At 40.7% G+C, this 144,179-nt stretch overlaps 1 protein-coding gene across 9 annotated transcripts; it reads right to left on the bottom strand.

The window, feature by feature from the left end:
• Window positions 1-270: 270 nt before the first annotated feature.
• On the bottom strand, window positions 271-119,415 carry METTL24 (methyltransferase like 24). 9 transcript variants are annotated; one of them, XM_054254323.2, is made up of 7 exons: window positions 119,020-119,144; window positions 104,890-104,946; window positions 104,603-104,745; window positions 79,750-79,848; window positions 72,610-72,749; window positions 52,567-52,795; window positions 271-2,551 (listed from the first exon to the last, which is right to left on the bottom strand). In XM_054254323.2, exons 2-7 carry the CDS (start codon window positions 104,891-104,893, stop codon window positions 2,237-2,239), a joined length of 930 nt encoding a protein of 309 aa, XP_054110298.1. In that variant the 5' UTR covers window positions 104,894-104,946; window positions 119,020-119,144; the 3' UTR covers window positions 271-2,236. The 9 variants fall into 9 exon arrangements, with proteins under 9 accessions (XP_054110298.1, XP_054110299.1, XP_002806774.2 ...); XM_054254324.2 differs by lacking the exon at window positions 104,890-104,946 and having other exon boundaries at window positions 119,020-119,139; XM_002806728.7 differs by lacking the exons at window positions 104,603-104,745; window positions 104,890-104,946 and having other exon boundaries at window positions 119,020-119,415.
• Between the last annotated feature and the right edge of the window lie 24,764 nt (window positions 119,416-144,179).

A 144,179-nucleotide genomic window follows, 5' to 3' on the forward strand; every position in this document is an offset into this window, starting at 1 on the left:
TCAACTCAAGCTAGTAAGGTCATCCTAGTCTAACATAATTTGATTTCTCAGTTGAGGAATGGCATTTTCAAACCACTTCAAGGAACAAGGAGCCAACCTGGGGAATGTCGAGGATAGAAGGAAGTACAAAATTAGATAAAGGGGTAAAGTCTAGTAATAATCAGTATTCTGCCTCCCCCAATTTTTGAACACTGTACATACAGTTTGATACTCTCTCAGGTTATAAAAATGCCAAAAATATATTTAATTGACAATAAGGTAATAATTTGGTTTTTATGCTATTTATTTGAAATAGGATTTTAGAAAATTATGCACGTGTTTAATCCTGTAACTAGTAATGAGAGAAAGCATTTGAACCACCGAGAACCTAAACTTTCCACTTAATTTTTAATGTAGAAAGGCTTAGTGCTATTGAAAAACTAACTAACCTAGGAAAGTGAGATGAGGTCCTCAGACCACAATTGTGTAAGTGATGCCAACTGGAAGTAAAGAAAAATGCACTTAACATTATTAGAGATAATGTATTTTTAAAAAAAGATTTGACAGCATAGGCAAGTCTGTGGGTGGAAAATCATGCTTGAAGACAGAAGAGGCAACAGCAAAGACACCCAGATTCTGCTCTGTGCTTAGTTAATAGGAAGTGAAGGGGAATTAAGGTTGAGTATGAAAAGCATCTTGAGTTGAAGTTCTTTTTTTTCTGTGCACAAATAAATTTTATTCAGGTATGAAAAGCAAGTGCTTTTTCATATACGTAAAATCTAAAAAGCATAATACCCATTGTATTAGTCCATTCTCACACTGCTATGAAGATATACCTGAGACTGAGTAATTTATAAAGGAAAGAGATGTAATTGACTCACAGTGTAGCATGGCTGAGGAGGCCTCAGGAAACTTACAGTCATGGTGGAAGGGGAAGCAAACACATTCTTCTTCACATAGCAGCAGGAAGGAGCAGAATGAGAGCCAAGCGAAGGGGGATGCCCCTTATAAAACCATCAGATCTCATGAGAACTTACTCAGTATCATGAGAATAGCATGGGGGAAACCACCCCATGATTCAATTACCTCCCACAGAATCCCTCCCACAACACGTGGGGATTATGGGAACTACAGTTCAAGATGAAATTTGGTTGGGGACATAGCCAAACCATATCACCTATGAACTCATAATAAAGTAATCATTAAAGGCCTTACTTCAGCTAGGAAAGCACAGACTGAAGGATCAAGATGGGAAAAAGAATATGTGAGTCAAGAAAATGGTGAAACATGCCAGTAGGAAAATCTATCTATCTATCTATCTATCAAACTATCTATCTATCTACATACCTATAATGGTTAATTTCATGTGTCAACTTACCTGGACTAAAGGGTGTCCAGATCTTTAATTAAACATTATTCTAGGTATATCTGTGAGGATATTTCTGGATGAGATTAATATTTAAATCAGTAGACTGAATAAAGCAGATTCTTCGCCTCAATGAGTGGACCTTCAACTGGTTGAAGGCCTGAATAGAACCTAGGGCAGAGAAAGGAAGAATTCATTCTCTGTCTGGCTGTCTTCAAGCTGGGAGATGGGTCTCCTGCCTTGAGACTTTGTCTCAAACTGGAATTTACACCTTCGAGTTGAAGCTCTTAATAGTCTAGTCTCTTTAACTCAGTGACAGAATTTGATGCTTTGAGTTCCCAGAAATCAGAAGTATTGCTACTTACAAAGCCACACCATGGCCTCAGCAAAGGCTGAGAAGGTATGACTGAAATCTATGAGATTGTAAAGAATATCATTGACAAGGTAAATAAGAAAAACTTTGAAAAAGGACAGTCAAATTCAAATTTAAAGCCCTATTTTAAACAGTAGGCAAAAAACTTAAAAATCTCACCAACCTAGTAAAAACAGGAAATTTATATAATTTCATTTCAATGTTGGTGAATTCATAGATTATAGATACATAGAGAATTTTAGGAAAAACTGACATGAGTGGGGGATCATCTTCCAAGTTAAAGTGAAGGAAGAGTCTGGGCAAATGGGGGTGACTGTGTTCATTTCTTTGGCAAGTATCAGCTGTACCCTAACACATGCCAAGCACCAGGCTTCATGTACTGCAAAGATAATAACATACTCCCTGCCTCAAGCAGGGCATGGGCTAGCAGGAGACTGGACGAGTACACTCACGATTAGAATCGTGGACATGCTCCATTCTGCAAATATTTTCTTGCGATCTTGATGACATCCTGCATCCTATTTCCATCTTGTGTTCACCCAACTCAGAGTATAACAGCTACTTGCATTGAAAATGTCTTTCTTCAGGAATAGCTGAGGTTTAGATAAATCTTTGTAACTATAAAAAAGCCTGAAATCCTTTTGTTCTAACTCTTTGAGAAGGCTGTACCAGAACCGCACGACGCTGCTGTCGCTGCCACTGACCTCAAACCCAGGCCAGTGGAGATGGATCTCAAAGATGAGCTGTCCAATCTGCTCAAGAACATCTTCCAGAATAAGATTTTCCAGAACTTTCCATTCTGCACTTTCCAGATCTGCCTTGAGAACATCAATCTGTAACAAAGCAATCAAATGAGATTAGCAGATTTAGTAAAACCATCTTGATATCAGGAGTTTTACATTATAACTACCTCTGAAGGAAGCAGAATTTTAAAAATTTTGGAGTTGAGGGTGGTTTTCAAGTGGCCATTTATGACATGAATTTCTAACCTCATTCCATATTAAACGTTTGGGAGTTTTTGGGTTTTCTTCTAGTTTTTAAGAGATGGGGGTCTCCATATGTTGCCTAGGCTAGTATAAAATTCTGGGTTCAAGCAATCCTCCTGCCTCTGCCTCTTGAGTGGCTGGGACTACAGGTGTGAGCCTATTATGTTAATATATGTTAATATACAAATGATGAAACGTCAGGCAAAAATCACAACAGACCCTCTTGCTTTCTGCACAATGGGATTGGATAGGAGAAGGTAGAGTGAGTGTATCACAGACCTCTGTGCACCCCATAAACTATCTGCCACTCCAGGAAACTCAGCCAAGTCCTGACAGTAGGTGTGTATGGAAAGGAAGTGACAGAGGGCCACTCTTTGCAGGGACTATCTTGCAAGCCTCATCCTCCCACCCCAAATTCATCAAGACTGGACACCAAGGAAGAAGTTTTTGAGTATCTGAATATTGGACTATAAAGAAAAAATGCATATATATATTATTCTATGATTTCTTTAAAATGTACATACCAGTATAGTGTTCTAAAACAAAAAGAAGCAGCAACACTATCCTCTAGTGAACACAAGTTCACATTCAAGTGAGGCAGAATAAAAGAAGAGGATTGGAAGATCAATATTTTGCAATTAATGAAGTTATGAGAATCGGCTCCCTTTTTCTGCCTGTGTGAAAAATCCATTAGAACACCAGAACCCTAAACACCTTCAGAAATCAATGAAAGTTCATCTTTACCAAGTAGTTATATGTGCCTGGGCTAAGGGCTTCCCCTTACAATCTCCATTTAATTCTCTCAACGATGCTGTAAGGGTGAGTCTGAGTATCCCTAATAAAAGTTCAGGAAACCAGACTCATTGAGAAACCCATCGCCACTCACATGGCTAGAGAGGCAATGGTGAACCCTGAACGGAGTCTGTCTACGTAGCCTGCATTCTTAACCCCTATATCATGTTGCCTCTTCCAACATACCCAAGAGAAAAAATGGGTAACTCAGAGTCCCAGAGAGGTTTGGGGTTTGGAAAAGAAGGTGCTATCTGGAGAGCAAATATGGGTCAGTGAGTAAAGTGTTATTATCAATATTGCCACCTTACATTTGCAGAGCACTTCTCAAGGGGGATAATTTTACCACACGGAGGAAAGCTGACAGCATTCAGACATAAACTGGAATCATGGGGCAGGAGGAAATCATTGCAAAAGAGCAAAGGCTGTAGCCCCAAGAGGGGACAGCAGAACCTTAAGCAGCCCTTCAGGAAGCTGCTGACTGAAGTCATGAAATATCCTGCCCCAGGAAAGTGACAATACCTTTGCTTGTTTAGAAAAAACAAATAAACACCAAGATGGAGGCTGCCCATTCTCTCCCCTCTCATTGAATGTTTGTTTGATACATTTCTCATATGAGGCTCAAATGTGAGGCTCCCTGTGCACAGAAACATTCTGATCTAGTTTGGATGACTGTCCTCTCCAAATACCATTCTGAAATATGATTTCCAATGTTGGAAGTGGGTCTGGTGGGAGGTGTTTGGGTCATGGGGGTGAGTCCCTCATGAATGGTTTGGTGCTGTCCTGGAGACAGCGAGTTCTAGCTCTGAGTTCACATAAGATCTGGTTGTGTAGAAAGAGTGTGGCACCTCTGCCCTCTCTATTTTTCTCTCTCTTGCCATCTGATAGGCTGGCGCCTCTTTGCCTTCTACCATGATTGTAAGCTCCCTGAGGCCTTGCCAGGAGCAGATACCAGCACCATGATTCCTGTACAGCCTGCCGAACCATGAGCCAAGTAAGCCTCTTTGCTTTATAAATTACCCAGGATTAGATATTTATTTATAGTAACACAAGAACAGCCTAACACACATTTCTTGGGTGATTTCAGAGTTGAATGGAAGAGAAGGTACACAGAATTTATATATAACAGCTACAAGAAAATGGGCTTTCTCCTGATGCCTGAGACTCTGTGGGACATGGTTTCACATTCTTGCCTTGGATTGTACATCCTGGTCCACCAAGGAAAAACTGATGGTAATATCCCAAGAATACTGAGCGCCTTAGGAAAGACTGAGTGTCTATAAAGCAGCTTGTCAGTTCAGTAGTTCCAAACTGAAAGAGAAAAAGTTAAAACAAAACAAAACCTTCTTTCATGAGAGAAACTGAGCAAAGACAGGTTGCATATGAACACACACCAGGCTAAAATAATTCTTGTGAATCAGACACAGTGAAATTTACCCAGGTGTAGTGGCTCATGCCTGTAATCCCAGCAGGTGGATCACTTGAGCCCAGGAGTTCAAGACAAGCCTGGACAACATAGTGAGACCTCATCTCTACAAAATGAAAATAAATAAATAAATAAAACATTATTAATAAAGAAATTAACTCTTTCTTCCATCTCTGCTGTCCTAGCATGTTCATAGCTTTGTTTAATCTTGACAGTTTTAAACAGAAAACTCCAAGATTAAGGGGAATTAAGCTGCCAAAGGAAATATTTAATCAAAATTTTATAAAATTTTCCAATTGGTACAGAAAATATCCAAAACTCAAAGCCAGCATTTTTTGTGTCAATTCACATAGCCAAGAATGTCTTACGTTCCTTACAGATTTGTGTTCACCATGGTCTTCTGTGAGTTTGCATATGTTGAATGTGAGGAATACATCAAAATATTAAAGGGACAGAGTAAAGTTCATCAGCTTTAAATTGACCTAAAAACTCTATTAGTGATGTATAAGGAATATGTTTTATATATTTATTCCAAACATCTTAAAAATAAACTATCAATCAGAAGTTATGAGCAACTCAAAGGGAACCAAATTCTTAGGCCAAATCGTAGCAAATATAGGCTTTCTTTGAAAATCCAATTTTCATTTATAAAGTTTGAATCTATTCCAAAGAGCAAAAAGTATTTTCAAACACAACAACACCCCCACCTCTTTTCATTCCAGTGACTGAAAATCCCCCACTTCAATCAGAATTATATAGGTTGGTCTGTATCATGCAGCCCAGTGTGGTGCCCCCCTGGGGAGCACATAAGCTCTTCTTCTCTGCTTTCTGACCTCAGAGTACAGGCAGCCAAAAGGCTGTGAATAAAACATGCTCTGCTCTTCCAGTGTGCTTTTTCTATTTCTCACATTTTAGAACGTCCCATTACTGCAATGGTTTTGCAAATGTGATCTCCATTATTACTGTATAATGCACCCAATATTATTATAAAGCACTAAACATTGCTGAATAGGATATGCCACTTTAAAGATTCTAATATCAGCTTTCAACAATTATGGCACTAAATAAATCATACAAATGATTAGATGGGAATAATCAAGTGCCAATCCTAATACAGTTAGGATAAATCAGGTTTCTGCAGAAAAACAACTGAAGGTTAACTCCCAGAAAACTCTAGAATAAGTGAAGACATTCTTGGGTTAAAAGGTTTCAAAGAAAGTAGATGAAACAACTTATTTGGCATAATTTCCAATGTATTAAAGTGGTCCTCCTATCAAAAATTGTCGCCTTTTCTTTGTACCTGAAATATCCAATAAATTGACTTTCAGAAACCTTTTGAAGAAATGATAATTTTCATTTTTAACTGGCATCAGAGTTACCTGATGCCATCTGGCAGCTTCTTTATCATAGGCACAAGTTCATCCCTGTGATCTTTACCCAGAACTGCAGAGATTCGAGGAAAGGGGAGGAAGAGGCATGGGTGCCTTTATCCGTTTCCAAAAACTGCCGTAATAAAAGACCATGGACTGGGAGGTTTAAATAACAGAAATGCATTGTTTCACAGTTGTGAAGACTAGAATTCCAAGATTAAGTATCCCTCTGAGAGCCCTGAAAGAGAATGTGTGCTGTGCCGCTTGCCTGGCTTCTGGTGGCTTGCTAGCAATCTTCAGCATTCCTTGGCTTCTGCATCACCTGGTCTCTGCCTTCATCTTCACACAGTGTTCTCTCCATGTGTCCAAATTTCCTCTTTTTATAAGGATATCAGTCAGATTGAAATAGGGCCCACCCTCCTCCAGTATGACCTCATTTTAACTAATTATATCTGGAACGACACTATTTCCAAATAAGGTCACATTTTGAGGTACTAAGGGTTAGAATTTCAACATACTAATTTGGGGGAGACACAATTCAACTCATAACAGTGTTTAGGGTAGCTTTTGCAATAGGGCTTTGCAATGTGTTTAGAAGCCAATTCCCAGGGCCAATGTTTAGGAAAAGTGCCCTGCTCTAGCGATCCAAGGGCCAGCAATCATCTAACACAATTACGGTTATCATTCTGACTAATGGATAAGTCCTTATATCAGCCAATACTAACAGCTCTGGCTCTACCAAGTGCCACACCCAGGGCAGGTCAACAAGTTTCCAAAGCCAGTCGAAACCACCACCTGGAAGTCCTTCTACTTCATTCCTTGGTTCCGTCTCAGCAAAAACAACCAGGCCCAGTAGGGGCAGTTTGTCTTTGGTGCTCTCCCATTCCCTATATAAAAGGGTCAGATCAGGAGCTGTAGATGTGAGGATATTAACTGGTCTGAATGACTACTTAATATCCTCACATCTACAGCTCCTGATCTGACCTTTTTCCCCTTTAAGAGGGCTCACAAACAAACTACAAAGATCCTATGACATACTTGCCAGCCTGCAAGAGGGCAGTCATGGAAGCTGTAACACCTTTAAAGTAAAGCCTGGTTCTGAGAGTCACAAACACCACTTCCCCTGCATTCCATTGGTCAAGGCAAATTGCAAGTCTAGCCCTTGAGGGGAGATGTGGCGAACACAGAGAGGGGAAGAGAAGTTATTCATGGCTAAATTTACAAACAATTGACCCTAGTAATTAAAAGCAATATTCCTTTATATAAATCCACAAATCAACTACAGTAGTACAGTGGACAGGAACCTTTACAGGACACAACTAATACTCCAGGACAAATAAATAATAAAGGCTTTAGTCATCAGAACGTTATTAAAGATGGAATATTAATAAAACATGACATCTGTTTTTAGATTTGGTTTTACTTGACACTTGACAGAGAACCTGGGATATTCAATGGATTAAGGTTGACTAACAAAGAAAATAATAAATAGGACAACTAAAATAAATATTTGTAAGTCTAAGTTAGATACTGTATTAGTCTGCTTGGTCTGTGACTTAGTGTGCTTGCACCACTATAACAAGGTATCTTAGATTGAGTAATTTATAAATTATAAAAATTTATATCATAGAGTTCCAAAGGCTGGGAAGGTACTGGCAGGTTTGGTGTATGGAGAGAATCTGTTCTTCTGGGAGGGCATCACCTAAGCATCCTCACATGGCAGAAAGGATGGAAGGGGAGAAAAGGGGCAAACTCCCTCCATCAAGCCCTTTTATAAGGGCACCAATCCCATTCATGTGGGTACAGCCCTCCTGAATCAAACACATCCTAAAAGCTACACCTCTTAATACTGCTGCATTGGGCCAGGTGCAGTGGCTCATGCTTGTAATCCCAGCACTTTGGGAGGCCAAGGTGGGAGGATCAGTTGAGATCAGGAGTTCAAGACCAGCCTAGCCAACGTGGTGAAACCCCATCTCTACTAAAAATACAAAAATTTGCTGGGTGTGGTGTCACACTCCTGCAATCCCAACTACTCAGGAGGCTGAGGCAGGAGAATCCCTTAAAGCCTGGAGGCAGAGGTTATAGTGAGCTGAGACTATACCACTGTACTCCAGCCTGGGAGACAGAGCAAAACTCTGTCTTAAAAAAACAAAACAAAACAAAAGCTGCTGCATTGGGATTCAGTTTCAACATGAATTTTGGAGGAGACAAAAACATTTAAACCAGAGTAGATTGGGTGGTTTAAACAACAGAAATTTATTTTCTCCAGCTTTGGAGGCTGGAAACCCAAGATCAAGGTGTCAGCAGGTTTTTCTCCTAGGTCTTCCCCCCTTGGCTTGCCGATGACTACCTTGTCCCTGAGTCTTCTCGTGGCCTTTCTGCATGCATGCCTGGTGTCTCTACCTTTTCTTACAAGGACACTAGTCCTGTTGGATTAGGGTGCCACTTAACGTTAATCACCTCCTTTAAGGTCCTATCTCTAAATATAGTCACACTGGAAACTAGGGCTTTAATCTATAAATTTCTTCTACACAAAACAGATCTAAAACAAGTAATTTTGCTATGCTCTATTTAGAGGTAACCACTATCTCCATAAGTGTTTTTAAAATACATCCTTGATACTATTATGGCAGCCTGCAGTGTCTCCTCTATAGTTAATGGCTAACTGGTTTTAGGTAGTACAAGTGTGAGTAACCTAATTGGAGGTGAGTCACAGAGACTGTAGTAGATATTATTTTCCAAAGATGTAACACCATTATTTCATCTCACATGCTTTACTACATATGGCCTAGACACACCCACCACTGAGACATGGAATCAACCTATGTAGCCACACAAGTCCCCAAGCCTAGAAAGGCTTTGTGCTTGATTTAATGCTCTGCTGTCACTGTCTTGAAATTCTTAACTAGTTTTAAACAAGCGGGACCCCTCATTTTTATTTTGCATTGGGCACCACAAATTATGTAGCCCATCCTCCAGAGTTGTGATTAGTTGTGAATGATTGATTGACTAACACAGTCTGATAAAAGTGATTCTAAGTGACATTCAAGCCTAGGCTGTAAAAGGTGATGCAGCTTCTACCTTGCTCATGGATATATTCATTCTTGAAAACTTTGGCTGTCTGGAAAGGTGTCTGACTGCCCTGAGGCTGTCCTGCTATGAGAAAATCCAGACTAGCCTTTGCAGAGAGACCAATAAAGAGGCCCTGAGTGAACAGAAAGAGAGAGAGAGAGAGAGAGAGAGAGAGAGAGAGAGGTGATGCCTGGCCAATCCCCAGCTGTTTCATCCTTCATCTCAGTTCAACTGCATGAGAGACCCCAAACAAGAAGCACTCAGCAAAGCCCTTCCCAAAACTCTGCCCCACATAAACTATGAGAGAGTACCAAAGGATCAACTGTTGGGTTAAAAAGCTAAGCTTTGGGGTTGATTCATTACGCAATAATAAATAGCTAGAACAGAGACCAAGTGCTATTTATGAAATTTTTTTTCAAAATCTAAAAGTTACTTAAATTGTATCAACTACTATATATTCCAAAGCTGAGAGTTCTAGAAATTAATAGGCATTTAACCAAAAATACTTTATTATAAAAGCAATATATTGTCATTATTTAAAAATTAAAATTATAGATAAGAAAAAAGAAGTAACAGCTGCGCGCGGTGGCTCAAGCCTGTAATCCCAGCACTTTGGGAGGCTGAGGCGGGTTGATCACGAGGTCAAGAGATCAAGATCATCCTGGTCAACATGGTGAAACCCCGTCTCTACTAAAAATACAAAAAATTAATCTCTACTAAAAACACAAAATATTAGCATGTGCCTATAATCCCAGCTACTCAGGAGGCTGAGGCAGGAGAATTGCCTGAACCCAGGAGGCAGAGGTTGCAGTGAGCCAAGATCGTGCCATTGCACTCCAGCCTGGGTAACAAGAGCGAAACTCCGTCTCAAAAAAAAAAAAAAAGGAAGAAGTAAAATACCTATAATCCATAATTTTGAAACAGTTTACTTCTGAACTCCCAAACATTTTTCTTTGCCATAAACACACACAAGACAGATCATTATATAAACACACAAGACAGATTCTAACACACCTGAGCATAACTGAAAGACACACACATTTTCTACAAAATTGAAATTATCCTGTGTTTTCAAATCTGTTTTTTAACATAACAGACCATAAATATATTTCCATGTCAATAAATTTTCCTCTAAAATTTACTCTCAGAGTCCCTCAGAGCTTTCAGGATCTGAAGGAGGTGATTGTGGGTCCCCAGGAAGGAGGATTAGATGTCAAGTGGGTGAAGCTCAGACCCCAATTCAAGAGCAGTTCCCCTTTCATCTCCTTGATATATCTGGAATCCCTCACACATTTTCACTTGGGAAAAGAGCTCTCCTGCTTAAAAAAACATGAAAGCCTCTACCAATAACTTATTTTTAACAGCTTTTGTAATAATGTAATTTATTTAATCAATCCTCCTTCTGGTGGCCATTTAGATATTTTCCCAAGTGATTAAAGTGACAAACTGATGCGATCAACAACCTGGCAACCAAGTTTGTGAGTGTGTGTCTGTTATTTTCTTAGAATAAGTCCCCAAAAGCAGGATAGCAGGTGCAAAAAATTGATATGGTTTACAACTTTTAATTGTCCTAAAGCCTTCCTGTCCCTGGCTCTTGAGACACTGAGGACAAAGCAGGTTGTGCCACTGGGAGCTGGGAACCCAGTGCAGAGAAACCATAAAAGCCTCCTCTGCTGCCACCAGCCCAGTCAGCACCCTGCTGGTTTTCTCATCCTGAAGCCACCTGACACTTGGCATTCCTCATCCCCCTATGCCTCCATGTCTGAACAATTCCCTAGAGTAGACAAAAACCTGCGTGAGATTTAAAGGAAGAGAAAACAATCCATTTTAATTAAATGGATTACGTTTTATTTAAAATATTTTGATAAAAAATGCTTTAACTTATTGTTCTATATTCAATCTTCAAAAGGATATAGATTTTTTTCCACCTGGAACATGCATATTAGAGTTTAAAACTGGCAATCACCATCAATTATGAAGAAAACTGATCATTATATTAATCAAAATCCCTGACTAAGAGCCAAATCTACATAAGTAACACCAATAAAATGTCAATATTAACTATGCAGTTTATCAATCACCTAACCCAAAATGAGGGACTTTACACTCAGGCTCTAATTGACCTGAAAATTAAGTTGCTTGCCTCAATGTTTTGGGGCCAGAATCATATACTATAAGTCATTTACAGATGTTTTTTACAAAATTTCTCATTTTATAGAACAGAATTCTGAAAGGAAGTGTGGGAATTAAGTTTTGTAATTGAGTTCCTATTTTAAGAACTGTTATTTTTGGCCATGTCATCTAGTTATTTATGAATATTTTAAAAAATAGAATTATGAGACAGGCATGGTGACTCACACCTGTAATCTCAGCACTTTGAGAGGCTGAAGTGGGTAGATCACTTGAGGCCAGGAGTTCAAGACCAGCCTGGGCAACATGGCAAAATCCTGTCTCTATTAAAACTATAAAAATTAGCTGGGGCTGGGCGCGGTGGCTCATGCCTGTAATCCCAGCACTTTGGGAGGCCAAGGCGGGCGGATCACAAGGTCAAGAGATCAAGACCATCCTGGCCAACATAGTGAAACCCCATCTCTACTAAAATATAAAAAATTAGCTGGGCATGGTGGTGTGCGTCTGTAGTCCCAACTACTTGGGAGGCTGAGGCAGAAGAATTGCTTGAACCCGGGAGGCAGAGGTTGCAGTGAGCGGGGATCGCGCCACTGCACACCAGCCTGGTGCCTGGCGACTGAACAAGACTCTGTCTCAAAAAAAAAAAAAAAAATTAGCTGGGCATGGTGGCATGTGCCTGTAGTCCCAGCTACTTGGGAGGCTGAGGAAGGAGAATCACTTGAACCTGGAAGGCAGAGGCTGCAGTGAGCCAAAATCACACCACTGCAGTCCAGGCTGGGTAGCAGAGCAAGACTGTCTCAAAAAGAAAGAAAATAAATAAATAATTGAAGGCTGGGTGCGGTGGCTCACACCTGTAATCCCAGCACTTTTGGAAGCCAAGGTGGGTGGATTGCCTGAGGTCAGGAGCTCGAGACCAGTCTGGACAACATGGTGAAACCCCATCTCTACTAAAAATACAAAAAAATTAGCTGGGTATGGTGACATGTGTCTGTAATACCAGCTACTTGGGAGGCTGAGGCAGGGAAACTGCTTGAACCAGGGAGGTGGAAGTTGCAGTGAGCCAAGATCACATCACTGCACTCTAGTCTGGGTGACAGAGCAAGACTCCGTCTCAAAAAATAAAAATAAAGAAATTCAATTATCATCAATTCCCTAACACCTTAACAAATCAATGGTCATTCTCCATATGCATTACAGTTTGGGTCAATATTCAATCACAATTTTAAAATAATTACATCAATAAAACTTCTCACTTTTTAGTTTAATTGTGAAAAGTTGTTATTTAATAATAAAATCTATCTAGGCTTTTATATGTCAAGTCTAACTTAAAGAAAGACATAACTGTACCTGCAAAACCAGAAGTTAAATGCATTAGAAGGAGGATCTTGTTGCAGAAAAATAGAACAAATTAATCTATTGTAAATGTGAACAAGAGTATTAAAAGTCTCTGAGAGCTTTAGACTTTAAACACACTAAATCAATTTCAATTATCACTATCAACTGGCAGAAATGTAACAGTACAAGATTTTTGCTATCACTAGGAATAAAAAGAGATGAGGTTTGCCCTATAGATTATGAGAAATCTGAAGGGTCACTCTAAGATAATGTAGGACCAATTCTGAACTAATCATAAAATAAAATAATTTTATGTAGTAATTAGCTCACAAAAATGACCTCTGCAGGGAGCAACACTCTACAAATGAATTAAAAAGGAAATGAGAAAAACATTTACAAACAGACTCTTCTTTTCTGGCCAGAAATCCAGCTTTGATGAAAGAATCCAATCTGAGGCTGCTGAGCAAGAATCTTCTGAGCTGGGTGAGGTGATAGAATACACATCCCCAGAAACCCAAGTCAGGGACAGATGATGGGTGAGCTGGTGATCAACCAAAATATCAGGAGTCAGCAGGGTAATTCCTGGGCAACAGCAAAGAACCAAGCAGGAACCAAGCAGCACAAAAATAGGCAACACCAAGGCGGTAGCAAGGGACCTGACCAAGGGCAGAGTCAGGCAGAAGGGCAATGGCAGAACCACGGACAGCTCCAGGCAGCCACTTTTATGTCTTCATTTCTACCCTACTTCCCTGGGCAGCTGAAAACAAATCGCTGACCTTAAGATCAGAATCCATTGCTTTAAAGTTACACCACCTGGTTAGCTTTTTTTTCTTTTTCTTTTTCTTTTTTTTTTTTTTTTGAGACGGAGTTTCGCTCTCGTTACCCAGGATGGAGTGCAATGGCGCGATCTCGGCTCACCGCAACCTCCACCTCCTGGGTTCAGGCAATTCTCCTGCCTCAGCCTCCTGAGTAGCTGGGATTACAGGCACGCACCACCGTGCCCAGCTAATTTTTTGTAATTTTAGTAGAGACGGGGTTTCACCATGTTGACCAGGATGGTCTTGATCTGTTGACCTCATGATCCACCCGCCTCGGCCTCCCAAAGTGCTGGGATTACAGGCTTGAGCCACTGTGCCCGGCCCTGCAAGTATTTCTGAAAGGAGATGGAACATAAAACTCAGACATCTATATGTGATTCCTAAATGAATAGATGAATAATCAAATAACCAAGTAAACAGCCAAATAAAATGTTCTTCAGGAAGACATGTTCTTGGGGTTCAGTAGGAGGATCTTTGCCCTTAGATGGTGGGACTGTGTCAACCCCAGAGCATGCTGGGACCAGCAATGTGACTTAGGCACAAAAAACATGGCCCCAATGCAAAAAGCAAGCACTAATTTAGAGGGACACAAAAGAAACTCATTTAGTATTTAGTTTTTTTCTTGTGTTTTAAGTGTATCCTAGAATATAAGTGAGAATAAACTAGGGCTAAACATAATCAAAGAATCAGCAGTGAGGGGGGGTCAAGTGTTAGAAGCCAGAAATGAGAGAAGATGAAAGAACATTAAGAAGTCTTGGGATGTGAGTGCACACACACATGAGCATACACACATACAACACACACACACACATGACTAAAGAATGCAGCTTTGAAAAAATATATACAGGAAATTATTTTTACCACTGAGCCTAACCTCACCTCAGACTTTAGTGTCACCCCAAACTAATCAACCTCAGTCTCAACATTCCATCCTGGGTCATATAAGATATGAGTCCCAGTGCTACAGTTAACCCCAGCACAAAAGCTCACACTAGACTTGTCGGAATCACCTTGATGTCCTCCATTTCTGAGCCCCATGCAGAGTTCTAGCAAAGTAGGTAGCATGGTCACTCTTGTGTTGATTGATTGATGCCCTTACCTGGGCTGTAAGTTCCTTCAGGCCAGGAATCTAACCTCTCTTTGGGTATCAAGTTCCTATCAGAGATCCTGGCTCACAGCAGGTGCAAGATCCTATCAGATAATGAATCCCAGCTATTCTGCCTCTGTAACACCCTCCACCTCTAGGATCACCTGGCTTCAGAACTCACTGATGGAAAGAGAGGAGACAAGAGAGGTCAAGGTTTGGAAGTTAGGTATGACAGTAGTTATCAATTCCATTGTCCCACGGGGCACACATGTTGTGTTATAGTCTTGATTTTCAACTCTTTATGCACATGACACTTAGCTAAATGTAATTCTTTGCTATTCTGCAAAATGCCACTAACCTTCCTGCCCCTGTTTCTTTATCACACCACTTCTTTTATGTGGAACACCAGAATTTCTGCTGGTCATCTCCCCCTCTGTCTGCATACAGGGCACCACAACTGTCCAAGTACAGGCTGCATTTCATCAAGAAATTTGAATTGTTGGGTTTTTCTAAAACTCTTAGGATCTAAAAGCAGTGGCAATAATCTGAAAAAGGATGACTTACCATAAGTTCTAACAGGATGTAGAAATAGATACAAATTGGTTTTATCTTATGGAATATTTCATTAGCATTAAACTACAAGGCTCCCATCTCAAATATATTTTCTAGTTAAATGAGATCAACACTGAAATAAGGAAATGAATAATATCAATATGTAATTCTCAAATGGCATTCAGGTTTTTATTTTGTTGTGAGTGTGTACAAGGAAGTGAATTGTTCAGACATAAGGCATAGGAATGTTTAGGAAAGCCACTAGGCTGCTGTCCTGTACAGCAGAGGATTGCCACTTGTGGCCATTTTAATTTTAATTAATTCATTAAAATTAAATCAAATTAAAATTACCGTTTCTCTGCCACATTTCAAGTGCTCAGTAGCCACATGTGGCAAGTAGTTACTATACTAAACAGTGCAGCCACAGGACATCTACATTACCACACAAAGTTCTACTGGACCGTGCTACTCAGAGGATCACACACAGCAGCATCACCGAGAGGGCTCATAAAAAACACAGTTTCTCACTCACTCACTCACTCAATAGATCTGAAGTGGGGCCTAAGTACTTGTGTTTCGAATAAGAACCCAGCTGCCAGTGATGCTGCTGTACAATGACCGCACTTTGAGAATCACTGGCCTTGGCTGATGACATGAGGTGAGCTTTTCATAGTATGTGTGCACAACACTCTCAGCCTTAGCCCATGATCAGATGCAGAAAATATCCACATACCAGTAATCTTTGGCCTTGGAAGGTATAGGATAGTTTTTCTAACCAGCTGCTTTCTTAATTATGATATATTGAGGCTCGAATTTCCTAAACACATGCCTAGGTTTCAGCAAGGCTTATGTTCTCTTGAACTGTATGCAAAAAAAAAAAATGTATGTCTGTGCATATAAGCACTTTTCTAAGAACAGTGTGGTGGCTGAGGGCCTTGACTCTCAGGCAGGTTGTTTAGCCTCTCAGTGATTCAGAAGAAAACAACAGGACCCATATCATCCATATCACTGGGCTGTGTTGAGGCTAAACAAGAAATGCATGTGAAGCACCTAACACAGAGTAAGAGTGCCATTGTTATTATTTTTACCCATTCTCCACGAGGTCCATAATCCAAAAAATATTAAGATTGTCTATCAAAATGTGCCTTCTGTGAAGCACAGCAGCTATATTTTGGGAGGTGGCTCAGAGGCAAAATTAAAATTTGGTACAGGAAATATACAGAAGTATCTCAAACATGATCGCCAAAAGCCATCTATATACAGTACATTAACAGATGAAATTGAAAACAATTTCTTCAACTGCATTTTCATCTGACAAGAGGCAAAAAGGTATGTATTCCTTATGCCTTATGCTGGACTATATTCCTAATATTTATTTATTTTTGAATACCTAGCCTCTAGCACACTATAGGGACTTGCCAGGTGCTCAAAAATATTTGATAGATGGATGTGTGGGTGGGTGAATGAATGGGTGTGTGGACAAACAAACCAGATGGAGAGGTAGATGGGTGGATGGGGGGATAGGTGGCTGGTTAAATGGACCTCACAGATTCTAGGTTATGGAAGATTAGAGCCAGTAGGAACTTTGTAAAAATCTGGTCCAACTCCTTATTTAACAGATAAAACCAAATGATATACTCAAGATCACAAAATAATTATTAGTACAGAGATTCCACATCCCAAACATCATTCCTCTGTTCTGACTCTTAGATGCATTTACACACACACACACACACACACATACACACACACACACACACACGCCACTGCCTTGAGGCAAGTCTACAACTCTAAGCCTTCATTTTGCTCAGAACTTAAGGAGTAGCTAGGTAACCTTAAAGACAGACACAATATTTTAGAAAGAAGCACGGTCTGTTTTTTCCCCCAATATCTTTTGGAAGGTAATATCCCTCTCTGCCAAGAATCTTTCTGCACCAGAAGTGCCCAGAAAAGCACAATCTGGTGTGTTCTAAATTTACTTCTGATCAATACCAGTTTGCACATTAATACAAATGCAGATCCTATGAAATGTACTGAGGAATGTATTTTATAAAATAAAGAAAATAGCAACATATACTCTAGTTTAAAGGCAAATATAGGATGGCAGGGCAGTTGCTTGCCCGTGTATCCATTCTTCCTTCTTCCTCAACAAGAAAACCCTGACTTCTAGCTGACTCAATGCTGCCTGGACAAATGACTATATTTTCTAGTCTCTTTATAACTGTTCGGCCATGTAACTAAAATCTGAGCAATAAGGTATAAGTGCTTTCACTTTTGCTCCAGGATCGTGACAGTTCTCCTGCGACAGTTCACATGACCACCACACTGCACTACCTCTCCTCTCTTACTCTAGAAACTACAATGCATAGCAAAACTGGGCTGCAAAATCATACCTGGTCACTTCCTTCAGTCTGAAAAATCTCAGCTTGAGGCAGCATGTTCACAAAGTTAGATCTCTTTTTATCTATTCTATACATTTGAAATTCTAGAATATACTTAAGAGGCCAGACACTGACATTATTTTGACCAGCCAATGGATCTTAATGAAGGCATAGAATATTTTCTTGAAGAAACAGAGCAAAATGTAATCAGGAGCTCAAGTAGAACAAGAAAATTAAAATATCCTTAGTCTCATAATGCTCCCATAGTAATATTCACGTTAGACAATTTTAAGTTGAATCCGTCAAGTCTTTAACCTGAAAAAAAAAGATGTAAATTATAATTGGGGGAGATCCAGATTTTGTGGGGCTTAAAGCTTATTTAACTTGAGGGACCCTGTTTTTTTAAAATATAAAATTATAACATCTAATATGAAATTAAGTGAAGATCTTGGAAGGAGCCTGTGGCCTATGCAAGTGACAGGCCCCAAAGCTTGAGTTTCACTAAATTTATGGTAAAGTCACCTCTGCTTATAATCAACACATATATATAAGGCCCAGTCCAAGAGAAAAGGAAGGATTAAGTGAAAGCAAACTATAAACAGATGTATGGCGAAAGGCCAGAAAATAAGAAAAGAAAAACCTGCAAGAAAAAGTTCAAGCAGTACAAGTTTTGAACTTCCTGTTAAATTTATGTAGCAATTAGAATGAGAGAGGAAAAACACAGAAAGATCAGAACCTACCATTTGTTCACATGACCCATATGATAACCAAACAAATATACCACATATCAGATATAGAGTAGATCTAAACATTTCATCTTAGTAAAAATGCTTCGACAATTTACTTGCAGAAATAACCATTCATAGGCTCTCACTGGATATTGTTGAAAAGTTCCTAATATTTGCTTTGGATGCACCATTCCACAGACACGATGTTTATCTGTTTATCTTGTATCTACTGATAACGTCACAACCAACAGCTAACTTTAATTAAGCACTTGCTCTGTGTCCAGCTGTATTAGGCTATAAAGAAATACCTGAGGCTAGGTAATTTATAAATAAAAGATGTTTATTTTGGCTCACAGTTCTGCAGGCTGTGCAAGCATGCCACTGGCATCTGTTTCTGTGAGGACCTCAGGAAGCTTATAATCATGGTGGAGGGTGAAGGGGAGCAGGCATGTCAAATGGCAAGAGAGGGAACAAGAGAGAGCGAGGGGGTGGACCTCCAACTATTTTCAACAACCAGATCTTGCATGAGCTCAGTGAGAATTCACTCACTATTTCAAGGACAGTGCCAAGCCATTCATGAGGGATCCACCCCCGTGATCCAAACACCTCACACCAGGTCCCACCTCCAACACTGAGGATTACATTTCAGCATTAGATTTGGAGGGGACAAACATCCAAATCATTTAACCAGCCAGTCAGCATACTAAACACTACATGGAATGCCTCAGTCAATATTCAGACAAGCAAACAAAATATGCCCTTTTGTTATCCTCATGTTACAGATGGGAAACTAGCTGTACGACCTAGAAAGGGTTGAAGCCAAGACCAACACCAAACAGTGTCGCTACAAACCTGAGATTCAGAGAGATTAAACAACCCACCAGGATCACACATATCTATTAAGCAGTGGAACTGGATTCTAACTGGGTCTGACTTCAAAACAGGGGTTATTGCAGTATGTTCTTAACATCCCCAATGTCTTGAAGAATCCAAGCACAAAATACAACAGTATTGAGTGTTTATAACTTAACAGTTCCTCTGATAAAAATGATTCACAGGAGAAAAGCAAATGTGGAGTATTTATTAATCTGAGTTTTTGTTGAATTTCTAGCATGTGCATGGCCCACTTGCTGCCATTCCTGGGGATGAGCAGCAGAAATCCAGCCTGGCTGCAAACAAGGCGCACACATTTCAGCAGTCGTAGCTCATTACATCATCAGAACTAGTGCCCCTCTCCCACCTCCTTGTTCCATGTATGTTTTTTAGAGTAATGATATTGCCATTCATATTAACTTCATAGGCTCTATATGACCAAATGGGATAATTTCGGGCTGGGACATTTTTTTTTTGCCATTTCATGTTTTATAAAATTCCATATAAATTAATATAATTACATAATAAGAGAGCCACTATTTGCATCTGTAGAACCTGGAATAACTGCCACAAAGCCCCTCCCTGTTCTGCTACATTAGGGGTTTCTTCCCTCTCACTGATCCCCTTCCACACCTAAAATGGATTGTGCTATTCTCTTTCATTCTTAAATTCACGGTTAGGTCTAATTTTAAGAGGCCAGGTCTATAGCCCACATCATATTGCATGTTAAAGTGTCAAAAAAGAAAATTATTTGAGACCCTATATACCAAGAAATAAACATATGACATCCCAACCCCACCCCAAGCCTCTCCATTCCTTAGGAAGGGACAATAATTTGGGAAACTGTTTCTGTTTAAGATATAGTCATTGTTAAAAATCAGAAAAGTAACAATGATACAAAGAAGGTAAACATTGTCCAAAATCCCAGTCCCCAGAGGAAATACCTATCAACTTCTGGTTATATTTCTTGCAGTTTTTAATCTACTTTAGAAAATATTAATAGTTGAGATGAAAGTAGATATAATTCTAAAATCTGTTTCTGGTAAGTTCTTTGTTGTTGTTTTTCCCTTTAACAGGACATCTTTTTTTTAATGCTCCTGAACAGCTCCCTTACATTTCAGGAAAAGATCATTTCAAAATTTTGAATTCAGCATTTCATTGATGACTACAAACAGCCTAAGCTTCTTTTGGGCATAATTCAGTAGGCTGTCCTGGGACTTTTTGATCACATAGTAGTAAAAATACACCCACACAATTTAACCTATATAGAGCTACGATAAAAAATGAGAGCCGACCTTCCTGAAAAAAATACTGTGGTCATTGTACTTTTACACTAATATGAATTTCGGAAGAAGTTGGGGTTTTTTTTTTCATGTATCACAACATTCACTGTTTCACACTTGGCAATTTTGAATTGTAGAAGCAGGAAAGATTGCAAATTCAAAAGGAAGGAAGGGATGGAGAAGTGGAGGAGTGAGTCATCTAAATAGTCATATGATGTTAAAAAGCCTCATTTGTTTGACAAGAAGGAGGTGGAAGAAGAGGATATAAAGGAAAAGAACAAGGAAGAGGAGTGTTCTACAGGACTCCTGATTGAGATTTCTCCTCCCTGACTGCTCTCAGTCTCACAACAGAGAAAAGAGTAGGATGGCTGCCTAATAGTTAAAATAAAAAGACACTTTTATGTCTTTTTTTTTTATATGAATCAACCTGTTGGGGACTTTGGCAAACGATGATCTTTTGAAAATCATCCAAAAATATATACTTCTAACTGAATCAAAGAGATCAATACATATAATGGATTTTTTTGAGTGCATATGTTGGCTCAGAACAGAGAGAGTAGAGATAATCGTTAAAGTTTTATGGGTTGTCAACTAGGGACTGTGTCATCTTACTTGACTTCGGTGGTGGCTGGTTTTATAATTTTTAGGTTGAAATTTCCAGGATTCTCTATCCTCTTACTCATCCTCCTTCCTTAAAGAAATTGCTGATGCCTGGGAGGTTTCAGCCATGAGGCAATGCAGTTTTACTGGAGCTGGTTGTAGGGGGAGGGGTGGGGTTCCAATGGCATTTTTTTTCAGTGGAAACAAACGGTAGAATACAGCTTCCCCAGCGTGCGTACACCATTTATGGAGCTAAGCAGCCAGTCAGTTGCTAACCTGTAGCCATGAACACCTTCCCAAAATAAAATGTATGCTCTACATTTTGAGGAGTGGGTGGTTTCAAGCAGACATTTTTTAGGCCCCAAAGAGAGCTCTGAATTTAGTTACATAGAATGAGAATTGTTACCTCTGAAGGGCTGTTGGGGTCCCACAGGTTCGTGGGTGTCCCTTATGCTGTGTTGAGGTGCAGGATCTGAGAATTAAAGAGACAGGACACTGAAGAACTAGTGAAGAGCATCTGGAGTGGGGGAGCCACGCCGCCTGTGAGCAGAGATCAGCGATGGCCCCCAAATGCCCCAGAGCATCTGTATTTATTAGGTACAAGCAGGGGGCAGAGTCGTGAGTGAGTTTATCATCTATAGGCTTAGTAATAGGGCATACATAATCATTTGAGTCACAAGCAAGGGGACCACCCCATCATGTCACCTGGGCAGAGAGGTGGGCCGTGTGCAGCAGGGGGCTGTGCCATTCACAGTAGTAGAGGGTCATGTACAGAAAAGGGGTTCACCCCCATTAGGTCACCGAGGCAAAGAGGTGGGCTGTGTGCAACAGGTGTTGTGCACAACACTTCTTATCTGGGGGCTGAAGACTTCAAAGGATTTCTAATAGAAGGATACTGTAAGCTTAATGCAGTGGGAGCTGACAGACTTGTGATATTCTCTTAAGATATTTATGGGAGGATGATTTGAGATAGCACAGAAGTGAGAAAAGACTGACAGGGTGTACAGCTGCAGTGACTGGTCACACCAGAGGGGTTCTTTTCCCTCGGTTACTTCCAGGATCTCAGGCCTGAGGCCTACCTTTCACAGGAACTGGATGCAAGGTACTACAACTCCTTTATCAGGAGGAGAGGCTCTTTCCATATGGCATATGCCCTTTCAGGCAGGGATGCCACGGCCTGAATCTTTGGTTCTTGTCCTGGTCTGGCTGTTTTCCCATGTACCGCTTCTGTTCTGTGACTGCTCTAGGCATTCCTCCTACTACAAACTACTATATGGTTATATAGAAGGATTACATAAATCAGCACTAAATGTGTCAGTACAGCTCCAACTACAATACCTATATGATTATATAGAATTATATAGAACTAATAAATATAAGTATTAAGTATGATTATATAAACTAGATATATGTAAGCAGTAAGTTATACTTCAAGCACTAATTCTATAAACTAATATATTATTATATAGCAGGATTACATAAAGCAAATATCTGAGCAATAACACTATAAATTAAGATATTCTTCAGGCACTGGTTGTGCCTGGGGTCTGGACAGTTCTTCCTCAGTGCCCATGGAGGGTGTTACCTACAACCTCAAAGCCTAACAGCTTCTTTCATGCATATAACAATATTTGAAATTCCTGTAAAGCCAAATCTCTCACAAGACATTATATTAGCAAATTTAAGTTACTCTACATTTTTTAAATTACTAAGGATCCTCATACCATTATTTCCCATAAATGTCTTAAGGAAGACAATGAGTTTTAATTGTCTTGTCTTACATTACATGAGAGGAAAAAAACAGCGCCATCTTGGTTTTTTTTCAGATGGAGTCTTGCTCTGTCATCCAGGCTGGAATGCAGTGGCATGATCTTGGTTCTTTGTAACCTCCACCTCCCGGGTTCAAATGATTCTCCTGTCACAGCCTCCTGAGTAGCTGGGATTACAGGTGTGCGCCACTACACCTGGCTAATTTTTTATTTTTATTTTTAGTAGAGACAGAGTTTCGCCACATTGGCCAGGCTGGTCTTGAGCTCCTGACTTCAGATGATCCTCCTGCCTCGGCCTCAGCCTCCCAAACAGTGTTGGAATTACAGGCCTGAGCCACCACGCCTAGTCATCTTGGTTCTTTTGAAGTGCAGTTGCCAAATTTGGTTACTTAACTTTAAAGGACTGTAAGTGGATGTTTAATAAGTTTGTGCTGAAGACAGTTTTATAGTATCTTCAGTTAAGAGCATACATGTTCTTTTTCTTTTTTCTTTTTTTTTTTTTTTGAGATAGGGTCTTGCTCTGTCACCCAGGCTGAAGTACAGTAGCGTAATCTTGGCTCAAGGCAACCTTCACCTCCCAGGCTCAAGCAATCCTCCCATCTCAGCCTCCTGAGTAGCTGAGACTACAGGCACAGGCACATGCCACCACACCTGGCTAATTAAGAGCATACATTTTCAATTTTTTTGTTTCCAAAAAATTCAGTGTGATGAACAAGGCTGTATTAATGATGAGCTTCTTGATCTATGCACTGAAAATTTTCACCCAGACATACATTTGAACTTAAACAGTTCACAGGGAAGGATCAACAAAAGTGAGTTCATAGTCCATGTAAAAAAATCTATATAATCTATATTTTTTTAAAAAGTCAATTTTCAGTTATCTCTAGGGTGATTTCCAAACCCATATTTAAATGCAATTATAAATGCACAGTTCATAGCTAAATATAAAGTATTTATTCAGTGGTATCTGCAATTAGATTAATATGATTCCTGGGGAAATAATAAATTGCTGGTAGTGCAAAAACAGATTTGTTTGTGGAGAGTGAGACATATGTCCACTTTCTCCCTAGACAAAAACCCAGTTCAAATTTTGTTTATAGCAAGCCCTATAGGAATTTTTAAATACTTTAGGAATGAGTATTTCCTTTACAAATAAATTATTGAATAGAGCTTTATTATTATTATTATTTTATTTCAATAGTTTTGGGGGGTACAAGTGGTTTTTGGTTACATGGATAAGTTCTTAGTGGTGACTTCTGAGGTTTTGGTGCACCTGTCACCCAAGCAGAATATGCTGTGCCCAATATGTATCCCTCACCCTCCTCCCATCCATTACCTGGCCCACAGGTCCCCAAAGTCCATTATATCATTTTTTTATGCTTTTGCATCCTCATAGCTTAGCCTACTTGTAAGTGAGAACATGAGATAGTTGTTTTTCCATTCCTGAGTTATTTCATTTAGAATAATGGCCTCCAGCTTCATCCAAGTTGTTGCAAAGGACATTATTTCATTCTGTTTTATGGCTGAGTGGTATTCCATGTGTATACATATCACCTTTTCTTTGTCCACTCGTTGGCCATTTAGGATAGTTCCATATTTTTTGCAATTGCAAATGGTGCGGCTATAAACGTGTGTGTCTTTTTATATAATAACTTCTTTTCCTCTGGGTAGATACCCAGTAGTGGGATTGCTGGATAGAATGGTAGTTCTACTTTTAGTTCTTTAAGGAATCTCCATTCTGTTTTCCATAGTGGTTGAACTAATGTATATTCCCACCAGCAGTATTAAATTGTTCCTTTTTTTAGCACATCCATGCCAACATCGATTTTTTTAAATTTTTTAAATTATGGTCATTTCTTGCAGGAGTAAGGTGGTATCTCATCGTGGTTTTGATTTGCACTTCCCTGATAATTAGTATTATTGAGCATTTTTTCATATATTTGTTGCCTATTTATATATCTTCTTTTGAGAATTGTCTATTCATGTCCTTTACCACCCACAGTTTGATGAGATTTTTTTTTTCCTTGCTGATTTGAGTTCCTTGTAGATTCTGGATATTAGTCCTTTGTTGGATGCGTAGTTTGCAAATATTTTCTCCTACACTGTGGGCTTTCTGTTTACTCTGCCGATTACTATTATTATTATTTTGCTGTGCAGAAGGGTTTTAGTTTAATTAGGTCCCGATTACTTATTTTTGTCTCTGTTGCATTTGCTTTGGGGTTCTTAGTCATGAATTCTTTGCCTAAGCCAATGTCTAGAAGAGTTTTTCTCATGTTATCATCTAGAATTTCTACGGTTTCAGGTCTAAGATTTAAGTCTTCGATCCATCTTGAGTTGATTTTTGCATAAGGTGAGAGATGAGGATCCAGTTTCATTCTTCCACATGTGGCTTGCCAGTTTACCTAGCACCATTTATTGAATAGGGTGTCCATTCCCTACTTTGTGTTTTGTTTGCTTTATTGAAGATCTGTTGGCTGTAATTATTTGGCTATATTTCTGGGTTCTCAAATGGAGATTTTTAAGTGTTTTCTGCTAAAGCACAAAATTTTATTGCAGTAGGTTTTGACCTTTCTCCTTTAAAAAGTGGGCAAAGGACATGAGCGCAGCAAAAGAAATAATCAGCAGAGTAAACAGAAAGCCCACAGAGTGGGAGAAAATATTAGCAAACTATGCATCTGACAAAGGACTAATGACAGCATCTACAAGGAACTCAAACAAGTCAGCAAGAAAGAAAACCAAATAATCCCATCAAAAAGCGGCCTAAGGACATGAATAGACAATTCTCAAAAGAAGATATACAAACGGCCAACAAACATATGAAAAAATGTTCAACAGCTCTGATTATCAGGGAAATCCAAACCAAGGCCACAAGATATCACCTTGTTCTTTCAAGAATGGCCATAATTTAAAATTTTTTTAAAAATAGATGTTGGCATGGATGTGATAAAAAGGCAATACTTCTACAGTACTGGTGAAAATGTAAACTAGTACAACCACTATGGAAAACAGAATGGAGGTTCCTTAAAGAACTAAAAGTAGAACTATCATTCGATTCAGCAATCCCACTACTGAAAGGATTTTTACCGAAAGGAAAAGAAGTCGTTACATGAAAAAGATATATGCACACACACATTTATAGCAGCACAATTTACAACTGCAAAAATATGGAACCATCCTAAATGCCCATCGATCAATGAGTAGATAAAGTAAATGTGATACATATCTATACTATGGAATACTCTTCAGGCCTAAAAAGGAACAAAATTATAGCATTTGGAGCAATCCGGACAGAGTTAGAGACTTTTTTTTTTTTTTGAGACAGAGTCTTGCTTTGTCACCCAGGCTGGAGTACAATGGCATGATCTTGGCTCACTGCAACCTCCACCTTCTGGGTTCAAGCAATTCTCCTCCCTCAGCCTCCCAAGTAGCTGCGACTGCAGGTGCCTGCTACCATGCCCAGCTAATTTTTGTATTTTTAGTAGAGGCAGGATTTCATCATGTTGGTCAAGCTGGTCTCAGATGATCTGCCCACCTTGGCTTCCCAAAGTGCTAGGATTATAGGCAGAAGCCACTGCACCAGGCTGAGACCATCATTCTAAATGAAGTAACTCAGGAATGGAAAACCAAACATCAAATGTTCTCACTTATAAGTGGGACTAAGCTATGAGGATGCAAAGGCATAAGAATAATACAATGAACTTTAGGGACTCAAGGGAAAGGGTAGGAGGGGAATAAGAGAAAAAAGCGTACATACTGGGTACAGTGCACACTGCTCAGGCGACAGTTGCACAAAAATCTCAGAAATCACCACTAAAGAGCTTTTCCGTGTAACCAAAAACCACCCACTCCTCAAAAACTATTGACATAAAAAATTTTTTTAAGTTAAAAATTAATTGGTTGTAAAAATACAACTAAGAGAGAAATGTGTAAAGCAAAAAGTAAAAGTCCCTCATGCCTGCCCATGTTTTAAATCTTGGTAGAGCTTTTTTTTTTTTTTGAGACAGAGTCTTACTCTGTTGCCCAGACCGGAGGGCAGTGGTGCAATCTTGGCTCACTGCAACCTCCACCTCCCGGGCTCAATCATTCCTCCCACCTCAGCCTCCTGAGGATCTGAGACTACAGGTGCACACCACCATGCCCCACTAATTTTTGTATTTTTTGTTAAGACAGGGCTTTACTATGTTGCCCAGGCTGGTTGCAAACTCCTTCACTAAAATGATCCTCCCACCTCAGCCTCACACAGTGCTAGAATTGCAGGTGTGAGCCACTGTGCCTGGCTGCTTGCTCGATATTTTTAATGACCTATGTCTATGCTCTCAAGGGATCTTATCTTTGAATTGTCCACCTTCCACAATGTTTCCAGAATTATCTATCTAATTTTGAACCTAGTTATTTCAGTCTCTCGCTTCAGGCCCCTGCTGGCTCCCTGCAACTACATATAAATCTGAATGCCTTTACAGCCACTCCAGCTCTTCAAAGCCTGTGCCCAACCTCCCTTTCTTGCCTCACATCCTTGTTCCCTCCACAAATTACCCTCTGCGCCAGCCATGTTGAGTTTTTTACCGTTCTCAGAATTTCTCCTTCTTTCTCTCACCTCTGTGCCATTGCATTTACCATTTCCCCTTCCTTCAAATTTCCTCCAAATTTACCTTTGGTAAATTCGTAGTCAACTTCCAAGAGCCATCTGAAATATCACCTACTCCATGCCCCCTCCCTAACTCCCCAAGCAAAATAAGCTACCTCTTTTCTGATTCCCTTGTGGTGGCACCAAGTACTTTATCATATAATCTTTGTGCAAATGTTTATCTCCTCCTAGAGACCATGATGTCTTTGCGGGCAAGGACCTTCAGCATGGATTCCCTGTCCTTGGTTGAACTCCTGATTGACAGGAGGCCTTTAAAAAGTGTTTACAGAATACCTAATTATCAGTATTATCCAGCAAAAGCAAACAACAACAGAAAAAATCCAATCTCTCTTCACCTATGGCATCGAATATGAACTAGATAGTAGTTAATATGTAACAATCATTAATTAACAACATATGGTTCACCTGCATGAGGAAATCTGAGTGTCATACCATGGCACTCAGACAGACACAGGTCTATAGCCTCAGCCAAAATGGCAAAGAAGGCAAATGATACTCAAGTGTTGCTCCTTACACTTGCTTTCTGCATTTCTCTCCCATCTCTTGTGCGTTCCCACCCACAGTATTCATGGTCAGATGACTTCTGGCTGGCCACAGCTCCTATTGTAGAATGAACATACCAAGCCATATGTCAACATTTCTCCCTTTTCCACGTCTGCCACCTTCCATTCCTTTAGCCAAGCCTCATGAAACAACTATGTGAGAAACCAATAGGATTACATAACTTGCTGGGTGTGGTAGTTCATGCTATAATCCCAGCACTTTAAGAAGCTGAGGCAGGTGGATCACGAGGTCAAGAGATTGAGACCATCCTGGTCAACATGGTGAAACCCCGTCTCTACTAAAAATACAAAAAATTAGCTGGGCATGGTGGCACGCGCCTGTAATCCCAGCTACTCAGGAGGCTGATGCAGGAGAATTGCTTGAACCCATGAGGCAGAGGTTGAGCCAAGATCGTGCCATTGCACTCCTGCCTGGGCAACAAGAGGAAACTCTGTCTCAAAAAAAAAAAAAAGAGTCGAAGGCCTGAGGATTGCATAAGGCCAGGAGTTTGAGACCAGCCTGGGCAATACAGTGAGACCCTCATCTCTACATCTATTAAAAGAAATAAATAAAAAATTAGCCAGGTATAATGGTATGTGCCTATAGTCTCAGCTACTCAGAAGGCTGAGGCAAGAGGATCCCTTGAGCCTAGGAGTTTGAAGTTGTAGTGAGCTGTGATCACACCACTGCACTCCAGCCTAAGTGAAAGAGTAAGGAGGTCATGTCTTTAAAAAAAAAAAGAATTACATGATTTAAATAGTTGTACTCTGTTGAGAATAAACTCAGTCCCCCAGAGAGAAATATCTTTCAAAGATTAGCTCAATAGCCCAAATGAGTCTAACCAGTAGAATATGCTGAAGAGATATTTTCTTTCTTTTTTTTTTTTTGTGAAGAGATATTTTCATTGGAAGGACTCTCAGAAGTCCCTTGGACTTTCTAGGCCACAAGATACCACCAGCTCCAACATGTTGAAGAGGTGGGGGTCAGCAGCCAACCCCCAGACCCCCATTTCTGAAAGGCTTCCGACACCTGGCCCTTCTGCAGGGATTTCCTTAGGGAATTAGTGTTCCTAAAATTGCAATCACTCAGTATTCACTGCTGACCTAGCAGGAGAGAAAAATTATAAAACAAATAGAATTAGAGCAAAGAGAGCAAGGGAAAAGGGGCCAAAAGAAAGGTGGCAGATAAAACAGGGTGACGATCCTGGGAGAACCACATAGAAGCTGCCACGTCCAAATAGATGGCACTTGGCATGCACACAAGAAGTCTACTGAAAGAATCAGAAATGCATCCATTTCCAACAGTTTTTCTATTTAAAATGTTTTCTACCTAAAGCTGAGTGTCCTGTAGTACATTAGCTTTAAAAAAAAAAAAAATCACAAAAGATTGCGTGGGTCAGAAAATCCCAGAGCACTTTTCTTCATGAAATTACAAAAGCCTAACAAATGGCTGGAAATGTCACTGCTCTTCTCTCGCTTCTCATGAGATTCATTGCTATCCCCAATTTCATCTTATTTCCAGGGCGGCCATTCCTCTTATAGCCATACATGCTGAGATCAAAGGATGGAGATGCTGTTACATACAAGACTAGCATTACAGGGAAAAGAGCTGGAAAGAGCTCAGACTTCATTCTATACAAGAATAATTTCAAGAAATAAAAACCATTTCCAGAGGAAGCTAAAACCAAAAATAGTAGCAACTCTAAACTTCATTTTAGGAGCTTGAAGGATGTTATACCCTCCATGAGGTTGCCTAGGGAACAGGCTTCCTTTATCCTTTGCTGTCCAATAATTTCTTGGAAATTGCTACTCTATATTAAATCTCTCATTGTTCAATTCATTCTAAGTGAAAAAGGCCCTCAAAAAAGTGCTGTTTAAGTTATAGTAAAGAAATCTTTGTCAGGAAAATATTGTAGAAATCTAAAGTTCCTTTAATATGTCTGGCTGTCCCAGTAAACCTACTTGGATAGAAGATTTTATTCTTCTTATTCTTCATTTTGATTCCTGAATGTAGAGTCTTCTTATAAATAAGTGAATTCATTTAGATTAAAAGCAGTTATCTTAGCATGCCAAAAAATATAAATAGGAATATTCTATTCTGCACTAAACCATGCAAAACTATTCCAACTTACCCCCAAACATTTAAGAAAAAATATCCTTCATAACAGAATGTGTAAGAAGCAAAAAGAAGGGAGTTCACGATTCTTCAATGATAAATTTTCTTCAAATTTTGCCTGTTATAAGCCTAACCATGAGAGAGAAAAGATTGTGTTATTGTCAGGGGGAGGAATATTGAAAGTGCCGTCAATGATATCAGAGTGTTTGTTTTTTTAGCATTGTTTGTAACAACACTATTGGCCAAATTCCTATTCTTTCTATGCTCTGTCATTCTTACAGGCCAATGTAATTATTTCACAGGCATGGGGAGTCTTTTATTTCTGGTTCTTATGTGTGAATCGCAAAAAGGGCATTCTAAGAGCTACCTCTCATGCGGGTGGAATATTCCTCCTGTTTATGTTCCTTGCTAATGCCTCTGGCTTCTCTACACTTGATCACTTTTTACACAAAAGCTAGAAGAGGCTAAACTTTATCTCTGCACTTTCCTCTTTGAAACAGCTTGTGTTAAAATCTAGATTGGGGAAGTGACTGAAAGCAATGGCAACAGTGGCGATAATAGGTAATTTGGTGAGTTAAATTTTCTCTGAAATTTTAGAGCCTGGCTGTACTAGGTCGATCAAAGACTTTTGTCCTCAAATACATATTCTTTAGTTGAACATCTCTGAAATGATAGCCATTAACCGAAGAGCAAAATCACAATTAATCAGAATTTCACCATAAGAGAAAAACTCTTATCACAAAGCACTGTCTTGACACTGCTTAAAAATATGCTAAAATAAATTTTTCTCCAGATTGATTATAAGGGAGTTGCATCATAAGAGATTCAATTCATATAGGAAATCTTATTTTAAAAGTAAAAACAGGCTGTTCACAGTGGAACATGCCTGTAATACTAATACTTTGGGAGGAGGCCAAAGCGGGAGGATCACTTGAGCCCAGAAGTTCATTATCAGCCTGGAGAATACAGTGAGACCTCAACTCTACAAAAAAAAAGAAAAATTAGCCAGTCATGGTGGCATGTACCTGCAGTCCCAACTACTTGGGAGGCTGAGGTGAGGAGGATTGCATCAGCACAGGAGGTGAAGGCTGCAGTGAGATGTAATTGTGCCTTTGCACTCAGCCTGGGCAACGGTGATGTTCCTCGGAGTATGGTGGTCTCTAACAAGGGTTATGGCCACAGCATACTCAGCCAGCTGAACAAGATTCACTACTATCATTTTAGAAAGATGCTCACTAACAGTGTGAAACTGGTTCATATCAATGCATCCAGTATTTATTTAATGCACATTTCACATGGACCAGGTACTATGCTGTAGGCTGCTATGGAAAAAGGCAAATATGACAAAATTGCTACCTTAAATATTTCAAAGTGTATGGTATAAATAGACACATGACGTATTATTATACAGACAGATACATAGTGCATCAGAGAGATACCCTAAGTACCCAGGTAATTATGATGCAAGGAACTAGCTAACTTCCATTAAAGACACACAAACAAAGCTTTATGGGAATTCCAATGAGTAAGCAATTACATCCATTGCTTCCAATCCCAGTAGAGTGAAATGGTACAAACTCTCTTGAGAGTAATTTATCAAAGCATATAAAAAGCCTTAAGTCTGTACAGTTTATGGTAGTAAAAAACTGGAGATAATCTATATATCCAACAATTGGGAAGTGGTTAAATAATCTATGACACATTTACTCATTAGAATATAAGTAGGCCTTACAAATTACATTGTAGGTATTTCATAAGATTTTGTGGAAAAACTATAAAATATTAATACATATGGTAAGAAAAATGTTCAAACTCTTCAAAAGGACAATGAAGTATCTTTCTCCACTCCAGAATCCCTCGTAACTTTACCCAGAGTACCTTGACCCAAAGTCACCCCTTAGCCCGAAAACCCCAAGTACTTGTATTAGTCCATTAACATATTGCCGTAAAGAAATACCTGAAACTGGGCTGTTTATAAAGAAAAGAGGTTAATTGGCTCCCAGTTCCACAGGCTATAAACGAAGCATAATGCTGGCATCTGCTTGGCTTTTGGTGAGGCTTCAGGAAACTTACAATCATGGCAGAAAGCAAAGGGGAAGCAGGCACGTCACACAGCCAGAGCAGGAGCAAGAGACAGGAAGTAGGTGCTACACATTTTTAAGTGACCAGATCTCATGAGAACTCACTATCACAAGGACAGTACCAAGAGTGATGGTGCCAAACATCAAGAAACCCACCCACATGAGCCAATTACCTTCTACCAGGCCCTACCTCTAACATTTGGGATTATAATCTGACACGCGATTCGGGTGGACACACATATTCAAATTACATCAGTACTTTTACCAAAGATTTCCCAGTACTTTTACCCAAAACCATTTCCCAAAGACCTGTTTAAGAGTACATAAACAAGCGCGTATTTTATGAACATTTCTTTATTTTTATTCAAGTGGTGAGTGTCATAGTATACCCACCCACTGTTTGGCACTTTGCTTTGGGCCCTTAACAAATTATGTTGGATATTTTCCCATGTCAGCAAAATATAGATATATATGATGTACTTCAATAGTCACCAAGTACTCAACTGTATGGGTTTTATTATATTTCATTTATTCAGTTCCCTATTAAAAAGCAATTATGTTGTTTCCAGAATTTTGCTATTACAAACAGTGCTGCAATATATCTAGATGAAATGTTTAATACTATGTAACAATGTTCAAGAAATTTTAAGTTAAAAAACTCAGACTCAACTGGGAGCAGTGGCTCACACTTGATAATCCTGGCAATTTGGGAGGCCAAGGTGGGTGGATTACGAGGTCAGGAGTTCAATATCAGCCTGGCCAACACAGTGAAACCCCATCTGTACTAAAAATACAAAAATTAGCCAGGCATGGTGGCAGGTACCTATAATCCCAGCTACCTGGGAGGCTGAGGCAGGAAAATCACTTGAACCCAGGAGGCAGAGGTTGCAGTGAGCCAAGATCATACCACTGCACTCCAGCCTGGCAACGGAGCTAGACTCCAACTCAAAAAAAAAAAAGCCTAATTTTCGAGGAGAGATTTCTCTCTCTCTCTCTCTCTCTCTCTCTCTCTTTCTCTTTCTTTGTGAGACAATGTCTTATTCTGTTACCCAGCCTAGAATGCAGCAGGGGAAAAGTGTGCAAGGAGAGATTTCTCTCTTTCCCTTCCCTTCCCTTCCCTTCCTTCCCTTCCTTCCCTTTCTTCCCTTCCTCCCCCTCCCCCTCCCCCTCCCCCTCCCCTCCCCCTTCCCCCTTCCCCTCCCCCTCCCCTTCCCTTCCCTTCCCTTCCTTCCTCCCTTCCTTCCTTTCCTTCCCCCCTCCCTTTCTCTCTTTCTTTCTTTCTCTTACATGGTCTTGTTCTGTCACACAGCCTAGAAAGCAGTGGTGCTATTTAGGCTTACTGCACCATCAAGCTCCAGGGTTCAAGTGATCCTCTTGCTTCCCAAGTAGCTAGGATTTCACTATGTTGCCCAAACTGGTCTGTGATCTGCCCATCTCAGCTTTCCTAAGTGTTAGGATTACAGACATGAGCCACCACGCCTGGCCCGAGATTATCTATATTAATAGTAGTTATCTCAGTGGCAAAATTACAGGTGACTTTAATTGTCATCCTTTTATCTTTGGAGTTCTCTATTATATAAATTTTCTACAGTGAACATACACCACTTATGTCATTAAAAATATTAAAATAAATGATTTAGAGAAAGGTTCTGTGGAAGAGACAGCATTTGGGATAGGACTTGAAAGATGGGTGACTTTTTTTTTTTACTTGTTCAGATACAGAGAAAGTATTAAAGATAACAGGAATTATGATTAAAGCTACATAGGATGAGAAAGTTTAGGCAACTTGGAAGTAAAACCATCTAGGTTAGAGCACGGGATAGCCACAGGAAGGTAGTGGAAGATAAAGAGGTTGGGAAATTGAATTGAGACCTCGCACATCAAATGGGGTGATTACATTTAACACACTGGGTAGGAGTGTGAACCAGGAGGGGAACAACAAAGACAAGGTGGGTAGCAACACCACTTCCATGTAGTCAGAGAATTTAGTTATCCAGCATATTCCTGAGCACTTAGTTCAGCCAACACTTGGCACTATATTTGATGTGTCCCCAAAAGGAGTGAAAATTACATAATGGAAGGCATCAGAAAGACAGAGTTCAATCTTAAGGGAAATACAATGACATAAGGCAAATGTAATGGAAAATACTGAACTTTCACTACATAAAATATTTCAGATCAGGCATGATGGCTCACGTCTGTAATCCCAGTACTTTGGGAGGCCGAGGAGGGTGGATCAAGAGGTCAAGAGTTCGAGACCAGCCTGACCAACATGGTGAAATCCCATCCCTACTAAAAATACAAAAATTAGCTAGGTGTGGTGGTGTGTGCCTGTAATCCCAGCTACCCAGGAGGCTGAGGCAGGAGAATCACTTGAACCTGGGAGGCAGAGGTTGCAGTGAGCTGAGATCACGTCACTGCACTCCAGCCTGGGTGACAAAGTGAGACTCCATCTCAAAAAAAAAAAAAAAAAAATTCAAAGATGTGAATATTCACCACCTATATTATTTCATGAAAATATCCTCAATAAGCCTGTGTGACTTTAAATACTTACACCGAGGAGACGCACAGGGGAGAGATCACTAAATTACAAGATGTCTACCAATGCCAGGAAGGAGACAGATGATTTGAAACATACATCAGTTACATCAATGGCTGTCAATGGAGAAAGATGAGTCCCAAGGGCACTAAAGGGATGTCTGGACATCAGAAGCACACTGCTGCTGTTCTAAGTACTTTCAGAATCCAACCCAAAAGATTGATGCTCTTTAACGTTTTCTGCAGTAAGTTCCCCCAACACTAAAAAAGTAAAAGAGCAATAAAATACACCAAATCATCCATACCATAATACTCCATCTCCAGTAATTGAATATTGGCCTTAAACAATTCAAATAAATCCAACCCAATAACTATTTAATAAATAGTGCCAATCTGGGGAGCAACCAGCCAGGCACTGTGCTAGTTTCTTTATAGTCCTTTTTGTCTTTAATCCCCTCAACAGTCTTGCATGAAAGGTATTATTACCCCATTTCATGGAAAAAAATAGAATGTGGCTCAGAGAACTTAATTCACCTTGCTATTCACACAACAAACAGGTTGTAAAGTTAGTATTCAGGTCTTGGGTTGAGAGCCAGCAACTCCCACTGGGCACCACGGCCCCATGCCTGCTACCTGACCCAAAGCCAGCATCTTGAAAATGTCATTAACATTGCTCTCCTGTGTCAATACCAAGACCAGAGCAATTATAAGAAACCCTCAGGACTCATTTCAGACCAACAACTGATCCCTCTAGCTGATCAGTATAATAACACCATGGCAAACCTCAAAACCAATATGAATTTCGAAAGAAAGAGCTGTGACAGATATTTTTGTGGCCAGCCTTTCTTTGCCTCAATTGCTAGAAAAATAAAAAACTGGGCAGAATAATAATTATGTCTTTCATTAGTTTGGGGATCTGATAAACAGATTCTTTTCATAACACCATAAACAAGAAGTTTAAGTCTTCAAATATAATGTCTATATATTTTAAATATCTGGAATTCTCTTGAAAAAGCTCAAGAATGAAATTTCCATTTAAACTAGCTATGAATAGCATATAATTGAGCAAAATGCTACTGATTTAAGTCAAATGAGAAACTGAGCAAAAGACCTTTTTGCTTTCTTTACAGAACAAAATTCGTTAGAAAATAGAAGCAATGCTCTAAGAATAGAAAGAACATTTTTCTCCCTGAATACCCCACCGCTTTCTAACATCACTACAATTTTATTTTATACCCACTACATTTTCATCTTACATCCACAGGCAGCTTCCCTTTTTCTCCCCAAGGAGAAGGCAGGAACATATCTGGTAGAACTCTCTCTACATCTAGGAATATTAGATCATATGCAGAATGAGAAAAAAAATTACTAGAAAAATTTTTTGCATAATCTTGCCAGAGATCAACAGAGGCAACCAAGAAGAAGCTAACAAACCCTTTCACTTCTCCTCAGAGCCATTCTATAGAAAGGAGGGCAGTTGAATAGCAAGAAGGAAACAAGGGAAAGAGGCCTAATGATCAAGGATCTGGACAGCTCATTCGCCCACCCACCCAACACTTACCAACCCTCTGATGCCTAGGTGGACTAGGCATCAGAAATACAGGAATCAATGAAGCTTAGACCAGCTTTCTCTATTAGGCATTCCCATAGCATGCTGTACTTTTTCTTCATAGCACTCATCATACTTCTGTCTTTTCAGCTACATCTTTTTTTTTTTTTGAGATGGAGTCATTCTTGTTACCCAGGCTGGAGTGCAATGGCATGATCTCTGCTCACCGCAACCTCCGCCTCCTGGGTTCAGGCAATTCTCCTGCCTCAGCCTCCTGAATAGCTGGGATTACAGGCACGCGCCACCATGCCCAGCTAATTTTTTGTATCTTTAGTAGAGACAGGGTTTCACCATGTTGACCAGGATGGTCTCGATCTGTTGACCTTATGATCCACCCGCCTCGGCCTCCCAAAGTGCTGGGATTACAGGCTTGAGGCACCGCGCCCGGCCTCAGCTACATCTTACAAGATTTTATGGGAATGTAAAATTATGTACCTGCTATGGAAAACAGTTATGGTGGTTCCTCAAAAACTTAAAAATAGAATCACCATGTGATCACAATTCCACTTCTGGGAATATACCCAAAAGAACTGAAAGCACAGCCTTGAAGAGACATTTGCACACCCACAGTCATAGTAGCATTAATCACAATAGTCAAGAGGTCAAGCAACTCCAGTGTTTATTGACAGATGAATGGATAAGCGAAATGCTGTCTATGCATATGGCAAAAAGCACAATTACTTTTGCACTAACCTAATTACAATGGAACATTATTTAGCCTTAAAAAGGAAGGGAATTCTGGCACATGCTGCAACCCAGATGAACCTTGAAAACATTATGCTAAGTGAAATAAGCTAGACACAAAAGGACAAAATAATGTGTGATTCCACTTATATGAGGTACCTAGAATAGGTAAATTCATAGAGACAGGAAGTAGATTAGAGGTTACCAGGTAGGAGTGGGGCCAGGGGAGTTATTGTTTAATGGGTACAGTATTTCTGTTTTGCAAGATGAAAGGGTTCTGGAGATTGAATGCACAGCAATGTGAATGTACTTAATACTACTGAACTGTACACTTAAAAATGGTTCCGTTGAGAAATTTTATGGTAAGTGTATTTTTACCTCCATGAAACATTTTTAAAAATTAAAAAGAGACTTCCTTATCCTTCCATATTTATTATTTAAGCAGAGGACCTTGCATATAGAAGATGCTTAAGAAATATATATTGGATGGATGAATGGATAAACAGACTGATGGAGAGAAAGATGGATGGGGATATAAATGGAAAGGCAATATACATATAAACTGATAATTACTAGACCATGGGAACGTAGGGAAATGATCCCTGTGAATATGCAGAAGTGAAGGTTTCTTATTATGGTTGAATGTGACATAATATTTATCATAGAGTTACTTTGTTTTACCCACCAACACCACAAAAAATTTTAGTATAAATCTGGTACTGTCAAGTTAATAATTTTTATTTTTTAAATCTTTTTTTATTGCATTTTAGGTTTTGCTTCTGCTATTTATACTACAGTATAATCCATCTCCTGAGCTAGATGACATTAAAACAAAGAAACATCCATTTTCTGTCACCTTTGCTCTTTCCAGCACCTCTCTTAATCCAAAAGGGTAATGTGAAAGAGAGCTTACACTTAACACTGCAGAAGACTGATAGAAGCAAGGATACGTTGTCGGCCCACAGGTTATTAATCAGCTGGCCTCTGGGGCATAGTGTTATGAAGCTGCAGCACGTAATAAACAGCAGGCAAAAAGCATAATCTCCATTTTCTGACTCTGAAGTGCAGGCATGTGCTATAAAACTAAATTGACATCTGTTAGCAGGCTTGTCACATGGGTGTTTTTTTCCTGCAGAATCTGGAATAAATTAAATCTTAAAATAAAACTGGGAACAGAGAGGCTGCTTTACATAATTCCTTCTAATAGTGTGCTGTGAACCCATCATGCTGATTTTAAAGAGAAGTTCTTGTAAGAAATGTTTCATTATCATTTTAATTGCAAAACTGTTGAATGCCAATCCATGCTAGGAAATTTGTGTTTTTTAAAAGGCCCTTATATTTTTAACTAAAAGGGGGGAAATGAAACCTTTCTTTCCTAATATTTTCACTGCCTGGAAAATAAATCAGGTTTTACCTCTGAATGAAACTATGACCGCCTTTTCCCAAGCACCCGGAGCCTGTTTCATGGGTGGGTCTATTATGCTTGGGCACCTATGAAAACTGGTACCGCTGAGCTCCCAAGGCAGAAATGGCCAGCATGGGTGTGACCTGGAAGGATTTGCTTAAGAATACACATTCCCTCAGAGAATTCAATGTGATAGCAGGTTCTCAATGCTCTTACTGTCAAAAGGTGATAACTGTTTCTTTAACACTCACAAAGGAATTGCAGAGTGGCATGACCTTGCAAATCTGAGTTGTGCTGACTGAACATAACATTCCTCTACAGACCCATCATCTCCTTTAGGAAAGTAAGTCACACAAAGGGAAACTCAGTGAACTACATGGGCCTATGGCCCTCCACTCCCTCAAGAGGCACTTGGTTCTCATTCCCCAAACGTGAAAATGGCAAGATTCTCAGATAAGCATGCCCACTCCTTGTCCACAGCAACAAAGAAAAATGCCAGCTCCCTGAGGGCCAATTTCTTCCATATGTGAAATCTTCCTCTATTGTAATAATACTGGGCCCTTTGAAAAATCTCAAAGAAGGCATAGTCAGTCATCATTCTCCATAAAATCACAAATCTGGTCTCATGAAAATTCCTTGCTCCTTCCTCTCACTAACACGTGCTCATTTGCTTCCACAACATTCTTCAGTGGCAAGGGTTCATATAATGCACCTTGCAATAAGGGAAACTAGGGAATGGGGGACTCAGCAACTTGGTGGGGAGACAGAGGGGATGCTGCCAAAGCTGACAGCCAGGCTTCTGACCCACTTCTTGTTTTAAGGGCTTTATGCAAAAAAGAGGGTGGAGGATTCGCAAAGGGAAGGCTGAGCCACTTAAGTCCTTTCCACACACAGAGGTTCCTGGGAGGGTGATCTTCACATCACCTGGATTAGAGGTGGGTGAAGGTTAAAAATGTAGGCTCCTGGGCTCCATCCCAGAACTACTACATCACAATCTCTGGGGTTGGTCCTGCCTGGGTGACATTTTAATCAAGCTCCTTTTATGGTTGAATTCTTTGTTTGTGGTATATTATTTATATTGTTTGGTTTGTTGTCCAGCATCCCCCATTCTGAGAGTCTAAGCACCACAGAGTCCTACAGCAGGGAGTGGTCCCCAGATTCCAGAACACTGTGTGCTTACAACCTTGCCAGTCATGGCTTCTACCTCCAAAGACAACACCAACCACAGCTCTGATGGTTAATAGAGTGTCAACTTGATTGGATTGATCTTGGGTGTGTCCGTGAGGGTGCTGCCAAAGGAAATTAACATTTAAGTTAGTGGGCTGGGAAAAGCAGACCCACCCTTAATCTGGGTGGGCACAATCAGCTGCCAGCATAGGTAGAATCTAATCAGGAAGAAAAACATGAAAAAGAGAGACTGGACTACCCGGATGCTTCCTGCTCTTGAACACCGGACTCCAAGTTCTTCAGTTTTGGAACTCAGACTGGCTCTCCTGGCTCCTCAGCCTATGGATGGCCTATTGTGGGACCATGTGATCATGTGAGTTAATACTTAATAAACTTCCCTTTATATATTCCGTTAATTCTGTCTCTCTGGAGAACCCTAATACCACAGCTAAAGCCAGATGTAGTTAGTAGTTAGTTCTGTCACTAGATGGACATTCTACTCTATTGCAGCTCCATGTTAGTTAAATACTGAATGGTTTGAAAAATATGCAGAAGAGCCAAGACATTTTTGCTACACTGCAAATTTCACCTTTATGGATGAATTTTGGCAAAAAAACAAAAAACTCATTTCCTAAATGTTGAGTTCAGAAGTTCCTGACTCACTTCCCAAGATGGCTTGTCCTTAGGGTCCACTGCAGATTGATGGAGACCAAAGGATGTCTCTGCATTTCAAATTGCAATTCAGCTCCATGAATGACTCATTAATGCTAAATTGCCACTGGCTTATTTCACAGAAACATAGCACCTTCCTGATTAAATCACAATTCTGCAAGATGAAATTGTCTTCAAATGTACAGAAAGATATATACCTCTTTTTGAAAAAGGAATTTAGACAAATTTAGATAGAAATTGCCCTGGGACCTGAAAGAATCACCTGGACTCCCACCTTTACCACAGCATATCTGGTTTTCTGTAAGGATTCCTGCCCAAGCATTCTGAAATATCAGGAGCTAAGGTCTCTGGATGCTCAAGGCTGCTCTTCTTAATTCCAGGGTAGATTGTGTTCAAAGATAAGGTATTCCAACTTTCATTCTTTGTATGTTTTATTTAGGAAGGTGCTGAAGAAAAAGTTAGGCCAACATGTATCCTGTATAGTTCCAGAGTGATTGCTGGGACTTGGAATGAGAATCCGTACAATAAGGGATCTCTGCCTGTGAGCCACACAGCCCACTTAGGAACACACATCTCAGAAGGAGGGCTCCAGCTCGAGGGTAAATCATTATCTAAGACTCAGGTATGCCTGGGCTTTAACCTGGTATGGCAGACCAGCAGGGAACAAAAGGAGCTTCCGTCCTGAGAAAAAAATCTGTTCCAGGACAACAGCTAGTACAGATATCAGATACGATAGGCTTCATGGAAATAAAACAATGAAACTATGACAGTGTCTGTCCTTCACACCAGGGTCTCAGGCTGAGCATGAAAGACACAAAGTAACCCGGTGCTTGTGCTCTGCAGGGACTGCGTTCAAGTCTCAGCACTGCACATGACTATGAAGTCATAGGCATAGGCAGTATGTTTCTGCTCCAGTCCTGTGTTTCTCCAAGTGTGGTACACACGTTGTTACTCAAAGTTCATTTTCCCAGCGAGCACCATCAGCATCATCTTAGGGCTTACTAGAAATACAGAATCTCAGGTCTTACCCCAGACCTCCTGAATTGTTACTTGCATGTTAATCACATTCCCAAGGTGGTTCATATATACATTAAATTTAAGAAATAATGATGTCGAATATGATTTGGAGGCAATATTTCAATGTCTTTCATTTGTTAAGTGTTTTAAATGTATTAACAAACATAGGACAGCTGACTCAAAAGTCTATGGACATTATTTACTCAGATAATTCATTCCATTTAAAGTTGTTTAAAGAAAAATATGAAGGTGACACGTACCCCTTCTCCCCATGCCAAACACAAAGCAAAAATAGGGAGAACTATCTGAAAGGGAGAGAGAGAGAAAAAAAGAAACAAAAAGGACACAGTAGGGCTCAAAACCAAGATGAACATCTCCATGGACCAGAACACAGGGCAGTGAGCAGGATGGCGGGCAGGAAATGGCAGGCTTCCATCACAGAGCAGGTGGCAGTGGTGCTGAGTGTGCATCTCCTACAGGAAATAAGAACTCAAGATGCTCCCCTGAGAGAGTGGCCAGAGCCCATTCATTGTTTAAAGCCAGGGGCAGGAGCGGAACTCCTTGGCTGCAGAAAGGAGACTGAAATAAACTGCCAACGACCACTGGCTGGAAGCTATGGCGTAAAACTAGCTGCTGGCCTAAGAAGAAGAGAGGAGAGTGACATGCCCTAGTAAATAGCAAATGAGCTGGACTTCTGATGATTCAGTGTGTGAATAGTCCACATACTACTGGGACAAGTAGGAGACAAGTGCTTCTAAAAGACCAGGTCCTGAAGGTTACTGCAAAGTCACTAGACAGAGAAGGGCAAGCCAAAAAGAAAGAGAAAAATAAAATAAAACCAAAAACCTTCTACTGAAAATATACCAGTAAACCAAAATTGCAAAATACAGGCAGAAGCCAAAGGATAAGATAAACAGTCAATCAATGCAATAATTAGAATGTTACTTCATTCCAAGATTAATTGTGTTCAAAAGTCTGACAAAAGTTTGAAATAAGTATGTTTGGGAAGCTCAGCTCAATCAATAAGAATATCAACTTTCACAAACATGCAAGCAGTGAAAACACATTTTCAATAAAAACATACAGAACTAGAAACGAACAGATGGATAGGAAATATACCAATTAGAAACCTTGGAAGTGAAAAATATAGTCTTTTTTGGTAAAAATACCAATCAATGGCAGAAACTATAGCCTGGATGTAGTTAAAAAGAGAATTAAAGAATTGGAAGCTAGTACTGAGGAATTCCTCCTAACATAGGACAGAGTGAATGAAAAAAAGCAATGAAGAGACAAGGAGGATAGACTTAGAGGCTCCAAAATACATCTGAAAAGTACTCCAAAAGTAGAGAATAAGAAAAATAGATAAGAAGCCACGGAAAATATTTTAATATTTTGAATAGTCACAAGGTACAAAATTCAAGAGATATAAAGAGTACAGAGTTTCTTCCTCAGTCATCTAGTTCTTCTCCCTGGAAGCTCCCAACATCACTAATTTTTTGCATGTAATTTAAAAAACAATCATGTGAATGGTAGAATAGTGAAAATCTACACACACTCTTCTGCAATTTGCCTTTATTGAAATATAATTTATATACAATGAAATTCATACATTTTAAATATATTCACAATGACTTTTTTTCAGACAGGGTCTTGCTCTGTTGTCCAGGCTGGAATGCAGTGGCTCAACTGATCCTCCTGCCTCAGCCACCCAAGTAACTGGGACTGCAGGTGCGTGTCATTACACTTGGCTAATTTTTGTATTTTTTTTAGAGATGAGGTTTTGCCATGTTGTCCAGTCTAGTCTCAAACTCCTGGCCTCAAGAGATCCACCCTCCTCAGCCTCCCAGAGTGCTGGGATTACAGGTGTGAGCCACCAATAACAATCAACAACTTTTGTTGAATGTATATATTCATGTAACCATAAACATACTCAAAATATAGAATGTTAAAATGTTTCCATCACCCCAAACGAATCTCCTTCTGATCTTTTCAGTAAATCTCCAACTCTGCTCCTTCACCACCTGTCCTAGGCAACCACTGATCTGATCTGATTTCTATCACCATAGAATAATTTTGCCTATTTTAGAACTTCATATAGAGAATCACATAACAGGTAGCTTTCTGAATCTAGCTTCCTTCATTCAGCATAAAGTCTGTGAGACTCATTTGTGTTGTATGTATCACAAAGCTTATTCCTTTTTATTGCTCAGAGGTATTTCATCCTTATGAATGTGTGGTGTATGGTACTTTTAAGAGATATATTAATACCATAACTTCTCTATTTATTCACATGTTTCAGACATTTGGGTTGTTTCCAGTTGAGGTTATCACGAATATAGCTTCTATACACTTTCAGCTACAAGCCTGTGTGCAGGTAGATGTTTTCAGTTATCTTGGGTAAATATCTAGGAATGGGCTTGCTGGATCAATTGGTAAATATGTGTTTAAGAAATTGCCAACCCCTTTTCCTAAGAGATTGCATTCCAACTACAAATGTTTGAGATTTCCAGTTACCCCATATCCTCACTATTACTTAGTAACATCAATCTTTTTAATTTTAGCCATTTTGGTAGTTATAAAGTGGTATCTCATTGCAGCTTTCATTTTCATTACCCTAATAATTAATCATACTGTGCATGTTTTCATGTGTGTTTTTGCCATCTGTTTGTCTTCTTTGGTGAAGCACCAGTTTAAACCTTTTGCCCTTTTGTTAATTAAATTGTCTGTCTCCTTATTTTTGGTTGTAAGAGTTCTTTATGTATTCTGGATACAAGTCCTTTTCTGATATATTTGTGGGTGAATATGTTCTCCTCCCAGTTTTTATGTTCTTAACAATGTCTTTTGATGAGCAGAAAGTTTTGATCTTGCTAAAGTCCAATTTATATTTTTTAAATTTTTTTACTGTTTATGCTAAGAAATATACTGTCTAAAAAATTCTGCCTACATCAAGCTTGTAAAGATTTTCTCCTATTATTTTCTTCTAGAAGTTTATAATTTTAGCTTTTATGTTTAGGTCTATGTTCCACTTCAAAATAATTTTCATGATGATGTGAGGTTCAGGTCAGGTTTTACTATTTTCCCATATGGGTAATCAGTTGTTCCAGCATCATTTGTTGAAAAGACTACAGGTTTTTCCCATTGAATTATGTTGATACCTCTATAAAAAATCAGTTAGTTATATATGTATTTTTTTTCTTCATTGAATTTTTTTAAACTTTTATTTTAAGTTCAGGGGTACATGTGCAGGTTTGTTATATAGGTAAACCTGTACCATGAAGATATGTTGTACAGACTATTTCATCACCCAGGTATTCCTAGAATCCATTTGTTATTTTTCTGATCCTCTCCATCTTCCCACCCTTCACCCTCTGATAGGCCCCAGTTTCTGTTGTTCCCCTCTATGTGTCCATGTGTTCTCAGCATTTAGCTCCCACTTAAAAGTGAGAACATGCAGTATTTGGTTTTCTGTTCCTGTGTTAGTTTGCTAAGGATAATGTATATATGTGTTTCCATCTCTAAATTCTCTTGCTGTTTTCCATTGATCTCTATGTCTATCTTCATGTCAGTACCATACTATCTTGATTACTATCCCTTATGTTGTGTTGAAATCAAGTAGTATAAGTTCTCTAACTTTGTTTTTTGTTTTTGAAATTGTTTAGCAATTGCTTTGCATTATAAATTCGTTTTCTTAAAAATATATCTCAGAAATTGTTCCACATCAGTATATAAAAATTTGCTTTGTCCTTTTTTTAAGTGGCTTTGTAAGTTGTCCAAAAGATATACAATACCCCATTTAACTACTTCCAAAATGGGGCTATGCAAATTGTTTTCTATCCTTTTCTATTACAAACAATGATGTAAAAAATAACTTTATTCATATATTGGTTCACACATATGGGATATGGCTGTGGGGCAAATTCACAGAAGTAGAATTGCTGGATTTGCATTTGCAATGTGATAGATATTGCCAAACTGCCCTGCAGAAAGGTTGTACCAATTTATATTCCTGTGACTTTTTATCTTTGATAATCTGATAAAAACATTTTATCTAACTACAGTTTTATTTGTCTTTCTCTTCATATGGGCAAGTTTTAATACTTTTTCATATAAGCCATCTGTGTCTCCTTTTCTGTGAACTGTTTTTCATCAACTATTTCTTCATCTAATTTTCTATCAAGTTGTATATTTTTTTCTTAATGATGTGTTGAAGCCCTTCTAGACCAGTGAAATTAACTCTCTACTTATAAGATGAATTGTCAATATTTCCCAGCTTGTTATTTGTCTTTTAATTTTGTTTTTGGTAGTTTTACCATGTATAAATTTTGTAGACAATCAAGTTAGTTATTCTTTGCTTTGTGACTTCCTAACTCCAGGATTTTTTTTTAATCACCATAGTTTTCTTTCTAATATTTTTATGGTCTTAAAAAAACTTTTATTGGTTTAAATTTTTGGGCAAAAGACATCAAATAAAGCTCAAAGAAACATTTTTTTAAGTAAAGGCTTACTCATAATTTTACTGAAACATCCATCTTTTCTCTATGATTCGAGATAGTACCTTGATTAGATATCAGCTCTGCAGGTATGTGAATTTATTTATGGATTTTTAAAATGTGCCCATTAATCTGTTTATCTCTTCATGCAATAGTACCATTTTTGTTATTATAGTTATATAAGAAGCTTTATTACCTCATAGGGTTAGTTAACCTCCTTTATCAGAATTTGATTGGCTTTTTCTGCTTGTTAATTCAAGATGAGCTATAGAATCAGCTCTTTTAGTTCTGCAAAAAAAAAAAAATCCTATTGACAACTTTATTGGGATCATGTTTAATCAATAGATTAACATAAGAAAGAGCTAATCATTATGCTGGTTAGTGTTTATATCAAAGCATGTACTATGTCGTTGAATTCGTTCAAGTCTTCCTTTAAGTCCTTGAGTGGCTGAAGTTTTCTTCTTGTAGACCTTGCACATGTCTCATTAAGTTTATTTTTAGCTTTATTTTTGTTGCTTTTGTAAATAACCTTTACTTCCTTTTATATTCTAACTGGTTTTTATTCACAAATGTGTAGTTTAAAATTTTTTGCATACTGTACTCAGACAACTCGTTTTATTTTCTTATTGCTTAATAGTTTTACATTAGATTATCTTGAGTTTTCCAGTATGCCACCATATTATGTTCAACTAATATGTCTTTCAATAATAATATCTGTAAATCGTAAAATTTTTACCTCTTTCTTAATTTATACTCCTACAATTTTTCTTTTCATATTATATTAGCTATTATATTAAGAACAATATTAAATAACAATGGTGATTACACACTGTATGATTCCATTAATATTACATTCTTAAAAAATGACAAAATTATAAAAATAGAAAACAGATTAGTGGTTACCAGAGGTTAGGGAAGGAGGTAAGGGGAAGAAGGTAGGTGTGACTATAAAAGGGAAACATGATTTTATAGTGATAGAAGTGTTCTGCATCTGGGGTCTCTGTATTATTTCTTACAAGTGCATATGAATCTGTATCAAAATGTTAAGTTGTTGGTTTTTTAAAAAGCTCTAATCTAGTTTCTTTTTAAATGGTAATGATAAAAATCCTTATTTTTCCCTGACTTTAATAAGGATATTTCTACTGTTTCCACATTAATTAGGATGTCAGCTCTTGGACTGAGATATACCAAAGTAAGAAGCAATTAATCCAAATATATCAACAAACACAATACCTATTAAACTCACAAATATAGACAGATTTATTATGGAAGTCCTCATCCATTGCTTTCTACTAAGTTTTTAATTCTTTTTTTATGTTGCAGAGATGAGTGTAGGCAAGGGATGGAGCGAGAAAGCAAGTATGGCAAGATATTATCAAATGGTGAATCCCAGTGAAAAATCTGTGAGGGTTCATTATATTCTAGCAACTTTGGCATTTGAAATTTTTTGAAAATAAAAATATGTAAAACTCTAGATAATAACAATGTGGGCACCCAGGTTCAATGGGTATTAACATTTTATAATCCTTGTATGTTTAGAAGAAATACAGAAATACTGAATGATTTTACATGTATTAAAATTTCATAGTTAATTATATACTTTTTAAATCTAAAGATAAGCACGAAGAATAGATATAAGCTTTACCAAGAAGAGGGTGGAAAGTGCAGAAAACCAAAGGCCCAATTTAAAAGAGTAGAAATTATTCCCCATATGCCAGTAATCCCAATAAATATAAATATAAAAGAATTAAACACACCTGTTTAAAGACATTATCAGGTTGGGTTTAAAAACACAATCCAGACATAGATTGAATACATGTCTCCTATAAGCCATATATAAACTAAAACTATATCAAAAGAATGAAAATAATCTAGAATGTTACTTCACATAAATACTTGTCAAAGGAGAGCTAGTATGGCAGAACTAACATCAAATAAAAAAGAATTTAAGGCCAAAAATATTTCTAGAAATAAAACTGACACACTATATACATATGGTCAAATCTTCCTTAAAGAGTATATTATTTTCCATTTCTAGCAGCAAAGTGTATTATTTCCAACAAGCATTCCAATACAGGGCAATATCAATATCTTGTTTATGTTTAGCAATTTGATAAGTAAAAAGAAAAACAAGAGTGAATCTTTAATTTCTTTTCCTTTTCTTTTTTTTTTTTTTTTTTTGAGAGAGGGATCTGGCTCTGTCACCCAGACTGGAGTACAGTGGAGTGATCATGGCTCACTGCAGCCTTTACCTCCTGGACTCAATCACTCCTCCCACATCAGCCTCCCAAGTATTTGGGACTACAGGAGCATGCCACCATGCCCAGCTAATGTTTAAAATATTTTGTAGAGATGGGATCTCACTATGTTGCCCAGCTGTGTAATTTCATTTCAAAGCCCATATTGACGCACAACAAAACTGATGTTCTGGAATCAATGGTGAGCTCTTAGCCAAGAGAGGCAGAAACTGGTAGTCCTGTGAGGGTCCAAGTGGACACTGAGCCATGTCCTGAGTGGTGACAGGGGCAGGTGTAGGAAGACACAGTTCCCTGAGCTGACAGACAGGGAGGCCAGCTCTCCCAGGGCATCTGACCAGAGGGCCCCAGCCCCAAGATCTATCTGTTCTGTGTGGAATAAATCTCAACTCACTCTCAGAGCAGTTTATTTAATTTCTATACAGCACAATATTTACTTTCTATTCAGTCACCCTCAAAGCTGTTCAGCGCCTGAAGGCAGCAACAATATTTTCTCTACAACAACATCTGAAGGACCAATTGCCTTTCAGTTTCACACAAAGATCTCATTAAAAACTCTTGACTGGAACTAGGTATAGTTAGCAATTTCCAGAGAAATCTCTGATGTACATTTCCCTGATAACAAAGAAAGAAAGAAAAAAAAGGTTTTCTATAAAATTTACTAAAATTGTTTATAAAAACCCTTTGAATTTACTGAAAACAATTGAGTGACTAATTCACACCAGGCATTCTGCTGGAGACTTTCACACTGTGTGCTCAGATCTACTTCTCAAAAACAACCCACAGTTTAGAAAGTATCATCGTCCTCATTTAGCTGACAATCAAACTGAATGCCAGAGAGGTTAAATGAGTCTGCTAACACCAAAAGCCAACAAGAGGACCATGCTTCAAACCTAGACTGATGAGCTTACATAGGGAAACCCTCAGGCAGCTCTGTTATTCAGCAGCATGGTTAAGACCAAAAATAATAGTTATAATTCCTCATTAACTAGCTTGGATCATTGAGGATACTGAGTGTAACAAAATCTAAAGTAACAAAGACTTTAAAAAAAACATACATTATGATTAATATGAACAAAGACTTTAAAAAAAACATACATTATGATTAATATGAGCAGAAACTTCAGATTCAATATTTCTAGTTGCAGTCTGAAAAAAAAAATTGTATGCTTAGTTAACAATAACCACTTCTGCAAAGAGTAGACAGTTAATCATTTCACATAATGCTGGATCCAAGTGATATTATTCCCTGACAGACTGGGCTTCTGGTCCACATGATTTTGCTGATGCAGCTGCTCTAACCCAATGCTTTAGAAAAGGCTTTTGATTCATAGTTTGAAGTTAAAATTACCAAAGAGTTTTAAAAGCAGTATGAAAGCCGTATGCGTCTTTCTGTCACTATCTCAGAAGACTGCTTTCATTTTTGCCCATATTTTGCTTGAGTGGCTGGAATCCAGGTATGGATATATAGAAAAGGAAAACTAACAGCCAAGTAGGAAAATTATTACAAAACAGTATGAGATATTTTAAAGTTCTGAAATGAAAACAAAACAGCTAAAGGCTTTGGTTTCTACACGCACTTTCAGAATAAATGAATGAAGGTGTCAAGGCAAAAACGCTGACATTTGTTACTGTGTTTTTTTCTATCTGCTTCCCCTGCCACAGCCACATCCTATTTACCACTGTCTGTACACGTGCAGAAAAATGAAAATAGACCATGCTTGCTGCATGCCACAGAAAAGGTTTCCATTTATCTGGCCCCGCATAGCTCCTAGAAGCATGTTCCTAAGGAAAGCAATCACTGATAGGTTTAGCTGTGTTGTTTTTGTTTGAAAGCAGTCACCAAAAAAAAAGAAATCTCTAGGAAAGAATGGCAGTATTTTTTAAATTCTTCAACAAGAAATTAAAAAAAAAAAAAAGGAACAAATGCATTCCTGGCAATTCTGTGCCAGATCACTTTCATTGTAAACATTAAAAAATAATAATAATAAGTAGCCTTAGAAACATAAGCAATCCCTTAAAGCATTTCTCCTTTTTAGACATCACTGTAAATATTTCTACTATCTCAGAAGCAGCATTGCAAAAGGCCTCATGCTTTACCCTTAGCATAAGGGTTTGCCCACTGCAGCTAAACAAACACAATTCAGGTACATATCTTGTTATCTAAAATACATTTCCCATAGGAAAATGTGGTTAAATAAATTATATCCACAGATCACTTTTTCAAAGTCTTATTTTATCCTCACCTCTACCAAATCTTTTGCTAAAATATTATTAGGAAAAAAAATAAGCAAAATGGCACTGAGTTTCTCTCTTTCCTACTCAGTCTTTTTATGAAGAGTGGGGTTGGAGAAGGCTAGGATGTAAAGAGCATAAAAGAGGAACAGCAAGACTCCTAACTGAACACAAAGAATAAGTGCTTAGCTCTTTGAATAATCTAAAGTTGACATATTAGAGAAACAGGCCTGTAATTTTCAGCAGTAAAAATCAGATCTACAAAGGTAACAAGCAACAGAAAAGAAAAAGACAAAATCCTAAATAAAGTTCTGAAAAATGCTCCTGCTTCTTCCCACACATATGACAAACATTAACAGCATGTAAAAAAGAATTCTGTTCTGAGATTTTACCCAAAAATCCTACATAGGCCTCACTAAGGCTCTTGACTATTAAATGCCACCAGTTACTCTTGGTGGCAAAGCAAGGTACAAATCAATAGTTAATAGTGTGTTAAAAGAATAGCAAATTTTTTGAAGTTGTTCTTGATGAAGCATGGGCTATCTAATTAAAAGTTGTTTAGAGGAAGAAAGAGAAGGAGGAAGAAGAGAGGGAGGAAGGAGAAGGAAGAGGAAGATGAAGAAAGGAAAAGGAGAAAAGAAGGAAGATGGGGAAGAGGAGGAGGAGGAACAACAATGTGGGGAAAAGCCTCTTGCTGAAGATCAAGAAGCCAACTCAAGTTTAAAATTGAGTCTCATGCACACTGTTTCTCAAATACAAACACCTATTGTGATCTGCTCTAAATTTCATGGCATCTCTGGCTGCGAACACAGGCCAAAATAGCCAAACCCAAGAAGGGCTGAAGATCAAACACAAGCCACCAACACCCAGGAGAAATTACCTAGTATCCACCTAGTCAGCTCAGGTATGCTGCAATGAAAATTGCTTTCAAAGAACACAGTTCAAAGATTGAATTTCTTTTTTGCTGTTCACTCATAATAAAATGTTTGCAGAGATTTCACATCCTTCGATATATAATTTCCAACATACATAACGTCCATTCAATTTTATAAAGTAAATTTTAATCAAAGTTATACGTATTTTCTGTATAGAGCCTAGAGGTTCAAAATAGTGAGAAACATGTAACAACAGTGAGTACATGATACACAGCAATATCTTATTAAACATAGCCCCAATTATTTTTTGTATTTGAGTTCAACATAAGTAGTTTGCTCTTTCTGGAAAGTGTACATCAGTTGCCAAATGAAAATGGTATTCTTCAGCCTATGCCAGAAGTAAGTTTCTTAGTCTTCTTGCCTAGTCTTGGCCAAGACTATTAATATTACTCAATAGCAACTAAAATCTTCAAATCGATTTAAATATCGCTATTCTTGCCAACACTTTGTGTCTAGAGTTGACTCTCTAATGTTAGGTGATTAGTGGGATTAAAACTTGGTGGGAGTGTAAATTAGTTCAACCATTGTGGAAGACAGTGTGACGATTCCTCAAGGACCTAAAAACAGAGATTCCATTTGACCCAGCAATCCCATTACTGGGTATATACCCAAAGGCCTATAAATCATTCTATTATAAAGACACATGCACATGTATGTTCACTGTGGCGCTGTTTACAATAGCAAAGACCTGGAACCAACTCAAATGCCCATCAATGATAGACTGGACAAAGAAAATGTGGCACATATACACCATGGAATACTATCCAGCCATAAAAAATTATGTGTTCATGTCCTTTGTAGGGATATGGATGAATCTTGAAACCATCATTCTCAGCAAACTGACACAAGAACAGAAAACCAAACCCCACATGTTCTCACTCATAAGTGGGTGTTGAACAATGAAAACACATGGACACAGGAAGGTGAACATTATACACAGGGGTATGTTAGGGGGTGGGGGGCCAGGGAAGGAGCAGCAGGAGGAAAGGAGGTTGGGGAGGGATAAAACTGGGAGAAATGGTTGATGTAGGTGACGGGGTGATGGAGACAGCAAACCACCATGGCATGTGTGTACCTATGCAACAATCCTGCAAGATCTGCACATGTACCCCAGGACTTAAAGGACAATTAAAAAATAAAATAAAATAACTGGACCTTCAACTATCTAATGTCAATGTTGCTATTCTTGGTTTGCATTTTAAAAAGCTGATGGATTTGTTTACTTTATTCAAGTATAAAATCAAATGAAAAATCTCACCTTGTGATGCCCAAATTCATTCAAAATGCTTCCCAGTTTTCTGGTGTTGCTGTGTGGTTTCTGGGCAGCAACAGCTGGATGGGGATCCCGCCAGTCGATGGACAAGCGGTGATACCAAAGGTGCTGACTCTCCAGAATGTGAGCTGACTTGGCACTAGGATCAAAACGATGCACTTCACATCCATTGTTGGCCATGCTAAGCTCAAAGTGGGTGTCATCACTTCCCAGCCTAGAAAGAAAGAGGACGGACATCAACAACAAAAAATGCAATGAAGCGAAGTGTTGGACTGACAAGATAACAGCTCCAAGGCCAATGTTCTTAATTATAGCAAGCCTTCTCCTGTTTTAATACATGGCTAATGTACACGTTCAATAAACTTTATTTGACAAAAAGCATTATTGCTCAAAGATTCTGGATAAAAGAGAAATTACCTGCTAAACAAAGACCAGAGAATCACATACTCAAACATGTAGACGTATCATCAAATTGTTTTTTTTTCAAATGATGTAAATCAGAGTAGCAGTGAAACAAAGAAGACTATCCAGTAGTCTTAAGAGATTTTCTCAGAATATGTCCAAAAATATAAGTCCCAGGATTAGTTCTCTTGAGGAGAGGCGTGTTCTACTAATGAGGTAATTTGTCTCCATTCTAATGGTCGCAGTGCTGTGTATGCAGTTTGACTTAAAGACAACAGCTGTCTTCTTAGTAATGGAAAATATTTTTAAACAGTGAAGATAAGAAAAAAGGCAAAGGTATGTGATTCTACTGCATCCAGAACGCAAGAAGCAAAAGGGTTCCTAACCTAAATTCACATCAAAAGGGGAAGAAATTACAAATGAATTGTACGTAAGTACTCAACAGGCAGCACATCACGCGGAAAAATTATGAACTTACAAATACTGAATTGACTCAGAAATATTCTCTATTTAATGGTGCAAGGATCATCACTTTGATTAAAGTGCCAGTTTTAATGAAAAGCATGAAATTAACTGAGAATGATTTTTTCATGGTGATTATGTCTTCCCTGCTCCAAATACTGTACTTATGTGTGATTTAGGATACCAAAATCCTGCAGAGTAGCTACACCACTGGCCAAACCCGAACCCAGTGCAGAAAAACTTCATTCTCATAGATTCTACTACAGCTGACCATTGAACAACACAGGTTTGAATTGCGTGGATCCACTTGCAAGTGGATGCTTCTTCAATAAATAGCCCTCCATAACTGTGGGTTCCACACCCACAAATTCAACCAACATGAATCAGAAATACAGCATTGATGGGATGCAGGAGCCTACTGATACAAAGGGCTGATGTTTTGTATCTGTGAGTTCTGTAGCCAGACTTGGTAGTTCATGGATTTTGGTATTGTTGCCGCGGAGAAGGCGACCTAGAGCCAACCATCAACCCCATACGGAGGGATGACTGACTATTGCATAATCTAGAAATACACAATTTCAGTGGATAATAACTATTTACCTTATTTTAATTAACTAAAATTAAATTAGAGATCATCCACTTAGACATTCTTTTTTTTTTTTTGTAAACGGGGTCTCGCTCTTGTCGCCCAGGCTGGAGTGCAGTGGCGCCATCTTGGCTTACTGCAAACTCCACCTCTCAGGTTCAAGCTATTCTCCTGCCTCAGCCTCCTGAGTAGCTGGGATTACAGGTGTCCACCACTACACCCAGCTAATTTCTATACTTTTAGTAGAAACGGGGTTTTGCCATGTTGGCCAGTTGTGTCTCAGACTCCTGACCTCAGGTGATCCACCCACTGAGATGGAGTCTGGCTCCTTTGCCCAGGCTGGAATGCAATGGTGTGATCTCGGCTCACTGCAACCTCCGCTGCTAGGGTTCAAGCAATTCTCTTGCCTCAGCTTCTTGAGTAGCTGGGATTACAGGCTTGCACCACCACGCCTGGCTAATTTTTGTATCTTTAGTAGAAACGGGGTTTCACCATGTTGCCCAGGTTGATCTCGAACTCCTGACCTCAGGTGATCCACCCTCTTCAGCCTCCCCATGTGCTGGGATTACAGGCATGAGCCACGGCACCCCACCTAGACATTCTTAGTACAGTCAGCCCTCTGTATCCACAGATCTCATCCACAAATTCAACCAACAGCAGATTGAAAATATTTGAAAAAACAAAAATTAAAATAATACAACATTTAAAAATAGTAAAAATAAAAATCAATAGAGTGTAATAACTATTACATGGCATTTACATTGTATTCGGTATTATAAGTAATCTAGAAATGATTTAAATTTTGCAGGAGGATGTGCATAGGTTATATGCAAATACTACACCATTTTATATCCAGGACTTGAACATCCTGCATTTTGGTCTTTGCAGTAGTCTTGCAACCAATTTCAATGGGTGCTGAGGGATGGTTATAGTCTTATTTGCCTCTTACTCTCCCTTTACCCAACTGCTCTTTTTCCCACTGGATCCCGGGACAAGTCAGCCCTTTGATGTCCCTCAGCCATAGCTCTTTCAACTCTTTTTGCCTGGAGAAAATTCAGCACTCCTCTCACAAGCACTTCCATTTCTTCACTTAACAGATCCTGTTCCCTATGTTCTACCTACTATTGAATCCATACAGCTCAGACCATTGACGTCTCTACCTCAGTTTTCCATAATCTAATCTGGTGTGGCAGACGGCCTTGGTGACTCTGCTCCTTCAACCCTGTACCATCCACACTACTCCATGTTCATCATGAGAAAGTGTCCTTCCCTGCCCTTTGACTTTTTGGCTTGGCCATATGCCTTGCTTTTTTGAAGGAAGTGGGAGTGTGCCAGTCCAGATCCTAGGCCTTGAGTGCTTCTATTCTCTCTTACACTATCATCACATAAAAATGTGCTCTCAAGAGTTTGTAATCCAGCCAGTTCACCAGTCCTCTATGAAATATAGAACCCCCCTTAGCCATCTCAGCTTGAAGTAAAGAAAGCCTCCCAGCTGAGCCCAGCCCGGATCAACAGAGGCCCAGCTGTCCCGCAGACATACAAACAACTGTAAAGACATACAAGCAACAGTAAATAATGGTAATTTTTAAGCCACTGAGTTTTAGAGTGATTACACACCAATAGCTAACTTATATGTCTGCCATTAATTATAAATTCAAGAGTTGCAGTTGAAAACTACAAAGCATTTTTTAGTAGATAGTTTTTTTGTTTTTGTTTTTTTGAGACAGAGTCTTACTCTGTCACCTAGGCTGGAGTGGTACGATCTTGGCTCACTGAAATCTCTGCCTTCTGGGTTCAAGAGATTCTCGTGTCTCAGTCTCCTGAGTAGGTGGGACTACAGGTGTAAGCCACCACCTGGCTAATCTTTTGTATTTTTAGTAGAGATGGGGTTTCACCATGTTGGCCAGGCTGGTCTCCAACTCCTGACCTCAGGTGATTCACCCACCTCAGCCTCCCAAAGTTCTGGGATTACAGGTGTGAGCCACCAAGCCTGGTCAATAGATTTGTTTTTATAGAGATCAGAATATTGTAGAATTCAACTATCCAAAAGGAATTTTTACTTAATTAAATTTGTCAAAATTTAGTTGAACAAAGCAGTATTACAACAGGTCACCAGTAGAAAAGGGCAATTTGATAATTTCACTAAGAGAACATTATATCTCTGCCCATGGATGCCACCGAAGAAGCATTCCTAAAATCTCTCTTCTCCCTGCGATCATGTCTAAGTCAGAATCTCCTAAAGAGCCGGAACAGCTGAGGAAGCTCTTCATTGGAGGGTTGAAACAACTGATGAGAGCCTGATGAGCCATTTTGAGCAATGGGGAACGCTCACAGACTGTGTGGTAATGAGAGATCCAAACACCAAGCACTCCAGGGCTTTGGGTTCATCACGTATGCAACTGTGGAGGAGGTGGATGCAGCCATGAATGCAAGGCCACACAAAGTGGATGGAAGAGTTGTGGAACCAAAGAGAGCTGTCTCAAGAGAAGATTCTCAAAGACCAGGTGCCCACTTAACTGTGAAAAAAGTGTTCGTTGGTGGCATTAAAGAAGACACTGAAGAACATCACCTAAGAGAATATTTTGAACAGTATGGAAAAATTAAAGTGCTTGAAATCATGACTGACAGAGGCAGTGGCAAGAAAAGGAGCTTTGCCTTTGTAACCTTTGACGACCATGACTCCGTGGATAAGGCTGTCATTCAGAAAGACCATACTGTGAATGGCCACAACTGTGAAGTTAGGAAAGCCCTGTCAGAGCAAGAGCTGGCGAGTGCTTCATCCAGCCAGAGGCTGAAGTGGTTCTGGAAACTTTGGTGGTGGTCATGGAGGTGGTTTCAGTGGGAATGACAACTTTGGTCATGGAGGAAACTTCAGTGGTCGTGGTGGCTTTGGTGGCAGCCATGGTGGTGGTAGATATGGTGGCAGTGGGGATGGCTATAATGGATTTGGTAATGATGGAAGCAACTTTGGAAGTGGTGGAAGCTACAGTGATTTTGACAGTTACAACAATCAGTCTTCAGAGTTTGGACCCATGAAAGGAGGAAACTTTGGAGGCAGAAACTATGGCCCCTATGGTGGTGATGGCCAATACTTTGCCAAACCATGAAACCAAGGTCACTGTGGCGGTTCCAGTAGCACAATAGCTATGGCAGTGGCAGAAGATTCTAATTAGGAAACAAAGCTTAGCAGGAGAGGAGAGCCAGAGGTTACAACAGATGCCTACCTGCTACAAAGAAGACATGATTTAGTCAGATACTCATGTGTATGGGCAAAAAACTCGAGGACTGTATTTGTGACTAATTGTATAACAGGTTATTTTAGTTTCTGTTCTGTGGAAAGTGTAAAGCATTCCAACAAAGGGTTTTAATGTAGAGTTTTTTCTTTTTCTTTTTCTTTTTGCACCCATGCTGTTGATTGCTAAATGTAATAGTCTGATTGTGACACCGAATAAATGTCTTTTAAAAAAAAGAAAACATTATATCAAAAAAGTACTCATTACATATAATTTGTATATAAATCTGAAGTAAAATATGTAAAAATTTCTTCCTCTGAATTTTCAGAATATTGTTCTTAAGAAACTTAATTAAATTAGCCACATACAATTCCGTAACTAATTGTTGTTTGGTAAGACATTTTAATATATTGTATGGTTTCTATTTAAACTAGTTGCTTATAATTAAATAAATATACATATAAATAACTCAAGTTTTAAGAAGTATATAAAATAAAAAGAATTTTTTACCACTAGAAATTTTAGCCACTAATTTCCAGAGATGATCTTGGTTAGTAGGTTTTTTATATATCGTTCCAGAAATTTTCTACATGTATACAAGTGTTTATTATAAATATCACAAGCACACACATACACACATAAGTTAGTCACTAAATAATGGGGAACTGTTTTGTATAATACATTAGATACAATAAAACTATTTGTAATTTGTAATTTTTATGATTAATTTATGTTACTTTTACTATAATCAATATATAAACATGTACCATATTAGAATGTAATAAACTATATTCATTTAATTGATATATAAAATTCTTACTTTATTTAAAATGGTGCTTCTTCAAGTGTAATTGAAATTGGTCAAGTTTGTGGTCAGTGTGAAAAGCAAGAGGAGGAGTAATTGTAATACGCACAGTTGTTGCAAAACATGGCCCAAAGAGGTAAAACCAGGAGTCAAATCCAATCCAGTAGATCCACAGCACATGATCTCTGCACACCACCTCGCTGCCAATGAGCACAGGTCACAGGATCATAAAAGGAATATTTGTGATCTCAGGTCTAGGGAACTGTCAGTTACCAGACAGTAATGCTCTATGAGGAAAAGGGTTGTGTCAATCTTGCTCATTCCTAAATCCCCAGTGCTGAATAGATGAATGATGACAGTCAGACCTACAAAATGCTGCCCTCAGTGAAATAAAACTATGATGCAGGGTCTGGAATTCCCAGAATACACAGTACAATATTCAATATCCGAATGTTGACTGTGGTGAGCTACATTTCACTGACTTATTCATATTTATAAACAAATATTTATAGAGCATTTTACATGTGCAAGGCACTACACTGGACACCAGGGACAAATGGATAAATTAAAAGGTTGCTCTGAAGAGGTTCACAAAGTAGTAATGAAGAGAGATTTTTGAAGAAATAATTATAATAAAAGGAAAACCATTATTTATAGCAAAAATGTATTTAATCTATAAGGAAATCATGTTCTATTATTTACTAAAAAAATAATACATTAAAAATGTTACTTGACAGAAATATTTCATTTAATGTTTATTTAATGAAGCAAGAAGTATAGATCATATGGCTTCCATCTCAGGGTCTAAGACAACTATTCCATTTTTTGCCAATCTGTCTGTATCTTGGCCATGAGGAAAGGTAAAAGGGAAAGTGATAGTCTCATGCTGTCCCCTTGGGGACGTGGCCTAGAAGTCTCACACAGTACTTCCATTCGTAGCTCACTGCTTAAAGCTATTCATATGGCCATTTACAGCTACATAGAAGGCTAGGAAATACAGCCACCAGAAAGGTGGCCATGTGCCCTGCTAACCTCAGGAGTTTTGTTACCAAAAAAAGGAAGGGAGGATAAATATTGAGGGACAATGAGTAGTTCCTGCTACAACTCATTTCTGAAATAATTAAGCAGTCAACATGTATATTCAAAGCTCTTATATATCTTTGAATTAAGATGGCAACCTCTCCTTCCCTATGGGGAAGAAACAAAATTACATAACTCATCCTGACAATATTATCCTGCATATATTAATAGTGGGGTTAGAGGTAACTACAGACTTTTCAACATAGGACTGTTAAATCTGAGAACTGTTGAAGAGATAGGAAAAGGCAGATTTACAGGGCTAAATTTTCAAAGGTAATGAATAATAGTGGAGCCATCTTGATCCCCTTTCTCCAACGTCTTGGAGAAAAACAACTAAGATCTCTGCAGGTGGTTGCATGGATTGTGCACTGAACAACTCTGGGAAATGTCATTCCCATCACAATTACCATAAAAATGATTTTCTAGCAGTAAAAGTTCTTGAGTGAGGGATGCTCTTTCCCAAATTGTATAAAGGTGTTCTTTGGACAAGCTGCATGTGGTACCGTAGTCCCATGCTCTTTAACGCTGCTGAAGGGCAGAAGGGGTGGGTTGTGGCACTGTTTCAGGCCCTTGATTATTCTTTTAAAAATATTCCTGAAAGTATTAAAGTGAGTGGCCTTTTATGTTTTCCAGGAATAAAAAACTCAGAACATAAGCACATACAAAGATGCTCAAGATCATTAGCCAGTAGGGAAATACAAATCAAAACCACAGTGAGATACCAAAATGACCTGGCTATAATCAGAACGACAAATAATAATAAGTGTAGGCAAGGATATAGAGAAATTGGGACTGTCATAGATTTGGGAATGCAAAATGGTATATACCCAAGAGAAATGAAAACATATGTCCACATAAAAACTCGTTGGCGGCGGGGGGGGGGGGGTGCCAATATGACTAAGAGCCAGCACCTGAATGCAGCTCCCAGAGAATGAGACACAGAGGGCTGGAGGACTTCACCATTGCAAACAAGGTGCCAGGTTCTTTTCTGTGGGACTGACAGGGCACTGGAATTAGGCCCAGGGAAGGAGCCACAGGGCACAGCCACTCGGGGTGGCAAATCAAGACAGGGGGCAGGGGGGCATGTCCCCACCTGAAACCTGCAGTTGGCTAGGAGGGTCGGGGGACTTGGCCCCCTTGGTGCTTCCTTTCAGATCCTGTGCCTGCATCATCCCTCCTGCAACCTACGGTCCACAGAAGCCCTGACAGACTGTGGGACGCGATGGGTAGCTGATGCAAATCTGAGCAGAGGATACCTCCAGATACTGCCCCGCGGCAAGTCATCACAGGGACCTGGGTGGGAGTTTGGACTAATGCCAGAGCCATGGGCTGTCCCACACAGGGAGGCAGAGTTGAAAGCAGGGAAACAGACCATAAGGCCTCGCAGGCCCCACCTCCACCGAACTCAAACTGAAGCCCTGGCTAGAGAGCTTGGCAGCAAATACACCAGCTTGACCCCAACCAGGAAGATCAAGCTCTGGGAGAGATGCCATTGGGAATGCGGGGCCAATCTCACCTGCAAACAAACTCCAGGGAAGGACCACCCACTCAACAACCTGACTGAACCCCAGAGAGGCCAGCAACGCCCTCTACAGGCCAAAACGATACAGCTCCAACCTCAACAGAAAAAAATCCACTCAAAGACTCCTCCTGAAATCACCAACTTCAAATATTAAAGGGAGATAAATCCACGAAGATGGGGAAAAAACAGCACAAAAAGGATGAAACCAAAGAACAGAACATCTCTTCTCCTCCCAGGGATCACAACTCCTCACCATCAATTGAACAAAAGACAGAGAATGAATCTGACGAATTGACAGAAGCTTGCTTCAGAAGGTGGATAATAACAAACTTCTCTGAGTTAAAACACCATGTTCTAACCCATTGCAAAGAAAATAAGAACCTTGAAAAAAGGTTAGATGAAATGCTAACTAGAATAACCAGCTTAGAGAAGATAAACAACTTGATGGAGCTGAAAAACGCAGCACGAGAACTTCATGAGGCATACACAAGTTTCAACAACCAAATTGATCAAGCAGAAGAAAGGATATCAGAGATAGAAGACCAAATCAATGAAATAAAACGAGAAGACAAGAAAAGAAAAAAAAGAGTGAAAAAAAATGAACAAAGCCACCAAGAACTATGGGATTATGTGAAAAGACCTAATCCACGCTTGATTGACATACCTAAATGTGAGGGGGAAAATGAATCTAAGTTGGGAAACACTCTTTAGGATACTATCCAAGAGAATTTTTCCAGCCTGACAAAGCAGGCCAACATTCAAATCCAGGAAATACAGAGAACACCACCACAATGATATTCCTCAAGGACAGCAACCCCAAGGCACATAGTTGTCAGATTCACCAGGGTTGAAATGAAGGAAAAAATCCTAAGGGCGGCCAGAGAGAAAGGTCAAGTCACCCACAAAGGAAAGACCATCAGACTCACAGAAACCCTGCAAGCTAGAAGGGAGTGAGGGCCAATTTTCAAATCCTTAAAGAAAAGAACTTTCAACCCAGAATTTCATATCCGGTCAAACTAAGCTTCATAAGTGAAGGAGAAATAAAATCCTTTATGGACAAGCAATTGCTGAGAGATTTCATTGCTACAATACCTGCCTTACAAGAGCTCCTGAAGGAAGTACTAAACAGTGAATGGAACAAGCAGTACCAGCCACTGCAAAAACATACCAAATGGTAAAGAATAACAATGCAATGAAGGAGCCACGTCAATTAACGGGCAAAACAACCAGCCAGTAACAAAACGGCAGGATCAAATTCAAACATAACAATATTAAAGTTGAATGTAAATGGCCTAAACACCCCAATCAAAAGACACAGACTGGCAAACTGGATAAAAAGTCAAGACCCATCAGTGTGCTGTATTCAGGAGACGCATCTCACATGCAAAGACTCACATAGACTCAAAATAAAGGGATGGAAGAAGATTTACGAAGCAAATGAAGAGTGAAGAAAAAGCAGGGGTAGCAATCCTAGTCTCTGATAAAATGGACTTTAAACCAACAAAGATCAAAAGAGACAAAGAAAGGCATTATATAATGGTAAAAGGATCAATGCAACAAGAAGACCTAACTATCCCAAATATATATGCACCCAATGCAGGAGCACCCAGATACATAAAGCAAGTTCTTAAAGACCTACAAAGACACTTAGATTCCCACACAATAATAATGGGAGACTTTAACACTCCACTGACAATATTGGACAGATCAGCAAGACAGAAAGTCAACAAGGATATCCAGGACTTGAATGCAGATCTGGACCAAGTGGACCTAATAGACATATACAGAACTCTCCACCTGAAAAACACAGAATACACATTCTTCTCAGCACCACATTGCGCTGACTCCAAAACTGGCAACATAATTGGAAGTAAATCACTCCTCAGCAAATGCAAAAGAACGGAAATCATAACAAACAGTCTCTTAGACCACAGTGCCATCAAATTAAAACTCAGGATTAAGAAAAGCACTCAAAAGCACACAACCACATGGAAACTGAACAACTTGCTCCTGAATGACAAATGGATAAACAATGAAATGAAGGCAGAAATAAACATGTTCTTTGAAACCAATGCGAATGAAGACACAATGTACCAGACCCTATGGGACACATTAAAAGCAGTGTCTAGAGTGAAATTTATAGCAATAAATACCCACATGAGAAACAAGGAAAGATCTAAAATTGACCCTCTATCATCAAAATTGAAAGAGCTAGAGGAGCAAGATCAAAAAAACTCAAAAGCAAACAGAAGACAAGAAATAACTACAATCAGAGCAGAACTGAAGGAGGCAGAGACACAAACACACCCTTCAAAAAATCAATAAATCCAGGAGCTGTTTTTTTGAAAAGATCAACAAAATAGACTGCTAACTAGACTAATAAAAAAGAAAAGAGAGAAGAATCGAATAGATGCAATAAAAAACGATAAAGGGGAGATCACCACTGATTCCTCAGAAATACCAAACTACCATCAGAGATTACTACAAACAACTCTATGCACATAAACTAGTTAATCTGGAAGAAATTGATAAGTTCCTGGACACTTGCATACTCCCAAGACTGAGCCAAGAAGAAGTTGAAACCCTGAATAGACCAGTAACAAAGTCTGAAGTAGGCAGCAATTAATAGCCTGTGACCCAATAAAAAGTCCAGGTCCAGACCGGTTCACGGCTGAATTCTACCAGACATACAAAGAGGAGCTGGTACCATTCCTGTTGAAACTATTCCAAACAATACAAAAAGAAGGAATCCTCCCCAACTCTTTCTATGAGACCAACATAATCCTGATATCAAAATCTGGCAGAGACACAACTAAAAAAGAAAACTACAGGCCAATATCCATGATGAACATTGATGCAAAAATCTTCAATAAAATACTGGCAAACTGAATCCAACAACACATCAAAAAGCTTGTCCACCATGACCAAATAGGCTTCATACATAGGATGCAAGGCTGGTTCAACATACTCAAGTCTATAAATGTAATTCACCACATAAACAGAATCAAACACAAAAACCACGATTATCACAATAGATGCAGAGAAGGCCTTTGACAAAATTCAACAGCTCTTTCTGCTAAAAACTCTCAATAAACTAAGTATTGATGGAACATATCTCAAAACAATAAAAGCTATTTACGACAAACCCACAGCCAATATCAGACTGAATGGACAAAAATTAGAAGCTTTCCCTTTAAAAACGGGCACTAGACAAGGATGCCCTCTCTCACCACTCCTATTCAGTATAGTATTGGAAGTTCTAGCCAGAGCAATTAGGCAAGAAAAAGAAATAAAGGGCATTCAATTAGGAAAAGAAGAAGTCAAACTGTCCCTATTTGCAGACAACATGATCGTATATTTAGAGGACCCCATCGTCTCAGCGCAAAACCACCTTAAGCTGATAAGCAACTTCAGCAAAGTCTCAGGATACAAAATCAATGTGCAGAAATCACAAGCATTCCTATACACCAGTAACAGACAGAGCGCCAAATCATGAGTGAACTCCCATTTACAATTGCTACAAAGAGAATAAAATACCTAAGAATACAACTAACAAAGGAGGTAAAATATCTCTTCAAGGAGAACAACAAACCACTGATCAAGGAAGTAAGAGAGGACACAAACAGATGGAAAAACATTCCATGCTCATGGTTAGGAAGAATCGATATTCTGAAAATGGCCATACTGCCCAAAGTAAGATACAGATTCAATGCTATCCCCATCAAGCTATCACTGACCTTCACAGAACTGGAGAAAACCACTTTAAACTTCCTATGGAACCAAAAGAGAGCCTGTATAGCCAAGACAATCCTAAGCAAAAAGAACAAAGCTGGAGGCTCATGCTACCTGACTTCAGACTATACTACAAGGCTACAGTAATCAAAACAGCTTGGTACTGGTACCAAAACAGAGATATAGACCAATGGAACAGAAAAGAGGCCTCGGAAGCAACACCACACATCTACAACCATCTGATCATTGACAAACCAGACAAAAACAGCAATGGGGAAAGGATTCCCTGTTTAATAAATGGTGTTGGGAAAACTGGCTAGCTATAGGCAGGAAGCTGAAACGCCTTCCTTACACCTTATACAGATATTAACTCCCGATGGATTAAGGATTTAAACATAAGAACTATCACCATAAAAACCCTAGAAGAAAACCTAGGCCGTTCAGGACATAGGCACAGGCAAGGACTTCATGACTAAAACACCAAAAGCAATGGCAACAAAAGCCAAAATAGGCAAATGGGACCTAATTAAGCTTAAGAGCTTCTGCACAGCAAAAGAAACAATAATTAGAGTAAACCAGCAAACAACAGAATGGCAAAAAGTTTTTGTGATCTACCCATCAGCCAAAGGGCTAATATCCAGAATCTACAAAGAACTAAAGCAGATTTACAGGAAAAAAAAAAAAAAAAAAAAAAAAAACAAACCCACTCAACAGTGGGTGAAGGATATGAACAGGCACTTTTCAAAAGAAGACAAATATGTGGCCAACAAACATATGAAAAAATGCTCATCATGACCGGTCATTAGAGAAATACAAATCAAAACCACATTGAGATACCATCTCACACCAGTTAGAATGGCAATGATTAAACAATCTGGAGACAACAGATGCTGAAGAGGATGTGGAGAAAAATGAACACTTTTACACTGTTGGTGGGATGTAAATTAGTTCAACCATTGTGGAAGTCAGTGGCGATTCCTCAAGGATCTAGAAATAGAAATTCCATTTGACCCAGCAATCCCATTACTGAGTATATATTGTAAATCATTCTATCATAAAGACACATGCACACGTATGTTCACTGTGGCACTGTTTACAACAGCAAAGACCTGGAACCAACCCAAAATGCCCATCAATGATAGACTGGACAAAAAAAAAATATGGCATATATACCCCATGGAATACTATGCAGCCGTAAAAAATGATGAGTTCGTGTCCTTTGTAGAGACGTGGATGAACCTAGAAACCATCATTCTCAGCAAACTGACACAAGAACAGAAAACCAAACACCACATGTTTTCACTCATAGGCGGGTGATGAACAATGAGAACCCTTGGGCACAGGGAAGGGAACAACACTCACAGTGCTAGGTGGTGGGGGTGGAGGGATGGGGAGGTTGGGGACAGTGTGGGGGGTGGGGAGGAGGAAGAGGGATAACACCAGGAGAAATGCCTGATACAGGCAACAGTGGGTGGGGGGTTGGTAACAGCAAACCACCATTGCATGTATGTACCTATGCAACAATCCTACAGGATGCAGGATGTGCACATGTACCCCAGAGCCCAAATACAATCCAAAAACAAAAAAAAAACTTGTACTGGAATGTTCATAGCAACATTATTCATAAAAACCAAAAAGTAGAAACAACTCAAATGTCTATCAACCGTTGAATGAATAAATAGTGATATCACCATACCAAAATTCACACAATAGAATATTATTCAGCCACAGAAAGGAATGAAGTACTGATACATGCTACAATGTGGCTGAACCTTGAAAATGTTATGCCAAGTGAAAGAAGCCAGTCACAAAACACCACATATTGTGTGCTGCTTTTTATGTGAAATGTCCAGAATGGGTGAATCTACACAGACAGAAAATAGGATAGTGATTGGCTAAGGATGGGTGACTGGGGGTGGAGAGAAGAGGGCTGGAGGGAAATTGAGAGTGACTGCGACTGGGTACAGAAGCTTCTTTTTAGGGGTAATGGAAATGTTCTAAAATTGAACATAGTGACTAAAAGACCATAGAATCATATATTTTAAGTGGATGAATTGTGTGGCATGTGAAATATATCTTAACAAACATTTTTTTTTTTAACAAACATTTTTTAAAACGTTAAAAAAATAATAATAAAATGAACTCAGAGCAAAGACAAGGAAAGTTTTTAACCCTTCCATTGAAGACAAGAGTTAGAAGAGGTAAGATAATTAGTGTTTTCCCTAGGAGTTTCAGTCCTCCATTCTTCATCCCAGCAGGAACCACAGAATCTAGCCAAATAACGATCTAGATCTACAAGCTGCCAACTATTAGAGGGGGATAAATAGGCTTTCTAAAGCATAAATGACACACTAATGGGTAAAAACCCTTTATTATTGCTAATTTTTACTAAATAACCTTGCATGAAATGCCACATTTCATCTAAAATATGTTCTCAACAGGGGCAATGTATTAGTTTGTTTTCATGCTGCTGATAAAGACATACCCAAGACTGGGAAATTTACAAAAGAAAGACGTTTAATTGGACTCATAGTCACACATGACTGGGGACGCCTCAGAATCATGGCAGAAGGCAAGGAGGAGCAAGTCACATTTTACATGGATGGCAGCAGGCAAAAAGAGGTTGTGTTGGGAGACTCCTGTTTTTAAAACCATCGGATCTTGTGAGACTTATTCACTATCACGAGAACAGCATGGAAAAGACTTGCCCCCATGATTCAATTATCTGCCACCAGGTTCCTCTCACAACATGTGGGAATTATGGGAGCTACAAAATGAGATTTGGGTGGGGACACAGCCAAACCATATCAGACAATATCACCCCCAAAGGAGTAAAATATATTCTTAGGGGCAAAAAAACCCTTTCCTCTTTTTATGTATAAAGCACAGATATGCACATGTTACATAAATAGATACACAGCATATCTATGGTTTTAAATTTTAATGGAGAGGTTAACTAGTGGGAAAATACCCAAAAAGGGAGCTTGAGGTCCATGGTTTTCTGATTCTTCATTCACATACACTAGACAAACCCTCTTCTTGTTGTGTGAAACTATTATAAGATGAAAATATTTAGCTTTTTCATTCTGGAAATGTTCATGATAACCAAAGGTCCCAGATTCTCTGTATAAAATATGGGCTTTTGCTATCTAATCATGTGTTGCTTGTGAAATCATCTACTATCTTAGAATGAGAATTTATGCCTTGAAACTAAAAGGCACAACCTACTACAGAACTTAAAAAGAGACAAAAAATATGTACCTATGTATCTGCCCTTTTAAAATCTTTCCTTTCATGCCTACTCCTACCCCAAAATACAATATTTGATATAAACAGGAGAAAAGGTGACTTTCCCCCTTTGCTTTATCTACCACTCTCAACCCCACCCTCCCTCCACTGCCCCACCATCACCCTTCCCTGCTCCAGACAAGAGAAGACTTGCAGGCCACACCCTGTCTGAAGTCTGAATATTACCATCTGAACCCACAGCCTCTCCTTTTTCCTCTTCTCTATCCCTTTCTCGATAATATACACCTTCCTTTTCAGTGCCTTCCCCTATCTTAATTGGTCTAGTCTACCTCATTTCAAAACTGAAAAGGCTCTGATTTTCATTTTCAACTGAACATGATACAGAGTGCACTCTCACAGACAAATGCCTTTTCCATTAATTGTGGAATAAAAACCTTTGACTCCCAGTAAATAAACTTCAGCCATCAGAGAGAAGATGGAGGTGACACCTGCTTCAGTTCTTGGGGGTAGAGGAAAGGAGCTGAGACAGATCAAAAAGTGGGGTCATCAGCCTCTGCCTTCTGACTCCTGCGTCCTTAGAGCCCTCCTTTCCCTCCTGCCAGGAAGTTACTCCCAGCTGCAGCCTCATCCATTGTTTTCGGTTTGCCTAAGAATTACTGCGTATAGCAGTGGCACTTTCCTGTTGCTGCTGCTGCAGCCCTGCGACTGGGAGCATGTACTGCCTGAATGCAAGGCCCACACGATTCACTTACCACCTGCCTTCCTCGCCTATCTCAAAACTGTTCCGACACTCCCCGGTGCTAGGAACCTGGGGCCACCTTCCCTGTTCTCACTCCTCATTTCAGGACCACCAATTCTGGTCTGGGTCTCTCTCTTCTCTCTGTATCAACTGAGGTGTTGTCAGCCAGCTATCTACTTGTGCCCCAGGCAAGCAATTCACCTGAACAGGGTCATATTTGTCTGGGTCCTGGAGTCTTAGTAAGTGCAATCAACGTCATTACCCACAACCCAAAGCATCTTTTTTAGGCATCAGAAATATTTTCTTTAGTTTCAGTTTTCAGTTAAGTGCTTTCATGTTTTTAGTCAAATATTGGCCCTCGTAATCTATTCATTTCTTTTCCCAGTGGAATTCAGATGCTCTTTACAAAGTTGATTTTCTTTTCCTTTCTTTTCTTTATTTTTTGACAGGGCAAAAGACGGAGTCTTGCCCTGTCACCCAGCCTGGAGTGCAGTGGCGCAATCTTGGCTCACTACAACCTCTGCCTCCCAGGTTCAAGTGATTCTCCAGCCTCAGCCTCCCAAGTAGCTGGGACCAGAGGGGTGCACCAGCACTCCCAGCTAATTTTTGTATTTTTAGTAGAGACGGGCTTTCACCATGTTGGCCAGGCTGGTTTCAAACTCTTGACCTCAAGCGATCTGCCAGCCTCAGCTTCAAAAAGTGCTGGGATTACAGGCATGAGACACTGCATCCAGCCCCAAAGTTGATTTTTAATGGTAAACATTTAAGTGAAAATATGAAACTTCTTTTGAGAGATGTCTACTCATGTCCTTTGCCCACTTTTTCATGAAATTATTTGATAGTTTGTTTTGCTATTGAGTTGTTTGAGTTCCTTGTATACTCTGGATATTAGTCACTTGATGGATAAACAGTTTGCAAAGATTTTCTCCCATTCAACAGATTGTCTTTTCACTCTGTTGACTCTTTCTTTCCTGTGCAGAATCTTTTTGGTTGAATACAGTCCCATTTGTCTATATTTCTTCTGAACAAATATATAAAAAACTGCTCAGCCTCAGTAATCATCAGGAATATGTATATCAAAACCAAATGAGATATTATCTTATCTCAGTTAGAATGGCTACTATTAAAACAACAAAAAATAACAGACACTGGCAAGGATTTGGAGAAAAGGGAACTTTTACACACTGGTTATGGGAATGTAAATTGGTATAGCCATTATGGAAAGCAGTATGGAAATTTCTCAAAACACTAAAAATAGGACTACCATACAATCCAGCAATCCCACTTCTGAGTATGTATCCAAAGGAATGGAAAGCAGCATATCAAAGGGATGCCTGCGCCCCCATTTTTATTGCAGCATTATTCACAATAACAAAGATATGGAGTCAAGCTAAGTGTCCTTTAGTGATAAATGGATAAAGAAAATGTGGTGCATATACACAACAGAAAACTATTTGGCCATAAAAAAGAATAAAATCCTTCATTTGTAGCATGTTTGGAACTGGAGGTCAGTATGTGAAATGAAACAAGTCAGACACAAAAAGACAAACATTGGATCTTCTCACTCATATGCTGGAACTAAAAAGTTGATCTCTTGGAGGTAGAGTAGAATGATGGTTATCAGAGGCTGGGAAGGGTGTTTTTAGAGGGAAGTGAAAAGAAGTTGTTTAACGGGTACAAACATGTAGTTAGATAAAAGTGTTATCGGTGCAGGGGTGTCCAGGTTCTTGGTGCCTTTAACACAGAATTGGACAAAATGCACAGACAAAGCAAGGAAAGAATGAAGCAACAAAAACAGAGATTATTTGAAAATGAAAGTACATTCCATAGTGTGGGAGCAGTCTGAGCACAGGAGCTCAAGGGCCCCGTTACAGAATTTTGGGGCTTTTAAATACCCTCTAGAGGTTTCCATTGGTTACCTGGTGTACACCCTATGCAAATGAAGAGGATGAAATAAACTTACGAAGTCATTTACTTGGTGTATATGCCCTAATAAGAGGATATTTCCTGTCATAGCTGAAGTGTGAATTGGCCTTATATTCCCTGCTTCCAGACCCTATTTTCTGTTGCAGAAGGAATAAATTCTAATATTCAAAAGTAGAGTAGGGTGACTAGTTAACAACCATAAATTTTATATTTCAGAATAACTAGAAGAAAGGACTAGAAATGCTCCCAACACAGAAATGATCAATGCTTTAGATGATGGATACTCTAAGTGCCCTGACTTGATTACTACTCATGCAACAAAATATCACACGTACCCCATAAACGTGTACAAATATCATGCATCAATAAAAATATTTTAAAATAGGAAACTACCTTTTCACATGTAATAATATGAACTCTTCCTGCAGAACTATCTAACAGCTCTGAAGTATAAGGAAAGCAAAAAGGAATTTAGAAACTTTCCCCCAAAAGACCTAACTTTTATTTTACTCAGTTATAACCTTTAAATGAAATTATCACAGGGCATAAAACATTCAGCAAAACATAGAGGCAATTTGGAGCAAGAAAATAGGACCAGCTTGCATGTGGTGCTATGCAATTTTTTAATGACCCACTTTCAGACATTTTTAATGTGACATAAAATAAATTCTGCTGTCACAACTTCCTATCCTCCCTCCAATCTTGAAGCATAGCTGGTGGGCTTCCAGAAAGAGAGCTCTGTTTAATCAATTAGCTGTGCATCTCATCTTCTAATCCACACCCTCCATACTTTAATCACAACATAACTAGCTTTCCTCCCTGGACTCTCCTCTCAAGCCATCGTCTACACAGCAAATATGTGTCGTGTGCCTAGTATGTGCCAAGCTCCACCAATATACACCATTGCTCTTCATTTAACCCATAGGAGAACCCTATCTTTAAACACTTATTTTTAAAAAGTAAATAAAATCCACAATGACAGGTAATTCTTGTTTGTTATAGTTTGACAGTGATAATCATCCTTTTGACCTTGACATCCCACATCACCCAGATGTCTACCCCTAACCCTGACCACCTAGGATTCTGGCTGGTGGTTGTTGTACCTGGGCCTGAATATAGACTCTAGAGTTGATGAAACCTACAGGTAAGGAGGAAGCATGTGACATGGAAATGATCAATGTCACATTAGAGTCCCCAGCGCTGTTTGTAAAAGACTCCAATGGTCTAGCCTGAGGATCTACATTTGCCCTTACAAAGAGTTCCAAACAAAAATAATTTCCTCCTGTCTTTTTTTTTTTGAATCATATATAATTTGTAAGTTCAGAACTGTTTTTATGTAAGTACTGGTATATTTTGGCAAAATAGTCCCATTACTTTGTAGTCATCCTTTTACAAAAAAGCTCTCTTAATCCATTTGTACATCTAGGTCATTTTCAACCTGAATAACTGGATACCATTTTTTCTCAGTTTTGACAACACGACATGGTTTTTATAAGAGTTCCCTTTTATTCCTTTTGTTAAAAATGTAACTAGATATAGATTTATCATCGGTATAAAACATACAAATCTAACAATGGCCATTATTTGTTTTCGGTTATACATCATAACTATGCATCAAATTTCTAACATACCGCCCGGTGCAGTGGCTCACACCTGTAATCCCAGCATATTGGGAGGCCAAGGCAGGTGGCTCGCTTGAGCTCAGGTGTTCAAGATCAACCTGGGCAACATGGCAAAAGCCTGTCTCTACCAGAAATACAAAAAATTAGCCGGGTGTGGTGGTGCATGCCTGTGGTCCCAGCTACTCAGGAGGCTGCGGTGGGAGGATCATTTAATCCTGGGAGGCAAGGGTTGCAGTGAGCCGTGATTCTGCCACTGCACTCCAGCCTGGGCAACAGAGTGAGATCCCCTCACTTCAAGAAAAGAAAAAAAATCTAACATACTCTTTTTTTTTTTTTTTGGCTGCACACACTAATATTCTTCTCTCTCTTAATACTAAGGATGCTTTTATTCTAACTGGATATTACTGGTTTCACCAAAAGGATCATCCACATGCTGAGAACGGGGGCTGCCAACTTGCTACCAGCAGAATGAGAGGGAAAGTGCCTCTGGCCTCAGTGATCTGTACGTGCCTCCAGTTACACAACAGACAGATCAGCCTGAAATGATGACAGGAGGCAAAGAATTGCGCCTGTTATACACTGCAACCATTTCTAACTCTGTGTTGCTGAAAAGGCCTGAGCTGCCTAAAGGAGTGTTTGTGTTTTCTTCTGCTGTAAAAAATGTACTCACCCTAAGGAGTAGAGGCGGCACTGCTTGTTGCGGATTTGATGAGCTAAATTGAACCTGTCGTCAAGACACACTGACCAGGGCTTGTGTGTAGGACTAGAGTCAGTAGCCAGGCTGTCTGTATTCATGTGATTGCATGCAATCTGTAAAGATTGGAAATCAATGTGAATAATTTGAAATGTTGGATGATAAATAGCAAGTAGGGATTTTTGCTTCCCCATCCCTGAAAACCATAATAGGAAAGTTATATCCTTCTCCACTGCTAACTACTCTCCTCCCCAGGGAACAACAAGTTGTTGTTTGGAGGAATTTCAATTACCAAATAATAAGTAATCTCCTGGAGACTATATGCAGGTTTGAAGGGAAGTTAAGAGCTGCTGTAGCCATGTGCAGGTGTACAGGAGAGAGCAAATCAGGAGCAAAAGCCGGGAGGTGTGGGGTGTCAGGAAGGCTTTGTAGAGGGGTACTAGTCCTGAGGATGAACTGAGAGGCTCGGACCAAGAAGGGCATTCCAGATACAGAGAACTGTGCTCACCATGCATCCAGACACAGAGAACAGTGTGCTCACCATACATAGAGGTCTTTGTTACCCAGAGTCCCTGCTATAACATGTGGGGCACAATCAGAGGCATAGATCTCAGAAGCATACTCCCAAGATTAGCTATCCCTTATTTCAGGCAGATAAGGTGGGGCTGCTAAGGTCCCGAAAGGTGGCAGGTGTCATCCAGGGTAAACCGCTGATCACGGGTCAAGTAAAATTAATTGGCAGTCCCTGCTGATAAGGCAGTGTTCTTTGTGATACACTGCTCTAATGTACTTCCTCCTGGGGAAGAAGGGCAAGAGCCCCAGGCAGGAGGCTCTTCCTGAGCTAACAGAAGCACTTTTCTTAACTCATCCATCAAAATTAGATAAGAAAACCAAAGGGAATGTGTGTATAAGTCAAACAGAAGCAAGTCTCTAATTTCAACTGCACACAAAGCAAATATACTTCATAAGGGATTCTGACTTGTGTTTCAGGCTGGTAACATTTTGCACAGCTGAGGCAGACTCTTGAAACCAAAGAAAATAAGGAAAATAAGTTCTGTGGCCAAGATATTTACCTTACTGAGCAACAGTATTTTCCCGCAATCCCTTAAAACTCTCAGTCATCATGATGCTCCATGAATGCAGCAGCTTTTGCTGTCACAGCATAGACCACAGATGCAAAGAATGTTTTGAGAATTATTGCATCGTTCCAGATGCAAAGAATGTTCTGAGAATCATTGCTTTCATCCATTGGAAAACATTAACAGCAAGCAATTTTCTTCTTAAGAAGATATTCTAGAGCCAGGCATGGTGGCTCATGCCTATAATCCCCACACTTTGGAAGGCCGAGGCAGGGGGATTGCTTGAGCCCAGGAGCTTGAGACCAGTCTGAGCAACACGGCAAAGCTTCATCTTTACAAAAAATACAAACACTAGCCAAGCATGGTAGCATGTGCCTATAGTCCCAGCTACTCAGGGGTGTTGACTGATTGAGCTCGGGAGGTTGAGGCTGCGGTGAATCATGATTGTGACTCTGCACTCCAGCCTGGGCAGCAGAGCAAGACCAGAACCTGTCTCCAAAAATAAATAAATAAATAAAAACTTAAAAAGAAAAGAAGATATTCTAAGTTTGTCAAATCCTTTAACTGATTTTCCAAAATTTTAATCTAAGAAGATCATATTAGGTAGCGTCTATTTGACTAACACAGCGTCGGCATTACTCTTGTATCACCTACAGCTGGCCTGGCAATACCATCCTGCACTATTTATCAGTGAATGTGAGTCTTCTGCTAGGATATTTCCTTTTTTTTTTTTTTCAGAGGAAAGCTGAAAAAGTGAAACCCCTATGTATCTTTTCCTTGAATCCAGTATTTTTCTACTTCTCTATCTTCAACCACTGTTTAATGGAAAAAATAATCAAAGAAAATGGAATTGAATCTTTTCTCAAGCAACAGCAACAGAATACATTTATTAACTGGGTGCATCAACATGTTAATTTGATAATTCATCTCCTACTATTCTCCCACAGATAAATGGAAATTATGTCTCTGCCTGCCCACCTCCTATTCCCCACCCACTCGCCTAAGGGAAGAGAAGTTGCTAATCTAGTTAGTCACAGCTCAATGTGTTCATTGGACCCTGTTCTGCTAGTGGGCAGATTACTGTGCCTTAAACATGGGCACCTTCCTGAGCCCCACCTCGAGTGGGAAGCTAGTTAGTCCAGGGCAGTTGTGTGTGCCCCAAAAGCATGCCTGGACCTTATAAGCCTGAGCCATCTGCTTTGGGGAAGCCTCCTGGGATATTTTTATTAAAGTGGTATGATGATTCCCATTTGCCATTGCTCTTTGTGTACATGTCCCTGAAGACCTCCATAATGACAGATCAAGAGATGATGTGCTGCAGGTCCTTGCTCATCATTCCTTCCTAATGCCATCAAAACCTAGCTCTAGCCTTTCCCACAGCATTTCTCAAGGCGTGGTCCACCTACGTCAGAATCACCTGGGAGGTACTAAAAATGCAGATTCCTGGGCCTCCTTCCAGATCTACAAACTCAGAATCTCTCAGGCGGATACCTGAGAACATGCATTTTAATAAGCTCCCCTGGGTGATTTTTATGCAGATGGCCTTTTGAGTTTACTGGAGGTCTTTTGCAAAGCCCCAGTGAAATTTTCCAGCCTAGTCACATCTCTGCCTTAGCAAATTAAAAGAGGCTACACTTGGGCCAGAGCTTTAAACTGAAAACAGCAGTTTAAACTGACCCCCACCGCTAACAATGGGCTGAAGGGGTTGGCACTGACAATTAGCCAGAGGTCTCTGAGAGTCAGGTAGGATTGAAGATGGGGAGTCAGGACTTTCAGATCCAGCTGCAACTCCTTTGCTAAAGTCAGGAACTAGGGTTTTACTTTATTAAAGATGACACTTTGGCTACTTTAAGCGTTTCTTCTTACTCTACAGATTTCATCTTGGACAGATATATCCCTATTGAAGAGACATTCTATTTCATTCACTCCCTCTGATAACATACCCTCTTCCTTCCTTAGCTCAGAAAAAAAACACAAGAATGATTTGATTTTAACCATTTGTTAACCATCTCACTGATAAACATTAGCTTTTGTAAACAACTGAAAGTCCTTTGTAAACTTCTGCTCCTAATAATTAAGTATTGATTTTTCAAACTTTCTAGTTAAGACTTATGGCCAGGGCTTCAGTAAACTCTCTTATAAGCAAAATAAGCGAGGGCAGAAACTTCTAGCTAAGTTCCAACTCAGCTAATTATGTTCTCTGTCTCTCTAATTCTCCTTGTAATTTTAGCCAAATAAAGCAAATTAGGCCTAGACAAAGGAAAACGGACTCCAGGAAAAGATTTTCTGAAATGTTTTTCAGTTATTTAACTTAAAGGGATCTAATTTATTTTCACTTCATTTTGGATCCCAAAAGCTTGAATGGCATTTCTGCCAACCCAAAAGTAGAATCTGGCAATGGGAGCCCTTAAAATTTTGGAACTTAAGAATCACTTCAATGATCTTCTGCATGTTTACAGAATAATCAACTCTACGCTGTATATTTATACAGTACCATTATTTTTGAAAGGCTCAAGGGCAGAATTGTATGTTTATTGTTTTTATCCTGGTGTGTGTATGTGTGTAGCAGTAAATACAACAGACACTATTGTTGTAAAGTTATAGTCCAAATATCCAGAGCATGGGTTTTCATTCTTAGGTTATTCTTACAAATTGACAGATGGGTAGATAACTAGATAGAGATACAGGTAAGGATGGATAGATGGATAGAAACATAGACAGATAGATAGATAGATAGATAGATAGATAGATAGATAGATAGATAGATAAACAGGCTTTAAAACATATTTTCTTTTTTCTTTTTTAAAACAGCCACCGTTGCTTAGATTAATTTTGTACTGCAAGGCATGCTTCCTGGAGGCATATGGTTTGGGGGTTGCCATAAAAAGCTGAATCTGGAGACTTCCCTTAGAACAGAGCACTGTATTTATGATTTAACTATTTGTTAGCAGCAGATAGTGTACCATGGACTGCAGAACTCTGCCATGTATCATGGTCTTTCACATTAAAATAATAATAATAACAAATAATTAAACTGAGCTTGATGTTCTGCATACTCTACCCAAACACCATATCCTCTGGACTTTCATTTAAAAATGCATGGCCCTAACCATGCCTCCAGGACCACAATGCACAAGTCAAGGGGTGCCACGCCCATTGCTATCTCATGCCATGCTGTCCTATACACTAAGCCTCTGCTCCCAAGATCCCCTAGCCTAGGAAACTTTCCCCAGTCATCTGTCTGCCCCCGTTAGAGAACACCCAACTCTCTTGCACCCTAGCTATTTACCAGTATGGAGGGGTGTTTTATTGAGGCGTAATATCCCAAGGCCCAGCACAACGCCAGCCACAAAGCAGGTGTTCAACAAATTCCTCCTGAATTAAGAAATGCGTGTCAACGATGCACATATCAGACGCTGGCCTTGCTGTACAAGCTTCAGCACAGATTTGGAGGAAGTATATTTCTTAATGTTAAAAAGCAGCATAAGAGGATGGGGGTGGAATTCGCATTAGTACCTTCAGAGCTTTTATTTTTTTCCTTGCCCATTATGACTCACTTCTGCTAACTGGAAGTTTTAGGTACGAGCGACTCTAATATTCTGCCAGTTTTGCAGGCTTTCGTTGTCAAGATGAGTTCTAAACGAGGCATAAGCCACAAAAGCAACCATAAAGCTTTGCATTACATACAGAAGGGGAGGGAGCATTGGTTAGTAAAGGATTCTGATTAAGAACCATTTAGTGTCATCTCTGGTGACTCCCACCTGCTGGCCTTCCAGTAACCCAGAAGTACATCAAAGCACAGAACCTTACCTAGCTAAAATGGCCCCCCATTAAAAACCACTGTGAGGTCCAGAACTTTACATCATTCTTTTTAGAGGACAAAAAATCCTTCTAGTGAGCTTCAACAACAAATTCTCTTTTAGTGCTCCTCAAGCTGAATAATAATTATACATCCAGTTATCTACCTTGACAACCAGTTGGTTAGATCCTTAAAGGCAGAGACTGTATCCTCAGAACAGTTCCTGGCACCTTGTAGGCACTCAAAAATACTTGGTTAATAACCATTCTATGCTACTCTATGCACACTACAAGCTCACAGAACTGGGAGGGATCGTAGAAATAATTTTGATATAATCTCTTCCATTTTAGGATCAGAACAAGGAGAGCCGGAGAAGCAAAGTAAAGCACCCAGGTTTACAAGATTGGACTACAGAGGATGCTTTAAAAAAATTTTTTTTTCAGCCGGGCGCAGTGGCTCACACCTGTAATCCCAGCACTTTGGGAGGCCAAGGCAGGTGGATCACCTGAGATCAGGAATTCAGAACCAGCTGGCCAACATGGCAAAACCTGTCTAAGTACAAAAATTAGCGGGGCATGGTGGCGGGTTCCTGTAATCCCAGCTACTTGGGAGGCTGAGACAGGAGAACCGCTTGAACCCGGGAGGCAAAGGTCGCAGTGAGCTGAGATTGTGCCACTGAACTCCAGCCTGGGTGACAGGGAGACTCTGTCTCAAAAAATAAAAATCAGAATTTTTATCCTCTCAGTCCATAATTTCTGGGGAAGATCCAAGAGGGATCTAAAAATGACCATTTCATGCCTCAATAACTTCTAAGCAAACATGCCTTTTATAAGTTATGGAACATTAATATGAAATACAAATAGAAATGGAATTTGGTGGCTTGCACTACGTAAATTTATTTTGGTGGGTGAAGCCCATAGTTCTCAAATACGATTCATAAAATTAACACCTCTTATTTTCTTCTGGAGCCTTTAAGGGCTTTTGAAGATCACAGTTAAGAGGTCCAGATTCTTATCCTTTATGTAAAATTGAACTACAAAATTAAAATTTCAGCATTTTAATTAAGTCTGCCTAAGTCCATCAGATTAATTTGCAGCAGCAAAATAAGATAAAATCATGAGAAGCACAGGGACTAATTCATCATCCCATCACTCATGATTAATTCAACAAGCTTTTACGTCCATGTTTGAGTGACAAATATTAAATCCCTATGATTGTCTGACTGCATAATATGAGAAATGGGACTTTCTTTTGCCCCTAAACTAACTAACCTCCTAAAGATCTAGAAATATATTCTCTCCCACAGAGGAAAAGTGGGCTCTGCTGCCAGCGAGGCTGGGGAGGAGAAGAGGGATGCCAAGAGTGGGCTTGAGGGAGATTTTTAAAATCCAGGATCCCCCCGTACAGCACCAGCTCCACTGTGCAGCTTCCTGAGCCAGCCCATGTGCAGCTCACAGGCAGTCTGAGCTCCTAATTTGCTAGCATCTCTCAGTTCAGGGCTAAATTTCCCTTGGGCCTTGTTTTCCTTTTCTGTCTCTCTTTCCCCCTGGGATCAGGCAACTTGAGAATGGAACCTCCTGATTAACATGTCAAAAGCCATAGACTCTCCTTAATGGACAGTCTCTGCCTGCTCCAGGCACTGGTTCAGCCTTGAGGTGGGCAGGAGCTGCCACAATGTGTTAAGTCACTAATAAAGGCCTGTGCTCAGTAACAATTTAAAGTGCTCTGAGGATAGAGAGCCTTTGGATTCACTAACTACTCAGCACACTGCCTGCAAAGCCTCCTCTGTTCTCCTGCCTAGCACGTCCCTAGCTGCCAAGCATCTGTGGCAGAAGAGTGGAAAGGCAAGTTCCTCCAAATACAAAATGGTGCTTGAACCTCTAGATGATGGTTTTATTTTGTGACATACTCGACTGCCTACTCATGGGGACCAATCTGTCATTTCAAATGGTTTTCCAAAGCAATTTTCTAAAGTGGATCTTTAAAACACTTTGGGATGAATCATTTAAACATTTCAGGTTGGCAACACTCTTGGAAGTAGGAACATGCCCTGGCAAATGGAAAGCATCGTATCTGCCTCCAAGTGAGTGGATGAGTATAAGCAACAAGGCCTCTGAACACCCGTCCCGGTCAAGTCCTTATCAGGAGTCACTGAGAACCACCCCACCTCCTTCTTTCCAAAGGGGCAATCAGGATCTTTTGCATTCTTCTCTAACTGGTTTGAGCCTGAAACACAACCTGGGTGGTGCTGATATATCTCAGGAACCTCCAGGCTTCTTCATCCAGGGACTGAGCAGGGCCTGCCCAAGGCTGGAGATCTATATGCCACCGAGGACCCTGCAAGAAACAGAAAACACAGGTTGTGTGTAAGGAAGGAGGAGCTGAGCAGGAGGAGGACACGGTATCAGAGAGGGCGTGAGGCTGCCTTAGGTGTCAGCAAAACACACACATGTGCACACAGGCAGCAGGGGGCTCTTTGGGAGCTGCTGTCATTAAGGCCACATCAGTCACAGGGAGACGAATGAGGCCTGAGGCAACCCAGCTTCCAGGTTAAGCAGGAGAGTACAAAGGCCCAGGGACAGTCTGACTATGCATTTATGATCAAAGGGAAACTCCACTTGACCCCATTGGGCTCTCCCTTAACTACAGCTTATTTTATATGAGGCCGTGCTCCACTGGGAAAAAAAACTCCCTATCAACGACAGTTTCCCAAAACTTAGAGCTTCAGGAATATGTCCTCCCTAAGCAAAGCACCATAATGCTGGGGTCTCCTCTTTGTGGGAAAGAAATGCTCTGGGCATTTGCTTATCTTCCTCAGTGCAAGGAGATGGGGCCATATCCCTTGGCTGCTGGAACCCTGCATATGCAAAGTGAGGACCCGGGAGCTGTCATCACCAGGGCTGGGGAGGGTGGCTTTCTAGCACTTTGGGATGAAAGTGTTAGAAACACTGCTAACCACCACCTGTTAGCAGAGGTTATGGGTGCTCTCATAAGCAGAGTGGTTAAGGATGACCCGCTCAGCCCCCTTTTGCAGAAAGGATCAGTGGATGAAGGGTTGGGGAACGCAGTGGTCTGAAGGAAGCAAAAATGGGAGCTCTTTCAGTGAGAAGGGGGCACTAGTCAGGAGATCCTTATTAGAGCTCAGAACTCCCTACCTATAGTTGTCACCACTGGGAGACCTCCATGAGGTTTGCTGCAATTCCTGGGGCGGGGAGGGCTTTCGCAGGGTGGGGAAGGGAGAGCTCTGGTAGCTGGTGGGGTCAATGTCTAGCGCCAGGAAAGGCTTTGGGTGTCATAGCATAGCATTCCTGCAGTGTGGTGAGAATGGGCCCCTAAGCCCCTTTTTATGGTGAAGAAGTGGTCAGGGCAGGGTTCTGGGGGAAGATAAAGGGATCATTCACAGTTACACAGTGTTTTCCAGTCAGGTACTGTGGTGGGAACTATCTGAACCCAAAGACGGAAACATCTAGACAGGCCAGCCATGAGACACTTTAGTACACATGTGGTTTGTTGCCCTTAGATGGGGTGGCCCAGGTGACTCGGGGTTACATGGAAAACAAGGAAGTAGTGGAGAACAGGGTTAGTCTGTGTGAGGCCAGACCAGCTATCTGGGTTTGGGGAAGAGGAATCCACTCTCACGTGAGGGTCTGAGATCAATGCAAGTGCTTTGAAAGTGATGAAGTGTTATTCGGTGTAGGCATCATTAGACACACACCGTTGCAGAAATCCTGTAGAGCCCCCAGTCTTACATCCCCACAGCCTGTACTGCCCTTGCAGGGGCTGAGCACCATGCAGTCCCTCTAGATTGAAGGAGCCTTCCCTGGTTTCCACAGGCTGCCTTTTTTCGGGAACCCATAGAGCAGGGCCAGCAACCTGTGCAGTCTTAGGAGGCCATGCTCAGTTTAATGCTCTGCTGATGCTCTCTCGAAATTCTTAGTAATTTTATTATTTTTTAATTACTGCTCCTTGTGAACTCATAGGCAGTACGCCTAGAGTTAGTCAAAATTCTTGATCATTTTTGAACAAGAGGCCCTGCATTTCATTTTATACCGGGCCCACAAATCATGTAGCCAGTCTTTCCTGAGGGGTACCTCCTGGAAGAACAGCCTTTTCTTATAGCTCTTCTTGTTCTGTGCAGGCTGAGCAGGCCGAGACTCAAGTAAAAGAGCAGGAGAACATGAAGTCATACCGCCTTCCCAGGTAATGCCTCCCACCCCACCACCTTTTCTTTTTTCCTTCCTTGAATTCAATGTTGATTACTATTTGGGCAAACTATTTATTGAGCCTTAGCCACTCTGTACCAGGCCCTGGTGAGTACAGATATGACTAAAGCCCAGGCTCTCCCAAGAGGCACTCATGGTCAGGTGGGGGAGACAGATATGTACAAAATAACTTTGACAGGAAAACACTAAAATATTCAGGAGAGTTGTTCTCTTTAGGAAATTATTCGATTCTGGAATCATATATTACAACACATTCACACAAATGCCTCCAGCCCTGCTTGGTCACACTGGGACAGTGAGTGCGTCCCAGGTTTCTGCAGCAGCCAACACAGCAACATGATGTCCCAAGAACACTCAGCGAGGCCCGGGGTTTAAAACCTCCCACTTCACTGTCATGGACCACTCTCAAGGGCCTCCAGCATCTGGCCCAGGAGGCCCTGGATGAAAATGATGAAGTTCACATGTTACGGTTTTCCTCAAAATCAGGAGTTAGCAAACCGTTTCTATAATGAGTCAAATAACCAATGTTTTAGACTCTGCAGGCCACACAGTTTCTGTTGCAACTCCTTGCCTCCTGTTGTAGCTCAAGAGCAGCCATAGACAGTAAGTAAACAAAAAGTCATGGCTCTCTTCCAATAAAGCTTCATTTACACAAACAGGCAGCAGGCTGAACTGGGCCTGCAAGCTGTAATTTGCTGACTCCTGCTCCAGCTGATTCTAATTCAGAGGTAGGCTGGCCTAGAAAAGGGAGGTTACTGAAATAATGCAAGGGAGACAGACTATGATGTTGTTGGGGCTCAGAACATGATTCCCCAAAGTCTAGTGCTTTGGCATGTTATGTACTTTAAAGTGTTGTAGGACTTTCTCTTTAGTGCAGATAAAATGGACTCCTTGTCATATGACCATGAGAGATTGGATTCACAGACACTTTGAAGGGTGAGAAAAATGGAGTTTTTTGAGCAAAAAGGAAAAAAAGGGAAACAGAGACTCTCAGCAAAGCAAAAGTTCTGCTAGCTAGCTTCCTGCCTCACAGATTGAATCCCAGATTCCACCCCAGAACAGGAGAGGCCAGGCTCCTCCCCGCTGCAAACGTTGCCGACTTCCCGAGGCTCCGCCCCAGCGTGCACTCCTTCCAGTGAGCAGGCCGTTCAGTTTCTCCCACGTCTGCTTTATACTTGGCTGTCTCAAAAGGGCATTGGATGGGCCTCAAAGGAAAGTTATCTCTGATCTTCTCTCCTTCCTGCCCCTCACTCCTCTTTCTTCCCCAAAGTGAGTTCTAGAAACCAGAATTCCTCTTCTGCAAAGCAGGTGAGAGAAACTGGAGACACTCTTCCCCAAAGCAAGTCATAACATCTTTAAAGGTCACTCTCTCCCTTCTCCCCCAATACCTCTGTTCCAGAGGGATCTTGCCCCATACCCAGGATGAAGAAATGCTACATAGAGACCAAGAAGAAGCTGAACAGACAGTCCTTGCTGGGGTTTCCCCCTCAGTCTACTACTATAGATCAGACCCTTTTGTCCAATCACACTTCCATGTAGCTGTACATCTTCACGGAAACTAAGCATTAAAAGAGATCATTTTCTCTGCATCGTTGAGTCATTTCTGAAGGCTCCCATGTCATGTAAAACTTTGATTAAATACATTTGTTGTGCTTTTCTCTCATTAACCTGTCTTTTGTTAAAGGAGTGTTGGCCATGTGTGTACAATGAGTGAGGAAAGGTATTACACCGTTCACCCCTATAATGTCTAAATTATAACCAACGTTGTCAGCTGGGTGACTTGGGCAGTCAGTCAGGGTCCCAGTAGGATCCAGTGGGCTCATTCAAACTAGCTAATTTGAGAGAATTTAACAAAAAGACTATTTACAAAGCTGTGGGCAGGCTTAAGGAAGCCAGTAAGGAATAAATAATGTAATATCTGTGTTTGATAACACCAGAGAGCCCTTACAAGCCTAAAGAGAGCTACATGGAGAAGTCTGTAATAGAGGAATACAGACAATCCTATTAGATATTCCATGCTAACTGTCTGCCCCACCCAACAATCTCCTGCCTCCTGTTGGTCAAACTCAAAGTGAGGCTGTGCTTGGTGCCTGCAGGTCAGCCTCCCAGGGGTGGAGCAGGGTGGAGGTTGGGCCAGCAGGAGCAAATGGAAGGCTTCTTGTTTCAGCATTCTTTGGAAAGAGGCAGTGAGACTTGACCAAGGAGTCATTCATTCATTCAGTGGGCATTTGTGCCACATGCCAGGCTCTGTGTTACAATTTAATATAGGCCACAGCTGTGTAAACCAATGAATGCAATAAAGGTTATAGGGGCTCTGACAGAAATCTCAACAGGGTACACTGGGGGCACAGAAAGGTGCAGTGCCTGAGTATTACTCTAGAATAAATGCCTGAAAATACAAAGGCAGAGCGTGGGAAGCAGTCTCCACTGCTAGAAGCCCAAAAGCACATCAACGGTTTTTCCTGCATTAAAGAGACACCCTAAACACAGCAGTAGCATTTAACCTGGGCTAACACACAAAAGTAACTTCACAGATCAATAATTTCAAATCCATATGGTAAATCAATATGGTGAAACTATAGAATTATCTTAAGGGTCCGCGAATAGTATTCTTCTTGCAACCTAATATTTTTCATTTCCAACTGAATGTTGACCACAAAGAAGCTAAGCACAGCAGCTGAAACAGTGAATAATGTTAAGTTGAGGAGTCTCAGATGGGGATATAATAGAAGCACTGCAAATAGATGCCCTCAGAAGTGCTCTGGCTTAATGCTTTGGTTGAGCTGTTTAAAAAACATTTCACATAAAGCAATGTTCTTATTGGAATCAGTCTGACAGCAGTTTGTGATTATTTCCCCATGGAAACCACTAGCTTTTATCATCTCTTTCAATTATCATTTGTCTTAATTCTCTAGTGTACACATCAACATTTGTCCTTCCCAAATTCCCACAAAGAGAATTCTCTGAGCACCTTAAAACATCAATGGCAGGTTAAATAGAAAAGGATAAAAATCATCTTTCCCTTTTTAAAAGCTTTTTTAAAAAAAATCATTGTGATTTTACCCAAACAATTCTCTAAATGCCAGGCATATTAAATGCCTATCATCCACATCTTCAAATATCAGTGGCCATAACAATGCCATCCCCATTGCTCCCAGGAGGTGGGAACGTGTATTCCCAATCCCGCCTGCCACCTGTACTTCCTTTTCAGGCAGGTAAAACAGCAGCGTAAGCAAAGGTGACTGGAAATACCATCATTTTGGATTGATCTGTTTGTCTGTCCTCAGCAGGCCTGAGTTGAAATGTCAAATGGAGCATTACAATGAGTTGCCACAGAGAAGCAGCTTTGCTCCTGAGCTCCTGCAGGAATGGGACCCCTTCTATTTCTAAACCACCAGGGCATTCATACAGAGGGGACTGCTCCACCTCAGACAAGGATTTCTCAGGGCAGGTGTGGTCCTGATTTCCAAAGAAAGGAAGCAGCCCCCTTTCGGGTTTGCAAAGGCCTTACCTGGCACCTTGTCCAGAAAATGTGCATTGAAAAGTGTACTCACTTCTTCTAATGAGAAGCAAATGCCTTCTTCTAATGAGGGGCAAATGTCTTCATTACTAAGAAAAAAATCCAAAAGTTTAGATTTAAGGACAGCAGAAGATTCCATATATGACTAACTCATGTTATTTAATGACTATTTTGCAGATATCTGAGATTCTACCTCTCAAAGGGTAAAAAGTGATCACCGAGTCATTCAGTGCATAGAGATAATGGATTTAACTCAGAAAGACTGCAACAAGCACAGCCATAAGGCTTTGGGATGTTTTTTATCATTTGTGATCTCAGCATAAAGTTTTGTTTCTTGAAAAAAAGAAAATGATTCTCTCAAGCCATAAAGCTGAAATCCAAGATTTTACTCCTAACAGATAATGCCAGAAAAACCCCACAATCTTTTTTTTGTTTTGTTTTGTTTTGTTTTGTTTTGTTTTGAGACGGGGTTTCACTCTTGTTACCCAGGCTGGAGTGCAATGGCGCAATCTCAGCTCACCGCAAACTCTGCCTCCTGGGTTCAGGCAGTTCTCCTGCCTCAGCCTCCTGAGGAGCTGGGATTACAGGCACTAATTTTTTGTATTTTTAGCAGAGACGGGGTTTCACCATGTTGACCAGGATGGTCTTGATCTCTTGACCTCGTGATCCATCCGCCTCGGCCTCCCAAGGTGCTGGGATTACAGGTGTGAGCCACCGCGCCCGGCCCACAATCTTTTAAAATACTCCTTTGCCTACCAGCTTACACTTATATACATAATAGAAATATATTAATTCAAGATCATGAGCCTCAAGCAAAACTGGTAGCATTTTAAAAATTTACACAAAAAAAGCAGGCCTACTCATGACCTAGGAAAGGGAGCTATCGATTCTGTGTTGGGCAGAAGCTTTCTTTGTTTTAAAATTTGGAATAAAAGCGTCCTCCTTCACAGACCATACCCTCACACCCATGAATGACCCTAGGCAGCCCCATGAAGACATTATCAAAAAATATTGCCACCATCAGCTTTACAAGGATGTTTCTACATTTTTTATAAAAAATAAACCTAAAGGATGCTTCTAAGCCTCCATTCCTCGATGTTTCAAGGCTACAGTCCTTTGGAGGATGAAGTTATATGATGACTGATGTCAATGATCAGTTTCTTTATCATGATAGATAATGAATAGTGTTTGGAATATTTTTATAAAGTTTCAATACTCTCAGATGCATGTTCCCACCCCTAGTAAGCTCCTGAATGGTTTTAAGCAGCAGTTTTCTGCTGGGAAAGATGACTAACCCTCAATTCTGTGCATCACAGTTGTGTGTGTGGAAATGAACAAGGAGCTAGGTTTTCAGTCCTCGACTCCAACTAAACAATCAAGTGAGTGTCTGTTGATGTGTTGATGATGGTGAAGCCTAAGCTTTCTGGGAGAAACAAATCCAAAACAAATAAAATAGATTTATTTAGCAATTTTGCACTAATTAAGAGCATCTGTTAGTGAGCAGGAAACAATGACTGAAGGAAATTGTTTATTCCTTTTTAGAAGAGGGGAGGGAGAAGCATAGAATGATATCTGGACAGAACATGACTCCATTCCTGGCTGAGACTGTGAGCCCTGCCGTTACATTTCTGTAACACCCTCAGTGTGTGCCCAGGGCTTCTGAAGGCTACAGGGTGGGAGGGGAGTACAGGGGGAAGGGGGAGAGGGGGAAGGGGGGGCGGGGAGGGGGTGTGCAGTGTGCAGTTCACATCCCTTCCCCTCAGCATTCTCCTGTAATTGGCCTGTTTCTCAGACTTGGCCCTGCTTCAGAAAGAGCAAGAGTCAGTTATAAATTGTGCGGTGATGTTTAAAATTCAGGTAACCCATGCAAAAATTTCATTTAAAAACAAAGGATCTCAGTTTCCGTTCTGGGTAAGCACACTCCCACCCCATGTCTCTCACAGAATACAGCAGTGAAACCTGGACAGAATGCACAGAGTGGTTATTTGAGGAATCTGAAAAGTAAACAGTAGCAGGCAGATTGCAGAAGACCAGAATTCAAAGTACCTGGAAACTAGGAGCCAGGTCGCCATTGTTTTTCCTTCTGGTATCCTGCTCATCCCTACTCTAGGCTGCCTGGCACCAGTGGGCACTGGCACAGCCAGGAAGCACCAGGAGCAGGCTGTTAGCTCAGGTTCCAGGAGGCAGGGCACCTCCTGATGCTCAGGGAAAGTAGAGGAAATCCTCACTTTTCTTCCTTTTTTTTTTCCCTTTCTCTGTTCTTGCATTCCCTCTCAAGTAATCCCACTAAGATGGTAGATGCCACAGTGGGGGCCTAAAGGCACCTAGAACCCCGCAAAAATGGAAGTTTCCTCTCCCATCTGAGGCAGTGGCCCCCAGACAGTGGGGTGAATCCTCATGGATTATTCCTGTCTCTCTCTCTTCCCACAGCTTGGTCTTGGACTCAGGCACAGTCACGGGAAGTGTGTAGCAGAGCGTAGGCAAAGCAGGGGTAAAAGATCAAACTTTCTGGCCATAGATTCAAAAACCATAGGGAACTGGATAATATAAGGGCAACCGGGGAGAAGGAGTAGCTTGGGAAGGCAGCCCCATGAAAGGATTTGTAAACCCCCAGGCTCACTCTAGAACTGTACATGTGTGGATCTGATCCAGGCTGGCACAGTAAAGACTTTTAGGCCTGAGCTAACAGATGGCCCTCTGGAGGTCACAGACAGACCTCTACCCAAGCCCCAGACTGGCCACTGGGTGGGATGCACATGGGACAGAGGTGAAACCATGACAAAGTCTTTGAAAACAGAGCGGACATGGAAATTACAACCACAGGAGGCTGGGAGGAACTTGAGGCCTGTTAAATATATCAACATTATACACAGTATTTAAAGAAAACTCAGCCTTCTAATATTCAAAATTTTCAGGATGTAGTCCCAAACAACTAAGCCCATGAAGAATCAGGAAAATCCCAACTTATGTGGGAAAAAGACAATTAACAGATGTCCATGTAGGCATGACATGGATGTTGAAATTTTTGGCAAAGACTTAAAAGCAACTATTACAAAATAATTCATGAAGTAAAGGTAGACAGGCTTGAAACCAAAGGCAAGATAGAAAGTCTCAGCAAACAAACAGGAGGCATAGAGAACCAAATGGAAATTCTGGAACGGAAAAATACAATAACTGAAATAAATCTCAGGGGATGGATTCAATAGCAGAATGAATGTGACACAAGAAAGAGTGAATTTGAAGATAGATCATAGAAAGTATCCAATGTGAACAACAGAAAGTGTGGAAGGGCACCTGTGCAACAATACCAAGAAGTCTAACATTCACGTCACTGATATTCCAGAGAAGGGGAAGAAAGAGTGCAGTACAGGGAAAAAAATTAAAGAACTAATAAGGCCAGGCACTGTGGCACACATCTGCAATCCCAGCACTTTGGGAGGCTGAGGTGGGCGGATCACTTGAGTTCAGGAGTTCAAGGCCAGCCTGCGCAACATGGCGAGACCCTGTGTCTATAAAAATACAAAAATTAGCTGGGCATGGTGGTAAATGCCTGTAATCCCAGCTACTTTGGAGGCTGAAGTGAGAGGATTGCTTGAGACTGGGAGGTCAAGGCTGCAGTGAGCCATGTTGTGCCACTGCACTCCAGCCTGGGTGACAAAGTGAGACCCTGCCTCAGAAGAAGAGGAAAACGGAGGAGGAGGAGGAGGAGGAGAAGGAGAAAGAGGAGGAGGAGGAAAAGGAGAAGGAGGAAGAGGAGGAGGAGGAGGAGGAGAAAGAGGAGGAGGAGAGGAGGAGGAAAGAAAGAAGAAAGAAGGAAGTAGGAGAAGACGAAGAGGAAGGAGGAGGAGGAGGAGGATGAGGAGGAGGAGGAGGAAGAAAAAGAAAGAATGATGGAAAGATCCCCAAATATGATGGAAGACACAGCATAAAGATTCAAGAAGCTTTGCAAACCCCTTAGAGGAAAACTCAAAGAATTCCACACCCACATGCATCATAAGCAAAGTGCTATATATTAAAGACAACAAAAAAAAAACTGAGCATCTGCTAATCTTGTGACAGACCCAACAGTGGGCCAGGGTCAAAACAGCAAGGTGAGAAAAGGCAGAGCCAGCCCGTCCCATAGGAGCCTCTTCCCCTGAGGCCCCCTCCCTGTCAAGACCCAGCTCCCCTTCTGCAAGCCCATCTGCTAAATGTCTCTGGCAGCAGACAGCAGGCATGCTGAAATTCAAATCCAGAGCGCCAATCTGCCGCCTCTGCAGCATGACACAGAGGGTAGGCTGGGAGGCAGGGGAGCCAGAAATCAAATCAGCTCTGACAAGAGAAAATGCACTATAATTCAAGCAGGCCCCGATAACTTTTAGGAAGGAATACAAAAATAAAAGACAAGAAGGAATAAACACTCAGCTCTGGATTTATTCCCTAAGTTATCTTGGTAAGTTGGAAAGAGTGGCTAAACAAATTTGAGTTGGAGTTTGTTTTTAAACTGACATCTTTAAATTCACCACATTTTCTGTGTAGGTCAAAATGGTTCAAACGTGAGTGAGACTGAAACACACCAGGAGATGGCTAAGAGAATAAAACATAATCTATTTTAGATTTTTATCACAGGCAGTAAAAGGAGAAGCCATATACCTAGAGTGGGTCCAGTGAAAGTCAGAGGTTTTCATGAGGTAGAAACTACACAGTGTCTGCATGCAAAGTAAAGACTCAGATGTCAAATTATGGGTTTCATTGAAGTTGCACATCAACCCGGAAAGGAGAAATGGATTTCGGTTTTCTTATGAAAGTAAGTTTATATAAGAATGTTTGGGCTGGGCACGGTAGCTCATTCCTGTAATCCTAAAGTTTTGGGAGGCTGAGGCGGGAGGATGACCTAAGGCTAGGAGTTCAAGACCAGCCTGGGCAACAAAGCAAGACCCCTATCTCTATGAAAAATTGTGAAATTAGCCAAGAGTGGTGGTGCATGCCTGTAGTCCCCGCTGCATGGGAGGCTGAGGCAGGAGGATCACTTGAGCTCAGGAATTCAAGGGTACAGTGAGCTATGCTTGTACCACTGCACCCCAGCCTGGGCAACAGAAGGAGAGCATTTGTCTAAAAAACAAAAACAAAACAAAAAATTTGCCTGGAAACATTAACCATATTTGTAAGGATTATCTCTCTCTCTCTGCCTCTCCTTGTCTCTGTCTCTCTCACACAGCTTGCCCCAACATATATACACATCCTATTCAAAGTACATAAGCCTACCTGGACTTTCAGCAACTCTGAATCTTAGAAGTTTAACATCATCTGAATCAACACCAATCTGCTATGTTCATCGACTTACTTCAGTCAGAAAACTCCAGTCAGTTGATCTTCCCCCAAACACTGACCAGCTCTGAGACATCGATGTATCTGGGAGGCAGGTCTGCTGCACCCCTAAAACCCCATTTCAACAATGCTTGGGATCCTGAGTTGCTATTAAAACCAAAGGGAAATGGGGGTTTGCAGAGGGTGGGGAGGACATAAAAGCCACCAGTTTGCTCCATTTAATGATTCCTGCCTTGAAATTTTGCCTGGTTGATATTTGTAAACCATGTTTTTATTTTAGATTTGTATTTGACATATTTTTCACTTGATTTATTTTTTTTTATTTATTTATTTGAGGGGAGTCTCGCTGTCACCCAGGCTGGAGTACAGTGGCACAGTCTCAGCTCACTACAACCTCTGCCTCCTGGGTTCAAGTGATTCTCCTGCCTCACCCTCCTGAGTAGCTAGGATTACAAGTGTGTGCTAATTTTTGTATTTTTAGTAGAGATGGCATTTCACCATGTTGGCCAGGCTGGTTTCAAACTCCTAACCTCAAATGATCTGCCTACCTTGGCCTCCCAAAGTTCTGGTATCACAGGCGTGATGGCTCACGCCTTGATTTTTAACATATGTTATTGTGAATACTTCTTTTGTATACAGCATTTGGTTGATTTAATTTTATAAAATTTGCCCTTCAACAGTTATATTTCCTGATAACTGAAACACTTAAGTGCATTTACATTACTTTATACTTTTATTTGGGGGCGTTTCTTTTTAAGTTTCCCACCCATACCCTACATGTTGTCATTCTCAGATTTTTCTGTACTTTAATAAGAGTAATTTAGAAGTTATATATTCAATTTTCATCTTAGAGTAGTGTTCTCCATAATAAATAAATAAGCCAGAGAGGAAAAAAAGGGGGGAGAGGAATGGAGAAGAGAGCAGGAAAAGGGATGCCTGAGAGAAAACAGGAAAGAGGGAACTTCCAGCAACACCTGCACAGCAATCTCCATCTTCCCCACAAGAGAACCAGCAACCCAGGGGACCACAGGGCTTCCTGGGGTCTCTTTGGTGGCTCTCAGCCCACGTCAGTCTCAACCTCAATCAAGTCAGGGAGTGTTTGCATTCTAGGCTCTAAACCAGAAGTGACTTTTATCACCAAAAATAATTAAAATGCCTCATCCAGTTAGCAAGTGCAGGGGAACAGGGACAATGGCAGAAAGAATGTATCCCAGAGGCCACAGAGAGCACCCAAAACACAGAGCGGCAGCATCCCACAGCCACCCCAAAGGCTGAGGAGGGGACAGAGGACAGATGTGGCACAGGACATTGATGGGAAGCAAAGCCTTTCTTGGAAACCAGTTGTAGACAATGGATGATACTTGGATCCTCTCTTCTGAGACAGGACAAAAGCAAGCAGGACATAAAGTGCTTTGCCATGAGTAGGACAGCCCCAGGAGTTGGGGGATGGGGGAGAGCAAAGCCACACGTCATTCACCGCATGGTTAAAGAGAAGTGGCAGGCGGTAGCTCACGCCTGTAATCCTAGCACTTTGGGATGCCAAGGCCGATGGATTGCCTGAGCTTAGGAGTTCGAGACCTGCCTGGGCAACACGATGAAAAAAATACAACTTCATCTCTACTAAAATACAAAAAATTAGCTGGGTATGGTGGCGTGTGCCTGTAGCCCTAGCTGCTTGGGAGGCTGAGGTTGCAGTGAGCTACGATCGTGCCACTGCACTCTGGCCTAGGCAACAGAGCTGGATTCCATCTCAAAAAAAAAAAAAAAAAGACTAGCAGCAGTTTCCTCATGAGGCTATCACATCCCATTGAATATGTCATTGGTTGCACATAAACGTGCATGTACACATGTATGTATTTCTCTGTTCTCAGTGTGCATTCCTTCATTCATTAATTCTTTTGTCATTTTCATATTGTTCATGTTTCATACTGGCCTGTCCTACACTCTTGCCCTTAGACAGTGATACAGTATTTGGTAGTCTCAATAAATCCTACCTGACAATTAGAGAAAACACTGGTTCCAGGACATTCCTCACATGATTCTATATTTACAGAACATTTTTCTGTCTGCATGCACTATAAGTTACAGTGGCTGACAAGTTAGAAGAAGCTACATAAAAGCTTCTTTTGAATCTCTGGGAAGCTGCCACCAGGGCAGAACAAGGCAGGCAGAGCTGACTGGAATTCTCCTCTGGAACCAAAAGTATTTCCACCTCAACCCTAAATGGAAGGAAAAATCCACTGTCTTTATTATGAAGTGGCCCTTTTCAGGAACATGAAGAATTGCTGAAGGAAGCAGACCTTTTTGGAAGTCAATAATTCTGACTGGGTTTGCTGCTGTGGAACTCTCTGGACTCGGGAGTCTTTGGTGAATGGGAGCGAGAATATCCAAGGTTAGAAGAGAAGCTGCCAAAGTGGCAACTGACCTTGGCCCAGGCCCCTCTCCCCATTTCAGACTGGAAATAAGAATGCAAGGGACAAACTGTACTAACAGGGCAGGTGGAGCCAATGAAATCTTAAACATATTTCTTAATTGGATGAGAAATGATTACTATTCCTTTCATTAAAGAAAAACAAATAAGCTTCCATCCATAAGTTAAAAACTTTTTTAAAAAAAAGCAGGTTACAAAATCCAAAAGACACAAACAATTTCAAGCTTTAAATTTTACTTGCTTTGTACTTGTATGGAATCATTGTATTTTTTTTTAAGACTAGCATCTCACTATATTGCCCAGGCCAGACTTGAACTCCTGGGCTCAAGTGATCCTCCTGTCTCAGCCTCCCAAGTAGCTGGGCCTATGCTGCACCTATTGTACTGGTAGGGGATCTTTGCATTAAAAGAGACCTTAACCATAATCTAGACTAATTGAAGAAAATGAAGTTCAGAGACCCAAAGTCACCCAGGTTGTGAAGGAAACCCTAGCATGGGAAAAGGTCAAGACAGGTACTTCAACCATATCAGGAGACTGTGTTCAAAGTATCAGTTAGCTGTTCAAGCACATTCTGATACTGCTTGCAAGATCAATAGAAACCAGGAGACAACCACCAGAAAGACAAAATTAGGTGACTCATGGTCACAAGCCCTCTTCCCACACAGGACTAGGAGGCAAACACTCAGCAACTCAGAATTACTTGGGGATATAAGCCCAGGCAGCCTTGGCCAACAATAACAACCCTCTCAGGTCCCCTTCTACCCTTCCATGCTGTGGAAGCTTTTACTTTCACTTGCACAATAAAATGCATTGCTGCTCACTCTCTCGGTCCGCGAACACTTGTTTGGAGCTGGAACACTCACTCTGGGGGTTAGGCCCTTTGCTCAATTCTTCGAGCAAGGGAAGCCAATAACCTGAGCCCAGAGCCCAAACTGGACATGGCAAAGGCCCTCCTCAGGGCCATCTGTGAACCCTACAACAGCAGATCTGGTTATAGTAGGACGTGACAGTGGTGGATTCTGGCCTAGTCCTCTAGGCTGCTAGTCCCACATTTGCTCCACTACCCCATGTTGCCTCCATCCCAGGTCTCAGAGTTTTATCTTCCCCAAAGCTAGTTGATAATATAGACATGGCATGCCCAGTAGTAATTCAGAAAGGATTCCCAGGTAAAAACCACAATAGCTGTCTTGCACTGATGAACTCAGTGTAACCGATAAGAAATTCATGAAATTCTTTCTCCATAAAATACAGAACACACTGAAAAGTTCACTAGTGGCTCTGAAAATGTCATGGAGGATGGAATCTTTAATGAGTTAAAAAGGAGGATTGGAATGTGAAAGGATTAGGGAAAGAATTTGGGTCTTTCTAATGAGTAGCAGTAGTATATGTAAGTAGAGGCAGAGGCCAGCCTGAATCCCTGAATGACAGCATCAAGCTGAGACCTTGCCTCTCATCCCTACCAACCTACGCTGGCCATGTAGCAAAGCAAGAAATAAAAGTTCATTATTTGAATCCACAGAAATTTGAAATCCAGACATCCACATGAATGTTTGTTACCACATCATAACCTAGCCTATCCTGATTTATGTGAGCACCTACTAAAATGCACTCGATAAAAGATGGTTATCATTTGCTGGCAAGGTTGCAGAGAAAAGGGAACACTTATACACTGTTAATGGGAATGTAGATTAGTTCAACCATTGTGGAAAGCACTGTGGTGGTTCCTCAAAGAGCTAAAAGCAGAACTAACATTCAACCCAGAAATCCCATTATTGGGTGTGTATGCAGAGGAATATAAATCATTCTACCTTAAAGACACATGCATACAAATGTTCATTGCAGCACTATTCACAATAGAAAAGACATTTCTATTGGAATGGGAAGATCCAAGATGGCCGATTAGGAGCAGCTCAGGATTGCAGCTCCCAGTGAAAGCACAGAGGGTGAGTGGACAATGCATTTCCAGACGGATTTTTATCGCCCACAGACCAGGAGATTCCCAGGTGGAGGAGCCCCATGGGTCACCAGCACAGCTGTTTTGGTCGGTGTGGCTTTTTTGCCAGCATCCTGGCACGGTGGTTCTCCATGCAAAATACACTGGTCTGAGTGCCCTCTTAAGCTGGTGATTGGAGCTCCAGGAAGGCAGGGTTGCCCCATCTGATTAAAAAGGGGACTGAAACAGGGAGCCAGGCCAGACGATTCCTGGGCAAAAAAGCGCCACAAATCTCAGCACTGCTGTTTCAGCCAGTGCAGTGGGTTGCTGCATGGGAAATCACAGATCCCAGCGTCTTTTCAACAGGCAACTGGAACACCTGGGAGAGAGTCAACCATTCAACTGAGAAAAGCTCTGAAGCAGGGAGCCAGGTGATCAGGCTTGGCTGGTCTCACCCCCACAAAGGAAAAAAAAAAACCAGCAATTGGAAACACTCTGGGTTGAGAGTCACAGCAAGCACACCTGAACCCAGGATGGTCTAGCTCTGTGGGGGAGAGGCGTCCGCCATTACTGAGGTACTCCACCACTACAGAGGTAGTCTGCCATTGCTGAGGCAACCTGCCATTACAGAAAGAGTCCACCATTACAGAGGTGGACCACCATTGCCAAGGCAGTTCTAACCACACCCATATAAACAGGACTGCAGGAAAGTTCACACAGCAGCTAGGTGGAGCACACAGCAGCTAGGTGGAGCTCACAGCAGCTCAGCAAAGCCTCTGCAGGCAGACACTGACTAGGCTGCCTCCTTGGTGGGCAAGGCAGCCCTAAAAAAAAGGCAGCAGCACAACAGAAACTCATAAATAAAGCCCTAAGTCCCCGGGACAGAGCACCTGGGGAAAAAAAGGGGGGTTTATGAGTTCTGCTGCAGCAGACTTAAACACACCTGCCCAGCAGCTCTAAATGAACAATGGAGCTCACAGCTCAGCACTTGAGCTCCTCTAAAAGACAGACTATCTCTTGAAGCAGCTACCTGAGCCCCGAATATCCAAAGAGTCACCTCATAAAGGAGAGATCAGACTGACATTTGGCGGGTATCCTTCTCAGACAAAGATAGCAGAAGAAGAAACTGGTCACAACCCTTACTGTTCTGAAGCTGCTGCAGGTGATCTCCAGGCAAGCAGGGCCTGGAGTGGACCTCAGCTGGCCTACAGCAGAGGGGCCAGACTGTTAGAAGGAAAACTAAGAAACAGAAATAACTTCATCATCAACAAACTGGACGTCTACACAGAGACCCAATCTGAAAGTCAGCAACTACAAAGACAACAGGTGGATAAATCCACAAAGATAGAAAGGAACCAGCACAAAAAGGATGAAAACACCCAAAACCAGAACACTTCTCTTCCTACAAGGGATCACAACTCCTCACCAGCAAGGGAACAAGGCTGGATGGAGAATGAGTGTGATGAAATGACAGAATCAGGCTTCAGAAGGTGGATAATAAGAAAATTCTGTGAGGTAAAAGAACATGTACTAACATCATCCTGATACCAAAACCCAGCAGAGACTCAACAAGAAAAGAAAACTTTGGGCCAATATCCATCATGAACATAGACGCAATAATCTTCAATAAAATACTGGCAAGCCGCCAGGTGTAGTGGCTCAAGCCTGTAATCCCAGCACTTTGGGAGGTCGAGGCGGGTGGATCACGAGGTCAAGAGATCAAGACCAACCTGGTCAACATGGTGAAACCCGTCTCTACTAAAAATACAAAAAATTAGCTTGGCATGGTGGTGCGTGCCTGTAATCCCAGCTACTCAGGAAGCTGAGGCGGAAGAATTGCTTGAACCTAGGAGGTGGAGGTTGCGGTGAGCCAAGATCGTGCTATTGCACTCCAGCCTGGGTAACAAGAGCGGAACTCTGTCTCAAAAAAAAAAAAAAAAAAAAATACTGGCAAGCTGATTGCAACAGCACATCAAAAAGCTTATCCACCATGATCAAGTAGGATTCATCCTGGGGATGCAAGGCTGGTTCAACATACACAGGTCTATAAACGTAATTCACCACATAAACAGAACCAAAAACAAAAACCACATGATTATCTCAGTAGATGCAGAGAAACCTTTTGACAAAATTCAACAGCTCTTTATGCTGAAAACCCTCAATAAACTAGGTATTGACGAAACGTATCTCAAAATAATAAAAGCTATTTATGACAAACCAACAGCCAATATCATACTTAATGGGCAAAAACTGGAAGCATTCCCTTTGAAATCTGGCACTAGACAAGAATGCCCTCTCTCACCACTCCTATTCAATATAGTACTGGAAGTTCTAGCCAGAGCAATCAGGCAAGAAAAAGAAATAAAGTGTATTGAAATAGGAAAGGAGGAAGCCAAATTATCTCTATTTGCAGACGACATGATTGTATATCTAGAAGGCCCCATAGTCTCAGCCCAAAATCTCCTTAAACTGATAAGCAACTTCAGCAAAGTCTCAGGATACAAAATCAATGTGCAAAAATCACAAGCATTCCTATACACCAATAACAGACTTAAAGAGAGCCAATCAAGAACAAACTGCCATTCACAATTGCTACAAAGAGAATAAAATACCTAGGAATACAACTAACAAGGAATGTAAAGGACCTCTTCAAGGAGAACTATAAACCACTGCTCAATGAAATAAGAGAGGACACAAACAGATAAAGAAACATTCCATGTTCATGGTTAGGAAGAATCAATATTGTGAAAATGGCCATACTCCCCAAAGTAATTTACAGATTCAATGCTATCCCCATCATGCTACCAATGACGTTCTTCACAGAACTGGAAAAAATCACCTTACACTTCATATGGAACCAAAAGAGAGCCCACATAGCCAAGTCAATTCTAAGCAAAAAGAACAAAGTGGGAGGCATCACACTACCAGACTTCAAACTATACTATGAGGCTACAGTAATTAAAACAGCATGGTACTGGTACCAAAACAGAGATATAGACCAATGGAACAGAACAGAGGCCTCGGAGGCAGCACAACATATTTACAACCATCTGATCTTTGACAAATCTGACAAAAACAAGCAATGGGGAAAGGATTCGCTGTTTAATAAACAGTGTCGGGAAAACTGGCTAGCTATGTGCAGAAAGCAGAAACTGCACTCCTTCCTGACACCTTACACTAAAATTAACTCCAGATGGATTAAAGACTTAAACATAAGACCTAACACCATAAAAACCCTAGAAGAAAATTTAGGCAAAACCATTCAGGACATAGGCATAGGCAGTGACAGATTGGATAAAGAAAATGTGGTACATATACACTATGGAATACTATGCAGCCATAAAACAGAACAAAATCATATCTTTTGTAGAAACATGGGTGGAACTGGAGGCCCTTATGCTTAGCAAACTAATGCGGGAACAGAAAACTAAATACTGCATTATCTCACTTAGAATTGAGAGCTAAATGATGAGAACTCGTAGGCACAAAGAAGGGAATAATAGACACTGGGGTCTACTTGAGGGTAGAGGGTTGGAGAAGGGAAAGGAATAGAAAAATAACAATTGGGTACTAGGCTCAATACTTGGGTAGTGAAATAATCTATACAGCAAACCCCTGTGATACAAGTTTACCTATGTAACAAACCTTTACATGTACCCTAGAACCTAAAATAAAAGAAAAAAAGAGCGCACAGAATAAAAAAAAAGAGATGATGATCGTTACGAATACACCCCTATAGCACTTTCCCGATGCCACACGATTCGAGATTGGATGGTAGGCTAGAACAGACCATTGGTCTTATGCAGATTCTTGGCTAGGGAAAGAAAAGAAGTATAACCAAGGACAAGTCAGTGCCAAGATCAGATTCAGGGAAGTTCAGAAGTGCTCAGATACCATAAGGAAATTCGGGTTACAAAACAAACCCTGGTGCATCGTGCCCCTTACATACTGTGTTGGGCCTTTTCCCTCCGGCCCAGAATTCTCCTGCTTATTCACTAGTCAGTTCAGAGTCCAATCATTCTTCAGACTCTAGTTTTAGTTCCACATATTCCCTCAAATTTCCTAACCCTTCAAGCCTCTACTAAGTGCAAAATAGACCATGTAAAGCAGGTGCTTCAGCAATTATTACTTTTACTTCCCATTTTATACTTAATGAAACATTTGGTATAATCTGTTTCAAGTACATTAATCTTGTTTTTCTAACCAGACTACAAGCCCTGTGAAGATGCCATGTGTTTGACTGCTTTTACAGTCCCCCACAGAAATGATTCCAAGGGACATTTTTACAGTGATTTAAATGCCAGGGAAGAAAGAACATGGTATAATCCTTGGGGTTGAGGATAATTTGTTTTAATGACTTTGGAAGAAAGTAGAGAAATTCACTAACTGGGCTTCATAGTAATGCCTTAATCTAGCTAAATATACATACTACTCTTTAGGTGGAAATACATTATTATAAACGCAACACGTCAGCTGGGTGCAGTGGCTCACAACTGTAATCCAAGCACTTTGGGAAGCCAAGGGAGGCAGATCACCTGAGGTCAGGAGTTCGAGATCATGGACAACATGGCGAAACCCATCTCTACTAAAAGTACAAAAATTAGCTGGGCCTGGTGGCATGTGCCTATAATCCCAGCTACTCAGGAGGCTGAGACAGGAGACCGGCTTGAGACTGGGAGGCAGAGGTTGCAGTGAGCCGAGATCACGCCACTGCCCTCCAGCCTGGGCAACAGAGCAAGACTCCATAAAAAAAAAAAAAAAAAAACCCCTACATGTCTTTGATTCAGCTTTGTTCGAATTAAAATTAAAATCAGAGATGACAAGTAGTTTAGCAGGAACCCTGAATAAAACTATAAGGAAGCATTTTTGAGAATTTAAAACACTTCATTAAAAATTAGCATTTGTTTCTAATAGGTTAAAAAGTTAAATATTTACGTATCAGTTATAATAAACTTTACACTAAATCTGTGTAAGCTCTTTACTTGAAATCATAAGGTTAGAGCACTGAGCTAATTATTCTAGAATACTGAAAGTTGGCTTTCATAATTCCAAAGACTGTTGGTATGTAATGTTGAAACTATCAATATTTCTTATGAAAATGTTATTGGTTAAATGCAGAAAAAGTAGTTGGTGAAGGTCAAGATGAAAACAGTGTTTGTCATAGAAGATTGATCCTACAGAGATGACCTCTCAGAGATAACCTCCTGATCATAACTGGTCTGGTCTACTTCTAGTCATCCATCCTGGAGAGTGATGTTGTGCAGACTCTCTTAAAGTTAACTAAATGCATTCCTCCTTATAGGAATTTATTTTACAAGTAAAATAAAGTAGCTTCAATATACCTTAAAACATGGTGCACAACTTTTATTTTCGTCAATAATATTGCAGTAGAAGCACTCTTCATCTGTCTCTACAAAACCAACTCAGAATCCTCCCTGTGTGCTCTTGCTGCTAACAGCTTGGTTAATTTTCCCCATAGGAGTCATTTGGCTTGCTCCAAAACCAGTTCTTATCAGTTGTACAAGTTACTGAAAAGACATAATTTAATTGAAAATTAGGTAAGCCAGTGAAATGTGTGCACAGAAAGAAAATGGGTTCTCTCTTCTATTAAGAAACACGTCAATAAAGGCTAGGTGCTATTTCTAAATAGGTATTAAGTATGGGTGAAGTAACTGTAAAACAGAATAACAAAATCACTCAAATCTGGAGGTGTTCTGCACTTAGATTGTTCACGAGTGTCAAATTCTTGCTCCACTTAGAAAAATCAAAACTGGGAAGGCTGGGTGATATAGTTTAGATGGCTTCATGCAAGAAAGATCATAACTCCAGCCAGGGGTAATACACACAACAAAAGATTGGCAAACAAATATACATGTATATATTTTCAGTTAAAATACATGGTCTATATATATTTTTGTGATTTACTGTTTTAACTACATTTTATTGTATATAACTGATCAATTACTACAAATTGATGTGAGGCTTCTACTCACTTATTAATTAAATGGTTGCAGAGATGACACAAGTATATAGATAGAGACAGTGCAATGTTATTTATTAATCAACTTAGAAGATGCCAGAGTAATGTTGGTGCCTAGCTGGAGGAATTGAACACACATCAGGATGTAGACAAGGTTGAAGAGATGACCCATAACTTCCTTTATATTTATTTTCTCAAGAAGCTATGAATTTTCCCACCTTTAAAGACCGTTTAGGCATTCATCATTTTTACAGCTTAGAACAAGCAGTTATTTACAAATGAAACAACACAAACGTCAATAGCAGGGAAGAACCATTGGCTACTATCCTGAAAAAAAAAACAACAGAGATCCTCTTTAAGGTCTAACTTAAGGGATCCAAGGCTCTCACACACCTGGCACCATGAGGAGTTAACTAGGCCAGGCCAAGGATGCTGAGGGGCAAAGGTGTTGGGTGGACAGGAGGGGTCCTGACTCTAAGGGCTGTTGTCCAGGACAGCAGGTCCACCTCCTGAGGGTTCAGCCCAGCCAGCAGTGAAGTGATTCCAGAATAGAGAAGCCCATCACACGGGGGCAGCTCTCAGTTAAAGATGAACACCGGTTACTGAACTCTCTATGCCAAGTTTAGAAATCAACCATCACAACCATCATGGGCCATGTCTTACCCTGGCACTCATGCCTCCCTGCCAGAGTGGTCCATCACAGGAGCCCTGGGCTAGGAGAGGCCTAGGTATCTGTATTCTGAAAACTCCTATGGACAAGTCTGAACCCCTCTTCATGAGCGACCTTCATGAGAATCACAAAGCTCCTGAAATCCACTGTAAATGAATGTGCATGTGTGCAAATGTTCAGTATTCTGGAGCGCTTGTCCACAGCTTCCATCAAATTGTTTTCACCAACATTTTGTAACTCAAAAACATGGAGAACCACTGTTCTCCGTTCAAGTCTTCACCATCTCCACAGTCTGAGGAAATCTGAGATGAGGCTGAACACGGCATTCCCCAGTACACAGCCTTCCTGCTGTATGTTCTCTCTGTTCTTCTTTTTTCCCAGACTCCAATCTGTTCCTCTTTCTTCACTTCTATTTTTACACTGAAAAGTTTGGGTTTCAAAATAACTATAACCTAAGAATTCCTCAGATAAAAGACAGAAAAGTAAATTTCCAATTTCCCTTACCCTACTTCTCACACATTCCTATGTGGTTTTATTATTAAAACATTAAAAAAAAAAAACCATGAAGGGCATTTTATGTCTGTTTTTCCTATTAAGTTAATAGCTTGAACAAATATACACGTATTTATTTTAATTGTCAGCATTGTGGCTTACTTACGATTTTAAAATTACAGATTAAACATAAAGATAGCACTGTTTTCTCCTGTGTCTTGTCTAAACACATGACCATAACAAGAAAGGATACAATGTTGTATGTGTAAAACAGGCTCCAATCTGTGCTGGTAATTTGGTTTTATAAATAAGAACATTTTCTGTCCAGGAACAAGGCCCAAGCATTCAGATTTTCCAAAACAACTCTCTGTAACCAGGGTATCCAAAGAAATTCAAGCATTTCGATTTCAAAACTGATGTAGCTATCTGCCCCTGATTGAGGTTCCTCTAAGTGCACATTAGATAAATCATTTTCTACTATTTTTGAGCAAAATGAATATTCACTAAAGAACATGCCCTCTCATAATTATATAACCAGTTCAAATTTGTTTTTAAGAAATGTAAGACATACTTGAAATGCCAACCTGACAAAATCGCTGAAATTAAGCTTTAAGATATATTCATTCATTAGGAAGATTTCTAAGAAGCCTAATATCAAACCTAAAATGTATAGTAATCGACATATTTTTCTGAGATCCAGATTTCAGCATAGAGGCAGTCTCAGTATAGAGCAGAAACAACACGAAATCTGACCTTATCTGACCTGGATTATAATCTCAATTTCTTTCAATCCAGTAATTTAACCAGATTCCTTCTTGGTAAAATGGAAATAACATCCATCTCACTCGTAAGGCGATCATGAGAATCACTTGGGATAACAACAGAGCAAGCCTTTGTAAGCTAGGAGCTATCTAAAAGCAAGGTACTGTAACTGCTGTTCTCTTTTTAACACAAAAGCCTTCCAAAATGCATAGTATGCTTCTTGCACATAAGTCATTAGAATGAGGTGACAACGGTTATCTGCGTGAGAATGACAGTGAGAAAGAAGGGCCAAGGTAGCTGAAATCCTTAGCAGAACAAGCGCTCCCTTGCATAAGAGGTACAATGGGCTGACAGCCGCCTGGCCACATCTTTTGACAACCCCCTGGTGCTCAGTGTCAGTGCTTCAGTAAAAAGCTAATGCACTAGGAGGTCAGCAAGCTCACAGTGATGGCAGCTTGAGGCTCTCTCTCCTCTGACAAACAGCAAACTCCTATGTTTCTAATGTAAGGCTGTGTGTATCTGATTCTGCAATGCATCTGCCATGCCTGGGAGCTGTTGGGAGAGGGAGCATCATGAAGTTAACCAGCAGCCAGAAGAAGATTCCTGAGAGGCCAGGCCAGGTGCTACCTAGGGAGGCCAGCACGTGGGCTCCACATTTCTGCTGAACACGCCTGTGCTCACAAGTGAGTACCATCAGGCTGAAGTCCCAGGGTGCACTCACAGTTCATTTCTCTTTATCCGAGCAGAGAAAATCATGTACTTTCACACCTGTCATGCATTCCACAGACTTCTGAGCATTTGTTTAAAAATGGAGATATAATTCACATACCACAAAATTTACTATTTTAAATTTACCATTTCACTGAGACTTTTAGCATATATACAGCTTGTGCAACTGACACCATTATCTAATTCCAGAATACTTTCATCACCCCAAAAGAAACTCCCTTCCAAGTAGCAGTCACTTCCCATTCCCCACTACCCCCCACCTCTGACAACCACTAATCTACTTTCTGTCTCTCTAGATTTGCCTATTCTGGACATTTCCTTAAAAAATGAGTAATGCAATATGTGGCCATTTGCGTTTGTTTTTACTTAGCATTAAGTTTCAAGGTTCATCCACGTTGTAGCAGCTATCAGAGCTTCATTGCATTTAATAGCTGAATAAGTTTCCACTGTATGGGGTATACCACATTTTGTGTACCCATTCAACAGCTGATAGACATTTGGATGGTTTCCAACTTTTGGCTACTATGAATAATGCCACTATGAATATTCATGAACAAGTTTTGTGTAAACATATTTTCAGTTATCTTAGGTATACACCTGGAATGCAATTGCTGGGTCATTTCTGGGCATGTTTTAACCCTAAAGTTTATGTCATCACCCTCTGTGTACCCATTTCCATGGCAGACAGAAAGAAAGATAGTTCACCAAGAACCCCAAAAGTCAAAGGAGAAAATGAAGACAGGTAGAAAGGGACAAAAAGGTTCTGTGTGAAGCAATATATTGCTGCTCTCAAAGTACCACTAATAATATACCTCCCCTGCACCATAACACAGCAGTAGCCGTAGCTAGGATGAGGAGACCAGCACTGGGCCTCAGTTGGCACAATCCTCTTTATAATAAGAACAATGAGGCCGGCATGGTGGCTCATGCCAGTAATCTCCACACTTTGGGAGGCCAAGGCGGATGGATCACCTGAAGCTGGGAGTGCAATACCAGCCTGACCAACATGGAGAAACCCAGTCTCTACTAAAAATACAAAATTACCTGGGCGTGGTGGTGCATGCCTGTAATCCCAGCTACTTGGGAGGCTGACGCAAGAGAATCACTTGAACCTGGGAGGCAGAGGTTGCAGTGAGCCAAGATAGTGCCATTGCCCTCCAGTCTGGGCAACAAGAGTGAATCTCCACCTCAAAAAAAAAAAAAGTAAAAAAACAATGAACATATAATGAGTAACGAGTACTTCCTATGCACAAGGCACTGTGCTGAGCACATTTTATAGATTGTCTAATAGTCCAGAGGATAGAGGAAACAGGATGATTGAAAACACTCACTCATTGAGGCCAATTCTGCTTTCTGCCAGAGTGGTGTAATTCATGTCTAGGATAGGCCTGTAAGGAAAGGGGAAAACAGAGGAAGCTAAATTGCCTGAGGAAGAAAATGACATTTATTTGCTAGAGCAAGGTAAGAAGTGGGGGTGGTTGAAGGCTTGAAAATGGAAAAGGGATTGATGTGTAGATAAAAGAAGGCAGGAACAATGGATCAGGGGCCTAAGAAGAAAAAACAACCTGTAAGAAATCCCAACGGCCAAGAAAACTTCAATCAGTTTTAGTTGATTTCTGTTTTGAACCACGTTGATATCTTCCTGCTTTTCCCTGAGACCTTCAGTAAGGCCTGTGTGGGTGTCACTCTGGAATATTAGAGAAGTGGGCAATGCAGAGTGAAGAGGAGACAGCAGTGGTCAGAGGTGAAATACTGAGCTAGCAGCAGGAATTCAAAGAGACATGACTGGGAAGGGTAAGCCCCATTATTATCAGAATATCGGAGGGAAGAAAAGGTACAGAACTTAGAGTACATGGTTCAAGCCATTTTAAGTATTAGGAAAAAGGGTGACCCCAAAAGCTGGAAGAGATGAGATCACCTGCCTTTCATACTATAATCTGCCTAACAACACAACAGTTATGTTATAAAGGTGGGTAACAGGGAGTAGGAGGCAAATCCAAGATTTATCATGTTAATGTTCACTGCTTAACAATGGACTCTTGACCTTCAAGACGTTATGGTGCCATTCCCATGAATGGTCAGAGAGTACCAAAACATTCTCTCAGTGCCGTGTGGAAGTCTAGGACTGTTCTCACGTTGCAGATGGAAAAACTCTGGCACAAGAATCTCCTGGACATGACTGGGTCCACTGAAGTTTTTTTCTCACCCACCCTCCTATCACAGTCACGGCTAAGAGGCCCTGAGGCCACTTTTGTAGCAGGAGTTGGCAAAGATTTTCTGAAAAAGGCCACACAGTAAATAATTTAACCTTTGTGAGCCAAGAAGCAAAATCAAAAATATTATTAATAAATAGGTACTTACATAAGAGAAATTTCTGCAACATTTTAATGGATGAAATTAAACAATTGTGCACAATTTTTAGTAATACAGATCTGTTCATTAAAAGACTGAAATTTATTTATTGATAGCATTTCTTTCCATTGGAGTTCAAAGTTAGTGTTTCCCAAGCAATGGGGAAAGGACTCTTCACTCAATAAATGGTGCTGGCATAACTGGCTAGCCATATACCGAAGACTAAAACTAGACCCCTTCCTTATACCATATACAAAAACCAACTAAAGATGGATCAAAGACTTAAATATAGCTATATTAAATGTAACTATAAAAAACCCTGGAAGACAACCTAAGCAATACTATCCTGGACATAGGAATGAACAATGACAGATGGAATGACAAAGATGCCAAAAGCATACACAACAAAAGCAAAGATTGACGAATGGGATCTAGTTAAACTTAAGAGCTTCTGCACAGCAGAAGAAACTATCAATAGAGTTAACAAACAATCTGAACAGAATAGGAGAAAATGTCTGCAGCTATGCATCTGATATAGGTCTAATATCCAGCATCTATAAGGAACTTAAATTTATAAGAAAAAAAGCAGCCCCATTAAAAAGTGGGCAAAGGTCATGAACAGACACTTCTCTAATGAATACTTACATGCAGCCAGCAAGCATATGAACAAAAAAAAAGCTCAATATTATGAATCATTAGAGAAATGTAAATCAAAACCACAATGAGATACCATCTCACACCAGTAAGAATGGTTATTACTAAAAAGTCAAAAAATAACAGATGCTGGCGATGTCGTGGAGAAAAGGAAACATTTATACACTGTTGGTGGGAATGTAAATTAGTTCAACCATTGTGGAAAGCAGTGTGGCAATTCCTCAAAGAGCTAAAAGCAGAACTACCATTCAATTCAGCAATCCTGTTACTGGGTATGCAGCCAGTGGGATATAAATCACTCTACCATAAATACACATGCACGTGAGTGTTCACTGCAGCACTATTCACAATAGCAAAGACATGGAATCAACCTAAATGCCCATCAATGATAGACTGGATAAAGAAAATGTGGTACATACACATATGGACTATTATGCAGCCATAAAAAAGAATGAGACCACATATTTTGCAGGAACATGGATGGAGCTGGAGGCCATTATACTTAGCAAACTAATGCAGGAACAGAAAACCAAATACCACATATTCTTACCTGTAAATGGGAGCTAAATGATGAGAACTCATAGACACACAAAAGGGAACAACAGACACTGACTAGGACCTACTTGAGGGAGGAAGGTGGCAGGAGGGAGAGAAGCAGACAAAATAACTATTGAGTACCAGGCTTAGTACCTCGGTGATGAAATAATCTATAAAACAAGCCCCCAGGACACAAGTTTACCTATTTAGTGAACCTGCACATGTACCCCTGAACTTAAAAGTTATAAACAAACAAAACAAAAAACAAACTTTGATGTTAGTGTTTCCTAACATCAAATTGATTACAAACATTCATCTGTAGAAACCATTCTTAGCTTATGGGCTGAACATAGGCTACATGTGGTTCTCAACTTCTGTTCTGCAGCCACCGTTATCTGAAGCAAATTGAATGCTGAGCTATCTGTGCTAAGAGTCTGTAATGCAATACCCTGATTCAGAAATTAGAGACCTCAAATGGACTTTGAAGCAGCGCTTGAAAGATCCAGCTGTTCCTCAAACCCATCGGTCTAGTACCCCAGTGATAGAAACAACCATTCTTTCAGCCAGTATTTCCTGAGAACCTACTACGTGCCAGAACTATCATAGTCACTGGAGATATCGTGGTGAGTAAGCCAGATGAGGTCCCTGCCTTCAAGGGGATGAGACTGCAAACAAAAGTTAAAGCAAGAAAAAATTGTCAGAGAGCGGTAGTGCGATGGAGAAAATAAGAGAATATATTGGAGGAGTGGGGATAGGGAGCTACTTTGGATGATGCAGTGTAATAAGCAGTTCCTTTGTCCCTATATTATTCTCAATCCATTTTTTTTTTTTTTTTTTTTAGATAGAGTCTTGCTCTGTTACCCAGGCTGGAGTGCAACAGCACAATTTTGGTTCACTGCAGCCTCCACCTCCTGGGTTCAAGTGATTCTCCTGCCTCAGCCTTCCAAGTAGCTGGGATTACAGGCCTGTGCTATCACACTCAGCTAATTTTTGTATTTTTAGTAGAGATGGGGGTTTGCCATGTTGTTGAGGCTGGTCTCAAACACCTGACCTCAAGTGATACACCCATCTCAGCCTCCCAAAGTGCTAGGATTACAGGCATGAGCCACCGAGCCTGGCCATCAATCTTGTTTTTCAATCAGACATTTGTATTTTTTTCAATATGATAGGGGTGAAATACAATCTCATTGTGTTTTGATTTTCTTCCCCTTCTTATTAATCACCATTATATGTAAATGTATATGTTTTGACTTTTCAGCTTTCCTCCTGTTAATCCCTGATTTCTCATTTATTTTTCTGTTCAGTTGTTTTTTTCACTTTGTTGCTGTTCTTTTAAAATTGTGGATATTGATCCTTTATTGGTGCTATACATTGCAGATATCCTCTCCCAGACTATGACTTTCTTTTAACTTTGCAGTGCCTCTTGTTTATAAGATTTTAATTTTTATCTGGCAAAGAATACACTCTCTATGAGAATTTGTTGTTAGCTTCCTTCTCAGCAGGGAAATATAGAAAAAAAAAAAATCATGGATTTTTAGTTTAAACCTTCATTTCATCCCTTATAGCTGTGTCTTGCCCAAATTTATTGAAGTGTTGAGCCCTGACTTCCCTGTCTGCAAAATGAGGACAATTCCTACCTCAAGGTTTTGTCTTGAGAATTAAATGAAAGAATATATGCAAATCTCCTATACAATGGGCTCCTCTCCCACCCCGCTCTTAAATTATAAGCTGCTTGAAGAAATTATATTCCCCATAAAACCACATGCAACCCTGATACTTAGACTTTATTAATTGTGTTGATCGAGTTTATCCTTAAAATGTATATAAAATACCAAGTATAATAATATACACTTAATTGAGTAAAATGTGGAAGACAGGACCAGAAAAACAATTTAGCAAATTAGCTCTTTAACACACAATTACTTCAGCTGGTCTCCCTTGAACTAAAGAGGTAACAGAGTACGGTAGTAAGTGACCCAGTTAATAGGAAATTTGTAAACATTCTTCTGAGGGAAAATTGTATTTCAAAACCCTGGAATACTATTTATACTGTCAATTCTACTATGGACCAAAATCGTTGAACAGAATGTTGTAAAAGATATTTGTAATTAGTTCTGAGAGGAAAAAAAAAATCACAAACTAATGTGAACAATAAGCTTTAATAATTTCATAATAAATGAGTTTTATGGGGAATACATTTATAATACAAACACTAACAAAAATGTACTAGTTATGGCTAGCTTTTATTTCAGATTAAAAAGAAAAATTCTAACTCCTCTGATCCCTGAGCGTATTACATATGCTTTACATATCAAGGACAATAAAAGAAATATTAAAAATTGCAATGAATATTGGGCTTTACTCACCACAAGCACACACATCTATATCTTTTTGGTATGCACAGGCCAGTGCCCCAGCTGGAAACACAACACTGAACACAGACCATATTCATTGAACTATTTTCATGGGCCAGGACACCTGCAAGGTGCTTTCACCTACCTGCTCTCATTTCATCTTCACAACAACCCTGTGAGTTAAGTATTACTAACTTTCAAAGGAAGAAACTCAAGTTCAGAGAGAATATGCCACTTGTCCATATTCAGTAAGTAGGAGAGCAGAATTTAAACTGCTGACTGCAAGTATGGAAATATGAGCCCATCTTATAGATGAGGCTGTACCACACTGAAGTATTTTCATGAAATTTGTAAAACCATGTAAAGAGGTCCCAAGATCCCATGCATTACTTTCACTGACTTCTCCCATAATCTACTCCCAAAACTGCTGAAGGAAGAGACTTCCTCCTATGGCCTAATTACTCTGAGCTGAATGAGCATGTATTTTGCTAATCAGGATTTTTAAGTGACTGTGCTGTAGTCAAAGTACATGAAAAACAAAATAAAATGACTTGCTGTCGCATCATGCACAATAGCAAACGCTATAAAGCACGAATATTGCCTCTGATTTGTGGCCGGATTCTGAAAACATGTTTGGGAGTCGTTCAACAAGCTCCAACTAAAAATAAGTGATGGTCGTGAAGATGAACTGACATGGAGTTTGATTCATCTCATCAGTGGTCTTTGGCCCATTTATGCTCATGACTTTATTTATTCAAATAATTTGCTTTATTCTCCCTCCAGAGAAAAAGACCAGGAGACCACCATCCCACCCCTGCTTTGTGCAAAGAATCTAACATAAACAATGTCAACAAGAATCATTGCCTTTAACAAACTCCAGGATGCACCATGGCACTGTTTATAAGATGTAAATGGAGTCTTGTTTTATTTCACGGTTCGGCTAAATTTAGACGTCTGCTTCGTTTTAGATCTCAGTCCCCTGAAAAGAGGCTCCCGTGCTGTATTCAATACTGTCAAATATGCAAATTCAGTGAGGCGTTCAAAACAGCGAATGTGAAACATGACCTGGATGATGTCCATTTAGACACGGATGATTGAAGGGTTACCACACTGTGGTGATCTTCAGCATTGTTCACCACACATCTCCACCTCCCTGACTGTGGCACAGCAGGATGGTCCCTCTGGCTTTGGGCGGGGCTGAGCAACTGGCTCTGACCATTGGATTGTGAGCAGAGGTAATGAGTGCTGCTTCCAGGCTAGGGCTTTTAATAATGCCACGCAAATATCCTCCAGAGCATTCACCCCTCCTCTGCCAAGGTGACCAGCAACGTTCCAGATGGCAGCTGCACTGCTAGCCTGGGGTCCAGAGAGATGCAGTGACAGCACAAAGCAATGCCCCACCCCCGCAACAGATATCTGGCACAAGCAAGAAATAAACCTCTGCTAGCATGAGCCCTGAGGCTGGAGCGTTGTTTGTGACCACAGCCTAAACTGGCCTCTCCCACCCAATGCCTCAGGCACATGGTGCCATGAAAAAAGGGCTTGGTGTTGATTAAATTGAGTTTATCTAGTAATAAGTTAGCAGATTGGTGTAATTTAGTATCTGAAGTGAAATGTTATTATCTTGTCAGGGAAAGGGCCTTCAGCCCATAGTTCACTTGCTCCCTCGATCACCATGTTCCAAAATCAGTATTAAATAGACGTAAGCAAAATTGAAAAGGAAAAGTTACAGTTGTAACCTTCCAGACTGCCAGTTCTAATGTATTGGTCTGCCAACGTTCTTAGTTGTAAACAATAGAAATCACTCTGGCTAAGTAAGCAGAAAAGGAATCGATTAAAGATTTATTCGCTTACAGAATCTCAAGGGTAGAGACACCACCTCCAGACATGCCAGTGTAGACAGCACAGCCTCACTGCTGGGCATGGACACTACCCTGAGCTCTGGATGCCTCTGCTAGAACCTCGGCCACTGAGCTACTCTGTGGCCCTAGTACCACCTGCTTTGCATCTGTAGGGTACAATCCAAATTCTCATGCAGGTGTATCTAAATGAAGCCTAGGTCACATGAATGCACTTTGGGTGCAAAGAAAAGTGGGAACGATTTTTTTTGTTGTTGTTTCTTAGGAAGGCAGAGAATTCCTCACACACAGGAAAGATATTCAAAGGTGTGACCAAAAAGAATAATAAATACCCACTACATCTGTAGTAGTGGCTGATACAGATAACTAAGGTCTTCAGTGCTCATTTTAGTTGTAAAAAGGCTCTCCAGAGCCTTCCTGGTTTCTGCAGCTCTTCTTTTTCTCTCTAGTAGGGTTTCAATCAATCCCCGTTTGTACTAGTTTCAGTTGGGATTGTCACTTGCAACCCAGAGTCCTAACTGATACAGAAATAATGATGCATTAAAGAATCCCAGGCTAGCCAGTTGCAAGGGGGGCTGTGAATATCCAGATGCTCTCGAGAAATTTTCAGATTTTTTTTCCTGCAAGGTAACTATGCATGACAGAAAAAAAAATAAAAGAATATAAGACTCTAAGTTTGGTTTGAGAACACTAATTGGGATCATGGGCCAAATACTGATACATTCTCTATTAAAAGTCCTTGAAATGGGGGCTGGGCACAGTGGCTTACATCTGTAATCTCAAAACTTTGGGAGGCCAAGATGGGAGGATCACTTGACCCTAGGAGTTCAAGACTAGCTTGGGCAACAGAGTGAGACCCTGTCTCTACAAAATAAAATAAAATAAAATAAAAATTAGCCAAGTGTGGTAGTTCATGCCTGTAGCCCCAGTTACTTGGGAGACCTGAGTTGGGAGGTCGAGGCTTCAGTGAACCATGTTTGCACCACTGCACTCCAGCCTGGGGAACAGAGTGAGACCCTGTCTCTAAAAACAATAAACAAATAAGTAAAAAATTAATAAATGTCTTCACAAATAACTTTTTACTTCAAAAAATATTACCTATACATAGATCTTGTGTGCATATATTCACTGAATTTAAAATGTCAGTAGTATACCCAAGGTGCCAACTTATTACCAATGCTACTTGGAAATAAGGCTATCTATAAGACTATATATAGAGAAATAATTAATATTTAAAGAAAGATAGAGCTAGCTAGGTATAGATATATATATATATTCACACACACACACACACACACACACACACACACACACACATTGATGTCAGGGTCTAGGATTAGTAAAACCAAAACTACCTTATACTGTATTTCTAGATAAGTCCAAGGGCTGGTTGAAATAATACAATAAAATATGAGAAACACAAAAACCTAAGGGCAAAACTGTATAAAAATTATACTGAATAGTTATGGTATGCCAAGGACTTGCCTTCCTATGGTAACTTAAAGTTTCTCTTTTCTCTAAGAATGGTTTCCAGGATAGGGCAGGGACCTTTGCCTTTGTTTAAGTCAAGTGTCCTGAGCTGGCTGATCCAGGGTGAATATCAAAGAGACCAAGCCCTGGAGTCCAGTGAGGTGAGCTGTATTATAACAGCACTTGAGGGAGAAGATCAAAGAATTCAGAAAGCTGGGATTTCCACAGCAGCCCTATTCCTTCTCTCTTCCACATGGTAGTCATTAACCCTTCCTCCAATTCAGTGAGAAATCCCAAGGTTTCCCAATAAATTTAATTCTAAAAAAAATGTAATTGTTAGTATAGGTACACACAGTTGTTTATTCTTTCTTTTTTCTTACTTTTTAAAGCTAGCCTAGAGCCCAGTTCCTGTTTATAACCAAAAGAATATTAAATTAAGTCCATTCCCCTACCATCTTATCTCCCCAACATCCAGCTCCAGCCTTAGGTAACTCATCTTCCTTAACGGGAGCAATTTAAAAGGACCTTTGGCTTTTCTGAACCTAGTAGCCATGTGCCATGCTATCACTGAGCTTGGCAGCAGCCTTAGCCTTGTCACTTTTTAGGAAAATACTTGCTAATTTTAACAACCTCTGGCTTAACAGTTGTAACTTCAAATGCTTCAGAGGTCACACAGGTGAGGTAAATGGAGAGAATGGTGAGCTGGACCTCACTAGACACTATATGCCCCATATAAAGATATTTATGTTCAAATACTTAAAACACTGTGTCGTTCGTTCAAATAAAATTCATGGGCCAAATTTACCTCCTGAACTGTCAACTAGCAATCCAGATTGCTACTGGTTTATATTACATATGGGTCTAGATTACAAGGCCCTTAAAATTCAATTTTCATTCAATCATTTGAGCAGGATAAAAATGCTTCTTGCACAGCAAATTTTTCTACTTTTTTTTTTTAGCAGAACATAAGACATTCATGGAGCCAATGTGAGGTATCTAGAGAACCCAAGTGGTGTTTTTAAAAGAAGCTTATCAATGTTGGTAGATTTCTGCCTCAGTGTGTCTCATGGTAGGTGAAAAAGGCTCATGTTACTTTCTATGAACCACAGAACAAAGCATGCCAAACTCCTTAGAAACACAAGGACTCCAAAGGTATTACAGCACAGATGGAAAAACTCAAATGCCTACCCTTGACAGTCTTTGGTTTAACTACTTGACCTGATTCTCTTCACAGACTAAAAAGGAAATTCAATTCTATTTGAGAAAACTGACAAGACATTCTTTTCCTTGGAGAAAATGGACTGGGACAAATTACACACAAAACCTTAAAATCTCCACCACCAGTGGTTGAAAAACAATCGAGCCTCCATTAGTAGTTCCTTTGCCCACAGAATGCTCTCTGAGGAACTATGGGGCTTGGAAAAAGTATGGGGCTCTGTTCCTCATCCAGGACACACCAAAGTTGTAATAAAAACCTGCTTTTCTTTGTGCGACTAAGCAACTGCTATTTCACACCCACATATTGCTGGAGCTTATTCAATTACCCTCAATGACTTTGTTTAAAATGAAAATGCTTTGCCTCCTAAGGACAGCGTGAGAGGACTGATTAATGTTGCTCCCTGAAGAACAGAAGTGTAGGTACACAGGCAAAAACCTGAGGAGCTGGAAACTACTGCTGGGCCAGGTTTCACAAGCAATTCAAACCTACCTTCAAATATTTTTGTAAAGAATAAGGACTCTTAAGGCAGTTGGATATTTCAGGGGGCATCCTATGCCATTTTTCCTCTTTCTTCCTGATGACAATCACAGAATTAGAAAACTAAGAGGATGACAAGAAGTGAGGAAGAAAGACCAAATTTGCCATATGGTTTTTCAGGAGAAGGGGAAACAGTTCTATTTTTTTTTCCCCCTGACACATTGTTCCAAAAGATTTGTAACTGACGAACCAAGCCAGCACATTGCTAGGTTCTGGAGCTCCATGACTCAGAAGTCACTTTTCTATCCAACATAGTAAATGTCAAGTAAAATATATCTGATAAGAGAGTTGAAATTTCTACGGGAAGCTTGGCCACTGAGTGAGTGACTCTCCTTTGCAAACGAGCCCTGTATTTTGCATCTGCCTTTTAGGTGGATTGCCAACCTATAAGAGATAAAACATCCTCCCAAGAGCTGCATTAAAAAACATAAATCATGGAGACCATATCTACTCCTCTATAAATCCCTTCACAAATAACTTTATCCATAATCATAGTAAAGGTCTGTTTCATTTAAGAAAGAAAAAATCAAAACAAAACACATACAGAAGAAAACAGAGAGAAGAGAAAGAAAAAGCATCAGAGTGATATTTTTACGCATGCACAGTATGCAAAATTTGGAGATGAAGAGCCCCAACAGAATGCCTAAAGAGTCTGTAATGCACAAGAATATATAGGTTCCAGGGTAGACATAACCAAAAAGGGGAGTATTTATCCATCAGCTATCATTGGCTCTCATTTCACAAAGCTTGAAGATGAGAACCCCTGATGTCAAAGAACTGAAAATATTTAGAGATAGTTCTTGGATGACTCTGTGAAGAAGGGGATGAAGAAAGAATTACATGAAGACTATGCTTCACCACTCTTTTTTATAATAGATTGTTTTCTTTAAGAGAAACATAAGCTATGATGAAAGTGGCAGAATTTTGGTGCTTTTAACACCTGCAGTGGAAGCAGAGTAACAAGAAATACTTGGCAATCCAATTATTTCATGCAGGTTTTCATCTACCCGGAAAGCTGTCCTCAAAATAGAATAGAACTTTTTCTCCTTTATCAATCTGGGAGTACCGGGGGCAAAGTAACCAAGAACCTAACAATATTGTTGATGAGTATTTTCAACAAACAAAATCTAAATAAAATACGATCCAAGGAGTTTAACAAATAGCTTCCTAATTTTATTTCAATTACTTAATGGTACATTCAGCTTATATTGCACTGCTGTCTTGATGTTAGGCTGAAAAATAAACAAGACTTATCCCTAGAGAGATATGGGGTATTGAGCTCTGTTCCCAGAAGTGGGAGGATGGATTAGAGAACTGATCTTTCTAGAGTTTTAGGGAATATTTTAATTCAACTGTGAAATAATGGGAGAATAAAACAAATTCAAGATCCCCACTACCTAGGGATTTGGGAAGGTTAGATGTATATCCTGAAAATCATAGCTATGGAGAAGGAAATCTAAGAAAATGTTTACCTTAGGAGGCTAAAAACTTAATATTTTAGAAATAGCAAAAAGACCACTTATTTCTTATAAATTTTTAACCAAAGATATTTACAGTTACAGAATAGGCTAAAATAGTAAGATTCTTATACTTTCACATATTGGGGTCTCAGGAGTAAATATTTACTAGGGGTCACTATGGGAAATGCAATCCTTCCCATCAAGAACAACTGTGGAGACAAAACACTCCATCTGAAATGGATTATCAGGTCTCAACTTGTACAAAGCTATGCACAAATCAGACTCTATTTCTGTCGTCATTCCAAATGGGGGAGGGGTCAGCATGAAGCAGGGTTGCTATGGGAAGATTTCTGGGCTATGAACCTTTGACCTGAGGAATGTCCAAGGATGGAAAGGGCAGGAGTCATAAGAAAGGGGGATATGGGCCTTGCAGGTAGAGGAGTCAGCATAAGCCACCTTTGCAGGCTACAGTGAATGACATGTGGAGACTGGCTGAGGCTACAACGCTGGAGCAGGCTACAGAAAGCAAAGCTACCGGTATTGAGAGCTTAACATGCCAGGCACAAAGCTAAACATTTCCTTTACTTTTTTTCCTAATTTAATTTTAATAAAACAGCCCCAGGTCACAGGCTTGGGTTCATTCTCTCTGTTAGCCACACTCACTTCGTAATCACATACTGTCTTTCAGTTTTAGCACCACTTGTACCTGGATGACTCCCAAATCACCACCTTCTGCCTGGACATTTCCTCCAAGCTCTGGACTCACACGTCTGGCTGCCTATTTGACATTTTCACATGCATACCTGAAGGATATCTCAAACTTAACTTGCCTAAAACCGATCTCCTGCTTTCCATCTATCCCCCAAATAAAACAGAGAGAAATAACTGCTCCTCTTCATCTACCTTCCAAACATATCCAAAAACCAACCACTTCTCACCACCTCCACACCTACCACGGTAAGCCACCCCCATCTCCAGCATGAATCACTGTGGTAGCCTCCTAGCTCCTAGCCGTGATGGGTGTGAAACCTCCCCTCCAGTGCCCCACTGAGTCTGTGCATTCCAAACCTGTCCTTTGCAGAACATGGTCCAGCCATCAATACTGTTGTCTGAGGTAGAGACAAAGAGTTAAGAGTAATTCTTTGACAGGTGACAGCAGAAACAACGGATGTTGAGAGTGAATCTGAAAGGAAAACTGCACGGTGGGGCTAAGGGTATCAAGAACGGGACATTGGAGGACATCCACAGGGGAATAAAAGAAGCTCCACTCTTAAGAAACATCACACTGTTGGCCAGGTATGGTGGCTCACACCTGTAATCCCAGCACTTCGGGGTGCGGCGGGGTAGAGGTGGTTGGATCACTTGAGGTTAGGAGTTCGAGACCAGCCTGGCCAACATGGTGAAACCCTATCTCTACTAAAGATACAAAAATTAGCCCAGCGTGGTGGTACACACCTATAATCCCAGCTAGCCAGAAGAATCGCTTGAACCCAGGAGGCAGAGGTTACAGTGAGCCAAGATCAAGCCACTGTACTCTAGCCTGGGCAACAGAGTGAGACTCCGGCTTAAAAAAAAAAAAAAACCCACCATATTGTAGGTCAAATGTCCCCCACCTTGAGCAGCCTTTCTTTCTCCCCAGGCAGAGCTGAAGGCCTCAATTACAGGATTGGAAATCACCGGATACCTGTGCGAAGAGCCTTCCCCACGAGAATCTGAACTCGTTTTGTGCCTCCAGCACCTGATGCCTATCTGGTAAGCCCTTGGCAAAACTGTGCTGAACGTTTAACATGGTGTCACGGACAGTGAGTTAGGATCTTCGAGAGGAAATGGCTGCTCTCCTCTGGAAGAGCTAATTAAGACTTTGCATAGGAGGGGAAGTTTGCGAGATAGAAAAAGGTATTTCAGTGTATCCAGGAAGCGAGCACTGACCGCCCAGAAAGGAACAGCAGTGGCGTGGAAAGACGGAGACCGAGGCACTGAGGAAGCGGGGAAAGGAGGCCGCGGCAGCAGTGCTGGGCTGTGGTGCTAAGAAGGAGGCTGGCACTGGGCAGCCGAAGACAGCAGCGAGGCAAAGGGTTGTTCTCTCCCCTCCAGGGCCGGTGGTGGGAAGCGGGGTGGAGGTTGGGGTAGTTGTCTAAAAGACACGAGGAAAATCCGGGAAACAGAGAGTTGAGGCTAGAAGGAGGAGCTGATGGGTAAAAGGACCAGGTGAGCTCATACCTGTAGTTCTTTTCATTTCCAAGTACGACGCAAATTACCGAGCTCCAAAAAGGAGTTAAGTGGCCAAAACCTTAATCATCAGAGGATAAAACTGGACCACTCAGTGAGGTGTGAGCCAAGAAGTTAATGAAGTAGGAGGCACAACACTGTCGAGAGTTGTAAGACAAACCCCCAGGTTATTACCTGGGTCCTCGAGGATCCAATTAACTTCTCATTAAATAGGGCTGGGTGCTCGGCTTCTCACCGGGCTCCAGCCTCCCAGTCCCCAGCGAAAGCCTGCAATGGGACTCCAGGGAAATTCGTTCAGCTGGTGGATCTTCAGTGAGAGGAAGGCAGTGGAATGGACAGGCCTTTCACGGCGATATCCACCCAGCTCTGGCCAGGCCTCGCCAGGCCTCGAGTGGAAGGCTGGCAGCAGCACACCACATCAATGGCAGCCTAACCTCCTGCCTTCCCCTTTCCTGCCTGTCAAGCAAGCCCTTCCCTACTAAACTACCCAAACAGAGCTCCGTCCTTCTTCTCGGGATGCGCGGAGCCTGGAAGGGCGCCCGGCCACGACGACGCCCACCAAGTAATGGCTGAAGAGTGAATGAACTCCGCTCGGCCCCACTTGAGTCTATCTGGGCACTGAGGGATGCGACCAGTGGAGCAGCCTAAGAGAGCACAGGGGGAAGAGAAGAAGCGGAAGCCTCCGGAGGTCCCAGCGGGGCGGCCTGCGGGACCCGAGGGCCAGGCTCCGTAGCGCGGTCGGGAGGGGGATTCTGGTCCCAGGCCCAACACCGCCCTCTTTGCCACTGACCTTCCGGCGGGGGCTGCCGCGCGGGGCACAGCAGCTCGGCTCCAGCGTCCCGCTCCCGCCGCCCCCCGGCGGCATCCGCCGCCCGCTGCGCACGTAGATCACCTGCCTCCTGCTGGCGCCGCGCGGCGAACCCGGCGCGGGCGGCAGGTGCGGCCCAGGTGGCCGCCAGGCCGGGCCCGGCGGGGCGCTATAGGCGGGAGACCCGGGCCCCGCGCGCCGCAGCTCCGCGAAGAGCCGCAGGCCGAGCAGCAGCGCGGCCCCAAGTAGACACCGGCTCAAGGCGCCGCAGCCCCTCCCGGGCGGCCTCTCCCGGGCCATGGCGTTGCTCTCGGGGTCCCGCGGGCCGCGCCTGGCGGGCAGCAGGGATATGGCCCCGAGGGCCGGAGCGGCTAACTCTGGGAACTCCCCCGCGGGCGGGGGCGCGGGCTGGGACCCGCCTCCCTCCCTCGCGACCGAGGAAGCCTCGGCGTAACCTTATCCTGCCCTACCGAGCGCGCCCCGCCGCTGGAAGGGGCGAGGGGCGGTGGGCCAAGCGCGGTCACAGGGCGCCCTCTCACCCCGCCCGGAGGTGCCAGGGCGGGACTGTGCAGGGTCCCTCAAGAGGTGCCCTCCGCCCCGGCCTCCAAAGCCTGAAGGAGCTGAAAGAGACAGGGCCAGGAAAAGCGCATTCCTAACGGGAGCCGGGCCATAACTTCATTTTCTGCTATTAGTTTGTTGGAGAAACACAGGAGGATAGGTGAGCATACAAGAACAGTCAAGCGTTGTGCGCCGTTAAGCACAATATAAATAAATAGCACTTATGCTCGGGTTTACAACTTTCTCTCTCTCTCTCTCTCTCTCTCTCCCCCCCTCCCTCCCTCCTTCCCTCCCCTCCCCTCCCCTCCTCTCCTCTCAAGAAAGAGGAGGATTAGGGCGAAGAGAATAGCACTCAATGTAGAATAATCAAATTAGAGTTATTCCATATGTAAATTCTGCCTGAAGCCAATTCGTGCTTTCTTTCCGTGTTATGAAATGTGTGGGGGTGAAGAAGGAGAGGGAAAAAGCCGCTGTCAGATGACAGCGGAGGGAGAGAACAGAAGTTACCATGGCATGATGTAAATCAAATTAATTTAGCTCCAAACACACACCTCCTTGCTGTCTCGCAGAAATACAGAGGGACAAATATATCTTTCGGCAAAATGCTCCCCAGCTGGTATTTCCATCACCACCTTGACCTTAATTAATCAGACTGCACTCTCACAGCCTGAAGTCCAGTGGTGGGTGTTCCATTTTCAACTGTTAGTAGAATCCTTTCCCACAACGCATTTGGGATGGGTTTGGGTTTTAGGTTTAAGCTTGAGTTTGGGTTTGGATTTTTTAAGCTGTGGTCACTTTTCTTTTTTTCCCTTGTTTTACTCTTGCATTTCCATGCAGACTGGGCCTGCGGACCTGTCCTCTTCCCCCTTAACAGGCTACAGCATGGACAAGAGAAAACAATACAGCGCCCTACCCCCTGCCCTTTTGAATGTTGGGTATTTTCCATAGGGAGCCCCTGTCTCTCAAATCCTCCTCACTTCCAGGCTTAAGAAAGGCCCAATTTATTCCTTGCTAGTGAACAAAGCACTTGGGCTGTTTCTCTAAATGTAACAAAATATCTCCAGCCAATCTAGTCCATTCCCTGGTCACACCAGGTCCTCAGGCTCCTGAATGTTCCATTAGGATTGTTTTATTTTTTTCTTGGATAAGTCCAGGGGATATTGCAGATGGGTTCTATTTTAACAAATTTGAACAAGTACAAGTTTTTCCTTACACAAACTGAGAGCAAGCCTCACATCCTGTGACTATTTACTTGAACTGTGTTTGAACCAGGACCCTGCCATTCATGCACTGTGAGACTTTCAACAAAGTACCGGACCTCCCTGAGCTTCCATTTTCCCGTGAATATATATACATATATGTATATATATGGCAGGATTATAAATATTGCATAAAATAGTATATGTTTCATGCCCAAATAATACCTGGCTCACAGAAGGGTCTCAATAGTAGTGATTTTGTTATTTACCATTAAAGAAAATCCCGGATGTTGTCATGATTAACAAAAGATAATCAATGATTCCAAAATGGGCTAAGATGAAGTATATGGAAATTTACAAATAACTTATACAGTATCCTCTGGAATTCAGAGTACCCAATAATTTCAAGAAAACAACCATTAAGCATCAAGAAATGGACTCTGTTAAATTGTATAAGGATCTTTAAGACAGAGTTTGTAGGGTGCTTGATAAACCTGGATTGGTAATGTGTGACGTAGACTTTGCTGGAAGTTTTATTTTCTATGTAGTCAACACAGTGCCGCTAACTAAAGAAGTCATCTTTTGAAGATTATGTTGCCCCTAATGTGTGCCCTCTGTTCATCTGTTGAGTTTCTGTCCCGGGGGAAGGCATGAGCAGTATCTTATATTATTAAAATGGGGACATTTAATAAGACTATGGGCTGGGGGTGGAAGATGGAGTGGGGGTGTGTACAGAACAGTGTAGTTCTTGAAGAGGATGGGCAGGATGAGCTCATATTTTCCTTTATCTCATTTCCACAGTTCTCTAATAAAATGTTTTCATTATGGAAAAAATTTCAAATTAAATGGAATATTTAAATAGCCTTTTATCTTTTGCAGTTGTGTTTATGTCTGTGTGTTTATTACTAATAAACGGGAACTGTTGATATATATATATATATATGTAGCATCATTAATTTTCTGGAAAAAAAGTCTATTTTTAACTTCCACACAGTGTCTTTCTGTGTTGTGGATGATAATGAATAGTAAAATGGTCAGTCTGTGGGCTGAAGAGGCAAATCTAACAGGTCACTGTTGTAGCTGAGAAGTGATCTTTCATTCACAACCTTTGCTTTTCTTATACAGTTCAACTTGTCTCAGTCCTTTCTGGATGTGTTTCAAAAATGCAGATAATCATTAACCACTGTGTCATAGGTTGGTTAATTAAACAAGCAGGTCAGTAAACTACAAGAGCAGGTTTTATCAGATCACAAATTACATCCTCTTTGAGGTTTTAGCCAGCAAAACGCGTGAAATAGAACATTTCTAAGCCGGGATGGTTTTGCCTCCCAGGGAATATTTAGCAATGTCTAAAGACATTTTTGGTTGTTGCCACTGGAGGATGCTACTGGCATCTAATGGCTACCCATTAGATGAGGGATGCTGCTAAGCATCCTCCAGTGCAAAAGTTTGGCTTCCGCTACAAAGACTTGTCCAGCCCAGAATGTCAGGAGAGCTGAAGTTGAGAAGACCTGCTGTAACTATAAATGCTAATGTGGCCATTTTAAATTAGAGACTGTCCAAAGAGAAAACAGAGCCAATAGTATCCTCACCTCCATCAAGTGGTTATTTCTGTTTCACAATGTGACATACTCAGTGTCTGAGTCCTTTTTTGTGTCACTATAAAGAAATACCTGAGGCTAGGTAATTTATAACAAAAGAGGTTTAATTGGCTCATAGTTCTGCATGCTGTACACGAAGCATAATGCCAGCATCTGCTTTTGGTGAGGCCTCAGGAAGTTTACCGTCATGGCAGAAAGCAAAAGGTGAGCCAGCACATCACATGGTGAGAATGGGAGCAAGAGAGAAAGGAAGGAGCTGCCAGACCCTTTTAAACAATCAGATCTCCCAAGAACTAATAGAGCAAGAACTCGCTTATCACCAAACGGGGATGCTGCTAAGCCATTCATGAGGAATCCATCCCCATGATCCAGTACCTCCCACTAGGCCCCACCTCCAACATTGGAGGTCACATTTCAATGTGAGATTTGGAGGAGACAAACATCCAAGCTATATTACCCGGTTTGAATTAAAGTTTAAATTTACAAAAGAATGAAGTTAGATTGTCTGGCATCAACATCCCCCATCCCCTCATCATCTTTTCTCTATGTACATGTTCACTGTGGGAAAAATGCACAAGCAGAAGACGATATCAACAGTCATTCATAATAACACGATTCAGAGATAGCTATCCTACAGATGCAGATGATTAAGATACTAGCTCAGGCCGAGCACAGTGGCTCACGCCTGTAATCCCAGTACTTTGGGAGCCTGAGGTGGGTGGATTGCTTGAGCTCAGGAGTTCGAGGCCACCCTGGGCAACATGGTAAAACCCCACCTCTACCAAAACCGTAAAGAATTAGTCAAGCATGGTGGTATGCTCCCATAGTCCCAACTACTTGAGAGGCTGACTGAAGGGGGAGGATTGCTTGAGCCTGGGAGGTTGAGGCTGCAGTGAGCCAAGATCATGCCACTGCACTCTAGCCTGGGTGATGACAGAGCCAGACCCGGTCTCAAATAAATAAATAAGATACTAGCTCACCACGACTTAACGACCCTAACAGAAACATCTGTGTTCAAGGAAGACCCCACCAAGATAAAGCTTTCAAGACCTAGAAGAACAAAGTTATAATAGAATGACAGACACTGGAACTGCTATTTGAGGCTGGGAACCCTGCCTAAAATCACACCACTGCCTATTCCACAACCAAACACAGCTGGCTCTGGGCTGGTTTCATGGAAAATACCTGGGGAATGTCTTAATGCCCAGGCCTGGCTGGGAAAAAGAGAACGAAGTTTCCCTGCCTCTTCTGAGTCCACTCACACTGTGTTCTCCCATTCTTACATTTGTGGACTTGATTATCCTTCCTCTACTGGGGATGTTTCTCAGCCATCAGGATGGGGGTCTGAATCACTTTTGTACCCCCAGCAATGCCTTTCATGGGGTAGGCCTTAATCATGTCTCTGGAATCATTAACAGACAAGAGACATTGCACCCCAATTCTGCTGGAGTCAGACTCAAGATACCGAAGTTCTTGTTGCTCATCCATCCTAACCTAAAAAGAATCATAGTCAAACCCATATTGTCTGGCTCACAAATCATAATATCTGCAACCTGGTACCTTTTTGTTTCCCTAAAGGAACTTGGGAAGAATCAGGGAATGCATCACATAAGCCACTGGGGGACAAAGAACTAAGGTCAAAGAAGTGGGTGTGGGGAGAACAGTGCATGGACAGGGTAAACACTGTGGTGGTGGCTCTGAGGGAAACCCTAGACTTTGGAGCCTTGGGCAGGAAGTTCTGATGGAAGATGCAACACACACACACAGACACACACACAGACACACACACACACACACACCTTCGTGGATAAGTTCGGAAAACACATCTAAGGCATTGTTAGAGAGGTTTATTTACAGACATTCGCTCCCACAATGAGACATTCTTGGATTCTACAAAAATGAAGGGGCTTAGGTTAAGAATTATCAAAACGTCGCCTTTTTCATAGGACCACCTATACTGCATTGACCCTCCTGCACCTTCCACTCATCTTACCGTGATGACGCATGCCAGAAATAATCTCCCAGCTACAGATCACTTTGAAGTCAAAAACATTCCTGGTTAAAACTTTCCCAAAGTCAAGGGTTTTAAAAACAAAACCTTTTAAGGTCAAAAAAGATTACCAGGGACCTGACAGGATAAAGTGAGGCACAGCATGCTTAAAGGCGAAAATCTCAGGACTGTGTCATCTCAGCTCAGCTTGTGAATATATTAAAAATCCAGAGGTCAAAAGCCATTTTTCTTTCTCATCACATTACTGCTTTTGCCCTGGGAAAGGCTAAGAACTGTATTATTTTCAGATCATAATTCGGAGGCTCTCACATTTAAGTGTACATGAGAATCCCCCAGGGAGTTATTCAAAGGTAGGTTCAAAGGCCCCACCTCCAGAGAGTTTTAACTCAGTGCTGACTCCCCCAAAGGTAAGCTTCAGGTGGTCCATGATCAAACTTTTAGAAATCCTGGCACAGTGGTTTCCACCATGGTGATGGTTGAGGGTAGGGAGCAGTTTATTACAATGTGTCCTTGTATCCATGGGTGCAAATGTTCTCCCTCAACCCTCCAAGCACAGTTATTAGCAAAGTTTTAGGCATTAACGAGGGTTCTTTATATTCGAAAGTGCAGGAGCCCCCTTGGCAGCCACTACGTTCTCCCCCCAGCACCTCACCCTGAAGTGAAGCGATTTTAAAAGGAACTTTTCTTCCTTCCTTTTTTTCCTCCCTCCTTTCCTTGCTTCCTCTCCCCCTTCTTCCTTTCCTCATTCCTTCGTTCCCCTCGTTACTCTGAGAATTTCCCAAAGCTGTAGCATGAAAAGAAGGAGTTTTGATCACCCATAGGTACCTTGTATGGTTAGAGCCTGTCCCTTGATTCTTCTGATAAGGCAGTAGCACCCAGAAATCTTCAGTGCCCATCAGCTCATGAGTTATCTTACCCTCTGTGCCTTGTTCCTTCATCTCTAAAATGGGGATAATAATAACAGTAATAATAGTAACTTCCTCATAGGGAATTGAGGTATTATCATGATGATTAAATGAGCTAATACATTTGAAGCACCTGGCACATGGTGCTATCGTATGTAATTTGTTATTGTTGTCATTCACTATAAATCATAAAGGACATGTGTTTTAGTTTTGCACTCATTTATGTTCCTTTTTCTCTTGCCTTCAGGTTGAATTGTTTGGGACTTGGGCTTACTGGATTTAGGCTCAACTGAAAGAAGAAATGAAGCCGGGCACCATGGTGTGTACCTGTAGTCCTAGCTATTCAGGAGGCTGAGGTGGTAGTATTACTTGAGTCCAGAAGTTGGAGGCCAGCATGGACAACATAGCGAGACCCTTCTCTCTGTTACAAAAAGAAAGAGAGAGAGAAAGAAAAGGAAAATGGAAACCAGTCATGCTGCCATTGTTCCGGCCAAACCCGAGTCTTTTTCTTGCAGTCATCACATGCCAGGGATGTGGTGACTCCAAGAGGATCTCACTAATGTTTCTATTATTTCTGAGAAAGCACATTGATCCAATTTAACTAGTGGATCCTTCCCTTCCCCTTCCGACCTGTGCTATTCTAAAACAGCTCCTTTCTTCCTTTCATCTCTGCTTTCTGTGGGGTTTGTGTGCCATGTAACCATACCACTTTTCTTCTTCACCTTTCTCTTCCTGTTTTCTGTGTTCACTTCACACTGCTTTTCTCTTCACAGCATGCTCTTGGTACTGTTCCAGCTCCATCACCTGATTCCTTATCATCGGCCTCTTGGAATAACCTCAGCCCTGATCATGTGTGAGTTTGCACCATCAGAATTTGATACAAATCCAATTACAGAGCACACTTCACCCCATCCCTCCCTCAAGAATGTTTCTAGTATTAAAGAGCAGCTTCCTCCCCAGGGAGAAGAAGGCCAGGGGCTACCCAGCATCTCCCACCCCAGTGACTTGGGTGGTTGCTCAGAGAGGGAGGCAAACGCTGTCTGCAAGAATGTTGCTGTTGCTAAGAGAGAGGGAAGGAGAAATAGACTTCCACCAAAGACTGAAATGAGTCTCTTTCTTCACTGTAGAACAGTCTCCCAGAAACTTACAAAGCACAGCCAGGAGAAAAGCTCCTGTATGATGGACGACAAAGAAGAGTGGGGAAGAGTGTGTCTTGCTATTACTGCCGGCATGTGCACATCAGCTGCTTCAACCACCGACTATGAGATCACTGGCAAGGTTTTTAACAGCAGCAGTCCGTATTTTAATGTCGTTGTGGTTTTTAAATTCTGCCTTAATGTGGGGAAAGAGCTTGTAAAAATCAGGAAACAAATTCCCATTATTGCTATCACTTTGGCCCCACCAGATATCAAAGCATGTAGCTGCCTCTGCGGTGACTGTTTACCAGCCTAAGTCCTACAGCAGATGCAGGGTGGGATGTGGATGGTGAATTATTCATTTTTGCCTCCCTCTTGGTAACCAGTCTCTGGCACGGAAAGGAGCTCAGTGAAACACATGCAACAGAGGATTTCAAGAAACCCACAATACTGAACTTCGTGTATGTGGATCTGACCTTCAGGTGCCCTTATTCACTGTACCCCAGCACCTGCTGTGCCTTCCTGCCTCTGAAACTTGTCACTCCCCCTGCCGGAAAAAGAACACTATGAGCCCTGCTATGGAAATGGAATGGTTCCAGGTAGGTCTGGAAAAGAGCAGGCTGAGGGGTTTTAATTGCATTAAATGGGTCATGGGGAGTCACTAATGGTTTTTGTGCAGAAGACATTGGCATGATTTGAAGTAGGATCTCATTAAGATCTGCATGGAGTCCAAGAATGCAGGTTGTGGTACTCCCCAAGCCCCACTTTATATGCTTCAAAATAAAGCAGTACCAAACTGTAAAACACAAAACAGCAGATATGTTGACATTGAAAAAGCTTGATTCTAGATCTTCTGAAGCCAAAAAGAACCTTTTCCCAGGCCTTTCTCTGCTTCTTACCACCAAAGACTGAAATGAGTCTCTTTCTTCACCGTAGAACAGTCTCCCAGAAACTTACAGAATTTAAAAGTTGTGAACACAGAGATTTAACATATAAAGTGCTCATTACCCAACTGTGTATTTTCTTCACACAGAATTAAATAATGATGTAGCAAAACTGTTTCCGAATAAATCCTCTCACTTTTTGCTGCAGCCTCAGGGAATGCACCAAGAATAGCCTCATAGCAATGTTATAATGTACATCTGAAGTGTCTTTCTTGAAGCACTTAAAAGCTACAGTGATGAAATTTCAAGGGAATCTTGATTTTGTACATTTGATTCGTTAGATTAGAGCCTCCCTAAGTTTGGTGGACAATCATGAAAATTATTTGCAAGCCACATTCTCATATTCCAGCACTCAATTTCAGCGTAAGGGGAAATGTGGTGAGCATTAAGCACTACAACATGGCCAGTTAAATCCTTCATTTTGCCTAATTCTGGATTAACAGCAAAAGGGTGCTGACTACCCGAGGGGCCTCTAGCCCTGAGATTTTTTAACAAATTAAATGTGAAAAGGAGACACCTAAACTTTCATTGATTAGAAATAAAAATGAAAGCCAATTTATAACTCATCACAATCAAATGTCTTTAAAACACAGAAACCCTCTTTAACACAAAGTTCTTTATCTTTTTGACCATCATGCTTTAATGAAGTACAACTATTTCTGTGTAGTCTGCCTCAAATCCCATGTTAAACAAAGAGGAGAAGTTCCATTATGTTTCAGCCTTTAACAACCCAGGATAAATTGGCTGTGTTTGTCTATTATTCATTGCCATTGTTAGAGCTTAAGTCTTTGTTACTGACAGGGGTAAAACTTAGCTGGGCAGATCAATAGAATTAGTTCTCCCCTCAGACAATAGGAAGTATGAGAATAATGACTAGCAATGACTTAAAAAAATTTCTGCCTTTCATTAGCAGTTCATGTTCCAGGAAAGGCTTTTTGAGATGCTGAACAAAAGATTGCTCCTAAGGTTCAGCAGCTTCATGTATCAGAGAAATTTTCTGCAACTCTGAAACCTATAAATGCCTGGCAAAAAATATATATATATACGTATGTATATATATATATGTATATATATACACTATGCACAGTCCCCCTCAAAACCATAAGGAAGCCTTTATACCTAAGGTGGTCAATGCTAAACTCTGCATTACTAGATTGAGGGCCATCAACAGCCATAAGATCAGAATAGAAAGTAGAAAGTACACACTAAACAAAATGCTTCAGCAAGAATAACAGCTTCGCTCTCAGGCTTCTCCAACTGGCTTTGCACTTTGGCCCCACATGATTTCTTTGGAAAATACTTGTCATGAAATTTTATGATTTGTTAAAAAAAAAAAACAAAAAACAATGTAAAAATATTCCTTCTTACCTACCTCACAAGGATGTTGGGAAGATTAAAATTAGATAGTTGTGAAAGTGTCTAATTCTCCTAGGAAATCCTGCAGAAATGTTTTGTGGATAAGCCCCTTTGTTGCAAGCTTAAAATAGTCATAATGAACCTGTCTCAGCCTTCTCCCTAAAAGCCCAGGATTATGCTGATCAAGCAGTCATTTCCCTCGTCTCTGAATAGCTCTTTTAAATCATTCCACTCATAGCCCAAAAGTATTTAATACATGACTGACAGAAAGGAAAAAAAAAAAAACACATAGTTCCTACAAACCCTTCTTGGGTTGTCCCACAGAGAAATCTCAGCAGCCTTGCCTTGTCTAGGAGTGAAGCTATTTCCTGTAACCCCCTCACGTTCTTTCTTCTAAATACATTTTTCTTTGTCTCCTTCCAAATATAAGAACTAGCAAATGCATTGCCTGCTGTTCATATACCCACTTTACATTTGTACATGTCAGTATTTTCCACTCTTTCACGTAAGCCTTAATGGGTACAGGCACAGCCTGGCCTCAACAAAACATATCTTCCTATATTTCTATGCTCAGCACACCATTACCCTTGGCAACGAACTTCAGACCTGAGCAGAGACGCAATATATGTGTCTCTGGATTTCTCAAACATTTCCACGTTTTACTACAACAACCTTTCTCATTCTCAATTCTACATTATCAAAACCAACTCTCAGCTGAGACCTGCAACACGTTCACATTAAGTAATAAGGCCACTAGTGTCTGCTTGAAGAGCTGTGCCTTCTCAGCATTTTTACTTTATATGCATCGCCTTCAGACTCTGACACACAGTCTCTCTCCACACTTCATGTACAATGGGTCTTCAAAAAGTTGATGAAAAGTGCCTATTATAAAAAAATTATGCATGAATTTCAAAAGTTTCTTTCAGGAAAATCAGTTCATACCAACTTATTATAACATGACTGAACAGGATCTAGTTTAAGGTACTAAGAAGGATAAGACATTAGTCTAAACGAGCCCAGATCAGTTCAACACGAATTCTGCTAAAACTGGAGTGAGAACAAAAATCAAATTTACAGTGAAGCTTGGGTAGAAGAATGGTGAAATCACTGATGCTTTATGAGAAGTTGATGGGCACAATGCCCCGAAGAAATCAGCAGTTTATAAATAGATAACTCTTTTGAAGAAGGGATGAGACAATGTCGAAGATGAAGCCCAGAGCAGCAGACATCCATGTCAATTTGTGAGGAAAAAAATTAATCTTGTTTATTCCCTAATTGAAGTGGACAGAAGATTAATAGCATGAACAATAGACAAGACCACAGACATCTCAATTGATCTGGCTTACAGAATTCTGAATGAAAAATTAAAGTTGAGCAAACTTTCCACCTGATGAGTGTCGAAACAGTTGTGAACAGATCAGTTGCAGAGAAGGGGAGAACTTTCGATGGAAATTTTAGAGAAGTGGGATCAAGATCCGGAAGCATGTCTTTGGAGAATTGTAACAGGAGATGAAACACGGTTTTACCACTGTGTTCCCGAGGACAAAGCACAATGAATGCAGTGGCTGCCAAGGGGTGGCTGTGGTCCAGTCAAAGCAAAAGCGGACCCATCAAGAGCAAAGGCCATGGCAACGTTTTCTCAAGATGCTCAAAACAGTTTTCTAGTGTGCCAAAGAATGATAATATCTGCTTATGGCGAGGGTGTTTTGAAAAAGTTAGCCAAAAGTTTAGCAGAAAAATTCCTGGGAAAACATCACCAGAGTGTCCTTCCCCTCCATGACCATGCTCCCACTCATTCTGCTCATCAAACTGAGGGAGGAGACATAAGCTTCTAAGCTCACCTCCCCGTTGACTTCTACATTACATTTCAATAGAAGTAAAGGCTGGCAGACCTGGCGCCACCTGCCCTCCTATAGATCACAGGCATGGTATGGAGGAATCTTTCCGAAGGCATTGTTTTTACTTAAACAAGATCAAACCCCCACCTAAGCCACATACCCCAGGCCTACTCCTTGGACCAAGACCCTTTCACATGTAATTTCTAAAGCTGTAAACCCAAGACCCTTTCTCATGTAATTTCTAGAGTTGTGAGCCTTTATAAGAGCAGGGATTTTCTTTGTTATTCGAGCCTGACGGTTAGGCAGCTATGCCGCCTTGCTCCCGGCCCAATAAGTCACCCCTTCCTTCCCAGCTCCATATTCGAGAGGTTTGTTTCTCGAGGCCATTCCTGCTTTAAAACAAGGGTGATTTTGCGCAGTTTTGGTGGGAAATCATTAGGCATCCACATTAGACTTAGGAGTCCAATGAAGCTCCTTCTGACTTCTTTCTGTTACTTAATCTTCAAAAACAAAAAATGTGTAAAAGGCACCCATTTTTTCTCAGATAGTAATGTAAAATAGACTGCATTGACATGGAAAATTCTCAGGGCCCTCAGTTCTCGAGGGGTGAACTAAATGGCTGGTATCATGGCTTACAAAGGTGTCCTGAGCTTGATGAAACTTCTGATGATAAATAAAGTTTGTACTTCCTATATTTTAATTTCATTTTTCAAGAACTTTTTGAAGTCTCCTTGTATATTCTCTCCCACAACCTACCCCCAATCAGAAGAACAGAGAAGAAATTTTCTTTCTGTTAAAAGTCAATTCATATAACAGATAAAATTTCACGTGAAATTTAGGGCAGTAAAGTCAAGAAACAGAGGATATTCTAAGTATCCCAAAGTCACTGGGCTTGGTTGCTTTTCAGCCTACCTGCAGGCTAACCTGGCCCTGATTGCAGGGCTGCATGGCTCCAAGACACTGAGAACTGAATGGTGGGGATGGCTTCTCCAGCATCTGATTATTTGTGTCTCCCACCCCTTTGCTAAACCTTCTCCTCCCTCAATGTTTTCCATCTCAGAACACAGCAGCTTCATTTATCCAGAAGCTCAGACCAAAAACCTAAGAGTCAGCTTTACATCCTTTTTTATTTTCACATCCCACGTCTAATCCATTAGCACATTCTGTAATTCCAACCTTCAAAATACATACTGAATGCAGCCACTTCTTGTCCCCTCTGCCACCCTAGGCCAACCCGCTCTCCTCTCTCTGCTGGGCTGTTGCAATGGCCTCCTCACTGCTCTCTCCCTTTTCATCTTCTTGCCCCATCTTCAGTTAGTTATCTACACAGCTGCCAGAATAATGAGATCATGTCATTTCTTTATCCTCAACTCTCTGACAGCCTCCCATTGTGTTTAATACACAATCCAAAAGCCTTACCATGGCCCCAAATCCTGCAGGATCTGACTTGGGTCTGCATCTCTGACCCAGTCTTCTCCCACTTCCTTCTTGCTCATTGCACCCAGCCACATTGGCCTCCTTACTATTGCTTATACAAACCAAGCACACTCCATTCTCTTAGGGCATTTGCACCTGCTGTTCCTTTGGCCTGGAATGTTCTTCCCCAGATATTCACATGGATCATAATTCCCTCACTTCACTCAGGCTTCTCTTCAAGTGCCACCTGCTCAGAGAGGCCCAACCAGAGCACTCTATGTAAAATAACAGACATTGATTTTCCCTATTAAAAATATGTTTTTTTCTTCATAGCACTTATCACTACCTCAAATTAGCATATGTATTTATGTATGGTGTCTCCCCCAGTTGAATGTAAGCTCCATGAAGACAAAACTTTTGTCTCATTCACCACTCTTTCCCCCTGTTTGAAAACATTGCTGACCACATCACTGGCACTTAATAAATATGCCTTTGTTTAATTAATTAATCAGTTTTGTAGATTTGGGACACCGCCAGTTTAGGATCACCAACCTCCAAGCATTACTTAGTGATCAATTTCCTGTGCCCCTGGACAGATATCTTTCATATGACTCTTTTAAAACTTCACTCCTGGCCGGGCACAGTGGCTCACGCCTGTAATCCCAGCACGTTGGGAGGCCAAGGCGGGTGGATCACGAGGTCAAGAGATCGAGACCATCCTGGTCAACATGGGGAAACCCCGTCTCCACTAAAAATACAAAAAATTAGCTGGGCATGGTGGCGCACGCCTGTAATCCCAGCTACTTGGGAGGCTGAAGCAGGAGAATTGCCTGAACCTAGGAGGTGGAGGTTGCGGTGAGCCAAGATCGCGCCATTGCACTCCAGCCTGGGTAACAAGAGCGAAACTCCGTCTCAAAAAAATAAAATAAAATAAAAAATAAAAAAAATAAAAATAAAAAAACTTCACTACTCTCTTCAAACTCCTCCATCCTACAGTATCCCACCCACATCGGCAAATGATTTTGCTTCCCACTTTACAGGGAGCAACCGAGGTCATCCAATGAGAACTCCAGCAGAGTCTTTACCTATACCTATAAATGTGCCTACATTCACTTCCCCTTGCTAGCCTTCCTCTGCCTTAGTGGAGAGTTCTGTCTACCATCTTCTCCCTGGCCTTCCCCAAGGGACTCTCTACATCAAATTCCCTTGAACTTTACCCACATTAACACTCCATGGCTTGGATCTTCCTTTTCTCCCATCCTTGGACCTGTTTCCTTCAGTATCTGAGCATTTTCAAGTCTCTCCCATCTGAAATGGCTCCCCCTGTACCTCGCTTCCTATAGAAACCAACAGATGAGCTTCTTGAAAGAGTGTTGTTTGCAGTTTTCATTTCCTCACAACATACTCACTCCTCAGTCCCCTGTATTTTGATTCTCACTTGCAACTCCCCAATGAAACTATTGGGCAAAGCCCCCAGTACCCTCCTAAATTCCAAAAACAGGAGATCTTTGCCTTTTTTATATTATTCTTTTTAAAAAGTATACAATTAACATCTCTTTTTAACACAAAATGTAATCACTGTAAAGCTAAGTGTAGATGAAAAGAAACATCTCCCACAATTCTTTTCCAAGATAATCCAGGTTAACATTTTGAAGATACATCCCCAATTTTTCTTTGGTATACATTGAAATATAAATATTTATACTTTGTTATCAATATTTTTTCAAAAAAGATATTAGAACAGGTCATTGTTTGCAACTTGCTCTATTTAGTGCATCCTGGTCACATTTCCGTATTTGTACATATAGATATACACTGTTTTGAATGATTGCATAGTACTCCATTGTGTAGAAGTACCACTATTTATTTAGGATAAATTACTAGAAGAAAAACACAGGGTCAAAGGGACCAAGAATTTTTTAATTTTTTAAAACAATTGCGACTATTTTCTTCTAAAAAGTCATTTATATATTCACCTACTATTTATAAATGCCTATTTCTCCACATCCTTGAAAATCAACTTTCCCTATAATTTCTGTTGGTTTGGTAAGTGGAAAACTAAATCCTATTGTTGAGCCATAATTATTTAAGTGTAAGTAACATTGGACATATTTTTACAGATTTATCACCATGTTAGTCAGAAATAACACTACACATTTACAATCATCTGATCTTTGACAAACTGATCAAAGAAGCTTGCTTCAATCCAGGATGCTGGAATCTCCTGTGATGCAGAAATTCCCAAAGAGAAATTAATATAAACACTGATTTTAGACTGGTGATTGTGTCCACAGAGTCAATTCGAAATGTTTCTGGAAAGACAGTTCGCCAACCCAGGCTATAGGATTTCCACAGCGGAAAATATCAACTAAAGATAGTCCCACAACTCCCAAAAAATACATGAAGACGTAATCCACCATATGTATTAATTTCCACATAAATCAAATAGGAAGATTAGCACCCTCCCCCAATGTCTCGAGATAATAGAATAAATTTTAAACTAGAATTTTTTAAAAATACTGGATTATACAATATGTATATTTAAAGTGATTAAGGGGATAAAAGAAAGAATATCACAGGAAACTAATAAGATATAATGAAAAAAGAAGAGATAGAATGTTTAAAAAATATAGATAGAACTTAAATACATTTAAATAAAACTTCTAAAATTAAAATATAACTATTGAAATGTAAAACTAATTGGATGGGTTAAAAAGCAGATTGGACCCAGGTGAGGACAGATTAAAAACTGGATAATTAATCTAAAGCATTACTCAGATGGAACACAAAGAGGTAGACATTTTTAAAACATGAAATTAATAGGCATTCAGGCTGGAGAATGTCTAATAGGAGATCCAGAAGGAGAGAACAAAGAGAAAGGAAGAGATGACATTTTTGAACAAATAGTAGCAGAAGTTTCTAGAATAATAAAGGCCTAAATCCCCAGGTTGAAGAAGCAGTCTGGAAAAACAAAATCCACACCTAGACATATTATTTAAAAATAAACTGCAGAAGAAACATCAAAGACAAAGGGAAAATATGCTTTAAAACAATCAGAGAAGAAAAACCAATTACCTACAAAAGGAGAGCCGTTAGACTGAGAGCACACCTCTCCACAGCAACAATGGGAGCTGGAGAAACAGTAATATCTTCAAGAAGCAGAGGGAAATAACTTCAAACCCAGAATTCACTGCACAAATAACCTGTCATTAGAAATAGGGTCAAGATGAAGACATTTTTAATTACCAAGAGAGTTTAACAGTCAGGAACCCTTGAGGAAAGGACGTTGAATCAGACAGAAGTTAACTACAGGAAGTGATGAGTATGTGAGTAGAAGTGTGGCTACATTTGAGTAGTTACTGATTTTTAAAATTTTTTTAATTTTTTATTTTTTAGACAGAGTTTTGCTCTTGTTATCCAGGCTGGAGTGCAACGGCATGATCTCAGCTCACTGCAACCTCTGCCTCCCAGGTTCAAGTGATTCTTCTGCCTCAGCCTCCTAAATAGCTGGGATTAGAGGCATGCACCACCTCATCTGGCTAATTTTTGTATTTTTAATAGAGATGGGGTTTCACCATGTTAATCAGGCTGGTCTTGAACTCCTGACATCAGGTGATCTGCCTGCCTCAGCCTCCCAAAATGCTGGGATTACAGGCATGAGCCACATCTCCCGGCCTTTAAATTCTTACTAGCAAATTTGGAGGATGTAAAAACAAGTGGAAGCAAAATATAAAACAACAATAACATAGACAATAGGTGAGGTGCTTGGGAATACAGTATTCTAAGATTATTATATTGATTGAGAGGAAAATGATGAGGTTAACTTTATACTTTTTAAATCAAGTATGCATATACAATATTTAGGTTAACTAAGGGAAATAGGAAGTAAGAAGGAAAGGAGAAAAGGGCAGGGAGTATGAGAGAGAAAGAGAGAGAGGGAGGGAGAGAAGTATAGCATCTTAACTAGTGGCAGTGGGGAGAGGGAAGGACTTAAAGAAAACTTGATCAGGCCGGGCGCGGTGGCTCACGGCTATAATCCCAGCACTTTGGGAGGCTGAGGCGGGTGGATCACAAGGTCAAGAGATCGAGACCATCCTGGTCAACAAGGTGAAACTCCATCTCTACTAAAAATACAAAAATTAGCTGGACATGGTGGCGCACGCCTGTAGTCCCAGCTACTCGGGAGGCTGAGGCAGGAGAATTGCTTGAACACAGGAGGCGGAGGTTGCGGTGAGCCGAGATCGTGCCATTGCACTCCAGTCTGGGTAATAACAACGAAACTCCGTCTCAAAAAAAAAAAAAGAAAAGAAAAGAAAAAAGAAAACTTGATCAACCTAAGAAGACAGGAATGGGGGAGGGAGCTAAAAAAAATCCTATGGCATCATGTCTAGGGACCGTGGGCAAAGCACGGATCAAGGGAGAAGGGAGAGTGAGTAATTCAGCTGGACTGGATATTTAGACAAGCAGTCTAATTGGTGGCTATAAGGAAAAGAAGCTCCTAGCGTTTCGAGGCGGAGGTGGAATGCGGGAGGGAAGACTAGATCCTAGGTTGAGGAAACATTTCTAAGGCTTTTTTTTTTTTTTTTTTTGGCATCATAATCACTTGAGCTTCTTCAAAATCCTAACTCATGAGCCACATTCCAGACTCAATAAATCACAATTTCAAGAAGTAGGACCTAGGATGTATAAGCTAAAATCTCTTCTGGTGCTTCTCGGGTACAAGATGCAAGTCTGCTCCTGAGGAGAAAGAGGGAAGAAGTTGGCAAGATCTAAGTAGAGGCTTAAGTTCTCAGGAAAACGAGATGGGGTTCAACACAGGATCCTACTTCTGGCACAGAAGCCAGCGATATACCAGAACCTCCAGGCAGCAGATAAACTAGATCTGCAGAGCTTGGCCTCAGCCCTGCTGGCTGGCAAGTGCTCAGGCCTCCCAGATGACAGCCTTGGTGCCTGATATAGTAAGGCTTTGTGTCCACACCCAAATCCTGCATTGAATTTTAGCTCCCATAATTCCCACGTGTTGTGGGAGGGACCCAGTGAAAGGTAATTGAATCATAGGGGCAGGTCTTTCTCATGTTATTCTTGTGATAGTGAATGAGTCTCATGAGACCTGATGGTTTTATAAAGGGAGGGGAGTTTCACTGCACAAGTTACCTTCTCTTCTCTGCCGCCATGTGAGATGTGCCTTTCACCTTCTGCCATGATTGTGAGGTCGCCCCAGTGATATGGAACTGTGACTCCATTAAACCTCTCTCTTTTGTAAATTGCCCAGTATCAAAAGTGTTTTTATCAGTAGCATGTAAACAGACTGATAAAGTTAACGGACTGATAAAGAAAATGGACTGATCATCAGTGCAGTGGCTGATTCAATGTCCTGGGCATAGTTGATGATGGGTATCCCCCACACTGCCAGGCTTGGACAGCAGTGGCAGAGGGACTGAGGCAGGTGTCTGGGTCAGAGGTCTTTGGGATGTGGACTGGTGGGCTGCATTGCCATCCATCTTTTGGCCTAGCCCAGGTTTTCTCTCATCCCCTTGGGCCCAGGTAGCTGAGGTTGTAGCATGCCTGTGCCCAGGACACGTTATAACAATATGTTCTCAGCACGGCTTAAGGCCTGGTTCCCAGCCTTAGCTGTTCATCAGAAAGTTCCCAGAGAAGCTGTCAAACATGGACATTCCCAGGTCCCACCCTGTGAGATTTTTATTTGTGAGGTCTGGAATAGGGCTTACACATTTGTATATGTTTAACTCCCCAGGTGATTCTAATGCATTACCAGTGCTGGAAATCTAAATCTGTGGTTCTCAATCCTAGATGCACATTACAATCACCAAGGTGGGAGTGGGAGCAGATTTTTAAAAAATGCCAATACTTGCCATCTGCATCATAAAGATTCAAATTCTCTTGGTCTGGCAGTGGGCTCAGGTTTGTTTTTTGTTTGTTCAGTTGGTTGGTGTTGGGTTGGTTTTAGCTGCCCAGGTGATTCTAATGCACACTCAGGGTTGAAGACCCCTGGTCCAGAGGAATTTGTTAGGGCAAGTTAACTCATATTTGAGTGAGTGCAAGGACATGGCGAGCCCCGGGGAGACCCGACATACTGAAGAGCTGTTGGTGGGCCAGGTAGACAGCAGCACCCTGGGGCAGTGTGGGAAGGTCCAGGCAGAGACAAACCAACAGCCTCACCAGAAGGCTTTATGGCCAAAGCAATTTGCTGACACAGGTCTGACTTTTTAAAATCTATTATCTTGGGGGCCAAGATGGCCGACTAGAAGCAATGGCACTCAGAGGCTCCCATCAAAAATAAACCATAATAAATGGGTGAATCCTTCACCAGCAACCAAGGTATCCAGGTTCTGTCATCAAAATTGACTAGAAGGCTGGTGTGAACCACAGAGAGAAGGAAGAGCAGTGTGGTGTGCAGCCCACCTGAGAGCCACATGGGGAAGGAGAACCCTCTTCTCCCAGTCAAGGGAGGTGGTGAGTGAGTATGCTACCCAGCCATGGAAACTGTTCTTTTTCCATAGAACTGTGCAACCCATGGACTGAAAGATCCCACTCTCAAACCCGCACCACTGGGACCTAGCATCCCAATGATGGAAGATGCAGATTCTTACAGCCTCTCAGCTGGAATCTGCTTAAGCCTACCAAATCCTCCGGGGTGAGAGGAGTGACCAGCACCAGCTGCAGATGCCTGCTGTCTAAGCCCTTTGAGCTCCCTGTGGGAAGGGCAGCAGCCAGCACTGAAACTCACAACTGCCTAACATGCTAAACTCCCTGGGCCAGGGAAGGGTGGCACCCATCTCTGTAGCTCTAAGCTGCACTTTGCCCCTGTTGAAGCCAGGGAGGCTGAACGGCTCAGTCCCAAGACTTGTCCCCACAGCCCAACACACCAACTGTGGCAGTCTGCAGCCAGAGTGCCTCTTCAGGGCTAACTCTGACCCATCCTTCCTCATTGGGCAGGGCTTCCCTGCAGGATCTCCAATAACACCAGCCAGAGGCTCAGATACAGAATTTGGATCTCCCTGGGCCTGATACCCTAGGGAGAGAAGTGGCCTCAGTCTCTGCAGACCACCAGACTTAGCCTCACCTTCTGGTAGTTCTGAGGAATCAGGCAGCCCAGACTAGTGTGTTTCCCCCAAGTGAAGCACACCTTCTCCACCAAGGAACAAAGTGCTTTATTAAATGGGTCCTGCTCCCTGTGCTACCCAACTGAGTGAGACACTCCAACAGGAGTTGTCAGAAACCCTATACCAGAGTGATTCTACTGGAATCAGGTACGTGCTCCTTGAGGTCAGAGGTCCCAGAAGAAGGAGCAGGCATCCATCTTTGCTGCTCCCCATCCTCCTTGGGTGACATCTCCAGGCATAGGAGTGAATCAAATGAATAAGGCCTGAAGTGAAACCTCAGCAAACTGCAGCAGCCCTACAGAAGAGGGACTGGACTATTGATAGAAAAACAAACAAGCAGAAAGCAACGACAACATCATCATCAACAACAATAACAACAATAAAGACCCTACAAAAACCCCCAGGGTCAGCAACCTCAAAGACAGAAACTAGACAAACTCACGAAGTTGAGAAAGGATCAATGAAAGTGTGCTGAAAACCCAAAAGGCCAGAGTGCCTCTTCTCATCCAAATGATTGCAATGTCTCTCCATCAAGGGCACAGAACTGGACGGAGGGTCAGATGGACAAATGGACAGAAGCAGGCTTCAGAAGATGGGTAATAAAAAAGTATGCTGAGCTAAAGGATCATGTTCTAACCCAAAGCAAAGATGCTAAGAACCTTGATAAAAGGTTAGAGGAATTGCTAACTAGAATAATCAGTTTAGAGAGGAACACAAACGACCTGATGAAGCTGAAAAACAGCATGAGAACTTCATGAAGCATACGCAAGTATCAACAGCCAAATCGACCAAGAGGAAGAAAAAATATCAGAGTTTGAAGATCACCTTACTGAAATAAGACATGAAGCCAAGAATAGTGAAAAAAGAATTGAAAGGAATTAACAAAGCCTCCAAGAAATATGGGACTTCATAAAAAGACCAAACCTATGATTGATTGGAATACCAGAAGGAGATGGAGAGAATGGAAACAAGCTGGAAACCTATTTAGGATATTATCCAGGAGAACTTCCCCAACCTAGCAAGACAGGCCAACATTTCCTGCAAATTCAGGAAATACAGAGAACACCATTAAGATACTCTATGAGAAGATCAATCCCAAGACACATAATCATCAGATTCTCCAAAGTCAAAATAAAGAAAAAACTGTTAAGGGCAGCCAGAGAGAAAGACCAGGTCTCATACAAAGGGAAGCCCATCAGACTAACAGTGGACCTCTCAGCAGAAACTCTACAAGCCAGAGAGTTTGGGGGCCAATATTCAACATTCTAAAAGAAAAGAATTTTCAACTCAGAATTTTATATTCAGCCAAACTAAGCTTCATAAGCGAAGGAGAAATAAAATTGTTTCCAGACAAGCAAATCCTGAGGGATTTTGTTACCACCAGGCCTGCCCTGCAAGAGCTCCTGAAAGAAGCATTAAATATGGAAAGGAAAAACCATTACCAGCCACTGCAAAACCACACCAAAATATGAAGACCAATGGCACTACAAAGAAACTGCATCAACTAGTATCAAAATAACCAAATAGCATCATGATGACAGGATCAAATTCACACAAACAATACTAACATTAAATGTAAATGGGCTACATGCTCCAATTAAAAGACACAGAGTAGCAAATTGAATAAGGAGTCCTGTGCTGTATTCAGGACACCTATATTATGTGCAAAGACACACATAGGCTGAAAATAAAGGTATGAAGGAAAATTTATCAACAAAATGGAAAGGAAAAAAAAGCAGAGGTTGCAATCCTAGTCTCTGACAAAACAGACTTTCAACCAACAAAGATAAGAAAAGACAAAGAAGGGTACTACGTAATGGTAAAGAGAACAATTCAACAAGAACTAACCATTCTGAATATATATACACCCAATACAGGAGCACCCAGTTTCATAAAACAAGTTCTTAGAGACCTACAAAGAGACTTAGACTCCCACACAATAATAGTGGGAGACTTTAGCACCCCACTGTCTGTATTAGACAGATCAACGAGACAGTAAATTAACAAGGATAATCAAGACTTGAACTCAGCTCTGGATCAAGTGGACTTTATGTAGACATCTACAGAACTCTCTACTGCATCAATAGAATATACATTTTCTCAGGGCCACATGGCACTGATTCTAAAATTGACAACATAATTGAAAGTAAAACACTCCTCAGCAAATGCAAAAGAACAGAAATCATAACAAACGGTCTCTCAGAACATGGTGCAATCAAATTAGAGCTCAGGATTAAGAAACTCACTCAAAACCACACAATTTTGTGGAAATTGAACAACCTGCTTCTGAATTATTCCTGGGTAAATAATGAAATTAAGACAGAAATCACAACGTTCTTTGAAATCAATGAGAACAAAGAGATGACATACCAGACTCTCTGGAGCACAGCCAAAGCAGTGTTAAGAGGGAAATTTATAGCACTAAATGCCCACATCAGAAAGCCAGAAAAATCTGAAATCAATACCCTAACATCACAATTAAGAGAGATAGCGAGGCAGGAGCAAACTAATCCAAAAGCTAGCAGAAGACAAGAAATAACTAAGATCAGAGGAGAACTGAAGGAGACAGTTACATGAAGAAAAAAAGCTCCAAAAAAATCAACAAATCCAGGATCTGGTTTTTTGAAAAACTTAACAAAATAGATAGGCCACTAGCTAGACTAATAAAGAAGAAGACAGAGAATGATCAAACTGACACAATAAAAAATAATAAAGGGGTATCACCATTAATTCCACAGAAATACAAACTGCCATCAGAGAATACTATAAACACCTCTATGCAAATAAACTAGAAAATCTAGAAGAAATGGACAAATTTCTGCACACATACACCCTACCAAGACTAAACCAGGAAGAAGTTAAATCCCTGAATTGGCCACTAACAAGCTCTGAAATTGAGGCAGTAATTAATAACCTGTCAACCCAAAAAAGCTCAGGACAAGATGGATTCACAGCTGAATTTTACCAGAAATACAAAGAGTAGGTGATACCATTCCTTCTGAAACGATTCCAAACTATTGAAAAGGAGGAACTCCTCCATAACTTATTTTATGAAGCCAGCATCATCCTAATACCAAAACTGGGAAGAGACACAACAAAAAAAGAAAACTTCAGACCAATATCCCTGATGAACATTGATGTGAAAATCCTCAATAAGATATTGGCAAACCAAATGCAGCAGCACATCAAAAAGCTTATCCACCACAATCAAGTTGGCTTCATCCCTGGGACTCAAGGCTGATTCAACATAGGCAAATCAATAAATGTAATCCATCACATAAACAGAACCAAAGACAAAAACCACATGATTATCTCAATAGACACAGGAAAGGCCTTTGATAAGATTCAACATCCCTTCATGTTAAAAATTCTCAATAAACTAGATATTGATGGAATATATCTCAAAATAATTAGGGCTATTTATGACAAACCCACAACCAATATAATATTGAATGGACAAAAGCTAGAAGCATTCCCTTTGAAAACTGGCACAAGACAAGGATACCCTCTCTCACCACTCCTATTCAACATAATATTGGAAGTTCTGCCTAAGACAATCAGGCAAGAGAAAGAAATCAAGGGTATTTATAGAAAGAGAGCAAGTCAAGTTGTCTCTGTTTGCAGATGACATGATTTTATATTTAGAAAACCCCATCATCTCAGCCCAAAAGCTTCTTGAACTGATAAGCAACTTCAGCAATGTCTCAAAATACAAAATCCATGTGCAAAAATCACAAGCATTCCTTTACACCAAAAAGAGGCAAGCAGAGAGCCAAATCATGAATGAATTCCCACTCACAATCACTACAAAGAGATTAAAATATCTAGGAATACCACTAACAAGGAATATGAAGGACCTCTTCAAGGAAAACTACAAACCACTATTCAAGGAAACAAGAGAGGACATAAACAAAGGGAAAAACACTCCATCCTCATGGATAGGAAGAATCCATATCATGAAAATGGCCATACTGCCCAAAGTAATTTATAGATTCAATGCTATTCCCATGAAACTACCATTGACATTCTTCACAGAATTAGAAAAACTATTTTAAATTTCATATAGAATCAAAGAAGACCCCGTATAGCCAAGACAATCCTAATTAAAAAAAAAAAAAAAAGCTGAAGGCATCATGCTACCTAACTTCAAACTATACTATAAGATGACAGTAACGAAAACAGCATGGTACTGTTACCAAAAGCAGAATAGAGACCTTAGAAATAGCACTACACATCTACAACCATCTGATCTTCGACAATCCTGACAAAAACAAGCAATGGGAAAAGGATCTCCTATTCAGTAAATGATGCTGGGAAAACTGGGTAGTCATATGCAGAAAACGGAAACTGGACCCCTTCCTTACACCTTATATGAAAATTAACTCAAGATGAGTTAAAGACTTAAATGTAAAACCCCAAACCATAATAATCCTAGAATAAAACCTAGGCAATACCATTCAGGACATAGGCATGGGCAAAGACTTCGTGACTCAAACACCAAAAACAACTGCAACAAAAGCCAAAACGGACAAAAGGGATCTAAGTAAACCAAAGAGCTTCTGTGCAGCAAAAGAAACTGTCATCAGAATAAACAGGCAACCTACTGAATGGGAGAAAAATTTTGCAATCTACCCATTTGCAAAGGGTCTAATATCTAGAATTTATAAGGAACTTAAACACATTTACAAGAAAAAAACAAACAGCCCCATCAAAAAGTGGGCAAAGGATATGAACAGACATTTCTCAAAAAAAGACATTTATGTGGCCAACTAACATATAAAGAAAAGCTCAACATCACTGATCATCAGAGAAATGCAAATCAAAACCACAATGAGACACCATCTCATGCTAGTTAGAACGGTGATTATTAAAAAGTCAGGAAACAATAGATGCTGGCAAGGCTGTGGAAAAATAGGAATGCTTTTACACTGTTGGCAGGAATGTAAATTAGCTCAACAATTATAGAAGACAGTATGGTAATTCCTCAAGAATCTAGAACCAGAAATATCATTTCTAATTCTGCTAGAACCAGCAACCCCATTTCTGGGTATATA

Source organism: Callithrix jacchus, chromosome 4, assembly GCF_049354715.1.
Source record: "Callithrix jacchus isolate 240 chromosome 4, calJac240_pri, whole genome shotgun sequence".
NCBI lineage: Eukaryota > Metazoa > Chordata > Mammalia > Primates > Cebidae > Callithrix > Callithrix jacchus.

Bases quoted from the DNA above. Each gene is read 5' to 3' on its own strand.
- METTL24 (XM_002806728.7), bottom strand. From the start codon at position 119,337: ATGGCCCGGGAGAGGCCGCCCGGGAGGGGCTGCGGCGCCTTGAGCCGG. The intron at 79,849-119,019 runs GTCAGTGGCAAA...TGTTTCTTGCAG, and splicing joins GCGGCAGCCCCCGCCGGAAG to GGTCCTCGGTGGCATATAGA. The intron at 52,796-72,609 runs GTGAGTACATTT...CTTTCTTTCTAG, and splicing joins TGCCGCCTCTACTCCTTAGG to GCTGGGAAGTGATGACACCC.